Here is a 113,518-nt window from a genome sequence, read left to right as displayed (position 1 = left end):
TGCTTATGTAATTTAATCCAGTAACTCTAGGTATATCTCTGCCATGAAATTTTGTACTACTAAATGGACTTTAGTCCACATTGTTGACTTTGCCCTGTCCTGTACAGTACCCAGACCACTGGTAAATAAATTGAATATAATTAAAGGAAAAAATAACCTTAAAATAAAGATTCAGTAATCAATATTTTTGCCCTCAATTCTGCTTCAATTAACCCACTCATCTGACAGTTCTTTTCTGGGGTCCAAATACATGCAGATACTGTTCTAAGTGCTACAGATAAAACACTGAATAAGAGGCATGATGTGTTCTGTCCTTGTGAAATGTATGCATTCTCATGGGGAAAGAGAAAATACACAAGCAAACATATAAAAGCCACACCTGTGATAAACAATAATGCAGTAACAAACTATGGTGATACTTAATCACCATGTACCTAAAAGATAGAAGGAAAGTTAGACAAAGAGACAGGAAAGCATCCTGAGCAAAAGGAACAGCAGGTCCAAAGTCCAGAAGGCCTGCCATGGTCTAGACTCTGCCTAATTTTCCACCCTCAGCTCCCACCTATTTCTTATGCAGCATCTCCAGCCATATACTGTGTTATGTCTTGCCATCTTTTTTGAAGTGTCTTTTGATGATTCTTATTTTGTGAAACATTAATCCTTTCCCCTCTTCTTAGTCCATATTCATGTGTATGTGTTTTGCCTAATTCCATGAAACTTCCTAGACTTGAAATACTTCCTGTGGGTATACATATGCTTGTGGACATATGTGCAGCTGACATTCTAGAACATGGACCCAAGCACAATCAATTTTAAATGCAAGATGTTAATGGAATAACTACCTAGAACTCTTATCAAGCACATTCGTTTTGCAGAATAAGTCAAAACATATAACTGATTAAGTTTTAACTTCACATAAATAACCACTAGTGGAGGTGATGGAATCCCCGCTGAGCTATTTTAAATCTTAAAAGAGGATGCTGTTAAAGTGCTGCACTCAATATGTCAGCAAATTTGCAAAACTCAGCACTGGTCACAGGACTGGAAAAGGTCAGAAGGGCAAGGTCAAAGAATATTCAAACTACCCTAAATTGTATTCGCTTCACATACTAGTAAGGTTATGCTCAAAACCCTTCAAGCTAGGCTTCAGCAGTTCATGAACAGAGAACTTCCAGAAGTACAAGCCGGATTTAGAAAAGGCAGAGGAACCAGAGATCAAATTGGCAACATTTGTTGGATCATGGAGAAAATAAGGGAATTCCAGAAAAATACCTACTTCTGCTTCATTGACTACAGAAAGCCTTTCACTGTGAGGATCACAACAAACTGTGGAAAAATCTTAGAGGTGGGAATACCATATCACCTTACCTGTCTCCTAAGAAACCTGTATGCAAATCTAGAGGCAACAATAAGAACTGGAATGGAAAAACAGACTAGTTCAAAATTGGGAAAGGAATACAAGTCTGTTTATCATCACCCTGCTTATTTAACTTATATGCAGAGTACATCATGGGAAAATGCCAGACTGGATAAATCACAAGCTGGTCTGGTTGGAGATGGACAGGGAAGTCTGGCGTTCTGCAGTCCACGGGGTCACAGAGAATCGGACATGACTGACTGAACTGAACTGAACTGCATCACTAGCCAGTCCCTGAATTCGTCACGCTGTGATTTCACTAGTAAATGGGATTTTATCTTTTTCTGCCACACCTTCACCCCAAATTTTCAAAAAAAAACCCTTTCAGTACAACCTATCACCACTGTCTGGTGTGAGTCTTTAGTCTTAGCAGTTCAAAGCACTATTTTTCCTCTGGGAATAACCAATTGTACCCGCACCATAAATTGCACAGACCATTCTATCCACAATACCACCTGTCATAGAAAAAGTTCCCATATATGCATAGGTCATCTTCTGTAATCTCTAAGCACTTTCATCTGTCTTATTTGCCACTTCCTAAATTACTACCACATTTCCTCAACTCTTAAGGTTTATAATGAGTCTTGAAATAATCTGCAGTTATCTCAGTTCTCATTCTACCACATATACACTTTGCCTTCCTTTCCTAATACTGCATATTTTTGGCCTTCTGTTTCCCCAAGTAAGTTTGATTCAGCTGATTAAATCTCTCTCTCCCTCAGCTACAAACACACAAAATTTGAAATCTGTATTAAAACTAGGTTAAATTAACTTTGTAATTTAAATTAAGAAAAACTGTTATCTTCATTATATTAAGTCTTATTATCCATTAATATGATATCAGTTCAGTTCAGTTCAGTTCAGTTACTCAGTCATGTCTGACTCTTTGCGACCCCATGAACTGCAGCACGCCAGGATTCCCTGTCCATCAACAACTCCCAGAGTTTTCTCAAACTCATGTCCATCAAGTTGCTGATGCCATCCAACCACCTCATCCTCTGTCATCCCCTTCTCCTCCCGCCTTCAATATTTCTCAGCATCAGGGTCTTTTCAAATGAGTCAGCTCTTCGCATCAGGTGGGCAAAGTATTGGAGTTTCAGCTTCAACGTCAGTCCTTCCAATGAACATTCAGGACTGATTTCCTTCAGGATGGACTGGTTGGATCTCCCTGAGTCTTCTCCAACATCACAGTTCAAAAGCATCAATTCTCCGGCACTCAGCCTTCTTTATAGTCCAACTCTCACATCCATACATGACTACTGGAAAAACCATAACTTTGACTAGATGGATTTTTGTTGGCAAAGTAATGTCTCTGCTTTTTAATATGCTGTCTACATTGGTCATAACTTTTCTGCCAAGGAGCAAGCGTCTTTTTATTTCATGGCCGCAGTCAACATCTGCAGTGATTTTGGAGCCCAGAAAAATAAAGTCTGTCACTGTTTCCACTGTTTCCCCATCTATTTGCTATGAAGTGATGGGACCGGATTCCATGATCTTAGTTTCCTGAATGTTGAGCTTTAAGCCAACTTTTTCACTCTCCTCTTTCACTTTCATCAAGAGGCTCTTTAGTTCTTCACTTTCTCGCATAAGGGTGGTGTCATCTGCATATCTGAGGTTATTGATATTTCTCCCGGCAATCTTGATTCCAGCTTGTGCTTCTTCCAGCCCAGCATTTCTCATGATGTACTCTGCATATAAATTAAATAAGCAGGGTGACAATATACAGCTTTGACGTACTCCTTATCCCATTAGGAACCAGTCTGCAGTTCCACATCCAGTTCTAACTGTTGCTTCCTGACCTGCATACAGATTTCTCAGGAAGCAGGTCAGGTGGTCTGGTATTTCCATCTCTTGAAGAATTTTTCACAGTTTATTGTGATCCAGTCAAAGGCTTTGGAATAGTCAATAATGCAAAAGTAGATGATCTTCTGAAATTCTCTTGTTTTTATGATGATCCAGTGGATGTTGGCAATTTGATCTCTGGTTTCTCTGCCTTTTCTAAAACCAGCTTGAACATCTGGAAGTTCACAGTTCACCTATTGTTGAAGCATGGCTTGGAGAATTTTGAGCATTACTCTGCTAGCATGTGAGATGAGTGCAATTGTGTGGTAGTTTGAGCATTCTTTGGCACTGCCTTTCTTAGGGATTGGAATGAAAACTGACCTTTTCCAGTCCCGTGGCCACTGCTGAGTTCTCCAAATTTGCTGGCATATTGAGTTCAGCACTTTCACAGCATCATCTTTTAGGATTTGAAATAGCTCAACTGGAATTCCATTACCTCCATTAGCTTTGTTCATAGTGAAGCTTCCTAAGGCCCACTTGACTTCACATTCCAGGATGTCTGGCTCTAGGTGAGTGATCACACAATCGTGATTATCTGGGCTGTGAAGATCTTTTTTGTATAGTTCTTCTGTGTATTCTTACTACATCTTCTTAATATCTTCTGTTAGATCCACACTGCTTCTGTTAGGTTCATACCATTTCTGTCTTTATTGAGCCCATCTTTGCATGAAATGTTCCCTTGGTATCTCTAAATTTTTTTAAGAGACCTCTAGTCTTTCCCATTCCATTGTTTTCCTCTATTTCTTTGCAATGATCACTGAGAATGGCTTTCTTATCTCTCCTTGCTATTCTTTATGCTAAGCATTTTGCAGAGAGAACTCACTGGTCATAGCAAACACCCTCTTCCAACAACACAAGAGAAGACCCTACACATGGACATCACCAGATGGTCAACACTGAAATCAGATTGATTATATTCTTTGCAGCCAAAGATGGAGAAGCTCTATACAGTCAGCAAAAACAAAACTGGGAGCTGACTGTGGCTCAGATCATGAACTCCTTATTGCCAAATTCAGACTTAAATTGAAGAAAGTAGGGAAAACCACTAGACCATTCATGTATGACCTAAACCAAATCCCTAACGATTATACAGCAGAAGTGAGAAATAGATTTAAGGGACTAGATCTGATAGACAGAGTACCTGATGAATTATGAACAAAGGTTTGTGACACTGTACACAAGACAGGGATCAAGACCAATTCCAAGAAAAAAAAAATGCAAAAAAGAAATGGGGCCATGCTTACACATTGACAAGATCCCTCCCATCTCCAACAAGACATGCTAAAAAACCATTTGTATTAAACTCATTTGCTAAGAAAAAGTGACATAACCTGAGTGAGAAGTCCCAGCATAATTTAAACCTGAGATATACTTCAAGCCATGCTTCAAAATAAACTAGATTATATTTATCAAAGAAGCAAACTGTTCTAGATAGCTGTAAGTCAAAAAAGGCTCACTCAGGACTCTAACATGTCTTTGATGGAATGAAATGTGATTTGGTTAACAATGCCAAGAAGGCACAAAGAGAAATACTTTAAATTATCAAGATGCCAGGTCTTTTTGGAGAGTGCTCTTTTTGTCAAATTAATATCAAAGAAAAGATTGAATACATTTTTCCAAGGAGCCTAAGTTAACTGTTGTGCACTACATATGCCAAAGATTTATGAGTGAAACTTGAAAATAGTCATGCTAAGAGATTGAAGCCTGGTTTCTAGTCTTTTTTCTGTGACTTGAAGAGCTGTATGATCACAGACAAATCATTTCAGCTTCCTGGGACTTAGTTTTTCACCTTTAAAATCGGTGTTGGAATAAAAATTTATTTATCTATCTACTAAATCTAATCATCAACACACAAGTCTATGAAGTCTAAACTATTCCTAGGAACAGCATCATAACTGAAAGGTTATCAAGTCACTATAACACCAAATTAATTCATGAAGTGTAAGCAAGGCAAATTCTAATAAAACTAGCTGATTTTCACAACATATTCTAAAAACACCCAGAAGTATTCTAAGATATTCTTTTCTAAAAGGAAACTTTAAAGAGTATCATAACTCATCCTAGAAAAGTCAAGTCATAAAATACAGAGCAAAAATCCAAACCATAAAATATACTCAGTTCCTCAAAAAAATCATAAACATTTTCCTTAAATAGATAATTTTTTAAAAATTTGAAAAATAAGATATATTCAGTTCTAGAAGACAGTCAAGTATAATTATGTAAAGGATCTACTCAAGACATTCTATGAAGTTTCTCACTTCCAAATATTTCTCCAAGTAGAAAATCATTCAGATCAGAGAAGAGTGTCAACAGCGGAACTGAGAACCCTGGATTACACTAAGAAAGACTGCCAGCCACAAATGTGATGGTTGCTTTGATGTGGCCATCTTACATGTCACAGAGGAATGGATAGACTTCTACATAAGAGAACAATCAAACTACATGATTTTTTTCAAAGCAGGAGCACAACTGCCAGCCCTGAGTGGCAGTGGCAATCAGATTGGGAAAGTAGGGGAGACAATTCCTGCTCTTGGTACTGATTTTTATCTCTATTAATTCTGGAACCTACTGGAAGTGAATATTAGGACAGTAACATGATGGAAGTCCCAAAGCTCCAATAGATTAGATAAGAAAAAAATGCAAGGCACCCACAAGATGAAAATGTATTTTCCTTTTCATAAAGGACAGAAACGGTATGGACCTAACAGAAGCAAAGATATTAAGAAAAGGTGGCAAGAATACACAGAAGAACTATACAAAAAAGATCTTAATGACCCAGATAACCATGATGGTGTGATCACTCACCTACAGCCAGACATCCTGGAGTCCAAAGTCAAGTGGGCCTTAGGGAACATCACTGCGAACAAAGCTAGCAGAGGTGACGGAATTCCAGGTGAGCTGTTTAAAATCCTAAAAGATGATGCTGTGAAAGTACTGCACTCAATATGCCAGCAAATTTGGAGAACTCAGCAGTGGCCACAGGACTGGAAAAGGTCAGTTTTCATTCCAATCCCTAAGAAAGGCAATGCCAAAGAGTGTTTAAACTACCGCACAATTGCAATCATCTCACACGCTAGCAGAGTAATGCTCAAAATTCTCCAAGCCGGGTTTCAACAGTACGTGAACTGAGAATTTCTAAATGTTCAAGCTGGATTTTAAAAAGTCAGAGGAATCAGAGATCAAATTGCCAACATCCACTGGATCACAGAAAAGCAAGAGAGTTCCAGAAAACCATCTACTTCTGCTTTATTGACTATGCCAAATCCTTTGACTGTGTGGATCACAACAAACTGGAAAATTCTTAAAAATATGGGAATACTAGGCCACCTTACTTGCTTCCTGAGAAACTGTATGCAGGTCAAGAAGCAACAGTTAGAACCAGACATGGAACAATGGACTGGTTCCAAATTGGGAAAGGAGTACATCAAGGCCGTATATTGTCACCCTGCTTATTTAACTTATATGCAGAGCACATCATGAGAAATGCTGGGCTGGATAAAGCACAAGCTGGAAGCAGGATTGCCAGGAGAAATATCAATAACCTCAGGTATGCAGACAACCCTACCCTTATGGCAGAAAGCAAAGAGGAACTAAAGAGCCTCTTGATGAAAGTGAAAGAGGAGAGTGAAAAAACTGGCTTAAAACTCAACATTCAAAAAACTAAGATCATGGCATCTGGTCCCATCACTTCATGGCAAATAGATGGGGAAACAATGGAAACAGTGATTGACTTTATTTTCTTGGGCTCCGAAACCACTGCAGATGATGACTGCAGCCATGAAATTAAAAGACACTTGCTCCTTGGAAGAAAAGCTATGACCAACCTAGACAGCATATTAAAAAGCAGAGACATTACTTTGCCAACAAAGGTCTGTCTAGTCAAAGCTATGGTTTGTCCAATAGTCACATGTGGTTGTGAGAGCTGGACTGGAAATAAGGCAGAGCACTGAAGAACTGATGCCTTCAAACTGTGGTGCTGGAGAAGACTCCTGAGAGTCCCTTGAACAGCAAGGAGATCAAATCAACCCTGAGTACTCGTTGGAAGGACTGATGCTAAGGCTGAAACTTCAGTATTTTGGTCATCTCATGGGAACAGCTGACTCATTGGAAAAGTCCCTGATGCTGGGAAAGATCTACACAGGAGAAGAGGTTGTCAAAGGATGAGATGGCTGGATGGCATCACTGATGCAATGACATGAACTTGGGCAAACTTCAGGAGATGGTGAGGGAGAGGAAGGCCTGGTGTGCTGCAGTCCATGGGGTCGCAAAGAGTCAGACATGATTGGTTAACTGAACAACAACAACAACATAGCCAATTAGCAGAGATCCCTCTTCTTCTAGGTTTACCTTATAATTCACTAGTCTAGGTGTTGTTTCCTGACTTGATGAATGCAGGTCCTCATGACCTGATGAATAATGCAGGTCTTCATAACTTGATGAATGCAGGTCATCATGACTTGATGAGGGAAGGTCATCATGAGATGATATAGGCAAAGATATATTCAGGTTTTTCATATCATAGTCCTTTCCTTTCTGATCTTCTCCTGAACAAAGAAAGGAAAGAACTGATTAAATGTAAAGGGTTACAGAGGACAGGTTGAAACTTAGTGAGAAAGGTCAAGTTACGTGAGGGAACATCTACTTTTCCCATTTTAGAGTCACCTCACCTTAATCTCCTATATTAATCACTTTTCTCCTTGCTTTGAAAAAATAACATAGCAAACATGACCCTACCTCTAGGATTTTCCTCAGAAAGTGGATTTTTGAGCAGTCCCTTTGTTCCTGCTTCCATACTACTCAGTAAAGTACTCTTCAGGAAAATTCTAAATATATACCACCTACAGAACCTATGCATTGGGATCTATAGAATTAAATTCTTCTATGTTTCAGAGTCTATTTCTTGGATAAAGAATAGTGTGTTATACAAGTCTCATTTTTACATTTCGTATTGTTAGTAATAAATCAGAAATATGTTAGTGTATATAGAAAGTTGTTTTAGACTTTATTGAAGAATGTCATATGAATCATCCCTAGGATACTCACTGTTGGCATTATTTTAAGATTTTTGGTAATTACTCTGTTAATTTCACTCCACAGAATCTTTCATAGAAACCAAGGAAGTTATTTTTCTCTGATCTTAGAGACTGGTTCCAAATAGGAAAAGGAGTACATCAAGGCTGTATATTGTCACACTGCTTATTTAACTTATATGCAGAGTACACCATGAGAAATGCTGGGCTGAAGGAAGCACAATCTGGAATCAAGATTGCTGGGAGAAATATCAATAACCTCAGATATGCACATGACACCACCCTTATACCAGAAAGTGAGGAAGAACTAAAGAGCCTCCCGATGAAAGTGAAAGAGTAGAGTGAAAAAGTTGGCTTAAAGCTCAACATTCAGAAAACTAAGATCATGGTGCCCGGTCCCATCACTTCATAGCAAATAGATGGGGAAACAGTGGAAACAGTGGCTGACTTTATTTTTCTGGGCTCCAAAATCACTACAGATGGTGACTGCAGCCATGAAATTAAAAGACGCTTACTCCTTGGAAGGAAAGTTATGACCAACCTAGATAGCATATTAAAAAGCAGAGACATTACTTTGCCAACAAAGGTCCATCTAGTCAAGGCTATGGTTTTTCCAGTGGTCATGTATGGATGTGAAAGTTGGACTATAAAGAAAGCTGAGCATTGAAGAATTGATGCTTTTGAACTGTGGTGTTGGAGAAGACTCTTGAGAGTCCCTTGGACTGCAAGGAGATCCAACCAGTCCATCAGTCCTGGGTGTTCATTGGAAGGACTGATGTTGAAGCTGAAACTCCAATACTTTGGCCACCTGATGCAAAGAGCTGACTCATTTGAAAGAATCCTGATGCTGGGAAAGATTGAGGGCAGGAGGAGAAGAGGATGACAGAGGATGGGATGGTTGGATGGCATCACCCACTCGATGGACATGGGTTTGGGTGGACTCCGGGAGTTGGTGATGGACAGGGAGGCCTGGCATGCTGCGGTTCACGGGGTCGCAAAGAGTTGGACACGACTGAGCAACTGAACTGAATTGAAGAACTGAGCACTCAGAGTACTATTTCTTATATGGTAACCTTAAACATTATGATTTAGAAATTTGTAACATAGTATATCAACAAATCAATAATAAAAAGTAAAGCATAGTAAACAAGTACTGTAGAAATGGAAAAATGCATTTCTGAATGTGCCAAAAAAGGAAATCAAATAGAAATTATGAACTATAACATGAATTAATTTTCTAAGTATATATTAAGAAATATCAATGAAAGACAACATATTAAAACTAATGTGAAGTAGCTAAGGAAGTGTTTAAAGGGGAAATATATAGTTCAAAAAACAGTTTTTAAAAGAAGAAATGACAAAAATGTGTTTTGTATTCAGTCACAAAGGCCAAGAATAACTGAGGAAATCTCGCAAAACAGAAAGATATCATAAAGAAAAATAACAAATAGAAAATAAGCTAACATAACAGAATAATCAACAAAATCAAAGGTTGTTTCTCTGAAATCAAAGACTTAAAAATACACAAACTTGTTCACTACACTTGATAATAGCAAAAATGAAAAAAAAAAAGGCACAACCACAAATCCAACTATCATTTTAAGAACTAAGAAGAAAATTCAATTAGACAAACTTGGTCAAATGGTAACTTTTATAAAATTATAAATTATCAAAATCTACTCAAGAATATACAGAAAGTCAGAATAGTATAACTATTTAGAAAGTTAAACCAATAATAAAAAGTCTCACACCCTGGAGAAAAAAGGAATCTGAACCCAAACAGATCTCCAGATGATATTTTATCAAATTTCCAATGAACAAAAATCTTTTTCTTATGCAAACTGTTTTAACAAAACTTTTAAGTACTAGTGTTTCATTTATATTAAAAGGTTAGCAAATCTTGATATGAAAACGATGCATGTAAAATACATGTAAGAAAAACTATAAGCCAAATTCAAAAATGAACATAGGTGCAAAAGTCCTAAATAAAATATTACTAAATGATGCAGTGGAAAAAATGCATAGATGAAGATTTATCTCAAGAATTCAAAGTATGCTCAGGTTCACAAAAATCTATCAATGCAAATTGGCATATTAACAAATGTTAACAAAAGAAAGGACAGAAATCCTATTATCATCTTAACATAAAAAGATCATGTGAAAAATTCAATAGTCTTCCAAGGTAGAAACAGAAGAAAACTTCTTTAATTTATAGACAAGTTTATCTAATCAAAATACTGAACTAACATTATCCTTAATGGCAAAACTTTAGACACATTCTCATTGTTTTAAAGAAAATATAAGAAAGCCTACTACTTATTTAACATTAAAGACATAATGACTGGGGGAAAAGCAAGTAAATTATTATCTGCAAATATTTTAACTGTCTACATAGAAAATTAAAGAGACTCCAAGGTCAAATACTAGTAATAATAAGAAAGTCTGACGGAAAAGTTGACATGAGATCAATAAATTAGGACCATTCATAGGCCAACAACCAGATACTGCAAGAAAGGAAAATATGTCATTCACAATAGCAATAAAAATACAAGGTAACTAGAAATAGACCAAACCAAAAATATATAGTGAAAATTGCAAAATTTTGTTAAAAGTTACAAAAGTAGAATAACCTATATTTCATACAAATGAAAACTCCTATCATAATAATGGTAAGTATCCTCTAAATTAAACCACAGACTCAATGCAAATCCGATAAATATTCAAGCAGGATATGTGCGGGTATTTGCATGTGTGTGTGTGTGTGTGTAAACAAACTAGGAAACAGAAATCTAAGAGCAGGAAAAACGATTCTGGAAAAGGAGAACAGACTGGGTGTATTTGCCCTATAAGATAGCAATACTTATTATAAGCTAAAGTCATCAAAACAGTGTGAATTGGTGTAAGGATGGAAAAGCAGGCCAATATAAAGGAACTGAGATTCAAAAACAGTCTTAAGCATGTAAGAGCATCTGCCATTTGGTAACAATGGCAGTGCAGATTAGACTGGGGAAAATACTAAAATAAATGCGGACAACACAGTAATACAAAGGATCATAAGAGACTACTATCAGCAACTATATGCCAACAAAATGGACAACTTGGAAGAAATGGACAAATTCTTAGAAAAGCATAACTTTCCAAAACTGAACCAGGAAGAAATAGAAAATCTTAACAGACCCATCACAAGCACAGAAATCAAAACCGTAATCAAAAATCTTCCAACAAACAAAAGCCCAGGACCAGATGGCTTCACAGCTGAATTCTACCAAAAATTTAGAGAAGGGCTAACACCTATCCCACTCAAATTCTTCCAGAAAATTGCAGAGGAAGGTAAACTTCCAAACTCAGTCTATGAGGACACCATCACCCCAATACCAAAACCAACCAAAGATGCCACAAAAAAAGAAAACTACAGGCCAATATCACTGATGAACATAGGTGCAAAAATCCTTAACAAAATTCTAGCAAATAGAATCCAACAACATATTAAAAAGATCATACATCATGACCAAGTGGGCTTTATCTCAGGGATGCAAGGACTCTTCAGTATTTGCAAATCAATCAATATGATACACCACGTTAACAAATTAAAAGATAAAAACCGTATGATTATCTCAATAGATGCAGAGAAAGCCTTTGACAAAACTCAATATTCATTTATGATAAAAACCCTCCAGAAAGCAGGCATAGAAGGAACATGCCTCAACATAATAAAAGCCACATTTGATAAACCCACATCAAAATTATCCTCAATGGTGAAAAATTGAAAGCATTTCCCCTAAAGTCAGGAACAAGACAAGGATGCCCACTCTCACCACTACTATTCAACATAGTTTTGGAAGTTTTGGCCACAGCAATCAGAAATAAAAGGAATCCAGATTGGAAAAGAAGAAGTAAAACTCTCACTGTTTGCAGATGACATGATCCTCTACATAGAAAACCCTAAAGACTCCACCAGAAAATTACTAGAGCTAATTAATGAATACAGTAAAGTTGCAGGATATAAAATTAACACACAGAAATCCATACATGAGGCAGGGAGCTCAGGGCTGGTGCACTGGGATGATCCTGAGAGATGGGATGGGGAAGGAGGTGGGAGGGAGGGTCAGGATGGGGAACACATGTACACCCATGGCTGATTCATGTGAATGTATGGCAAAACCACCAGAATATTGTAAAGTAATTAGCCTCCAATTAAAATTTTTAAAAAATTTTTAAAAAAATTAAGTATAGGCTGCACAATACATATCAATACACAAACCAGAAAAATAAAATAAAATAAAATAAATGGGGCTGGGACAATTGGTTTACCTACCATAAAAGAAAGATCATATCCCTTCCTCACTGCATAAGATCAAAAATCAAAATATACAAAAGGAAGAGACTCTTTGTATTATTTCAGAGTAGAGACAGATTTTGGAATCATGAAAGCACAGTTTACATAAGAAAAAAACTGATATCTGAATATTCATTTAAAAGTATCAAAAATAAGCATTTACTAGGGGAAAATGATATAACTGATGAAAAAATTTATCTAGGATATATAAAGAATTCTTAAAATTCAATAAGAAGAGCAACCAACTATTACTGATTTGAGAATAGAGAAAATTTACCTCATGTCCTCTGGGAAACTCCTTTAACCACTTAAAAAAAAAAAAACTGAGCAATAAGATACGGTTCTCTGAATGATGTGGGATAATGTTTAACACTCCTGATAATGAATGTTAAAATTGCACCATAGCTTCCTAAAGCCTTTGACATTGGATATCACTGCCACTATTGCCTCATATCAAGATTTAAATAACAGTGAGCTCTTCAAACCTAAGAAGGAGTTTCAAATGCTACGGAAGTCAGTTACATGGAAAAAAATGTCTAGAAGAATTATTAACAAGCAATTCATAGAAGAAGAATACTTAAAGACCAATAAATGTATGAAAAACTGTCCACCATCAGTTAATAAAGAAATGAAAATTAGAATAACCTACCACTGACTTTCACTTCTACCCATGAGGGATTTAGTGCTACAAAACTTATTCACAACCAGAAAATAGGACAAAACACATGTGACAACAACTTTCAGATATTGTAAGATAAGCCTGGAGTATCTTATCATGCAATCAAGTGATTAAATGCTCAGAAAACAAAAGGATGGGTTATGTCATAGAGACACAGGAGTCAACCTGAAAGAGCTCCCAAGGGCCCAGACTGGAACAATTTGAACAAAGTAATAGCATAACTAGATTATGATATAAATTAGAAAATATATATATTTTCAGTATGAGTCCATACTGATATAAGCAAATGAATAAATAAATAAGTAGGGGAGTAGAAACAAACCTTCTTTATAAGGTAATCCCAAATAATATACATATACTAATATTACTCCCTCCTCTAGGAGGTAGAGCTTCTTGCTCCCTTCCCACCTATGGGAGCAGCCTTATTTTTTGACCTCTTGAATATTTCTCTCCTCTTCTGATGCCACTAACCATTGTCCAAGTTGTCACCATTTGTCTTAATTACTGCCACTGCCTCTTAACAAGCCTGCTATTTTCACACTTACTATCCATCCAATACATCCTCAACACTGAAATGAGAGAAATAACAGATAACAGAAACAGACATATAGGAGTTCTAGATGTTGGCATTAACAAAGACTTTTAAAGTAATATGTTTAAAGCATAGTCGGAACAAATGAAAATCTAGGAAAGGAGCTTAATGAAAGATTTCTGTGGTTTAAAAGGAACACAACAGAAGCAACCTACAGTAAATGTCCAGCAAAAGAGGAATGGATAAAGAAGATGTGGCACATGTATAAGACGGAGTATTACCATCTTTATTACCACTTATTACATCTTATTATATTTATTACATCTTATTACCATTTATTACCAGCCATAAAAAAGGACAAAATAATGCCACTTGTAGCAACATGGAGAGACCTAGAGACCGTCATACTGAGTGAAGTTAGACAGGGAAAGACAAATATCATATGATATTGCTTATATGTGGGAATCTAAAAAAAGGGTACAAATGAACTTATCTACAAAACGGAAATAGAGCATGTAGAAAACAAACGTATGGTTACCTGGAGGTGAGTGGGGGAAGAGGTAAATGGGAAGACTGAGACTGACGATACAGACGACTCTATGTGAGACAGATAGCTAATAGAGACCTACTGCAGAACACAGGCACCGTGCAACGGCCTATATGGGAAAGAATCCAAAAAAGAGTGGATATGTGTATAACCGATTCACTCTGCTGCACCTGAAACTACACAGTACTGCAAATCGACTACACCCCAATACAAATTTTAAAATAGTAAAGTAGTTTTGCTCTTGCTTTGTCTCTCTCTTATTCGGGATTTTAAATTCATCCATATGTCTAACTTTTCAATTTTACAACACATTCTCTTTCCTTGAGAAAAGAGATAATTCACTAAGTGGCAATAAAGAATAAAACTATAAATTACTATAACATAATGTAGTTCTTTTTGAATAGAGAAAAATACATTCAGAATCTGAACAGTTCTACCAATAAAATATGAGAATTGCTAATTTTACTTTAATTTCTTTCAAGAAAGCACACCCAGTTGGGCCACTTGCATATTAATTTGCAAGTGTCTTAAGAAAATTAATGACAAGTATTCTTCGTATGCTGTTTTTTGTCCTTTGCCCAGATTCTAAAACAAAGTCATGGAGTGCGTAGGATGTAATAGGAAAGAGGCTGAGTCAAATTATATTTTAAAAGATTCCTTTAAAATTTAAATTTCATCGAATAGAAGGTCAGAAGATAATTGATAGAACGGTTAGTGCACAGTTAGCTTAAAATGGGAAAAGTATCAAGCAGATTTTTTTAAAAATCAGGTTACACAAAAGGAAATAAATAATCCTGGACAGTAAACACAGCAATGTAAATTAAAGAAAGCTCAAGGCATCATTTCAAAACAAGTAAATTAACCACACTTCTTTTTGCTATGATAACACCAAATGTGGTGAGATTACAGTATAACCAATATGTTGCTGGCAATGTGATTTAAACTCTTCTAATAATAAAAATTAATACAAAATTCAGATCCATCAGCTCAAGAATCCCCATCTGGAGAATTTATCCGAAAGAATAAATTGGGCTTCCCAGGTGGCACTAGTGGTAAAGAACCCGCCTGCCAATGCAGGAGACATAAGAGATGCGGGTTCGACCCCTGGGTCAGGAAGATCCCCTTGAGGAGGGCATGGCGACCCACTCCAGTATTTTTGCCTGAAGAATCTCATGCACAAAAGAGCCTAACAGGCTACAGTCCGTGGGACTGCAAAGAGTTGGACAAGACTGAAGCGACTTAGCACACATCCTAAAGAAAGAATTCAAAGAAAGAACAAAAGCTATAAATATTATTAATAAATCAATAGTAGTATTTATAACCAAAGGGAACAAAAACTGAAAACAACATACATGTTATGAATAAGTAATATCACAATGAGAAAGAAAGCGGCCTCCAGGCCTTTCAGATTGCAAACAGGACCAGAATACTTCTGGAGTCAGACCTGCAAGGCTAGGACAGCAGCCTATGTAGAGCTCTGGCTTAAACCTCTAGCGGGAGGGAGCAACACCCACACTGATTACAGGGAGGCAGCGTAGAAGAGCAACCAGGGGCTAAGCTGAACAAGGAAAGAATGAAAAAAGGTACAAAAGAAATGTTGAAAACTGATGGGAAGCTACTAATGTGTGAGGCACGCACAACAATGACAACATGGGTCAGCTGGAGACAGTATCTAATTAAAACACTGCATTAGTATTATACACAAAATCCTTCTTCTTCATGTTTTTGTGGTTTTATATACTTCCTAAAGTACATAGGTATTTCTGCAATACATATATATTATACCTACAATCAGAAATAAACATTATTTAATCAGAATAAATTAAAACATAGGAGTCTAATCCTTGCTATTCTCAGCACGGTGGCTTGTTAAGAGATGCAGAATCTTGGGCCCCACCACAGACCCAGTGAATCAGAATGTGCAGGTTAACAAATTCACAGATGGTTCATACATATTTACAATCTGAGAAGCACTGCTGTAACTCTCCTGCTCCCCGCACCCACCACAGTGCACAGTGCATAAGAACCTACCAGACTCTGCTGCAGCATTTTCCGGTGAAGACATGTCGTCATTCCCAAAAGAGATGGGTAAAAGGTTTCTCCAGGTACTGAGCCTTGTGTTCTGAGAGTTAGACAGACGGTCTAATTAATATCCTGGGGCTGGCACACAATTGTTTTTCACCTAGTCAAACATACAGTGTAAAGGAATTTTAGACAACTCAGGTTCTCAGTTTTGACATATTATTACTCATTTATTTAGTCACTGTTATTCAGCAAATTGAAGGCCGGGAGGAGAAGGGGACAACAGAGGATGAAATGGTTGGATGGCATCACTGACGTGATCGATGGACATGAGTTTGAGTAAGCTCTGAGAGTTGGTGATGGACAGGGAAGCCTGGCATGCTGCAGTCCATGGGGTCACAAAGAGTTGGACACAACTGAATGACTGAACTGAACTGATTCAGCGAATTAATTCTTTTATGCCAAACTTATTCTGAATTAGGTGCTGCGGACTCATTATTGAAGGATAAAAATTAAGTTCAGGGCCTATCTTCAAGGAGTTCATTTACAACCTATAAAAAGTCCTCACATAGGATAAACATTTTTTTCTCTTCTAATCTTTGCCATAGTAGGCCTATAAGATGATGTTATATTGTTCCTATTGGTTAAAATCTAGAGGGTTTTTTGTTTGTTTTTTTGGTCTGGAGACTTTTATCATTAGTTTACTTGCAAATGAAGTAAAGTGAAAGTGTTAGTTGCTAAGCATGTCTGACTCTTTGCCAGCCCATGAACCATAACCTGCCAGGCTCCTCTTTGGAACACTAGAGTGAGTTGCCATTTCCTACACCAGGGGATCTCCCCGATCCAGGGATCAAACACTTATCTTCTGCATTGCAGGCAGATTCTTTACCATTCCATCACAGAAATAAGGTTACCATAACTGAACCTAAAAGTTATTATTTTGAAACATGTATTTTAAAACTTTGTGATACAGTATGTTAAGAATGATTATTTAAAACATGGGAGTAAGACAAAATCATAGGTGGCATATCCTTTCAACATTATATGAGAATGGTGTTTAAAAGGCCTCCCAAGGATTATTTAATTATATAAAGAGATTGTACTTTGTACAACTCATTATTTACTGTTGATTCAAAGTCCTAGACTTAGTAAGAATACATGTTAACCTATAAATTTTCATCCTGTAGGGATACAAATAATTTCCATCTGGATGAAAAAAGATAATACCAAAGATTATAATTTATTGCCCTGTTGGACATAAACCAGGCTTTTAAAATCTGACCTAGCAATCTTACTCTAATACTTCTTCAAAATACGTATAAAGACCTAGACCCTCAAAATGTTCTCAGAACCACCTTTGTCACCGTCCCGGTTGCTTCACTAATAAAAAAATTGAATAAAATCCTAAACACAGTTTCATTTCAAATTTTAATGAGTTACATTTTAAATTTTTTGAAAATTCTACTTTTATGAAGGGGTTTGGGTAGATTTCTTCTTTTTAAAAGGACAGCAGGACTTCCCTAGAAGTTCAGTGGTTCAGACTCTACACTTCTAAAGCAGCGGACGTGGGTTTGATTCCTGGTCAGGGAACTAAGATCTCACATGCCATAAGGCAAAAAAATAATAAAAGGACAGTAGTGGCCTTGTGACTGATACTGAGGTGGTGGACATAAGTGGTACGCCTCCTCTGGAAATAACACTGAAAAGTCAAATATCTTATTGTTAAATAAAACCCACCAAGAATGACGCCCAAGCTTCTGCCTCCCAGATATATGACTGAAAATATTTTAAATGATACAATCTTTCAAAATTTGTTTGACGTATAGTTGATTTACAACATTGTGTTAGTTTCTGGTATACACCAAAGTGATTCAATTATATATAAATACACACACACACACACACAATTTTTCATTTTAGCTTCTTACAGGATTTGAGTATAGTTTTCTGTGCTATACCACAGAAGCTTTTGCTTATCTATTTTATAAATGCTACACTGTGCTTAGTCGCTCAGTCGTGTCAAACTCTTTGCAACCCCATGGAGCCCACCAAGCTCCTCTGTCCATGGGGATTCTCCAGGCAAGAATACTGGAGCGGGTTGCCATGCCCTCCTCCAGGAGATCTTCCCAACCCAGGGAATGAACCCAGGTCTCCCACACTACAGGCAGATTCTTTACCATCTGAGCCACCAGGGAAGCCCATTTTATATATAGTAGTTTGTATCTGTCAATCTTAAACTCCTAATTTATCCCTGCCTCACCCCCTTCCCCCTTTGATAACCATAAATTTGTTGTCTATGTCTGTGAGTCTGTTTCTGTCTTATAAATAAGTTCATCTGTATATTTTCTTTTGTGTGTGTGTGTGTTAAGATATAGTTTTATTTTTTATTTTGTTGAAGTATAGTTGATTTACAATGTTGTGTTAGTTTCAGTAAATTGTGTTAGGTGTACAGTAAATTGATTCAGTTATGCATACCTATATAACCTATTTTTTCAGATTCTTTTTCCTTATAGGTCATTCCAAGATATTGAGACTAGTTCCCTGTGCTATACAGTAAATCCTTGTTTAAGACATATTTTCGATTCCACAAACAAGTGACAGTATATATTTGTCTTTGTCTGACTTAATGTGATAATCTTTAGGTCCATCCACGTTGCTGCAAATGGCATTATTTCATTCTTTCTTATGGCTGAACAGCATTCCATTGTTTACATATACCTCATCTTCTTTATCCATTCATCTGTCAATGGACACCTAGGTGCTTCCATGTCTTGGCTATTGTAAATAATGCTGCTATGAACACTGATATGCATGTATCTTTTCAAATTAAAAGTTTTCTCCAGATATAGGCCTAGGAGTGGGATAAATAAACAAGTATTTTTGTAAAAATCAATAAGAAAACAAACCAATTTAAAAATAGGAAAAAAAAGTGAAACTGACACTTCACCCAAGAATATGTACAGATGGCAGGGAATTCCCTGGCAGTCCAGTGGTTAAGACCATGCTTCCACTTCAGGGAACACAGGTTTGATCCTTGGTCAGGAAACTAAGACCCCATATGACCCTCGGTATGGCCAAAAAAAAAGGTACAAATGGCAAACAAGCATATGAAAAGATGCTCAACAGCATATGTCACTAGAGAATTGCAAAATAAAACTACAATAAGATGTTAAGCGCTAACTATCAGAATGGTTAAAATTCAAAAACATGACAATACTAAATGCTGGCAAGAATGTGGATTCACTGCTGAGAATACAAAATGGTACAGTCACTCTAAAAAACTATTTAGCAGATCCTTACAAAGCTTTTCCGGTGGTCATGTATGAATGTGAGAGTTCGACTGTGAAGAAAGCTGAACACCAAAAAATTGATGCTTTTGAACTGTGGTGTTGGAGAAGACTCTTGAGAGTCCCTTGGACTGCAAGGAGATCCAACCAGTCCATCCTAAAGGAGATCAGTCCTGGGTGTTCATTGGAAGGACTGATGCTGAAACTGAAACTCCAGTACTTTGGCCACCTCATGTGAAGAGTTGACTCATTGGAAAAGACCCTGATGCTGGGAGGGACTGGGGGTAGGAGGAGAAGGGGACGACAGAAGATGAGATGGCTGGATAGCATCACCGACTCAATGGACATGAGTTTGAGTAAACTCCGGGAGTTGGTGATGGACAGGGAGGCCTGGCGTGCTGTAATTCATGGGGTCACAAAGAGTCAGACACGACTGAGTTACTGAACTGAACTGAACAAAGCTTAAAATAGTATTGCCATATGATCCAGCAATTGTTCTCCTAGTTATTTACCCAATGATCTACAACTATGTCCACACAAAAACACGCATTCAAATGACTATAGTTGGTTTATTCATAATCAGCAAAAACTGGAAGTAATCAAGATGTAATTCAACAGTGGAATGGATAAACTATAGTATATCCACAATGAAATATTATTCAGTGATAAAAAGAAATAAGTTATCTAGCCAGAAATAGATATGGAGGCATCTTAAGTGAATGTTGCTCTGGGAAAAAAGCCAGTCTGAAAAATGTATGATTCCAGATTGGCAGTATGATTCCAACTCTATGATAAGGCCTTTATCAGATATGTGTTTTGCAAAAACATTTTCTCCTAATGTACAACTTGTCTATTTTTTTTAACATATCTTTCACAGAAGTTTTTAATTTTAATAAAGTCCAGTTTGTAAGTTTTTTCTTCTTTCTTTTGGTGGTGTGTCTAAAAATTCATTGCCAAAACCAAGGTCATCTAGATTTCTCCTATGTGACTGTGCCCTTTAAAGAGCTATTTTAAAGTCCTAACCTCCAGTATCCGTGAATGTGAACTTATAGGGCATTTCCAGGTATAACCAAATGAAGATGAGTTTCTAACCCAATGACTGATATCCTTAAAAGACAAGTGAAATTTGAACACAGATACAGAGGAAGAAATCCATGCAATAACAGAGGCAAAAATTGGAGTCATATGTCTACAAACCAAGAAACTCAAAGATTACTGGCAATCATGAAAAGAGGGAGGCAAGGAAAGATTCTCTCATAGAGACTTTAAAGCCAGCAAGGCTTACTGACAACTTAATTTCAGAATTTTGCCTCCAAATGTGAAAGAATGCATTTTTCTTTTTTTTAATCATCCAGTTTGTAGTATTGTTATGGAAAACCTAGGAAACTAATATATTTTCTGGCACCAGAATGTTGTGCTGATGTAATAATTACCTAAAAATGTGGAATTAGGTAATGGGTAGAAGATGGAAGAGTTCTGAGGTACAGAAAGAACTTAGATTGCCTTAAAAGCACTATTGATGCAAATACAAACGTTAGGGATTTCCCTGGTGGTCTAGTGGCTAAGACTCCACACTCCCAATGCAGGGTACCTGGGTTCAATTCCTTGTGAGGGAACCAGGTCATACATCTTGTGTGGCATGGTCAAAAAAAAAAAATTTAATTTTTAAAAATTAAATATATAAATACAGAAGTTAAGGGCAATTTTAGTAAAGGAGTTGGAAAGAAAAGAAGGGAATTTTAGAAAAAGAGCATATCCCAAACATATAAAAAGTTTTACAACTCAAAAAGAAAATCAACCCAATGTTTTTTCAAATGGGCAAAAAATTTCAAAAAAAAATTTTTTTTACAAAGGAAAAATACAAATGGTACACAAACAGATGAAAAAATGCTCATCACCACTGGCCAAAGGAAAAATGCAAAAGAAAACAATACTAAGATATTACCACATACCTATTAGAATGGCTGAAATTAAACATACACACACACACAAAACAATACAAAGTAGTTTTGGCAACAATGTGAAGCAACTGGGATGCTCATTATTGCTGTTTGGATCACTTATTACCCTGTTTATTTTTCTTAGAAGCACTTGTCATTACCTTAAAATTTGCTTACGTTTGTATGGAATAAGTCAAAATTTATCTGCTTATATGTTTACTGTGTATCTCAGTCAATATAAGGACCATGAGACTGGTGACTTGGTCAGTCTTGTTACCATTTTTGTCATCTCGGCACCAAGAAAAATGGCACAAACTGGGCACTCAAAACATATTTATTAAGAGGCAGGAAAGAAAAGAAAGGACACTAAGATAATGAATGTGTGGGGGGAAAGGAACCCAGTCACAATACACTACAGAGGGACAACATACTGTTGTAAAAGAAAATGAATTTAGATCACCAGAAGGTTACATGCAGAGACTGTTAATTTCAGCTGCACGTCAGGATTATCTGGAGAGCTTTGCAAAATGCCGATCCCTACACCAAATCAAGTTGAGAACCATTGAGGAAATGGAACCTAAACTACAGAGCTGCATGTATCTGGGTGTAAATCTTGGACAAGTCACTTAATTTCCCTTTGCCCCAAAATTCTCACCTACATAATGGAAATAATACACACTTCCCAGAGTTATTGTCTAAAATTAAGACTACAGATAAAGTTCTCAGTAAATGTTAATTCTCCTCCCCAGGGAAAACTTGATGAAATCTTCACTGCCCAGTGATAAATGCTAATTCAATCGTTAACTTATTTCAGACAGTGACTGCAGCCATGAAGTTAAAGACACTTGCTCCTTGGAAGAAAAACTATGAAAAATCTAAGCAACATATTAAAAAGCAGTTAACATCACTTTGCCAACAAAGGTCCGTATAGTCAAAGCTATGGTTTTTCCAGTAGTCATATATGGATGTGAAAGTTAGACCATAAAGAAGGCTGAGCTCTCAAGAACTGTTGCTTTCAAACTGTGGTGCTGAAGAAGACTCTTGAGAGTTCCTTGGACTGCAAGGAGATCGAACCAGTCAATCCTAAAGGAAATCAACCCTGAATAATTATTAGAAAGATTGATGCTGAAGCTGAAGCTCCAATACTTTGACTACCTGATGTGAAGAGTCAACTCATTAGAAAAGACCCTAATGTTGGGAAAGATTGAGGGCAGGAGGAAATGGGGCAACAGAGGATGAGATGGTTGGATGGCATCACCAACTCAATGGATATGAGTTTTAGCAAACTCCGGAGGATAGTGAAGGACAGGGAAACCTAGTGGGCTGCAGTCCATGGGGTCGCAGAGTCAGACACGACGTAAGCAACTGAACAACAACAATCATCAATTCATGTTTTTCTTTCTTACTTGATTATTAAATTGAACATCTGCATTGGGTAAATTTAGAAATACAAACTTTTTTACTCTTCTGATAAGATGATGCCTGAAGCTATATGATTCTTCTCAAACCTGGCTGTAGGTTAATTACCTAAGAAGACTTTTTTTTTTTTAATACCAATACCAAATGTCCAGACTTGGCCCAAGTCAACTAACTTAGAATCTCTGGGGGGAGCTTAGAACATCAGCATTTTTTAAAAAGTTTAATTCAACAGTGATTTTAAAACATAGGACTGAAAAGCTCTGATTTGCATTAATGATATCCCATGCTAATTGCACATATGACTCATTCAGGGAGCTCTTAAAAAACAGATTGAGTCCAGAACCCCAGCATAACCTACTGATTCAGAATCTGTGGATGTAAAGCCTATCATTTGGCAAAGCTTCATAAAACTCCCCCAGTTATTCTGGTGCACATCCATTGGGAACCGTAACTTTATGCCATGCATTCAGTCTCCCTGTTGTCCACCAGAAAACATCATTTAGAACTTTCACTGGCCTCCTGTGCCAAGCCTGCTCAGTGGCTTTTAGTCAGCAAATGAAGTGACACATCACAGTGGGTCTTGATTTTACAGATCTTTTTAGAACATGTTCTTGTGAGATGCCCCTTGACCCAATCGTTTACCATACACTGTGCCCAGCACTAGCTATATAGTCCATTGTCCTTTCCAACCAAATCCCTGTAAGAGGCTGCTGATCAGGTAAGGACAAAATGGAATCACGTTACTCCCCAAGCTTTATTTCCCTCTAAATGGTATTGCAATGCCAGGACAAATTAAATGAATATCACTGGTCAGATGAGTCTGAATGAAATCTGAGTTGTTTTCTGCACTGAGAAGAAAACTGATATGTTTGCTTCCCTCAGAGAGGTAATAAAAGTAGGGAAAACAAAGATGATCCCTGAGTTAAGCGCATTTCCAAACTCAACCTAAATCCAGCAGCAGAAACCTTAGAAAATGATTTCAGGGGTGTCAATCAGTCAGTACACACACCACCATGGCTGCACTACCAGGGAGATAGTAGTGCAGTATTCACATAACCAGGCATTAATTTAGGTTTATTAAGTATATAAATTCATGTGACCCTCACAAGAACCTTATATGTAGGTAATATTATTATTCTTATTTCATGAATAAAAAGAAAAAAGGAACAGAGGTTAAATATTTTGCCCAAAGTCACATAGCTAGTAGGTGGCAGTTTCTGAATCCAGTCAACCTGCTTCAGTCCATTATCTTGTCTATTTCTGAATCCAGTCAACCTGCTTCAGTCCATTATCTTGTCTACTCCACTACTACGGTATAGATGAGTGATGGCTAAGTTCTTAAAAAAAAAAAAGTTGAAGTCTGCAGCAGAAACTGGATATCAGACCACGTGTACCTAGGGCAAGTTACTTAACCCCTCTGAGCCTACTTTTGCATCTGAAAAATAGAGATAATAATAGTACCTGTCTCACTGAGTTGAGGTGACAATTCAACAAGGTTATGCATATAGTGTGCTTCTAAACAGTGCCTGGCACTTTTAAGAGCTGTCAGTGTCAGCCATTATTATCTGTATCATAATACAGCCCAAGCAGTTAGGGAGAAATTACAACCTATGATGCTGAAAATTTTCCCTGCTGATCTTAGATCTGTAGATTCCCATTACAGCAGAGCCAATAAAACAAGTAATAATATATATTCACAAAATCTTAAACAGTCACTGAGGAAAACCCCCAGCTCCTCCAGTCCAAGATTATGAGTTAGTCTGGAAATGGAAAGCTCTATTTGCTATAGTTTGGCTCTTTTTAGAAAAACATACTCAAGTATCAAGTTGTATAAATGTAACCGCACCAGGAGCTAGACTTTCAAGTAGCTGCAGACTGTGGCGGACTTTTGTTAGAGAATATGTCACAGGAGAAGATTCCCCTCAGGTGGTAAATGTCGCCTTCCTCAGTCACAATTTGTATAAACAAAAGAAAAACAAAGTAAGGATTCAAACAGGTAACAGTCACCATATGCTTGCCATTGTATTAAACGTTTTCCATGTATTACCTCACCTAATCTTCACAACACTTTTCCCACCCACAGGAAGCCAACAACCCCACTGGGTTAATCTCACTTTTAAGTTTACGACTACACATCTCAAACAGGCACTCAGCGCTGCCTAGCAATCCAATTCCATTTCCCCACTTAGTTCACTGTCCCACTCTCCAGAAGGGCTATGTCACATGTATCTCCTAACACCTCTTCTCCTCTCCCTTGCTGCCCTTACTCTCAGCCACTGGCTGCCTTCATAGACAGATGGTGCCTCTACTACCTGTCTGCATCTGTACTTTCCTCAGCTTCCCCTCTAGATACAATGGACTGTATGTTCCTATTCATTTCAAAGCCAACTACTCACCAGCACTGGGGTCTCCTCTCTGAGGTACTCAAGTACTTCCCCTGAAATGTTCCCCTTTCTCATCTGCATCATTTTCCCCTTTCTATGAATTCAATCCCACTAGCACATAAACATATTCTAGTTTCCCCTATCTTAAAAGAAAATTCCACTTGATTTTAAGACCCCTCTAGTCTACCAAAGTATTTCTTGTTAAAATGATGAAAATCCTCTTAATTGCCAAACTATTCTTGCATATTCACTGTGGATGGCCACCATCTCCCTCTGGCTTTCCTTCCTCTTCTCTATGTACACTCTCAACCTAGGTGGTTTCCCCTAGTCCTTCAATTTAAATATCACCTATGTGGTAATGATTCCAAAGACCAATTCTAGCCCTAAAATCCTCTAGGACTTTAGACTCAAATTTCCAATGGCATATTTGACATACCTACTTAAAAATTGACTAGCTGATTTATATTACATATGCTTTACCATAATTTAAAAAAAAAAATCTACCAGATGACTGACAGAGTGATGGAGAGATGAAAAACAAGCATAGCTAAATATTAATAGTAGGGTCTAGGTGGTAAGCATATTCACTGTAAAATTCTTTCCAAGTATATTGTTCATATGTTGTATGTTGGGGAAAAACCTATTAGGAGACTCAACATAATATATTCAAAACAATTTTTGATTCCATCCATTCCAGATGGGAAATCTACCTCTCACCTACAGTGTTCTCCCATCTCATTAAATAGCAAGGGAAAAACCCAAAACTCAGCCTTGAGTGGCTCTCTCCCACCTGGAATATAATTCCATGAAGGCAAGCACGCTGCTCATTTAGAAAAGTCCTAGCACACAGGAGGTGTTCAAAAATAACCTGTGGAATTGATCATGAGTTAATGCTGTTTCTCTCTAAGTCCTACAATCCTCACTGGTCCTTGAGTGAGAACGGAGCTCTTGGCCTCCAAACCTCCCCAGCCCAGGGAGCAGAAACTGTCCTAAGACCCGATTATGGCTTCTTACCCATCATAGCAGTTCCATGCTCCTCAGCGAGAGTTCAACGCCTTTCTTTACCACAGAACCAAAGTGACTCCTGTCCCAAACCTGTGACACACAGAACCCATGACACATGTCACAGCACAGCTGGGCATCACACTGCCCAGGCTATCTTTCCCCAAGGATTCAGCGGACTCTGATCTCACTTTGCCCAGGGCCTGCCCGAATCCAGCCCAAAAGACCTCCTTGTGGTGACTGGGGCCACAGTCCACTCCTTCAGTGGGCACCAGTGGCGTCTTCCTCCCAAGACCATTGGCTGGACCCAAGTCTGCCCTCCCCCGCTCCTGGGCAGCAGCCCCCTCTACCCTCCCCCGTGTCCCACCTGGCCCCCACCACCTTTCCTCACCTGGATCTGCCCCGCCCAGCCTGGCCCCAACCGCCCCGCCCGCCTCCAGCCCGCTCCCTTGCCAGTTGGGTTCACGCGGGAGCTCTCAGGCCGGCCGAGATCGGTGCCGTCCAATCCTGGAGGCTCCCGTGGGCCTGCGCACGGAGCCTCGCCCGGCTCCAGACCCCTCGGTAGCAGTGCTTCCCTCTGCTGGCCTTCCGAAGCACTGCCGCGATCCCCGCGGACCCCGTGGTGGCTTTCCTGTGGTCCCTGGTCCACTCCTGTGTGTATGCTCGTTCCCAGTGCCGGCAACTGTCTGAGCTATGCCCACATCCATTGACCCACTGAGGACTGTGTTCTCTGGGGGTGGTCGCCTGGTTCACACCTGCCCCTAAGCTTCCTACTGAATTGGAGAGGAGCCAGGATAGGCTGCTGGTTTGCAGTGTCAGGATAAGGCAGGTAGTGTTTAGGCACTTTGGATAGGATAGACTATTGCAAAAGGAGTCACTAGCCTATGCCAGAATGGCCTGTGCCAGAATGTGAGGTCATTTAGCTGCTAAGTCGAGTGAGACAGTTTCAGCTAGGGTGGTCAGTGTAGGGGGAATCCAGCGTATAGACATTGTCTCAGTACTACAAGCCAGAATCGTTTTATCCTAACAAGAGCACCTCTCTTCATTTGGTCCTAACCAGAGCCACTCTGGTGAACCTAGTTCCCTTAAGGCATGATGAGACCTGCCTCACTTAGCGCACAGCCTGGTCCAGGGGAGCCATATCATTGAACTGAGCTGGGACTGAGCAAAAACAGTCACCCTCTGTCCAGGCATAGGGGTCAATTTCCTGCGTGGTGAGTCACAATAGCTGCCTACTCTCCACCAGAGGCCTGGCCATCCCTCAGCAGCCAAGGCTTCCTCCAATCTCAGGATAGGATTCCTCCTTAAAAGATGGGCTCCTGTTTGATGTTTCTGTTGTTTCTCATCGTGTCTAATGTCAAAAGTCTGCACACCATCACTGTTTCACAAATCTGAGCAGCACAAATGAATCAGAATGTTCTATTGATGTGTTCCTACATATCATATGGCTGTCATGGGGAAACACAGGGAGAAGTGTCGCCCATGGCATAGGGAAATCACTGAATGGAGACTGAATGAACACTTGGTGGAAGTGGTCCCTGAGGTCTCATATTGTCCCTCAACTTTCTGTTAAACCATATCCTGTTCCCAGTGGTTACATACCCAAGAGGCTGCTTATGTTTTCACCAGTGAAAAATTTGAAGAATTATAAAGTTAGTTTTTCATCAAAATTTCTGCCATTCTTTGGCAGTCTTGCTATCACCAGTAGTACAAGGAGTCTTGCAGGCCAAGGTTTAAGTCCCTCCTTTGCTACTGAAAGGTCCCCTTTCTAGCCTGACTGAGGAGTAGCTTGGTTGTCCCCTCCCTGCTGCCCACAGATACCACCTTTTTGTATCCTGCTCAGTTCCAGGTCCACTGTGGATTCCTGGGGAAGCTCAACTAGTGTAGCAGCAGTGACCAGCACAGAGGTGATGCAGATTCTGGAACCTCAGTCTGCATTCCTGACCCTGGTCTGAGCACCCAGACTCCCTCAGGATGGACCCTGAAAGCCAGGCATACTTCTGCTGTCCATTGAGCTGAGACCCATCTGCTTTCAACTGCAAGAATTTACTGCCCATATGGCCACTCATCTCAAGCTGTGAGTCTCCAGACACAATCAGAGAGGACCCTTGAGGACCTCCCAGATCCCAGTAAACAGCTTGCACCCAGAACCTCAGGACCCAAAGTCATGTCTTCACAGCCCCCAAGGCCCATGTTCAAGTTCAGGGTTTTCTAAACCTTTCTTGGGGCCAGGTAAGAGCAGGTAATTAAGAACAAGCAAAGCTGACAACAACAACAAAAAATCATTTCAGCCACACTACCCTTCCACAGGCTCCATCGTGGTACAGACCTCTGCTTTACAGCCTGGTTTATTTTTGGATGGTGCTCTTCACACCCAGTACCACCAAGTGTGAGTCAGTGGGGACTGCGAGCTTGGAAGAAGCTGTGGGGCCATTTCTGTGTGTTTCTTTCTCTCTGTTCAGCTTTGAGATACTTCACATAAAAGACTCTATAAAAATAAATTGTGGAAAGTACAAGGCCAATAAAAATCCCAGTGGAAGCTGAACACTGGTTTATTTAAAAAGCCGAAGGACATGCACTTACCTCGTTCTGGATTCCCAGCTGCCTAGTTCCTGGGCCTGGCACGTGGTCAATGCCCCATAAATATTAATTGATCGATCCATTAGTTGGTTGCTCCCCCATTTGCAGAGCAACAAACAGTCTACCGCTCTGCCTGCACACACACACAAGCCTAAGGAGAGAGTCCTTAGGCTTTGATGGGAGAGTTGCTAAGTTGGCAAGGGAGTCTGCCACAATGCCCTGCCTTCTACTTCCAGCTCTGCTTATTAAGAGTCAAATAAAGATGTGGCAGAAACTGAATTGCAAACACTGCCAAATTCTGAGAGAGGAGCTGGATGCATGCCTTTTAGGCCTCATGTATTTGGTCCTCTCGGTCAGTGCCAAGCCCTGGGCTTTACAGCAAAAATTCAGATGTTGCCATCTTACTGCATCTTATTAGCTGGACAGAATAGGGTGCGTGCAGAAGGCAACTTCTTTGTTCCTTTCTAATGTCTTTCAAACTCAATGCTTAGATGCATTTTTCCCCCTGGGGTCTTGCATATAAAACCTTGGGCAGGTCTATAACTTTGAGCACCCAGAACAGTCCTTTTCAGTGTAAGACTCCCTCTGACTTCTTATCTAATTCTCGGGCTATCTCTATCTTGAGGCCAGGACTGCTTTGGGCTAGAAATAGGCATGGGAAGTGGGCACTTCAGTTTCTCCTTTCTTACCCAAATTCACACCCACATTCTACCCTCCAGACCCAGCATCTGACACTTCTGCAGCTGGAATCCAACACAGGACCCTCTGCTGACTGTTTGTCCTGAGGAAATCCTGGGCTTTCCCTAAGAATTTCCCTAAGAATTCCTTTTTGAGATACCTCCAAGGGCAGCTCCATGACTGGGGTCATGTTGCCATTCACCAGTTGTTTATAATGCCCTCCCTCTTTTCAAATGAAGGAAGGGCCACCTTCAGGTCATTCTGAAACTTCCTATAGAACCCGCCTTGCCAGTACATGAGTAGTCACGGCATGGTTGAAGCAGAGTAAAGAAGGCCACTTTTCAAAATTAAACTTTTTTATTTTGAGATTATTGTAGATTCACATGCAGTTATATAAAACAATACAGATGATCTCCGGTACTCTTCACTCAGTCTGCCCCTGGTAACATGGTAACATCTTACAAAACTAGCAGAACATCACAACCAGGATATTGACATTGATGGGATCCATCCCTCTTGTTCAGATTTCTTTTGTTTTACTTTAACTCATTTTTATGTGTGTATTTTAAGTTCTATACAACCTAAAATTTACATACATAATACTGTACATCAGCTGTGTTTCAATTTTTTGAAACAGTTCTACATAATTTTATCATAGGAGTAGGTTCGTGTATCCACCACCACAGTCAAGATATGAAACAGTCTATCACCATCAGAATGGTGCCCCTTTATAACCACACCCACTTCCCTCCTACCTGCCCCTCCTCCCCTGCTTCCTCCTAAATCTAGAGTAACCACAAATCTATTCCCCATTTCTATAACTTTGTCATTTTAAGAATGCTATATAAATGGAATCATGCTGTGAAAACTTTTGCGATTGACTTTTTTTTCAGCATAATTCTCTAGAGATGCATCCAAGCATGAATCAATAGTTTACTCCTCTTGGTGTGAATGTACCAAAGTTTGTTTAACCATTCACCTGCTTGAAGGGCATCCAGATTATTTGCAGTTTTTGGCTGTTACAAATAAAGTTGCTATAAACATTCATGTACAAGTTTTTGTGTGAATATGTTTCCATTTCTCTGAGATAAATGCCTAATATGCAGTTGCTGAGTCTTATGGTAATTGTATATTTACTTTTTTATAAGGAATTGCCAAACAGTCTTCCAGAGTGACTGTACAATTTTATATTCCCACCAGCAATGTATGAATGACCAGTTTATCCATATCTTCACCAGCATTTGATGTTGTCATTATTTTTTACTTAACCATTCTGATAGATATATAAAGATATCTGTGGTTTGACTTTGCATTTCTCTGATCGCTAATGAGATTTAACATCTTTTCATATGCTTACTTGTCATTTATATATAATCCTCAGTGAAATATCTGTTCATTTGCTATTTTCTAATTGGATTTTTTGATATTCTACTGTTAAATTTTGAGAGTTACATTCCAGATACTAGTCTTTTGTTGGATACATAGCTTGCAAATAATCTCTCCCAGTTTACAGTTTGCCTTTTCATCCTCTTAATAGAAACTTTCACAGAGAAAAGGATAGATTTTTCATTTTTCCTTTTATGGATTGTGATTTTGATGTCAAGTGTAAGAACTCATTGCCTAGCCGTAGAACCCAATTCAGGGTTTCCCAGGTGGCACAGTGGTAAAGAATCTGCCTGCCAATGCAGGAGACACAAGAGATCCAGGTTTGATACCTGAGTCAGGAAGATTCCCTGGAGGAGAAAATGGCAACCCACTCCAGTACTTTTGCCTGGAGAATCCTATGGACGGAGGAACCTGGAGGGTTGCAGTCCATGAACTCGCAGAGTTGGACGTGACTGAGTATGCATGCAATGCAGCAACACAAGAATCCAATCCTTTCCTTTTATTCCTCTAAAATTCTCATGGTTTTACATTTATATTTGAGTCTGTGATCCATTTTGAGTTTGTTTTTGTTTAAGGTGTAAAATCAATAGGGTTAATGGGGGATTTCTGTTGTTTTTTTGTTGGCTTTTTTTTTTTTTTTTTTTTTTTTTTTTTTTTTTTTTTTTTTTTGGTCTATGTATGTTCATTTATTGAAAGGCCATTTTTTTCCCATTAAATTTCTTCTGTACCCTTGTCAAACATTAGTTGGGAATACTTGTGCAGGGTTATTTCTGGGTTCTTTATTCTGTCCCATTGATCTATATGTTTATCCCCCTGATAGATTATACTGACAAAGTATAGATTATACTTTGATTATGGTAGCTATATAGTAAGCCTTATTATTTAGTACAGTGGTTTCTCTCACTTCAGTCTACTTTTTCAAGATTATTTTAGTTGCTCTAATGTTTGCACATTTTCAGAACATTTTTTAAAATAAAATTTATAAAATGGATTTTAGAATAAGCTTACCTATGTCTACAAAATGTTTTCCTGGGAATCTGATAGGAATCACATTAGACCTGTAAATTAATTTGGGGAGAATTGACATCTTTACCATGTTGAGTTGGGAAGGCCATTTTTGCTCTGCAGTTTAGTGATGAATGTGTGTATGTTTGAGCAACCTAATACAAATAGTGTGCTGGCAGATAATAGAAGCTTAATAAATATTTTTGGCAGAAAGGAAGGATGGGAGAACCTGGGAAAATCTTGAAAAGCTTGCATCAGTGGTTCCCAAATTTGGACACACATACAATCCTCTGCTGACATTAGTAAAAGTACAGATTTCTGGGTTTCACCTCAGCCAAGCCTGCTGGTTCAGATTCTCCAGGGTTGAGGCCAGCAGACCTCTATTTTTAACATTCTTTATAATTGATTCTCAGGTACAGTCAAGTTTGAGAACATGCAATACAGAAACTAGACATGGAAACAGTTTGCACGCAATGAGCTGAGTCCCTTAGGACCACAGTATTCTTTCTGATATTTGCCCTGAAACAAAGGAAGTGGCAGCTGAAATCAAGTTCACTTAAGGCAAATGAACAAGTCCTTCAAGAAATATGGCTCAAAATGAGTAAACAGCCCTGGAGGGAGGGGGAAGGACCTTTCCTATAAGGAGAAAGATTAGATTCATTTTGAAACTGTAGCCACCCACTTCTTTTCCAAAGAGAAAATAAGAAACCAGAGTTCAGAAGACTGCAAGCAGTTGCAAAGTTGTAAATACTGTTATTTATTCACTGCACTGCCTACTTGATTAATCCCCTAACCTTGAGGTCCATGAAACTGTGCAATAGGGCCCCGAGGGAGCTGACTCCAGCCCCAAGAAGGTTGGAAACGAAACTGTTCAGATGCCTGCAAACTTCTTTCCAAATAACCTATCAGACTTTTCTATTGTAAAAGAAAGTGAAAGTGAAGTCACTCAGTCGTGTCTGATACTTTGTGACCCATGGACTGTAGTCAGCCAGGCTCCTCCATCCATGGGATTCTCCAGGCAAGAATACTGGAGTGGGTTGCTATTTCCTTCTCCAGGGGATCTTCCTGATTGAACCCGGGTCTCCTGCATTACAGGCAGACTCTTTACCTTCTGAGCCACCAGGGAATCCCTTCTATTATAAAGAAAACAGGAAATTAGAAATAAAAGTACTTAGAGAAGAGCTCATAAATTAAATTTTTAAGCACAGGCTTCTTTAAACCTTTGTCATTGTTTTTGTTTGTTCTTTCTCTCTGCTGTTGCAAATTTTTTAATTTTCAATGTAAAATTCATTATTTAAGTAATAAATATATAAAAGTAAAGGAATTTTTAAAAAAATATTCCCCTAGGTCCATCACCCAAACACTGGGCAATTTCTACTAATATTCCATTGGTTCACCTTCCCTGCTTTTCATTGTATTCCCGTGTGCATACATGCTTTTCTGTTGCTTTTTATTCAACTAGCATACAATTTGGAGTTATTACGTCAAACATTTTCTTAAGTTGTGACTTTTCAGTATTTATTTTACTTGTTTTCTTGACTGCATAATATTCATTAGTGCTAATATACTAGAACTGCTCTTTTTCACCATGTTGTCTTTAGTATTACCATATTTTATTCTATTACCATTTCTGTTCTATTCTTTTTTTTTTACCAAAAATAATTGTTTTTTATATTATTACTGATATATTCTAAGGCATTCCAGCCATTTTTAGTTTGCTGTTTTAATCAAGAATAATGAGACAAACATCTTAAACAGATATTTTCTTATTCTGAATTATTTCTTTGGGATAAATTCTCAGGAATATCATTGTTAGGTCATTGGGCATAAGTATCTTTATGCCTTTAGATATTTATGAGAATACCAAATTCACCAAAATTTTGCAAAAATTGGATAGTATTTTTTAAATTTTGCAAATGTGGTGGATGCAAATGTATATATTGGCATTCATTATTTTTTATTAGAATGTGTCTACCATTTGTATTTTTATCATATACATTGTCAATTTAAATACTTTATTACTCTATTGTAAATTATAATGACCTTTCTAAATATTACAGATAATAATCTGTATTCACAATTATGTAAATGTTTTCCCTATCCACTTCTCCTATTTTTACATTAGTTTTGTCATTGTTACTAAACAGAAGTTTTAACTTTTCCAATATTGTCAACTTTGCAGTTCTTGTTTGTTATACGCTTTGTCTATTGCAGGCTACCAGAGAAAGTTACTATGCCTCTGTAGATCTGATAAAACCAGAGTCTATTTTCTACCAGTTTTCCTATGCTTTTTTTTAAAATCAAACTGTATGTAATTTTAGCAGATGAAGTGAATTTGGAATCTAAGTCATCTTTTCCAGCTCTACCCATGAAGTTGGCCTCTTCCCCCACACTGAGGCACTGACTGCCGTAAATCCCCTGTTATATAGCACTCAGGGTTCCTGGGCTCACACTGTGGTCCCCCAAGTCTGTTTCTTTTGTACATTTGACAGCTCCAAGTTTTGGATTTTAGTTTTTGCTATGGTGGTGGCTATCCGGTAATAGTGGAGCTGCCATTTCACTCTTCTTTTTTTCTTAGAAGGTCCCATCTTATTTTCCTTTCCTATAATTTTTAGAATCAGAGCCCAAAAAGGAAAATGTTCTTAAAAGAATGTATAACCATTTGGAATTGCATGGGGAAAACATAGACAGATAACAAAACATATTACTCCCATGGCTTTGAGCTAAGTCTCTCATCAGATTCCTTCAAGGGATCTGGGGGCACTTTGAATACCATGGAAATTCCTTCAACCAATGGAGAACCCAAAAGTACCAGCTGCAACAAAGCATGTGTCCCAGAAAGTGTGACCAGTGCACACCTACGGTACCGTAAGAACGTACCCTTTACAGGTTTATCTTGATGTGAGAGGGTGATTCTCAAATTCTTTCACCAGGGGAAGTCCCACTTTGAGCTCGCAGGGGCACGTGCATGTGCCTGCATGCACACACACACACACACACACACACACACACACACGTACACACAGAGTTCTATTCAACATAAATGCCAGAACTAAAGAGGGTCACAATCACTATTCAAAAAATGAGTTTCAGAAGTGACAGGCATGCTTTTTTTTTTGAAGTTACTTCTTAAGTGGGCCAGAACTTCCATCCCAGGTCACCTTCTCAAAGCCCTGCTGGCCTCCTTCCTGATTGTAGAGTATGTGGGTACATTCTTTAGACCAACATCTGAGGCTCTTCCATGTGATCAGGGTCAGAAGGATGTGCAGGCAGAAGCCCTCGGGTTCTGCCTCTGGAGAATGTCTCACTTTCTCTGCTCACCTAAAACAATCACAGCTTTTATTGGGTTGCTTTGCCTTTTGGCCAACAGCCTTCCTAAAGAGAACAGTTCAATTGTCTTTTTAATCTAACTGGACAGCAATGGTTGTTTCAGCCTCAGAAGAGAGAAGCAGGAGGACGCATGACATGTGATGGAAAGATGTGTGTGTTATATAAGCCCACATGGACAGGCACATTCTAGGGGAAATGTAAAAATGCACCAAAAGGGTAATCAGACAGCAGCGGTGTGAATCTGCCCCTCATAGCTGCATGACCTCAGACAAATTAAATAAACCTTCTAAGCTTCGTTTAAAAAAGAGGAATAAGAATACCACTCAAAGTTGAAACGAAGATTCAATTAAGTCATTTATAGAAAGTACCTATATACTATTACTGTCTTAATATCTAAAAGAACCAAATAAAATAATTTGTTACACAATTTCAAAGGATGCATGACTTCATCCATAAGCAAAGTCCTATAATACCCTCCAAAACGTCTCCATACTTCCAGGATGAAAGAAAATGTATACAGCAGAGGCCCTTAACCTTTGGGAGATTTATTCTCCTGGAGAACTTGGAGAATGTTAAAAGTTACTTTTTCCAAAAGATGCAGCAAGTCAACATTCTAACTGTAGAGCTCCCCACCTGCCTGGAAGCACATCTGTGAGCAGCTCCATGGAGCCCAGGCTGGGAACTCACGGCCTGAGCACTCCCCACCCACAGGCCCACCTTCTGTCAGCAGGGAGAACAAGTGACCATGACAGGCCTCAGCTTAACTACATCCCAAGCCATCGTCCATCTGAGGGCTATTCAGTCCATCCTGAATCTTGACATCTCTGCCATAAACTAGTGCTTCTCCTCACCCCACCTGAAACCCCATGCTCGGGCACAAGTTCTTTGTCTACAAGGAAAAAAAGAAAGGCAGTGTATCAATGCATTAATAAGGTTGCAACATCTCACTGCTGTAATTTCCTCCTTTATGATTTATGATTAAAAGTAGCTAACACTTTTTGAGTTCTTACTACATGCCACACAGTGTGCTAAACACGTCACTCAAATTGTCATCTAACTCTCCCAGAGACAGCATGAGGTGGATTTCATTATCTCCACGTGGCAGTAAGTTAGCTGCATCTTGGATGGTTTAAAGGGGTTTCCCTTGTGGCTCAGCTGGTAAAGAATCTGCCTGCAATGCAGGAGACCTGGGTTCAATCCCTGGGTTGGGAAGATCCCCTGGAGAAGGGAAAGACTACCCACTTCAGTATTCTGGCCTAGAGAATTCCATGGACTATACAGTCCATGGGGTTGCAATGAGTTGGACGTGACTGAGCGACTTTCACTTCACTTAACTAGATGGTTTAAAAGTCACTTGCTGCAGGCCATTTAGTCAGGAGCCTAGCTTGGAGCCGTGCTCTCATGCGACTCTGATCTCTGCCTCCTCCCTTCAGGGCACTGCAGATCTCCTAGGACATTTCATAAGTACTGACACTTTCAGTCCTTAACTGTTTCCCGAAGGATCCCCAAAGCATTGCTCACTCCATTTTCTTTTAGCTCCCCAGCCCTGAGGAGTCCCCTCTGGGAAGATTGCCCTCCACATATAAGCTGCTCTCTGCTTGCTATACACTTTTGTGAACCCATAATGCATCACACTTAAAGTTGTCAGAGTGTCCAACTTTCCCATAAATGGCATGCAGGGTCTTCAAAGCCTCCATATCATCCTCTCTATTAACGCATTGCTTCCTATTTCAGATAAGAACCAGCCCATTTGTCACATTTGAATTTCAAATATCCACCCACCTTATCAGCTTGCCTGCCACTGTCCTTTGAGAGTCCAGTTCAATCATTTGTGATGAAAATGTAGCTGGGACACAATGAAATGAAAGTGAAAGAGTGTGTTTCAATTATACCTAAATCTTCACAGCCAATGCCTTGGTAAGTTTCAGTGGGTCATGAAAATGTGTTGATGCAAAAGCGTCTTGAACATTCAGCATTTTTCAAATACTGGAACTACCTGTGTTGTAGGCACATGAACAGAACTCAAGAGTTTAACCCTCTCTACTTGCAGTCTGACAGTTTTTGTGACACTTACTCCTTCCACATCTTCATCAATCTGATCTGACTCCAGCCTGGTCATCCCAGTTTCTGGTAGCACCTTGTGTGAACAGTTTGGCTTTCTTGATTAAGAAAGAGCTCACTGTGTTAAAACCACAGGGGCTATTGAGAAGGGCCACATTACATGTCACCAGGACTCTTCTCTGAAATACATTTAGCCCATGGGAAGGCAGAAGCACACAAAGTAACCCACTGAGAGAGAGAGCTGAGGAGAGAGAGTGGGCCTGGCCACATGCTGGAGGCAGCAGAGGAGAGCATTGAGCCGGGGGTCCATGAAGTGGGAGACCTGGGGTTGAATTCTGACTCCATCACTTACTTACTAATGACCCTGGGAAAGTTCTGAATGCATCATCAATATAAGGTGATGTGTCAGGGTATAGGGTTGTTGCCTGGGAACATGGAATATGATAAGTACCAAGAAGAGGTATGACCCCAGAGAGAATGCAAGGAGAATGCTGTAATGCCCATGGACCGTCACCCAGCCAAAGTAGAGACACTGACTCCCTCTAGAAGAATTTAGCCCAGCCTCATTCCACCCAGAGTGCTACCCACCTGAGGGTGCTGTCATCTGGGTCCTCGGCCTCCTCAAGGTCTTCCCACTCGCTCTCACTCTCATGGGACACTTCTGGAGGCCAAGTCTGTGAGAAAGTACCCCAGGAAGAGAACTGTGGTAAGGGAATGGTCCCTGAATCTGCCTCCAAACATTCTCCACAGGGTAGTTGGTCTCCCAATGAAGGGTTGATAGTCAGATATGCTTCATCCTCCGAAGTAGGAGAAGGGGTCCCAGGTGGACGGTACATGTCCTGTTCCTCGTTATCACTGTACAGTTCAGGACTAGAAGACAGAAATCCACGTGTCTTCCAGGGTTGATCACAAATCCCGTTCCCCACTTTCCCTTGCCTTCAGGATGCTGGTCATGACATGTCACAGGCAAGCCAGCCAGGCTTCAAACAGTTCCTGCCAGAGACTCCTCTGGGGCCAGGAGGTGAAGAGTGAACAGGGCATGGCCCTTGACCTTGAGGGGTCCGTGATTCAATGGGAAGAGTAAGCAGTGAACAGATGTTACAATCAGGTAGTTAGTGCTATAGTACAGAACGTTATGAGAGTGGGCGTGCTCCTTACTGAGTCCAGGAGATGGTGGGGGGACTCGCCAGAGGACATGGATCAAAAGCAGAGCTCTGACCCATGCTTTGTATGGGAAGACAGTCAGACCTCTGGCAAGTTTATTAACTTCTCTAGAGCCTCAGTTTTTTCATCTGAAAAAAATGGGAAGGTCAAGAAACTTATAGGAGTGTTGGAATGCTTAAGTTAAATAATTTTGATACAGCCATCCATGGCTCCTGGTACAGGGTAAGTTCTCAGTAAATGGAGGAGGTCATGATTACTACTATGATTATAGTTCTTTCAACAGAGGAATTAGACGGAAAGAGCCAAAGCAGGAGGCTCAGAACAAGTCAAGCATCTGACCTTCAAAGCACTTTGCGCAAATATCAGGTCCTTTTCTGAGCATTGCAAAAGTGCTTATTTGGAGAGGCAGCTAGCTGGAGTAACATTTACTCCCTGTGTGACATAGAAAGCAGGTGAACGGCGAGACTCATTGTCTGGCGACGAAGATGCAGAAGCAATGGTGAAAGAATAAGGCTTCCAGGGGCTTCCAAAGGTCACCACACACTCCTTTTTTATTAGAAAGAGCAGTTCATAAAGATGACAGAGCATTTTGCATAGGGCTTCCAACATGCAAAGAAGGTACTCAGAAAATATCTGTAGAGAGTCTGGTTAGAGAAGATGAGTAGGAAAATCTAAAAGAAATGCAAACAGGTTGATCTTTGTACCAAATACACAAGTCCTTGTGTATCAGCCTCTTCACTCACCCCCATATCAACAGGTTGGTTTTGTCAGTATCCTCTGCCCTCCCGTTCCCTTTCCTGCAATACGTCTCTCCCTGAAAATCAGCGCTGGCAACTCCCTATAGCCAAGAGCTCCCAAACACCCATGCAGGTGGCCCTCCTTCCAGTAGAGCCAGAGTAGCTATCTCAACCTGAGTTTTGCTGTCAAAGAGACATCCTTTTTGCTCATGAGAGATACAGGGTTCAAGTAAATGTGCATTTCATGTAAATATACACACACTCATGTGCTTAAAAAGGGACTATATTCTGTAAGGACATTCACTTTAAGAAAATATTTTAAAATCTCTAAGCACTTTAAGGAAAAAATTGATTTAAAACCTTAAACTACTTGACCAAATTGTGTAGAAAAATGTGTTTCTTTGTAAATATAGGGAGGGAACATCATGGAAGCTTTACCAAAGGACAGGAAATCCAGCCTGGTGCCCAGACCCACTCTGTTCCCCTCCCCCAACCCCTCAGCCGCCAACCTGTCCCACCTTCCCTGCCAAGAAGCAGGGACAACAGGGCAGTGCCTGGCTGTCCACACTTCACCTCCCACGACTGTGCTGCTCCAATCTTTCTAATCATCTCCATGCTCTCCAGATTGGATTTGGGGCTCTAGCTACTGGCCCTACCAGGAGAGAGATCCAGGGAGGCCATCAGCCTAAGAGGCAAAGCTGCTGGGTGCCTGGAGAAGGGTTGGTGATCTCCAGGGTGACATGCTGGCCATTCTGGTGACATTCTTACCTCCGGGAGAATCACTGCCTTTCCATCCACCCTTCCACCCAGGCTCCTGACTGCTCTTGGAGCGCTGACCTGGGGTTTGCTTGTGGATGTGGGAAAAGAGAGGTGAGGCAAGAAGGGGCATAGGAAGTCAAATACTGTATTGCTTTCTTACATGTTTTACAGAGATCTACTACTATATGGCAGTAGTATGTGTACAGTGTGGTAAAAGAAGAGAATAGGGCAAGAAAAGTAGAATTTCATCTTCTCCATGAACACTCTGGGTTTGCAAGGGTGCTGGCAGCCACTTGGCTGTAGGAAGTAACCACCTGGTAGATGGTAAGATCTGGCAGTTTGCTGGGAATTTCAATTGATTGGGATCTGTCTTTAGCTGGAAATGGCTCAGGAAAGAGAAGGAAAACTAACTTGTGTTGAGTTTTTGCTGTGTGCTAGGTTCTGGGCTAGCGCTCTGCATGCGTTATTTCTTTTGCACGGCACACTTTGGAATTACCGAAGTCTTCATGAACATTTGAGAATCCTCAAGCTCAGAGAAATCAATTCTCCAGACACTCTAGTAAGTAGTATAGCTGAAACCAAGGCTATGTGATCAAGAATGTGATCTTTTTGATCTAAACCACTGAAAGAAAACTTCACTCATGGATGCCAGAAACAAAAAGGCAGTTACCTGGGGCAGCCACTTCAGAATTAAACTGTGGACATTCAAGGGAGATCCACAAAGAACTACAATCCCACCTTGGAATCCTAATTCTAACCCTACCCAGGAGCTGGGGGAACTGTGTCCAGAGATTGCTGGTCATGTGCCATGCTTTTCCTCCTGTAGGGGGAAGTCACGAACTATATGCTTTAAGTGCAAGCTAAGGTTCTACTGGAGGAGAAGCTAACATAGCTGAATTTTGTTTGGCTGGAACAATACACTATACTTTTAAAAAATTCTATCTGGATGCTTCTAGGAAACATGCCTGGCTTCTGTCTGTCACAGATCAAACCCTGTCTAATTGCATTACCCCAGTTGCTTTATAGTTTGTGTCACCCACTAGTCCCTATAGATTTGCCCTTATCAGCCTTCTAGGAGGCCAAAAATTAAGAGCCATTTGATGTCAGTGGGTTTACACAATGTCAAACATGAAACATTTTTCCCCATTGTTTGGCTGCTTTGTGCCCATGCATCTAACTAACAACATGCCTAAGAGCAATATCGTACCCTCTCTCCATAAGCGTACCCCTCTCTTTGCTCCTAACAGGTTTCCAAGCACCTAGGATATGTGTAGTAAATACTCATCAAACTGAATGAAAGAGTTTGTTTTCCATCAGAACAGGACTGAGAAGTGGGACTACTCAGAGGTGGATGAGCACAAAAATGCAGACTAAGTTAAAAACAAGTGGCTATTTAAATGAACATTACAGGGCTTCCCTCGTGGCCTGGTGGTTAAGAATCTGTCTTGCAGTGCAAGGGACACCAGTTTGATCCCTGATACAGGAAGATCCCACATGCCTCAGAGTAATAAACCCAGGCACCACAACTACACGCCAGCACTCTAGAGCCTGTGAGCTGCTACTGCTGAGCCCTGCAACTACTGAAACCCGAGTGTCCAGAGCCCATGCTCTGCATCAAGAGAAGCCACTGCAATGAGAAGCTCTGCACACCGCATGAAAGAGTAGCCCCTGCCTCACCGCAAATAGAGAAAGCCTGCGAACAGCAACAAAGATCCACCACAGCCAAAAAATACTATTAAATAAATAAATCTTTTTAAAAAATGAAGGTTTCAGTCTGGTTTTGAAGATGTAGTTCTTTTGGGGTTTTTTTTAGCTTCTGTTGATTATAAAGCATCATATTAGCTACAGAAGTGATGATGCACACAAGGGAAACCCTTTCTTACCACAAAGCTTCAAGAGGCCATTAAGGATGCAGAACAAAGGTTTGTACACGAGGAAGAAATCCCAAGGCCTGCCATCTGTAGTCTCCAAGGATATTGGAGGACCTCTGGGTGGGGTTTGCTTTCCCAAAATCTCACAAGTTGTGATTACCGCAGCTCCAGATTTCAGGTTTCTCTTGCTTCATCCTCTCCTCCAAATGCCCAGAACCCTCAGGCCCAGCAAGCATCTGAGCCATGTTATTAATTGCTTGCTTGTAATTTCTAGCAATGACATGCATACAATTTACAATATGTCTGCAAATGGACTGAGCCTTACCTTCCAAGTCTCCTGATATCACAAACTGAATCGCAGTTTTGCCTCAAATCCTTCTCCAAAGAGGTAGCCAAGGTTGATGCCTCCATTTCTTGGTGAAGTCTGCATAAATGAGGGAAGGAATCCTGAGGACCAGTCAAGGAAGTGGCCCAGGGTCTCTCTATGTCTTGGTCCCACTGTGCCTCTTGGCTGGCTTGTTGGAAAGACTCTGGCCGGAGACCCAGGCCTTCCCCTGTGTCTGGGGAGGCACTGTCCCTCCGGCTGTCCTCTTGATCCAGGCTGGGGCTCTGCTCCAAGTCAGTACACGTTGCTCTGGTGAATTCTTTGTCTGCTGTGAGCACAGGTGTCTATTGAAAGAAATACTATGGATTATTGGATTCATGGTGCACACTGAGCAAAATCTAAATATTGCTTTTGTACCAGTTGGTACCACAGTTGGTACCAATCCACCCCTTTTCTGTGCTTTTCAAATGAGTGCCTAGACATGCTATTTCCGTGTTCACCTCTTCTTCTTTGCACCCACCGAACCAGGCTTCTGTCCCCATCGCTCAACTAAAAGATTATCTAATTAGTATCTCTAGATACCTACATCTTTCTAAAGCCAAAAGATAATTCTCTGTCTTTATCTCTAACTCTCAGCAATGTTCAACATAATTGGACCCTCCTCCTTCTTGAGAATGTCCTTTACTCATTTACTCTACTTAAACACTGAGTTTACCCTAAGCTCCACCCTTATCTGAATCACCTCCAAGGCTCCTTCTCAGTCTCATGCGTTATCTCATTTCTTTGGACCAGACTGCTCAATGTTGGGGTGTCACATCGCTCACTTCTCAGCCCTCTTCTTGACTTTTTTTGTATTCCTCCCCAAGATGATCTCATCAAATTTACAGCTTTCAGTGGCATTATTTGCTGGTAATTTCAAAATCACATTTTCCAGCCCTAGCAGATATCTCCATTGAATGCTCTATAAACATTTGTTTACATGCTATCAAGAACTACTGCTTCTTTCCACATACCTTAAACTGCTCCCTCCAAGTACATCCTATCTTGGTAAGTGGTACCACCATTCATTCAGTTACTTTAGCCAACACTACTCCCAGTCTTCACACCAATGTCAAATCCAAAAATCATCCCATGGGCTCTACCTCCCAGAGTATCCTAAATCTGACTCCTTCTTACAGCTATCTGGCTATAGCCCGAGTCTAAGACACAATATGTCACCTGAATCACTGCCAGATTACCTGCTCCACTCCATCTCTCCCAGCAACCTAAGTGACCTCTCCAAAGTGTGGACCAGATGAGGCCATATTTCTGCTTCACCATTCATCCTCCCACCTCCCCAGCCCAGTGGCTTCCCATGGCAGCCAGGATGGAATCAGCACATTACCAAAACCTACAGGCCCTACATGATGTGGTTCCCAACCCCCTCTACAACTCCTCCCCTTCCACAGTTCCCTTCATTAACTACTGCCCAGGCACAATCCTTATCTTTGTGTCCTTCAAAAATCTAGGTCATTCCTGTCTCAGAGCGTTTGCACTTGCTACTCCTTCTGCCTGAAATGACCTAACTCCAGATGTTTGCATAGCTGCCTCCTTCTCGTAACTATTCTAGTTCTAAACTAAAGTCTCCTTTCCTTGGTCTTCAATCAGACCTCTAGAGCCAAGTGAATGAATGAAAATTCTTCTTCCATGTGGCCCTCAGGTGTGAGGAGAGGAGAAGCATGCCCACCATTCCTCGCCTCAAACCCTCTCCATTGGACACTTCTGGGTTCTCTGGTAGAAGCTCTTCTCCAGGACAGGACAACTGTTTCCTTGGGATTTACCAGATATCTAAACAAAAACACAGGGTACCAGCCCCTTGGCTTGATGACCTCTGAGTGTGTGAAATCTGACCCTCTCCAACCCTGTTCACTTGCTTAACACAGTTGCTATCATCTACCTTCTTTTCCAAACTAGCAGGTCTCTGATTTCCTTCCTATAGCTCTTGTCTCACCAAAGTTGGTATAAAATGCCCTCTTAGAGTCCAAGCATCAAGAATACGTGGGTCACCAAGTCCCTGTGCTGTCTCTACCAACTGTCACCCTCAGTGATAAGTGATTGATTTTATACACGGCTTATCCACGTCTCAGATGAGGAATCAGGAGACCTAGAGAAGTTAGGCAAGTGTCCAAGGTCCTTGCAGCAAACAGAGCAGGTACAGATGATTCCAGGGTGTCCACGCAGACCCTTCTCCATGAGGGAGGTCTGCTGGTTGCTGGTGGTTCACAGCAAGCCCATCCCCAGGAACTGTGTTCAGCTTGAGGGAACTGCCTCAGCCAAAGTTAGGCCCCTCCCTTGGGCAGCTCATACCCCAGTGCTGTTTGGTGCAGATAGCAAAGGTACAGGCTCTTTTGTTCCACTTAAGAACAGCTCTGAGGGGCCATTTCAGCTTCAGAGTTCCCTTTGGGGTCAGCTGAAGCCCCTATTGCAGCTGAAGCTCATTTACTTCCCCTTCCACCCAGCCCTGCTTCTCTCACCTTCACAAGGGTGTTCCCAAGAGCTGTCCTCATACACCTCCTGCACTCCAGTCTCTATCACAGACTCTGTGTCCTGGAGACTCAACAGGTGGCAATGTGATGGGTAACGTTAAGTGTCAACCTGGCTAGGCCATAGTACCCAGATAATTGTTCAAATACAAATCTAGATGTGACTCTAAAGGTATTTTTTAAATGAGAGTTGTCTATAAATCAGTAGACTTTGAGTGATGCAAATAACCTTCTATAATGTGAGAGAGCCTCATTCTGTCAGTTGAAGGCCTTAGGAGAAAAATGACTGAGATCCCCAAGAAAAAATGAGTCCTGCCTCCAGACTGCCTTAAGATTCACACTGTGACATCAGCTCTCTGCTAGATTTCCAGTCGGCCAGCCTATTCCACAGAATTTAGACTGGCCAAGCCCCACGACAAGGAAGCCTGATGTGCTGCAGTCCATGGGGTCACAGAGTCGGATACAACTGAGAGACTGAACTGAACTGAAGCCCCACAATTATCTGAGTCAACTCCTTAATATCTCTCTCTCTCTTTCTCTCTCTACACACATGCACACACAAATCCTATTTGTTATATTTCTCCCAAGAACCTAATACAGGCGTCAACATAGCAATCTGAATTTTCCAGATTCCAATGCCTCTCTTCTCTGCACTAGACCATACACGCCTAATTCATGTTTTAGAAGCGTGGACTTAGATCCTTCCTATTTTTCCCCTCCGTTTCATTCTTCAGAATGGAAATTCTTACCTCCCCTTTGTCTGATTTTATATCTACTCCCCTTGCCCCTGGTTTCCCCTCCCTGATGCCTGGCTGCCTCTGATGCCAGAGAACCCAGCTCTAGAAGTTTCACAGTCAAGATTTAAATATGTAACCAACTACGGGAAGACTCAAATATTGGGAGAGGCAGGAGCAGGAAGAGGAAGAGAAAGAAAGGGCGTTATGAGCTTGTCACAGACTAACTGAGGTTAGGGTGGTGAACTCCGTTCCTGCCCCAGTGAAATAAGACAGCACTGAACCCTATCAAAGGCAAAAGTTAGGCTTCTCAGGACCCACCAGACAAGAAAGGGGTGCCTGAACATGATGCATGTGGAGAGAGCAGAGGGCAGCACCCCTTACCTGCCAGCCCTGGTCCATCTCAGGCAGCGCACCTGGAGGGGGTCGGCAAAGCAGGAGCGTGACTTCCTGTGAGGCTCCTCGAAGTAAATGGAGCACCTCCTACCAGAAACCAAAATCTGTGGTTAGTTATGGGGCTGGCCTGGCTGTGGGGGTATCCTCTTCTGTGTTCCCCACTATCTCTCTGGCCCCTCCTCTGCCTACCTCGTTCTGTTTCTTGGCTGCAGAGGACTTTGGAGAACACTGCTATGGGTCTGACTTCCCCAAATGCATGGGTCCAAGGCCACAAAATGATGAGCCAATGCTGAGCTTTAAATGACCAAGGTCTGCTCAGGGCCTTTTCACAGCAGCATCTGCCAATACTGAGGCCTCTTCTTCAGAGAGAAAGAATGATTCTAGCAAATGACTCTTCCCATCTCAGTGTTCATTACTTCTCTACCCCGCTCATATCAGGAGCCATCAGTCACATAAACACCACCACTCTAATCTCTAAAGCTTGACCCTCAGCCCAGAGCTTCTGCCCAGGCTCAGCTCAGGCCTCGGAACTTCTCACCAGTGACACTGCAGTGGCCTCCTCTCTGCTCCCTGGCTCCTCCACCCTCACCCATCTCCCTTCCTCCACATTGCTAATGTGCAATCGTTCCAAAATGCAGGTATCATCAGGTTCTTCTTCTGCTGAACCCTCTCTCTGGCTCACCTCACCCTCAACATAAGCACAGCATCCAGAACCTGGTCTTACCTGCTGTCTCTCTCCCACTTCCTCCTCTCTGCACCCACATCTGTAGCTCCCACCATGGTGAACGTCTTGCTCCAAGCCATCCTCTCAAAGCCCCAGGCGTGAGGTTGCCTGAGGAGCTCTTATTACCTAACTAGACCAGGACTTCTCAACGTCTCAGCACTACTGGCATTTTAGGCTAAATAACTTTGTTGTCAGAGCTGTCCTGTGCATTGCAGGATGTTGAGCAACATCTCTGGTCTCTACCCATTAGATACAATTAGCTGTGACAACCACAAATGTCTCTGGGCTTCTCCAAATGTCCCAAGAGGCAATTTCACCCCTGCCTGGGAATCACTGATCTGGATCCTACTCAATACAGCTACATTGTATACATTGTAGTATGCATTGTACATTGTATACTGTACATTATGTACAATGTACAATACATTGTAGTCCAGCTACAATGGACTATCACAGAAGGGGCTCCTTCCTAGCTCCCTTGAGCAAGCAGTGGAGTGCGGGCTTTTCTCTCTCATAACACTTATTTCCCGCAGTGAGTGTTGTTCTCTTGTCTATCCCACCAGCCCCATGAGTTCTGAAACCCTATAAACTGTCCGTCTGTGTGTCTTCAGTTCCTCCTACAGTTGCTGGCCCAGCAGCAGTTCTCAGAGGACAGTTCCTGGATCAGATGAAGGATGCAGGATGGATGGAGACATCCCCCCTCTAATCTTGTTCTGAGGATTCTCCACCCTTCCTCATCGCTCCTTCATGCACCTTGCTCTGTTCCCTGGAGGTGGATCTGCATCTTGGGCTACAGAGAAGCTTCCTGCTGGGTTCAGCCAACAAGTGGGTGAGCAGGGGTCAGATCTGAGGAAGAGGGGGAGGTCCAGGTTTGCTTTCCTGCCCATGGGGTTATCATAGAATAATGATATCTCTCAGCTAATTTCATAGCTCGTGTCAGCGAGTCTACTTTACCCAGCTCACTCAGTTTCTGCGCTTTGGCAACTGCTTCTATCCACTCCCTCTGGACTTGAGGGAGAGGGTAGATAACTGCATCCACTGTTCTCAGCCCCAGGGCTCTACACTTCCCCTTGAGTTTCCCAACAACCTCCACACTTTATTAAGCTTTCTCAAATGGTTCAATTTCTGCCAGGACCTTGACTGATATGTACAATATTTCATTGAGATGTTATGTCATAAACATTGTTGTTGTTGTTCAGTCACCAAGTCGTGTCCAACTGTTCGTGACCCTATGGGCTGCGGCACATCAGGCTTCTCTGTCCTTCATTCTGTCCTGGAGTTTGCTCAGATTCATGTCCATTGAGTCAATGATGCCATCTGACTATCTCATCCTCTGCTGCCCTCTTCTCCTCTAGTGTCCACTTTTTTCTTTCTTTTTTATTACATTTTTTATCATAAACACAACCTACACAACTCTACATGTCAAAGCTGTAAATTTAATAGAGAAATGGGAAACAGAGTAGAAAAGGCCCATTGAAACTTCATGCCCATCTCTGGGAGTGAGTATTAGGAGACCTTGGTGGCTCAGCCCGTAAAGCGTCTGCCTGCAATGTGGGAGACCTGGGTTCAATCCCTGGGTCAGGAAGATCCCCTGGAGAAGGAAATGGCAACCCACTCCAGTACTCTTGCCTGGAAAATCCCATGGATGGAGGAGCCTGGTAGGCTACAGTCCATGGGGTTGCAAAGAGTTGGACACAACTGAGCAACTTCACTTCACTCACTAGCACAGAAGTCAGAATTTTATCTTGAGTTTCATTACAAACCTAAGTTGAAACAAGGCTTACTCAAGGTCAGATACCTAAGAATTGAGGTGAAATTTTTAATATGAGGATGTTTTGCCAATTTCTCTCTTTATGTGATTCAAGCTCAGACTCCAGGTGTGATTTCCAGGAGCCAACAGTATTCTTCACTGAGGGTGGGTGGCCCTGAAAGGAATGTTCTCGGCCCACAAACCTTAGTCCACAAACAGGACTTCATCCCTCACGTCCTCCCACCTGGAAGTCCAGGCCTTCCGTGGACCTTCCATTCACAGCCAGGATTATGTCACCAACTGCGATGGCCCCGTTCTCCTCCGCCGGCTGCCCAGGGAAGAGCCGCTTAATCATCACAAGATCATTCTTGAGGTGGCCGCAGTGCTCGCTCTCCATCTGCACAAAACTGAATCCCAAACCACTGGCATTCTTTTTTAGCTTGACTTCAAACTTGGGGCCTGTATATGGGATGTGAATGAGATCCATCCTTCAGTAAACTACAGATGAAATTTGCCAGCCTCAAAATGCAAATTGTCAAATAGATGAATTATTTCTGTTTTATGTTAAAAGGTTTCATTTTATTCACTTTTATATGGAGTCTATTATACATTTTATAGGTCAATGCCATCCAACAGAAATATGTGAGCTGCATATGCAAACTACATATGTAATTTCAAAGTTTAACCCAACATATCTAAAATATTACCTTTTCAACATGCAATCAATGTGAAAAAAATTATTAATAAGGTATTTTACATTCTTCTTATGAACTAAATCTTTAAAACTCAAGTATGTATTTTATCAATTTGGATTGGCCACACCTCAAGCATTCAATAGCCACATGGGCAAGTGGCTACCATATTGGACAGAGTAATTATAGATAGCCAACAAAGTTATATGTAAAGATACAATGTATAGCCATCTACAATAGACCCATATCACTTAATAAAACTTGTGTTTCATATATTCCTGTTACCCTTTTAGAACCCCAGTCATGTTTTAGCGTACTTGAAAAAAACTTTTGGAATAATTAGACCATGACAATAATCATGGCCAACTCTATGAAAATGCTTTTGCTGCCATTTTGTTTAGCCCTATGAACTGACCACAGACAAAATAGCTGCTTCTGGGCACCCAAGGTGGACGCAGACTCAGGAACTTTTATAGTCTGGCAGCTAAAGAGGTCTCTAGGCCTCCCCTTGGCTGCTTGTACCACTCCAATAGAGGGACAGAGCACTAATTTATAAACTCAGATTTGGGGCAAGAATGAAAGTGTCTGAAGCAATTAGGTTCAGGTATGTCACATGACCATTTCACTATCATCATCATCATCTGACCACTGTAGCTCATTCTGTAGTCAGTTCCTCAAAGGTCCTCGGTGGAGTGAGATGAGGAACAATGAAAGAGGAAACAGGCTTATTTTATGCACACACCTTCCCCCCTCCACCCTGTGTATTCAACATGACTTATGCCTTCAGAAAAATCTCTATAAAGGGTTGAAAAGCAGTTAAGCTCCAAATCATGATGTTTTAAGGGAGTAAGTGTCTTCCTAGCAGGAAACAAAACCATCAGTTCAGTTGAGTTCAGTCGCTCAGTCTTTGCGACCCCATGAATCGCAGCACGCCAGGCCCCCCTGTCCATCACCAACTCCCGGAGTTTACTCAAACCCATGCCCATCGAGTTGGTGATGCCATCCAGCCATCTCATCCTCTGTCCATAGGAAAGTACAGAAAGGCAACCCATCAGAAGATGTGCTATAGTATCCCTGTAAACTGATCGTGGTTTTGCTTTTTTAAATGCTAATAACTAGGCTAGGTTTCTGAGCACCTTCCTCTCCTCACCCACCTCAGCATTCCTTCAGATTTTGCCACAAAAATCTTGGCTGAAATATGGACATTTGGTCAGAAAAGGCATGACCCTTTCATTTCAATTTCAACCTCAAACACTTATACACAAGCATTCCAGCAGCTAATCAGAAAACCTCAGAAGGCTTCGGGGCAGAATTATACCTGGTCATCATATTTTGGACAATGCATTTTTTTCCCCAGAAATATTTCATTAGATTGCCTTCCATCACATCAGAAAGTCGGCCCCATTATAACCACCACTGCTCATTATCTTCTGAGAACCCAGATGACGCCTTCCTGCTTTCCCTTTGGAGATGACAATTCAAAAGCAGCACAGGATGACATGACAATAGTAACACTCAATTCTCTCTCCTCTCACCATCTGTCGCCGAGACACTGCTTGCGGGCCTTCCAGGCAAGGCTGTTGCCAAGGAAACAGCCGTGCACTCATCTCCCATCCTGTCATTAGCAGAAGGACACTGCTGTGCAATCCTGGGGCTTCTTCTTTCTAAGACCAGTCTTGCAACCTAGAAGTGTGGGTGGATGAACTCAATTTACACCTCATATGGCAACCAGGAGGCTCTCCCTCCACACTGAAAATGCTTCATAATTTTTTGATACTTCCAGTAGCTGCCTCATTTGAATCTCAAATCAAAATCTCCAATCTAGCCTATTTGTTGGGGTCCAGAGCCACATTTCCAACTGTCTATTGGACAAATGATTCTGGAAGTAATGCATGTACTTCCATTTCAGTATATTCAAGGCCAAATCATCTTCTTTGTCTCACTCAACCTCCCTGCCCCCTCCTCACTCTGCCTAAAACACTCCTATTCTTGCCTTTGCTCTCTCAGAAAGCTTTGCTCTCCCAGACTTGTCCCTCAGCTAACCTCCCAGGGGCCACATTTGCAGTAGCCCAACTCTCTTCCTTCCACCCTCCAAATACACATCTGGCTTCTAAGACTTGTATATTCTCCACCAGAAACATCCCCCACAATATTCCCTTCTCCATCCCCTCTCCTGTTGCCAATGGCCAGCTGAACTGGAGCAAGTGCCCTGTCACTTGACGTCCTGGACCCTATCTCCTCTTCCTTCAGTCCATTCCCCTCAAGGTTATTGTTGGATTAAAATAAGACATGCGTTGAATGTGCAACACTCTTGATTAAAAGTCTTCAGTGTTTTCCATCACCTAAAATTCAACCCCTCAGGACAGGATCCCAGGCTTACATCAATCTGGCCTCCCTCTTTATTTCTGGTTCAATTTCCCATCCTTCTCCCCCACACTGTATGCTCCCATTACCCAGAGCATGATCCCATGACCAGACATCACCTGGAAGCTTTTGATTCTAAGCTTCCATTCAGGGAATCCAACCCTGCCAACATCCTCCTGCAGCAATGGTCATTCAGCACCAAGCCTGTGACCCCAGAGTGACAGTTACTACCTGTCACACTGCTAGTAGGTTGGCCATTCTCTAAGCATGCCCATTAGTCAAGTTCCAAAGAATAGAGAATACTAATAAATGATGACTCTGTTTTCAAGATATGTCAACCATGGTAACCAAGACAAGTAAATCTCACCACAAACTAGAAGAATGCTTTGGGCAAGGAAGCAAAAGGAGGCCCTTCCTTGCCTCTATTTGCCAGAGTGGGTCCCAGGGGTCCTCTGCATTTCTGCCAATTGCTCAGTTGCCAAGAGGGAGACCCCAGCTCTCTGGCTTAGGACACTGTGGCAAGCAGAGGCTCCCACCCTCAGATGGAGGATGGGACAGAGGACAATAATATCCAGATGCTGCCTGGATACTGCACAGAAAGAGAACTTAGAAGTTAACGCTCTGGGCATCTTGATTTCTACCTCATTGTCATTAAAGGGCCCCTAGGACAGTGTGTCCTATAATTACACAAGATGATGGAACTGGCATGAACTTGGGGTGCGGTGGGGTGTCGGTGTGTGCTGAGGCAAGTGCTAAGAGGCCCTGAGAGCAGATGGAGGCATTGGTCAGCTACGGCTGGAGCTGAGGGTATGAGGGGATGGCCGGAGCCAGGCAGAAGTCCCTTCGCTTCATCAGCTCAGTCCAACTGTCTGATTCCAGACTCCCGCCAAGCGACAGTTAAGATTTTCAGGGCTCTCTATGGGAGGTGAGCTTCCCTGCCTGGGAACATCTGCCTGCTTCCTCCTGACTTTGACACCTCCAGGGAAAAGGTAGATGTGAAAGGAAAAAAAAAAAGCAGACAGAAAAGAAAGTTTCGTTTGTTTCCTGCCTACCCCTCTCGCACCCAGAGGCAACTGCAGCTTCCGACGTTGCCAGGAAATCTCTGGAGGGACGGGAAGCTCCCCAGTAAGCAGTAATGTTGCACTCACCTGTCCAGAGCCCTTGAGGCACTGCACGGCCTGCTTGTGGGTGAGGCCGCACAGACTCATTCCATCCACCTCCAAGAGCCGGTCACCTGCGGGAGGGGGGGAGATGTCATGTCCCCAAGCTCCTCAAGCTGCAGGAAGGGCTCTTTGGGGAGACCCTGCCCAGCACCTCTCCATGCAGCCTCAAGAAGGAACAGCTAAGCTGGGAGGAGCCCCGACTGGGCCTGAGTACTGGCCCCTTGTGAACACCTCCACTCCCAGTGGTCTAGAAACTTCTGTCATTGGCTCACAGAGTAATTAAGCCAACTAACAAGCACAGCCTTGTCCTTTCTCTCAACTTCCCATGAGACTATTTTTGAAAGTTTTTGCAAGTCTCTTATGGGTAACATTCATATCTCCAGGATATTTTTTATTTCAAAAAAAGGTCAGAGAGACCCGGCTGATGCCAGGGATGCTGGAATTCTAGGGGAAATGTATGTAGGTGAGATCTCAGTGCATTTTTTAGCTACATTCTGGTCATTTTGGAGAGCAGTGAAAACTCTCCCCCTTCCTTCAGAGCAGTGGGCTTGAGGAAGGGCAGAGAGGAGGCTTGCTGGTGTTCTCCCCAGATACTAAAGTGGTGGTGACCGATGCCTACTCCATCCTCCATGGGGAGCACTACTCCCATGAAAGCCGAATGGCCACAAGCTTATTTAAAAATCTCATATTTTTAAATCACTTGTGTTTCCCACGTATTTTGAGCCCCATGTTAGTGTCAGGTAGGTGGGCCAGGCTAAATCATCTTTTCCAGGTGAAGAGACTGAGAGCTAGAGAGACAATCATTTGTACAGGGGACAGAGTAAGAGTTGGGCAAGGCTTGCAGGCTGCAACCCCCAGGCCAGGGCTCCTCACACCCCAGAATGCAAAGCCCATCCCTCACCCTGCAGGATCCGCCCTTCTTTGGCAGCTGGCCCTCCAGGAACGATGGATTTCACGTAGATACCTCCACAGAGCACACTTGTGTTAATTCCTCCCTGGCGAATACAATAAAAAAACTCACCAGCCATTTGCTCCCCTCCTGAAGGGTCTTTCCCAACCTCCCTGACTCAGAGAGCCCCCATCTACCTGCGACTCTATCCTATCACCTCCTCTCCATGTGACACCATCTCATATATTCACCTGTTCATTTAGGCTATATTATCCACTGAGCAGGAAGGTTAGATGCTCATAAGAAGTATAACAATATGAGCTGGATGAGAGAGTTGTGCTGTATCCAGCCCAACACTGGCCCATGGCAGGTGCTCAGAAATGAATCATATCAATGTACCACTTTGTGTCTCCATAAGCAGAGACCAGCAAAGATGGATACAGCTATGATCCAAAAGGCTGGTGCTTGGCCTGTCCCATATGCTTGTGTGTTGATCTGTGTATGCAAAGGTAGAATTCAACTACACAGTGTTCTGCAATTTACTGTTTTTTTAACTTAACAATAGATCACTAAGGTCCATACCATCACTAAACAAAGATCTAAACTTTTTTCTTATAATTTTTCCATGCATGTATGTACATACATATAAAGATTCAGTGGGATTATATCATTTATGTACAATTTTTATCCTCACTCCTCAGGATCCACCAGATGGAGCTCAGGAATCAAATGCAGTGTCCATCCTGAATAGAAGTCTTGCCAACCTGACTTTGTCCTGGCCTTGGACATGGGAGCATGAGGCCCCACTGTGTCCCTGCTGGGGTGACTGGAGACAACCCCACTCATCTCTGGCTTGTGTCCCTGAATCCCCACCCTGCTACCCTCTTCTTATTGTCCAGTGTAACCTTAATTCCAGCCATGCTCCTTGGAGTGTCTGCTCAACCCAAGTTTGTCATCAGTCCCCCAATTTCACCTTCAACTCCTATTCCTCACTAAGGCTCCCACAGATTTTCTTGGTTCATCACTTCCGGTGTGCTACTTGTACCCAATGGGCACTGGGTTATTAGAGATTGGCATATGAGTGCAATGCCCACCAAGGCTCCAGATGAGCATCTTTTCAACTATTTACTTTTCAAACTCTCTTAGAAATTCTTACAGTCACGCTGAATCCAAGTGTCCCATCTTCTTTAACCAGCTCCACGAAGTAAATTTCGCTGGCATTGGTTTCTGAAGGTGATGGAGGACAGGAAGAACCAGCACCCTGCCACAAGCAAACAGAAAAAGAGAAGGTGTGAAGGCACTGGTGCTGCCTAAGTAGATGGCATGTCTTACCTCTCCCTCGCTCTCAAGAGATAAAGAGAAAAAAAATTGCACACTAAAAAAAATCATAAGTTTCAGGGTTGGGCCAACAGAGGATTCCTTGTATGAAACTTGGACTTATCTCCTGGTCTCTCCAGCCTTGTTTCCCAATCCACAGAGCTGGAATGAGAGATCTCCTTCTAACAGTGAGTATGAATGATGCCCAACACCTAACATGGCCTCAATAGATTCCATTCTGTTTCTACTTGAGATGCAGATATTGTTACGAGCACTGAAGTCATTCAGACACGTCCTACACACATGACACCATTCAAGTGAGGGCATGCTGTATACCAGACACATAGCAGCTTCCCCAGCAGAAGAAAACCTCAGGAGGATCTTCAGCCATCTCTAGTGAGAGTAGCTACATGGGTCTCTACTCTACAGTGAGTGAGTGCATGAGGGAAGGACAGAAGAGAAAATTATCTACCTCATCCCAGGCATTCTGCTCAGTGCTGTGACATGCATGATATGTTGAGTCATCCTTCCAATCACGCAATGTTAATTGAGCACCCGCTATATGCCAGGTACTGTAAAAGTTGGGGAGGTGGCAGTGATAAGACACACCTGCCCATATTGAACTATTTCTAATGGGGAAGGATCTTTCAATGAACTGTGCCAAGAAGATGGGGCCACAGATACTCCCAGCCTTTTGTCCTACCTGCCTCCTTGACTTAGCTACTTCCTGGTCTACCTTGTCAGAAAATACAATTAGCACATAGAAAATAAACAGACTGAAGTAAGCTTAAAAAAAAATCTTTGATACTAATATTTGGTCTTTGACTTTAGTTCCTAACACAGAGCTCTCAAATCCCTGGGAATTTTCTGGGTAAGGAGAATGTCTTTGGTTCTAAAGAGTGGACTCTGGCTTCCTGTACAGTTTCAGGGTGGGGACTGGTGACCATAAAATCAAACCATGATTAGAAGCTTGGAACTTTCAACTCCACCCAACTTCCTATCCTCTTGGGAGGCAAAATGAGCTGGAGATTGAGCTAATGATCCATCATATCTATATGCTGAAGCCTCTATAAACATTTTAAAAGTATGGGATTCATAGTTGCTGTGTGGATAAACCCATCTTTGCAGGAAGTATGGTACACCCGCACTCTAGGGGGACAGAAGATCGTGCTCTCAGGACCCTTCTAGACTCCACCCTGTGCATCTTTTCATATGCCTGTTTCCATTAAAAACATCCTTTACAATAGATCAGCTATGGTTGATTTCTGTTTGAAACGGAACCGTTTCTGAATGAAATTGTTTTCCTGGGTTCTGTGAGTTGTTCTAGGAAATTAACAAACCCAAGGAGGTGGTTACAGAGAACTCCAGTTTGCAGCCAAGTCAGACAGGAGTGTGGGTAACCTGGAGACGGATGACTTGATTGTGGTCTGAAGTGGAGCCATTTCAAGGAACTAGTCCTTCACCTGTGGGATCTGGTGCTAATTCCAGCCCGTTAGCATCAGAATTGCTTGATATGGAAAACCCACACAACTGGGGTCATGGTGTGTGAGATAAAGGAGAACAGAGTTTCGTTCTAGACACAGGGCTTTAAGGCAGAGTGAACCAGAAGACATACAACTGACACAGCTCCATGGGGCCCACAGCAAAAGGGAAAGAGGTCTGGTGGGGCAAGGAGACCTTTCCATCTAGTGTCAGTGAAACACAGCTGGAGTGTGGTGGCCTGGGAGCTAAAGCAGACAGTTCTCTACACACCAAAGCCAGCCTTTGTCTTCTTCCTCCTTGGTGTGTTGTCAAGAGCAAAGCCAATGAGTTGCAGCTTGAGGGCCAACTCAAGGCCAACAATGAGAGATGTCTGATTGTCCCTGCATTGGCCTTGGCAGCAGCCAGTCATTATCAGCCACAGTTATAATTAGTGACCAGGGTCACTGAAACCTCGAACACTGAGCCCTGGCACTGTACTAGAAGTTTTACCTTTTCCCTTTTATATTTTTTCTCAACAACCATGCACTGTGAGCATTTATTTCCATTTTGAAGATGAGAAAACTGACGGTCAGAGGGGTTAAGTAACCTCTATCCGCCTGACGTGGCAAATAGAGAACAAAGAAGAATTTTTGAGCCAAAGCTGTTGGGCTTCACAGCCTGTTCTCTTTACTCCAGGTTCTAGAGTGAAGCAAGAGGATGATTACCTTTAATGGCAGAGCAGACAGCTGAGTCCTCAACCTGGGCATTAAACTCTGAGCCTGAGCCATTTCCAGTTCTTCGATATTTCTCTCCCGGTCTTGTGTATGTGATGAAAAACTACCCCGGTGCCCATTGCTCAGGCTGTCTGTAGAGAATACCCCTGAATTGGCTGTGCTGTTCTTCTCCTCGCTTGAGGTATTGCCACAAACACCTAAAAAAACAAGCCAAGAGGAAATTGACAGCTTGGAAAAAGGCTGGTGTCTCGGCGGCATTTCTATGTGGGGCACCGTGTTTTCCTCCAGTGATGGAGAGATCTTTCATAGCAGCGGGGAGCCGTGTGAGTTCAGCACCTCGTGAAAGATGATGCATTTAGAGTAGAGGAAGGGAGGATTCTGGATGTGTTCTAGAAGCTTAAATAGAGCTTATGTGACCCAATTGTGAAAACACAGGAGCAACGGACAGTTATAATGGCAGTTCCCCCTTACTAAGCTCTTGTCATGTGATGGGCTCCAAACACACACATACATATGTACCTTTCCATCTCTTTTACATACCCACCAAGAAGGTGTGACCCCAGTTCAAACATAAGAAAGCAAAGTGAAAAGGATTAAATCTTGCCCAAGACCCCATAACCAGCATGTAGCAGCACTCTTAGAGCTGGCCTCTTCCAGGGTCCCTGCTGATCACACCTGTAATCACTCCAAAATGATCCAAAGATCAAAGTGTCCAGTCACTGGGAGCAACTTTGTACTAACTGATGGTGGACTCCTTTTGGGTGAAGACTGGGCCACTGGTTCCCTTTTACCCTATGTCTTACCCTTGAGTTGACATAAAGTAGAGGAAAGAACCTGAAGAATCAATAGGCAAAACCCTGGACAAGGTAATTCACATTTCTGGACCTCAATTTCCTTATATCTAAAATAGAAATAATATCAACTACTTCACAGGGTTGGTGAGGCTTAGAGATTATATACAGAGAAAGATGTTTATATATGGAGAAAGAGGGGGAGAGAGAGATTACAGCTTAGTATTTGGTACTAAGAGCCTGGATACATGTATTTACTATTCATATGTTAGTATCAGTGATTCAACTAGATCCCAGTATATAGGAGGAAGGAACGCAGTTAGATTTTCTTTAAATCTGGATATGTAGACACATAAGTAAGTTTACAACTTTCGATACAGACTCATCACCACCCAAGAAAGTACCCAAATCCAATGAATGAACTTAATTTAATGAATTAGATTAAAAGTTGTTCAATCCTAAAGGTATTCAGTAGAGAGTAGTGGAGCTACCATTCAGTAATGCCTCATTTCTGGCCATTTTATTCAGATTCTACTGTCATTGTCCTCTGGCAATGTTGGAAGCATCTGTTCATTTTCTTCCGTACCCTCGACAAGAGATGAGGACAGGACTTATGATTGGATTAAAATGTCAAGCTGTGCAACGTATGTCCTGCCTAACGGAAATACAAGCTAGGAGACTTTCTATGGGTAATTAAAACTCATTTTATTGTAGATGGTGATGACTGCTCCTGAGGGAATGATATCTGTCTTGTTCTTGACCTCCAATCTAGAGCACCTCCCCCAGTAGCACCCCAACCAGATAGAAACTCCTGGCGATCAAGCCTCTGCCCACAGTGACCAGCTGGAGTCTCTGTGAAAACATCTTGCTCCAACAAAGGTAGCAGCTGTGTCGAGGAACCCCAGCTGTGACCAGGCAGAGTTACTAACAGGTGACAGGTTCCCAGGATGAGAGTACATGCAATTCAGAGGCACTGTGGGTACTCTATCATCTAAAATTCTAATATGAGACTGTGATTTTGAGCCTCACAGATTTGGGGTGCCACATTTGGTCACCCCCCAATCCTAGCAGACACCCTTGACACAAATGACTCCAGCTCAACTGCATTATGTTTCTTGATTTAAGAAAAGGATGGTTTGATTTCTCCTTTCTGTTTTTCCTGTGGAAAGTGTAGAGGGAAACCAAGGACAGCTAAAATAACGTGGGAAGAACAGTGACAATGTACAAAAGCCAATAAAGCAGTGAGCTGCGACTGGTATTTTGGAAGGGCTGGGCAGGCTCCTGGGTCAACTCTAAATATAGGATGAAAGGCACATGTCTGAAGCCCCAGCTTGGCCACCTCTCCCACTCCCCATAGCTTCTGGACCAGGGGGAGCTGCAGCACCTGGGAAAGCCATCTGGTGATGGTGTACACACATGCAAGAATGAGAGATTTTTCAGTGGAAAAGGCAAAGGGGGCAACTACATTTAGGACCCAGAATTGCTGGCTGGTGTGGCGTGAAGCACTGCTGTACATGAGAGGGAATTATACAAAGCTCCTGAAGTGTGAGCCTTGCTTTGTAGGCAGTCTACTGGCAAATTGCAGGATCATCCAACCAAAAAGCAGTGGAGGACCTAGGTAACTGGGAGGGAAAGAGATGTAAATATCTCCCCATTACTTCCACCAAGCCCCCACTAAATCTGCCCCAGATAAACATAGTAATATTGTTTTTGATAGTAGATAATTGTCATATAGTTATCTAAAGGATGAATAAAAACATTAAAAAAAAAAAAACCCTTTACTCACTTGATTGATCTGTAACATGCTGAGCCTTGACGAAGTAAGAACAGAATGCTTGTTATGTGAGTAGCCCCCTGCCCCCATCTCCTTCCCTTTTGATTGCCACACCTATGTCCCAACTATGTAGAAATCCCGCAGCAGCCACTTTTAATGAGGACTTGGGTGACAGAATGCAGATCCTCCCTGTCATATAAGAAGAGTGGCAGCAAAACACACAATGGCTGCATCTGATAAAGAACTAAGGTACGCTTCTCCCATTCAGCAGGACAAGCAATGGTAGAGCCTGTGCTGGCCCTGAAATTGTGGAGTTTATTGATTTGTGCCAAAGCCATTACCACGGGGAAAGTAATAAACAAGACCTCCATGACTTAGAATCCCAGTCCCAGAAGGTAAAGATGCACTCCCGAGAATAAAGAAGACTCTCCAGCTTCTGAAAGGAGATGAAGACATACCTTTTGACTGAGAAATGATTAATTCTATGTTGTCAGGAGAATTCTGAATCATTCTAACAGCCATATCGAATGTGAAGCCCTCCAGACTGATGTGATTCAGGGCTAGTATCTGCCCTCCTGGAAGAATAAGACATCTCAATCATCCCATCAAGAAAATGAAAAAGAGCAATTCCTTAAAGCAGCATCTCTGGCAATTTAAAAAGACATACCTGGTTTTATCTTTTTGGCTTTTTCAGCTGGTCCCCCAGGTATAATAGAAGATATAAAGATGCCAGGATCGACTTTGCCTACATCTTCCCCCTCATTAATCACAAAACCTATAGTCCAATTATATTAAAGAAGATGATAATGATTTTGCAGCTCAGAGATGTTAGGTTATTTATTTGAGATTATGCAGCTGATATTTGTACCTAGGCCCTCTGATCTTCAAACAGCTCTTTCTACTCTGCCATGACACATGGAGAAAAGTAGATTGTCTCCCTTTCAGAAGCACAACTAAAGCCCATCAATGTGCATGGTTTTGCTCCAATACATAATCAGAGATAAGAAAAAGATGATTTTTAATCAAGTAATTTCTCTCAGTGCCTTATTTCTTGTAAGGTTATAATAAAATTTTTAGGGGTCTTCATATGTGGTAAATTGTAAGAGGTGAAAAATATTGTCTATTCTTTTCCGTCACTAAGAATTTCAATATACTAAGAAATGGTGTTAGGTGAAAAATTGTTTTTCTACCTTGTTCTTAGATTTTCAAGATATGCACTCCAAAATCTTATAGGATCTAAAAAGAAACTTTTGTCCCCAAAGTCCCATTACTCATTAGGGATATTTAAAGGGAAGAAAAAGAAGTGATCACTGAAAAAAGGCAAATTGGAAGAGGACAGGCAGGAAAAGGGAGTAGGAAAGTCTAAAGGGAAGATGGTACACATCTCCTTTCTTCCCAGAGAGAGAGAGACTGGGACTCCTCTACCGGGGGCCCTCTTACCAAAACCACGGTGTGGGTCCCGGCTCAGAGTCACATGCACAATTTCTCCATCTGGTTCAGCTATAAAGCTCCTTCTCCTGTTATTTCGTGATCCTAGATATGGAAACAAAGCCACACACTGTGCTTTTTCCCAAAATTATCTGAGATGTAACACAAAAGGTGTGAACAGCATTTCACACACACATGCATGTGTACATGCATGATACTGGATATGGATTACTGAACACATACTAGATGAGCTCACTGGGTCAGTGGTGGCTCATCAAAAGCAGAGGCAAGGCAGGCTGGGCCATGTGCTTGTTCTGCACGACTTATTACAGCTATTCTTTTACTATACTGGTCTTAGGATAAGACAGAATTTGAGCAGAGATGACTTTGCTGACAGGGCTTCCCAGGGAGTACAATGGTAAAGAATCTGCCTGCCGATGAAGGAGATAGAGGAGACATAGGTTTGATCCCTGGGTCAAGAAGATCCCCTGCAGGAGAAAATGGCAACCCACTCCAGTATTTTTGTCTGGATAATCCCATGAAGAGTGGAGCTTGGAGGACTACAGTCCATGGGGTCACAAAGAGTCGGAAACGGCTGAGCAACTGAGCGTGTACAACCTTGCTGACAATGAAAGCTAAAACTAAATTTGGAGCAGAGAGATGAGACAGCAAAGTCTTCCTCTTGTTGGCCCCTCACCACAAGGGGAGACGTGGCCTCAAAGTCCAGCAGAGGCACCCTACAAGTTTTCCCCCAGCTTGGGTCTTGCAGGGGACTCAAGACAGAGCCTTAAGGGGCATTCCAATGCTGACCACAGAGCACATGGAAAAATCCCCAAACGGTAACCCACCCCTCAAGGATTTCCACATCACTCCCTCCCACAAGGCACCATAATGGGACTGGCACACAGGTCATGTAAAGAGCCACCTGGTGGTATTCCAGATCCAGCCCCCAGGCTTAATGCTCATCCAATATAAATATCTTCTCTAATTCAGGAATCTTTATGTCCCACTGGGGACCTTCCTAGAGGATATATGACAAAGGGGGAGGCTGCCTGCCCTGTATATGTTTTCTGGTAAGAAAAAGTGAAAGTATTATTTGCTCAGTCATGTTTGACTCTTTGCAACCCCACGGATTGTAACCCGCCAGACTCCTCTGTCCATGGACTTTTCCAGCTGAGAATATTGGAGTGGGTTGCCATTTCCTTCTCCAGGGAATTTTCCATGGATTGAACCCAGGTCCCCCGCACTGTGGGCAAATTCTTTACCATCTGAGTCACCAGGGAATCCCCTTTCTGGTAAGTAGTGGGACATGATATTCTGGGACTGCATGAAGAGTTGTAACAAAAATGAATGAAGCATTTTTCTAACCATGCCTCTCCATGGCAGGTATGCCTCTCACGGGACCAGAGTGCTCAGAATCTTGGCCAGTGCTCACACATTTCAGATTGATGTGCCCAGCCCAAGCCAAAGGTGGACAACAAGGGCTCTTCTCAACCATAAGTAGTTTTGAGATTAATGGAAAAGCAAAAAGACTGTGAACATTATTGGAGAAGCAAAATGAAGTGATGGCAAAAGACTGAAACCAAGCATGATGTGTAAGGTTTTCTTTACCCCTACTTGGCTGATGGTTGACCTGTACCTGTGAGCATGCTCTGAGCAGGCTGCCTAGAGAGAGGGTCACAAGTTGTTGGCTTCTGAATCAAACAGAGACGCTCCAGCTGCTCTCGGCCAAGGCAGGGGCTGTGGGGAAAGACAATAAGTTTGATCAGAGGCCCCTGGGAGGCAGCTTCCCACCACTCAGAGTATGTGTGGTGGTCCCATGCTCTATCGGTCAGCAGATCCATAGATGCCATCAAAGGCTGATCTGGTTATTCGAAGTACACTGGAAGGAATGGCTTTGGGAGCTTTCTCTCATAGAGGAGACCCTAGAGTCACCAAGGTCCCCTATGAACCTCCCATTGTCTCTTCTTTGGGTTTGATAAGCAGCCTTTCAAAACCTCCATTTTCTTAACTATAACAAAAGAATAATATTCCTATTTCCCAAGACTGTGATGGCTGCAAACTAAGGTAGTATGTATACAGCACTGCTGCTTTTAGTGGGTCCTGACTTTTTGTAGTTTGCTTTCATTTTCCAGCTGGCCAGCCATGCTCCAGCATCCCCACTGTGATGGCCCCTGAGGTCTTCACACAATAACTTACCTGCTGATCCTTGCAGCTGAAAACAGGAACCTCTCATGCTGGCATTCAACTGAATTTGCTGAGACAGCATTCTAGCAAACAAAGGATGTTCTAGGCCCTAGGAGAATAATGAATGAAGTGGGGAGCCTGCCCTACCCACAGGGCCACCTCTGCTCAACATAAGCTACATTCAGGGATGAACAAAGTAGAGAATGAGCAGGAAGAACAGAGGCAAAGCCACAGGACTTAGAGCCTAGGAAAAAGCCAGCACTGGGCCTCATCTGAAGAAGGCAGGCCAGGAAATCAACCATCTGAACAGATCCAGTAACCCTTTATCACCCAGGGTGGCCCCAACCTCAGGGACTCCACATCTGCCCCCACTGTTTTAGGCAGCTAGACCAAGGTGGAGATGGATGCTGGCAGACAGCTTGCCACTAAGCCTCTCACTGTACCCTGGGATCAGTGTTTTTATGTTACATATATTTGACCACAGTTAAGAGACCCTAGATTTCCCTTTTCATGGAAAGTTATCAGTAACCTCTGATGAAAGAGATGGGAATGCCAGACCACCTGACCTGCCTCTTGAGAAACCTGTATGCAGGTGAGGAAGCAACAGATAGAACTGGACATGGAACAACAGACTGGTTCCAAATAGGAAAAGGAGTATGTCAAGGCTGTATATTGTCACCCTGCTTATTTAACTTATATGCAGAGAACATCATGAGAAATGCTGGGCTAGAAGAAGCACACACTGGAATCAAGATTGCCAGGAGAAGTATCAATAACCTCAGATATGCAGATGACACCACCCTTATGGCAGAAAGTGAAGAAGAACTAAAGAGCCTCTTGATGAAAGTGAAAGAGGAGAGTGAAAAAGTAGGCTTAAAGCTCAACATTCAGAAAACTAAGATCATGGCATCTGGTCCCATCACTTCATGGCAAATAGATGGGGAAACAGTGGCAGACTTTATTTTGGGGGACTCCAAAATCACTGCAAATGGTGACTGCAGCCATGAAATTAAAAGATGCTTACTCCTTGGAAGGAAAGTTATGACCAACCTAGATAGCATATTAAAAAGCAGAGACATTACTTTGCCAACAAAGGTCCATCTAGTCAAGGCTATGGTTTTTCCAGTAGTCATGTATGGATGTGAGAGTTGGACTTTAAAGAAAGCTAAGCATCGAAGAATTGATGCTTTTGAACTGTGGTGTTGGAGAAGACTCTTGAGAGTCCCTTGGACTGCAAGGAGATCAAACCAGTCCATCCTAAAGGAGATCAGTCCTGGGTTCTCATTGGAAGGACTGATGCTGAAGCTGAAACTCCAATACTTTGGCCACCTGATCTGAAGAGCTGACTCATTTGAAAAGACCCTGATGCTGGGAAAGATTGAAGGCAGGAGGAGAAGGGGACGACAGAGGATATGATGGTTGAATGGCGTCACCGACTCAATGGACATAAGTTTGGGTAAACTCCGGGAGTTGGTGATGGACAGGGAGGCCTGGTATGCTGCGTTTCATGGAGTTGCAAAGAGTTGGACACGACTGAGCAACTGAACTGACTGACTGATGCGAGTCATTAAGGGTTGTGAAAAACTGGCATTCATAAACTAAAAGTAGAGGAGTACCAGAGATCACTGAGGACTCTGATTCAGCTTTCGATTGAGAAGGCTGGCTGCCATGCAGTGTTGCCAGTCCCCTCATGGGCATGTACTAGCAGGTAACTGGAAGGGTATTTTGCAGTCAAAACATTCTCAAGATGGCCTCCAGTCAGTCATGGCTTCTTTCAGCTTTTAATCTATCAAGTGAGCTGAGCACACCATCCCAGTCATCCCCACCAGGGGGGTGGGCATGTAGATAAACACAGTCTTGGAGCCTTCAGACCAGTCCAGATGAGTACCATCAAGAGGAGAAGAATCAGCCAGCCAAGCCCTGCCCTAAATTTGTAACCCAGAAAATTGTGAAACAGAATAACAAAATACCTGTTATTTTAAGCCACTGTGCTTTGGAGTTGTTTGTTACACAGTAATAGATAGTTTTGTTTCATCATTATTGATTGGGTTTGCAGTATATGGTGATACATATTTGCATCAACAGAATTGGGAGCCATAATTTTCTATGAATTGCTTTAAGATATAATATATGCATCACAATCCAAATCAACCACCATTTTCTCTTGCTGAAACAGATGTATAACTCATTCCAAAGAACAGCTCCTATAATATCTTCATTGGTCACATGCTGCCTGTGAATCTGTGCTATTTATAGAACTTACCATGTTAGTGCAATCCAACTTACAGGCTATTTTAAAATTTATGAATCATTGTGTTATAATGTAGAGTTATGTTGATAAGCTCATTATTTTCCCTTGCAAATTAAATTACAAGTGATTCATCAACAAAGAAAGCAGCAGTAGTGTAGCAGTTAGGAGTGCAGATTCCAGGTCCAGTTGTGTGTGTTCAAGTCTCAAAATGGGAGAAAATAGAAAGTACTTTGTAGGGTTGTGAAGGTTAAAGTCTTTGATGGGTACAGTGTTTAGAATAGTACCTGGTTCATGACAAACCCGAAAAGGCTACTACAGCTTGTTTATTTTGTCCTCATCAATTTCATATCATCACCTAGCTCTTTCTCCACCAAAAGATAGAGCAACATAGTAGGGGGACACGGGATATCTGCCTTAGAGGGTGTAGCATAGATTTGGCCCACAGACAGCCTTTGGGAAATCTCTGTGGAATTAATTGATAATTACCCAATGAATGCATACTTCCCTGAGACATCTGACCTCCTTTAAACAATGTCTTCATTGTTTAAAGGGATTGCTCCAGAGCACCAAGTACATGGTGGTTCAGGCCCAGAGAACAGATGTGTCGAACCCACCTGCCTCTGAGTCCTTGTGCCCTCGTCCCCCTGCTGGTGTCCATGGTGAAGTTATCCAGGGACCTGTGCAGCAGGCCTCCCGCGGCATCCTCCAGTCCAGGTACGAACAGCGCGTTTTCTGAGCATGACAGTCTCTGAATCCAAGCGAGTTGGTTGGACTGGGCCAGGTGTGCAAGACTCAGACTGGCCATTTGCACACACTTATCAGAGTCTGAAATGTGGCAGAAACGGACAAACATAAAAACCCACAAGAATGATGCTGGGTCCATCACTCTTATGGCAGCAACACATCACAGGCCCCAGGTGCTGTCCTGGCTTTTCTTTGTCTGCATGGAGGGACCTAGTTTTCCTCATGCTGGCTCGTGGAGCTGCTGTGATGAGCCCTGAGAATGCCAAGTCTGCCTCGTTAGCACTCACTAAGGAAAGAAAACTCAGACACACAGGTAGAAAGAGAAGGGATACCCTCCACCCCCCGGCAGCTGACAGGACTTTGAGCACAGTTAACGGCAGTGTCAGCGCCAGCAGAGCCTTGTGTGAAATTAACTGCCGCCACCCGTTCTGCTCGCTGCCTTTACAAACCATCCTCCAAATGTTAACAAACAGGTCTGCAGATTACCTGAGCTCCCAAGGTTACTCTCTGCCCTGTGGAACATAATCTTTCATCCCTACACAGCTTAGTTTCCTTACTACTAAGATTTAAGATCCGATTTTCTGAAATATGAATAGATCAGATGTGTTGTCTTCCAGTTTTAACAACGCCCTCCCTCCCTTCTTGCAGAAAGAGGTAACAAATGATTTTGATGAAATCCCTAACGTGAGCCCGGGAATGTGAGTGACTCTCACCACTTCACTGTTTATGTCATTCGTAAATGTACTGGATTCGATAGATTCCTTAAATTAACCAGGATTTATACAAAGCCCGGTTTGTAATTTGAAAAAAGAAAATGATGACTATGTTCTGACTATCAACAGATGGTACAACCCTGCTACAACCAAGAAGCAAAGAATGCTCAGCACACGGCATTTGTGTGGCTCCAGTGGTGTGTGTGAGTGTGTGTGTCTGCGCTCATATCTAGAGCACAGTCAGGTGTCTTCAGTGAGAGCTTGTCCATGAGCATTTATTTCCTCTAGTAAACAATCCCCCTTACCTACAACGGTGCCTGGTTTGTTGTCAGTACTGTACCCACTGAAAAAGGTAGCTCCTTTTTTTTTTTTTTTTGGCCTCACAACATAGCATGTGGGATCTTAATTCCCTGACCAGGGATCAAACTTGCACCGCCTGCAGGAATCTTAATCACTGGACTGCCAGAGAAGTCCCAAGGTAGCCTTTAAAAAATACTTCGGCGGAACATTCTGTGTCTAGGAGGCATTCAATATCATCATTCACATACAGTAGGCAAGGGAGATGGAGAAGGAAATGGCAACCCACTCCAGTATTCTTGCCTGGGAAGTCCCATGGACAGATAGAGTTACAAAAGAGTCAGACACAACTTAGCAACTGAATAACAACAGGCAAGGAAGGAAAGAAGACTAAACGCAATTTGAATATGATATAGCAGCAATGACAGTAATATCCACACTAGCAGCCTACCCATCCTGTGTGCTTATCACATGCCAGGCACAGTGGTAAGCATGTTATCTGTATTGTCTCATTTAATCCTCACGAGAACCCTGTGGGTTAGATATTATTATACCCACTTTATAGATGAGGAAAAGTGAGGCTAAGAGAGAGTTAACAATTTGCTCAAGGTCCCCAGGTTTTGTAGGTGGTAGAGCAAAACTCACTCAGCTGACTTTACAGCCCATGCCAGAAAATGGATGTACCAAGGACATGGAGATAAAAACAGCATAGGAGATACATCTGAAGCCTGTCCAGCCCCCTCTGATTGCCAAGGTCTAAAGGGACAGCGACCTTAGCCTTAATTATGGTGGATATTTAGTACTCACAGGGAGACACTGTAGGGAAAGAAAGTGGTGACAGGGACTCAGCTCAAAAAGGCTTTGTGGGTTTCAAAGAAGCCTATGCATAGAGGTTGGCAGTATGGGAAGAAGAGGATGTGCCCTAAGAGAGGAAGGCTCCAGAAGGTAGCAGAGGAGTAAGATCACCAAGGGCCTGAATTCCCAGCAGAGTTCTGTCCCCAGCAGAAGATGGAGAGCACTGGGGCACCAGAGAGGAAGCCACAAGGAAACGGAAAAGGGAATTAGGGCAGGATGGTGGCTGGTCACTGCAGATCTGTGGAGTCTTACAGCCATAAGCCTGTGGAAGGGCCACAAGTACCCCTGAAGCTTCTGGCCATCTGTCTGAAAGGACGAGAAAAGCCCTGTGGTCCCCCTCTGCAATGCTGACAGATTCTCTCTAATTTAATCCTGAATTTATGCACTTGTAGAAGCTCGGTGATTTTTCTCTCTCCCCAGGGAATCAAATATAACTATAAAGTAATATGCTTGTTGAGACAATTCACAGAAGAATGACTAAGAAACACTTGGAAAATGTCCAACTTCCCAACAGTCAAAGAAATGTCAAGTGAAACAATACTAAGAAATCATTTCTCCCTATAAATGAACAAAGATAAACATGATAATATCTATTCCAGCAAAGATGCAATAAAACAGGCACAATGATACTGGGCATGGGAATGGCACTCAGAAAAACAGCAAAAGCCCTAAAAATGCCCCTGCCTTTGTATCCCCAATTTAAATGAAATCTAGCTTAAAGAAATAATACAAGATACAAAAGAATTTTTCTTCCACTGATGTTTGCTGCAGTATTATTTATGATATTGGAAACTGAAAAGTAAACATCAAATCAAAATAGAGGAACAATTAACTAAATGACTGTGTTTCCACACCAATTATCCAACCATTCATTCAAAAAACATGTGTTAATATTAACCATCTCCCACTTGATACACCTCTGTTTCATGTTGGAACAGTAAAGGCAGGGACCTTCTCCCTACCCTCTGGGAACTCCCAGCTCACTGAAAACTGGAGGTAGACACATCCACAAATAAAAAGGGCAGAACACCACATGTGAGAAGATGGAGCCTGCACCAAAGAAGGAGTAGCCAGCTCCATCTGGGAAGGCAGTACAGAGGCAGTTAACTAGCAAGGACTTCAAGGAGCAGATTGTCCTTGAACTTATTCTTGGAGAATCAGACTTATCTTGGTTGTCTAAGCCTGGTAGAGCATGGCAAGTAGAGGCCATGCAAATATTAGATTCCCCAAAATTCCTATTATGGTAGATTTTGTAGTTTGGGAAAACACTGTATTATGAGCAAAACAGGCTTAAAAAGACTAATTTTGCTAGTAAGCCCACGGTGTCTTTATAAATATTTTATGTTCATTGATATCAGGCAATAAAATAGATACTGATGTCTCACACTTTATCTCAGCAATAACAGGTAAGACTCAATTTACATTCATTATTTCCAGCTCCCTGGAAACATCATAGAAATGCTACTCTGTGACTTCAAAGACATATTTATATATTTATTTGGTTTTGCTGAAAATAAGAGGCCACTTTTATTTTCTGCATTTGGTTCTGCATCCGAACGCTCAACAATTTTGTTTCCTAGTTGATCCCCAACCCCAGGAGGCCAGGACCCAGTGATGCAGCTCCCCTGTGAATTGACTGGTGCCAATCCCTTGGCATGCTGCAGTCTATGGGGTCGCAAAGAGTCGGACACGACTGAGCGACTGGACAACAATAAGAAACAAAACCCCCACAGCAGGAGCTGCCATTACTAGTCACATAGAGCCATGACCATCACACATTCACTCTAGATGAGCGAGAAACAGCACGGCCCATCCTTGGAGAACAGCACAAACCTGTCGGATAAACAGTTACTCAGCTGAGGACACTGAGGCCCAGAAAGGGCAAGTGAGTGTTCAGAGTCACGCAGCTAGTAAATGGCCTAGCTCTGGGTCTGTTGGACTCCAGGGTCCACATTCCAAGCCCGGGGTTCATCTGCATCCAGATCACCTGGGTTCTTTTACAAGTGCAGATTCTGATTTAGGGGCCTGAGATTCTGCATTCCTAGCTGGCTCTCAGGTGATGCACCCACAGAGACCGCTCTGGGAATATGAATGGTGAAACCACTATATTATATTGCTCCCTGTTATAAATGAATAAGAAATAATGGTGAGAGCTCAACAGTAAATGTGATACACCCAGCCTTCAAACCCAAATAGCTTTAGGTTGAGAACGTAGGGTCTACTCACCACTTGTAACTCCAGGAGAGCTCATCTGAGCGTTAAACCCATGCTGGGCGCAGCACAGGCCCAGCAAATATTTACAGGTCTTGACTGAATCAGTGACAAATGTGTGCTTTTTCCCAGTGATGCTGCTTGTGATGATGAACTTCTTTCGCTGTGGGGAACAAACACTAACTTTAAAATATTGATCATTCTCACTCATCCATCGGAGCACAATTATCCAGAAAATAACCAAATGCAGGAGCTGTCAGTTGGATACCAGTGTAGTAGGCATCCAGAAGGGTACGGCAGATGTTATCTGACTATGGCCCAACATTTTTTCTTAGATTAAATACAATTTTTTTTCCCCTTCATTCATAAATCAAAGGTTTCTTTATTGAGCAATTGCTATCTGCCAAGGACTGTGCTAGGTGAAAAGAATACGAAAAGAGTTCAGTACAGGCATTGCCCTCAGCAAGGAGTGAATATAATTTCCATGTGCATTGGGAAAGGTCATTAAATACAGTTTGCGTTGTCCAAACTCTCAGACATGGAAGGCAAAATCTCAGCTAGCAGGTTTATAGAAAAGATAAAATCGCATCAGTAACCTCATATTTCATGCTGTTATGTGCCAGGTTCTGTTCTAAATCCTCTGTGTTTTAATTCATTTCATCCTAGAAGCTACAGAATGAAAGCAGTCCCATCATTAGCCTTATTCTACAGATGAGGAAGCAGATGGAGACTCCTCAGAATGCAGCAGGAACTGAGGTCATATCACCAGGAAACACTTCCTCAGCATTTATACCTTCAAGGCCCATGCACAAAGGGATAATTTTTGTACAGCTCACTGAGATAAATTGGAGAGGACTATCTATATGGGCCTATCTATATGGAGCTTCCCAGAAAAGATCCTTAAATGTTTGCAATATATAACTCTAATAAGGACAATGAAATATACAGTAATAGAAATTACTTTAAATACGAATTTATACAAAACTTCCAAATAAAATCTCTATTCTAGATATTTCATAAGAACCTTGAGCTTGCTCCTGTAAAGATAACTTTATAAATACAGGTTTTACGCTTGAAAGGGCACTCTGAAACTCCTGAACTTCTTTAAGGCTAATCCCTTTTAATTTGTGATAGTTACCATTCCCAAGAAACTCCATTCACACAATCAAATATTAACAAAGGGCGACAACTGTTCATTGCTTTCCCTTTAAGAAACTCTTTTTTACCATTAACCTAATTTCAGATAATTTAAGCATTCTCTAAATATCCTTTACTTTTATTAACAAAGTAATGTTGAACCTGTACTAATGTGAATGGATTTTGAATTTGACTGAATTATATCTAGTATTTTTTATTTAGTGAGTTTTCTCAAACATTCATAGATGCTATCCAACTATCCTTATAAATTTTTCCTCAGTATTCAAATTATAATGTCTAAACTCCACTGGTTGATCATTTTATCCATACTTTTCCAAAGTTGATTATTTGCTTAGAATCCATCTACTTTTTCAGTATGCATTGATATGCTTATATACAGTCATGACAATTTTATATTAAGTTCACTCAGGTATCAAAAATCTTGGATAAGTCATTTTTTTAATTGAATAACTCTTCTTTAACAAATTTAAAAAAAGAATTATTCACACATGCACACATGTATACCACATCTTTCTTTCAGACCATAAACTCTTGCCAAACTCTTATGCTTTTGGACCCCAGTGCCCTAAAGTATTAAAAACCCCAGAGAGTAGAATTTCTATCTCATTTCTTGGCATGAAGCTGAAAGAAGTCTTGACTGTAGTGGTTTAGATTTTTTTTTCCACTTTGATAACATCATTTAATGGGAAAACCATATCTTCAAGCCAACTTTCACACAAGCAAACTGCTCTATGAATAAGATGATGTGTAACTTGAATCTCAGGGTTTTCAGCACAAACACAAAAAAATGTATTTACATCTGTGTTGTTACAGACAAAAATACTTGGTGTTTCTGTAACATCATGTTTGTTTCAAAGCATGTTTTATCATTTCAAATATTTCTTCCCTAGTAATTTTGTTGTTACTTCTGTTCCTTTGCAGGCTTATTTATTTGTTTGGCTTGACACATCTTTGCAGGCTAAGATTCTCTGAGACAGAGGCAGATGTGCCCAGCTAAGGAAGTTGAAACTCCAGACCCCTACTTGGGAAGGCCATTTCCTGGAAGGGAACAAGCAACAGCTTCATGTGTTTTTATAAAATGTTAAAAGAAAGATGCTTTCACCACAATCAGTTAAAATCACTGACTCTTCTTTTGACTGCAACTCAGTTTTATTTTTCTCACCAGAGGTAACACTGCATGATGGAGAAGCAGACCCCACTAAGGAGAAGCTGAAATGCATGGGGCTGCTTTCAATGTAGAGTTAATGGGATTTATTTATGTGATTTGCAGTCTCTCCTGCAACAGTTTATTGCCAGCCATCCCAGAATACTCCTTGCATTGGACCAACTCACCTAAAGTCTCAGCATAAAGACATAGGGCCAGTAGTCATGTAAAACTGACTATGCCCTACAATACCCAGCCTCAGAAGTATGTGGCGTCAGTGCCAGAGGGGAATAAGATTTGAAGTGCAGAGCCAGAGGCCAGTCTGCAGGAAACATTTTCAATCATTAGAAATGAAAACCTGTAATTTAATTCTCAAAAACATCTAATTAAGTGGAATTTTTATCATATCAGGAATGTACTTTGTAATTGTATATACACTGCCTTATCAATACAGTGCACATTTTTTCTTTTTCTTTTTTTTTTTTTTGATGGGAATCACACAATATGGAATTTATTTGATTTTCCTGTGTTGGTAGCCTAGAAACCTGCAGTGGCGCTTCAAAGAGCAAGAATGTCTCTGTCGCAAAGCTGCATGTTTTATGGATCTCATCAATAAAAACAACTTTCAATCAGATGTGCTGGGTTTCTCTTCTCTCTAGAAAAAAAGATATTTTGAAAGTATCATCCTATGGGAAAGCACAGAGTGTATGCCACCAAAACTTTGAAAGAGAAAAAAAAAGAATTATAGAGTTTATCAGGAAGTTCATTCAAAAGAATATTAATTCTTTTTACTTTTGTGATTTTGCAGTAGTTGATCTTTTAAAATTCAAGGGTTGTGGTGATTTATTTTCTCATTCTACATGAGCAGTCACTTTAAAACCTTGTTTGTTTTTGGAAATTTGTGTCCTTGTTTTTAAAGAGAGCCCTACAAACGCTGTATCCTCCCAGGCTTCACGCATTTCTCTCCAGACATTTTTAACTACTATTAATATCCAAGAACAGTTATTAGCACGGGTAAGTTCATCATTTCACAATGAATGATTTCGTGATTGAATAATCTTCTGAATCGATGTCTCTGTCACAGGCGGGCTGCCAATGTACCTACAAATCATATTCATTGTAAAAATGGCATTTTTTTTTCTGTTTCCTTGGCTACCTCTCTTCAGGTTGACAAAACAAATGTTAGCAACTGTCTGAAGCGTTCTGGCTTCCGCTAGTAATTAAGCAAATTTGAAACTAGCTTCCTAAGTTGTAGCATGAAGAGTTCAAGTCATTTTCTGTGTAAGATGCTGGGTTTGTGGCAAGCAGTTGGTGACATTACTTCCCATGATGACTTTTCCATATAAAAGGATATTTATGTTGAGAAAGAGACTGGTCATCAGAACATGGAAATCCTAATTAGTGACTGGCTGTTTTAAAGCTACTAAGATTGTTTTGTGAACCAGATGACTTTCCAGCTTTAAACAAGAAATTACTTGTGGTCATGGGGAAAATAAATATCTGTAAAAGTTAAACCGACTTAAATATAAAATATTTAAGGGGGCTGTTAAATTTATGGCTTCAAAATTTCAATTTTTCAAAATTACTTGGTAGGTAGTCTGCATTTCTACAAATGTTTTAAGAGAAATTACACTGAGAATTGAGAATTTTGAACAATCAACTATGAGATAGAGAAAATAGGAAGTAATGACAGCATTGAATATTCAATAATCATGCCCCCACTGTGGCCTGCCAGTCTCCTCTGTCCATGGAATTCTCCAGGAAAGAATACTGGAATGGGTAGCCATTCCCTTCTTCAGAGGATCTTCCCCACCCAGAGATCAAAGCCTGGTCTCCTGCATTGCAGGCAGATTCTTTACCATCTGAGCCACCAAGGAAGCCCTCATTCAATAATTAAATTTCACCAAATAATCTTTCAATTGAAATCAAGTCATTTGAGTCATTAAATTTCTGAGAAGTCCACAAATAAAAATATCAATTACTTTTTTTTTAGGTAAGGTCAAAAATATTTGGGAAAAAGTCAGTTTTCTGATATCATAAAGGCCACTTTAATACAATTATGCTCAATTCTTATTTATTTTTAGATGTAAACTTTTTTCCCTAAGTAAAAATAATGCTTTATTATGAAATTATATTGAGAATCACACTTTAACAAGGTCAACTTCAACAGCCAAGATGGGAGAAAAACAAAAAACACTGAGAAAATGAATAAAACCAATTGTGTTCTGCTTAGGAAACTCTAACATCAGATAGTAATAATGAAGATAAGAACCAAAGAATCAGAAAAAAAAAAAAAACAACAACTTGTTAGTAGGAAAAAATTGAAAACCACAGAAGAAAATTCAGTAGAAAAAAAATGAAAATGTTTACTGAGCCACATTCAAAGAACTTCATGTTTTATAATGAAATCATTGCTGAAGGTATGGGACATGCACTCAGAGGACAGGAGAGTTGATTAGCTAGTGGACCATTCTCTGCTATGGAGACACATAAAACGTTTTTTATGCCAAATTTATTGTTCAGTTCAGTTTAGTTCAGTTGCTCAGTCATGTCCGACTCTTTACGACCTCATGGACTGTAGCACGTCAGTCTTCCCTGTCCATCTCCAACTCCCAGAGCCTACTCAAACTCATGTCCATCAAGTCAGTGATGCCATCCAACCATCTCATCCTCTGTCATCCCCTTCTCCTCCTGCCTTCAATCTTTCCCAGCATCAGGGTCTTTTCAAATGAGTCAGTTCTTCACATCAGGTAGCCAAAGTATTGGAGTTTCAGCTTTAGCATCAGTCCTTCCAATGAATATTCAGGACTGATCTCTTTTAGGATGGACTGGTTGGATCTCCTTGCAGTCCAAGGGACTCTCAAGAGTCTTCACCAACACCACAGTCCAAAAGCATCAGTGCTTCGTTGCTCAGCTTTGTTTACTGTCCAGCTCTCACATCCATACATGACTACTGGAAAAACCATAGCCTTGACTAGACGGAACTTTGTTGGCAAAGTAATGTCTCTGCTTTTTAATATGCTGTCTAGGTTGGTCGTAGCTTTTCTTCCGAGGAGTAAGCATCTTTTAATTTCACGGCTGCAGTCACCATCTGCAGTGATTTTGGAGCCCCAAAAAATAAAATCAGCCACTGTTTCCACTGTTTCTCCATCTATTTCCCATGAAGTGATGGGACCAGAATGCCATGATCTTCGTTTTCTGAATGTTGAGTTTTAAGCCAACCTTTTCACTCTCCTCTTTCACTTTCATCAAGAGGCTCTTTAGTTCTTTGCTTTCTGCCATAAGGGTGGTGTCATCTGCATTATCTGAGGTTATTGATATTTCTGCCAGCAATCTTGATTCCAGCTTGTGCTTCCTCCAGCCCAGCTTTTCTCATGATGTACTCTGCATATAAGTTAAATAAGCAGGGTGATAATATACAGCCTTGACGTACTCCTTTTCCTATTTGGAACCAGTCTGCAGTTCCACATCCAGTTCTAACTGTTGCTTCCTGACCTGCATACAGGTTTCTTAAGAGGCAGGTCAGGTGGTCTGGTATTCCCATCTCTTTAAGAATTTTCCACAGTTTGTTGTGATCCACACAGTCAAAGGTTTTGGAATAGTCAATAAACCAAAAGTAGATGTTTTTCTGGAACTCTCTTGCTTTTTTGATGATCCAGCAGAGGTTGGCAATTTGATTTCTGGTTCCTCTGCCTTTTCTAAATCCACCTTGAACATCTGGAAGTTCATGGTTCATGTACTGTTGAAGCCTGGCTTGGAGAATTTTGAGCACTACTTTGCTAGTGTATGAGATGAGTACAATTGTGCGGTAGTATGATCATTCTTTGGCATTGCCTTTCTTTTGAATTGGAATGAAAACTGACCTGTGGAGGTATGGGTCAGCAGTGGCCTGCTGCAGGGGCTCTGGGTGCAGCATAAGCCCTCTTGGAGGAGGTCACCATTAACCCCACCATAGAAGAACCACCAGAACTTACACAGGACTAGGAAAACAGACTCTTGGAGGGCACAAACAAAACCTTGTGTACACCAGGACCCAAGAGAAAGGAGCAGTGACCCCACAAAGAAACTGACCCAGACATGCCCATGAGTGTCCAGGAGTCTCCAGCAGAGGGGTGGGTCGGCAGTGGCCTGCTTCAGGGTCGGAGGCACTGAGTGTAGCAATGCATTCATGGGACCTTTTGAAGGAGGTCACCACTATCTTCATTACCTCCACCATAGTTTGGCCTCATGTCAAGCAACAGGGAGGGAACACAGCCCCACCCATCAATAGAAAATTGGATTAAAGGTTTACTGAGCATGGCCCTGCCCATCAGAATAAGACCCAGTTTCCCCCTCAGTCAGTCTCTCCCATCAGGAAGCTTCCATAAGCCTCTTATCCTTCTCCATCAGAGGGCAGACCGAATGAAAACCACAATCACAGGAAACTAACCAAACTTATCTCGTGGACCACAGCCTTGTCTAGCTCAATGAAACTATGAGCCATGCTTTGTAGGGCCACCCAAGACAGACAGGTCATGGTGGAGAATTCTGACAAAACATGGTCCACTGGAGAAGAGAAGGGCAAACCACTTCAATATTCTTGCCTTGAGAACCCCATGAACAGTATGAAAATTAATTGCAACTAAATTCAAACAAATGATGTTCAAATGTTATTTCAAAATCTTTACATTTAATAGGTGTGTTGCTATTGTAATTTTTTTAATGACTGACAAATGTTTTCACATCTGTAGTCCATGGGAGACAGCCCAGATGCCTCCATGCTATGTGTGCAAAGGGAAAATTAAAATACAAGGAAAATATTCAAAAGCATGCAGACTCCATTGCGCCTGCTTCAAACTCTTCTTCCCCATCTGCCATTCCCAACCTTGCTCTCAAAATCAGTAGATTCCCCAAACTGAAAGAACTTCACCCAGAGGGAAAGTTGTAGTCCTTTAGGCTAATGGCTGCCCACGGAGGTGAAAGGGGGCTGTGTGAGAGATGGCCAGAAGAAATGGCCTCCAGGGGACTCTCAAATCCCCTGAGAGACTTCTTCCAAATATGCCATAGTCAACGGAGTACAGGTTAGCTGACAGGCTGTGAGCTTATTTTCTTAGGAGAAGATCACCTGACCTATTGTTCCTTTAAAGGGGTAACAGATCAAAGGAAAACAAAGCCTGGGTCATTTCAACTGAGTGACACTCACATAAGCCAAAATCTTTTCAATTTCTCTCCACTGAAACCGTAAAGTTGCAATTCTGGTGTTGTTTCTCACTTCATATACTATGACACCCTTGGCACAGATCCCCAAGGCCATTTCCCCTTCTGGCCTTGTCTTCTCTGGGAGAACTTGGTACACCAGCACACCATATTCTGGGAGCTGCTGAGTGACCTAGAATGAGAACAAGGCCAATTAAGAAGAGACAGGCACATTGGTCCAAAATAATGGATTTCAAACCATTCCATGAGGAAAAAAAAAAAACAAAACCTTAACAGATGTTCTGAAAAAAGAGTAAGATTGCCAAATAAGTTTAGGAAACACTGAGCTAAACATATCTCCTTACTACAGCATTTCTCTGTGCCTCTAATATGATAGTGTTGTTATATTTTATTAATAGAATGAAGGAATCCTTCCCTAATGAAGTACCTTGAGACACTTGGAACACTGATATTAATTATGAAAGTGATACCAAAAAATAATAATATTCTGAACAAGGTTGTAGAATTCAGACTTTTCTGAATCATCTCACAGGGATTTCTTTTCCTAAAGTCTACTGCAGTACTATCTGATACAACTCCTTCATTTTACAGATGGAAAAACTGAGGCCCAGGCACAGAAAGCAGCCTTTCAAATGATCAGCAGCACTATTAAAGCAAAATAACATCCTGCAGAAAAAATGAGCAATCACTGGCATTTCTCACCGTGTGGCAGTGATTTAGTGGGGTCCCCACAGCCCAAGATCTGTCTTCAGTTTACCAGTTTAGGAGACAGAATTTCGTCAGGGACCTGAGGGTCAGTCAGAGCTGGGAACTGCATCAGGCTAACCAAAATCTTCACAGACTGGTGCGTAAACCTAATACAAATATTTTTTTTTTTTATGTCTGAATGGTAATCATGTCTCTATTCTGGTCTCTGCCATCTTCATCTTCACCTGGTAGACTCCAGTTCTTACTAGAAGATTGATGCACCCAGGCTCAAAGCAGGTAGGCTCAAAATGTGTGGATGTGTTCTCCACACATTTGAAACTCTCTCAGAAGGGTTTCAGTGGTGAGATCTGGTGCTCATCTCTACCCCAGAGCAGAGGGGACAAAATCCTGCCCAATCTCTCTCATCCTCAGGTCAGGTCACAAAAATGAGGACAAATTATGGCTTTGGAGAGCTCCTTTCTCAGGGTCCTTTCTGTCTTTTCTCCCTGTACTGATAAGTAATCTGTGCAGATAAGTCACATTGCCTACAAAACCTACAGCTATTTGCATGATCTTGATTACATTTCTGGACCCTGAATCTCACTGGTTCTTTTAACTTTGGAAAGACCCGGGCATTGTCACTATCATCATCATCTAAAACAGTATTTATTGGACATTAGTGCTGAAATATCCGATGGCCAGACTACGCATGTACTTAAAGTATGACAAAGCAGGGCCAATCCAAAACAATTGGGTAAATTCTTTTAAAGAATTTGATGTGTTATTTCTTAAAAAAAAAAATTAAAGCACTAAAACAGTCATCATTAGATGATGAATCAGAGTAGAATATTCAATAGAATAGAATTCTATTGAATATTCATCATCAACAGAAGATTCTATTCATCAATAGATTAGCTTCTATTAGACTTTCTTTTATTTTTTTAATTGTCTAGTATTTATTTTAACTTTTAATTTTTTAATTATATAGAAAGGGATATGATATTGAAGTACTTGGAGCCACAAAATTCTTGAAATGGTTCAGTGCCATTCTGTAACAGAGCAGGACCCTACAGGGCTTTCCTGGGACAGACTTCCCTATCCAATCTCTTTCGCCTGCCTCTTGTTTGTAGAAAACCTTCAGCTTCCTAGGCTTTCCCTCCTTTGACCCTATCATTGCACTTCTGGGAATCTGTCCTAAGAAAATATACCAAATGATCAAGGTCAAAACCCTTTGATCAGAGTGATGTTTGGTGCAGACTTCCAGAGTTGGGTTGAGAAAACTAGTTCCTTGGAATAAATGTTCCTAAAGGCACCACCTTATAGAATACTTGGAGAAGGAAATGGCAGCCCACTCCAGTATTCTTGTCTGGAGAATCCCATGGGCAGAGGAACCTGGCTAGCTAGCTACAGTCCATGGGGTCGCAAGAGTCGGACATGACTTAGTGACTAAACCACCACCTATGGGGTACTACCTAAAAAGGTATCACCTAAAGGTAAGGGAAGCTGGTGGCTCAAAGGTAAAGAATCTGCCTGCAGTGCAGGAGATGTAAGAGATGTCGGTTTGATCTCTGGGTCTGGAAGATCCCCTGGAGAAGGAAATGGCAACCCACTCCAGTATTCTTGCTCGGAAAATCCCTTGGATGGAGGAAACTGGTGGGCTACAGTCCATAAAGTCACAAAGAGTAGTACACGACTGAGCGGCTAAACACAAAAGTACTACCTTAAAAGGGATTATTGGGCAAGCTTTACAAAGGATATTTACAAAACATTTGTATTTATCTGGGGAATGCATAGGTTATAATGCCAAGTGGGAAAAAATAGAAGGTACAATTAGTATGACTTCAACAACAAAAGGAAAATATTTTAACAGCATATGGCAATCCCTAGTTACGTGGAAAAAATGGCTCCATGGTTGAAGAAGTTTGGAAAACACTGATTTAACCTTGAACAAGTTGTTCTGAGATTAATATGCTAATATAGGTGTGAATCTTGCCATCAGCGGTACCCAAACTGGACTTCCGCCAAATCTGATGAACTGGCAGAATTAGTCATCAGTGAAGCATAGGCCAATAGGTGTCATCTGATAATGGAAAAGGGAGCCACAAGGAGCTATAATTAAATAATCCAGTAAATGTTTATTGGAGTAACTCATCTCTGTGCTGAGTTCTGGGGATCCAAGGCCCTCTGGACATTTACAACCTAGAAGAGGGGACAAGAAATGAACAGAAATATCTGTGATGTAGACTGTCAGCAATATATGCCAACAATGTATAAAATGTTTCTAACCTTTCACCCTGTGATTCTACTCATGAGAGTCTGTCCTTAAGAAACTAAGCAGAAATGCAGTTAAAGACATATGCAGAAAAAAATATGAATCTCAGTGTTGTTTAAAATAGCCTCATATTTAAAATAATTTATGTGCCAAACAACAGGATACTGAGAAAAAATTTGGGGTACCTCATGTGTTGATTCAAAAGAAAGTTTCAAAATTTTAGTGAGATGAGATTTAAAAACAGCCCACAAAACTGACTATATAATATAAATCCAATTTTAAACATAAATGCATGTACACATGTGAATGCAAAGATGACAGAGGGGAGGATGAATATATACAAATTGATTGTACTGTCTCAATGGGGAAGAATGAAGTGAAAAGTGAATGTGTTATTCACTTAGTTGTGTCTGACTCTGCAACCCCATGGACTGCAGCCCTACAGGCTTCTCTGTCCATGAAATTCTCCAGGCTAGTATACAGGGGTGGATACCCATTCCCTTCTCCAGAGGATCTTTGTGATTCCAGGGTCCAACCCAGGTCTCCTGCATTGCAGACAGATTCTTTACTGTCTGAGGCACCAGGAAAGCCTATTTGCATGTGTGTGTGTGTGTGTGTGTGTGTGTGTGTGTGTGTGTTAGTCACTCAGACATGTCTGACTCTTTGCAACCCCATGGACTGTAGCCCACCAGGCTCCTCTGTCCATGGGATTATCCCAGCAAGAATACTGGAGTGGGCTGCCATTTACATATATATATATATATATATATATATATATATATATATATATCACTTTGCTGTATATACCTGAAACTAATGGAGTATTGTAAATCAACTACTTTAATTTGAAAAAGATATCCCCCCAAAAAAGTCCCCACACTTTTCCTTGAGTTGGTGGCTTCCTTTACAACTACTGGTCATCCTTCAGTGGGAGGAAGAAGGGACACAATGAGCCAGGCACAGTAAGCCAGGGCCTGTGCAGAGGCCTGCAGACCCAAATCCTTGGCCTCTCTGCTGGCTCTGTGGTCCTGCAGCCTCTCTCCATCAGAGGTGTGCTCATGGCTTTGAAGTCCTCACTTGTTTATTGTCCTGGGAATGCTGCATCCACTTAGCAAGGAACCGGAACAAAGGCTGGATTAGGGGACACACTGAGCGCCTTTCTGCCAGAGCTGCTCAAATGAAACACTCAAGTGTTTATACTGTACGAGGTGCTGCAGAAAGTTCCAAGTGACTGACCAAAAAAAGGATAGCCCTCACCTCAGCAGTTCTGCTTTCGAAAGACTATCTCTATCAAAGGCTAGAAAACACAGAATATTTTTGTCCCAGGAGACATTGTAAAAAGAAATAAAAACCCTGGAGTTCCCTTTTGAAACTGTTCCCCAGCTCTAGAAGCCCCACCAGGTACATCACCCTGGGGATGCTAGGCGGCCTCCTCCCACATGTCTCTGCCCCACCCCCAGCTCTATCTGCACAGGCAGAGCGGCCAGCCCCTCGCATCCTGAAGTAGAGTAACTGGTACTGTCACCCTTCTCATTGGGCAGCTATCAGCTATCACAGCGCTGCAAGCCTCTGGGTCCCCTTCTGTCCTCTCTACAAAACTTGAACTCCCCAGAGGCAGAAAGCACATCCTTCCTGCCTCTGTTTCCTGTAGTGCCTGGTCCACTGCGGGTGTTAAGTTGTGAACTGAGCAAAAGCTATTCATTGGAGGCTCTGTGCACCCACAAACAGAAGAGACTTTGCTTTTGGCTCACACTCAAGTTTGTACTTCAGATGTCAAAAGTGTCTCTGTGAGAAACGTGGCCTACCCCCACTCACAGAACATTGGCTGTGTGAGATCCAAGGTTGAAGAAAGGGCCTGCCATACCCACCCTGGCCCAATAAATCCTACTCATTTGGGGGATCATTTCCAATGCCATCTGCTTCCAAAAGTCTCAAGTCCTGTGCTTGTACCTCCCTGTGGGTCTGAGCACATCTAGCCCCAGAGAAATCTCTGGAAGGTATTGCTGACTATGTGCCCTCTCAAGAGTCCAAAGGCCTCACCCTCAAGAACTCCAACTCAGCATCCTCTCCCCAAAGCACAGGACTCAAACGGTGCATCTCTGAGACTTCCACTTGGACCCGGAGAGCCGTCATCCTCTCAATGAGACTTGCAGGGATATAATCTTCAACTCGAAAATAGGCTTTGTTCTCTACCTGCTGGAAAGATGCAGAAGAAAAGGGATACAGCCAAGACACCTTCTATAAGACTCTGAGCAGAACATAAGCTTGTCTGCAGTCACAACTCAGTTAGAGCCCCAGGGAAAAGATGCTCTTTTGAAGTGCCAACTGGGATATCATATTTTACCATATTAGAGGTTGAGCCAAACCATATAACAGAAACAGAAGGGAAAGAGGAAAGAAGCCACTTGTTTTTGACCCCCTTTTGTATGCCAGGAGATCCCCAGAACATATTAGCTCTTTCTATCTTCAAGGTAATCGTAAGAGGACAGTATTATTATTGTCATTGCCAAGATGAGCCAAATGAACAAGAAAGAAAGTCATTTAACATGGCTAAGTTCACACCATTTGGAAGTGACAGAAACAAAGCCCTCACCCATTCCACAATGTGACGCCACTTCCTAAATGGCACAGTGAAATCTTGGCTCTAAAGCTTTGTTTTTATATACTTATTTAGTATTTTTATTTGTATATGCTACCAGTATACTGTCCCCTCTCACAAGGGAGGCCTTGTCTATGGCACTTTCTCTTCATAACAAGGTGTTCAAAAAGTTGTCCCCCAAACAAGAGAAGATCTGACACCAACAGCCCGCCCCAGGCCTGAGCTTTCATCATCTACTCTTTTGGAAACCTGAGGCTTCAGCCCCACTAGCTGCTGCAGGAAGATCATTATGGTTCATCATCACTCACTGCCCAACACTGAGTTCCCTGGTATGGACTCTGGGGCACGGAGAGGTACACAGACATTTTGGGGGGGTGGTCTCAGGGTTCACAGTAAGGAATGAGGAAGGTAGAGCTTGGCAGATAGAGAAGCTGACCCTTCCCTGGTATTCCTGAATCAGCCCATCTAGTCTCAGGAAGCCAATGCCAGCCTAATCTTGGGCAAGACGCAAGCTGAGGACAACTGTCCATGAGGGAGACAACTGGAAACTGGGAACAACTGGCCACTGGGAGCATCTGGCCTTCTCGGGGCTGGGAATGGGCATGTTGGTCTGATGAGGGGGTCTGACGGGAACAGCACAGCACCCACTACATCCCCATGTTCCTGGTCTGGCACAGGAGTCCCCATGTGGCTGGAGACAGAATCCTCCAGCCTAGGGCTGGCCCATGCCAGTTCTGAGCTCAGCTCAGAGACACTAACTGGAAGAAATTGCTTGGTAATCCAGTACACAATAAAGCATTCAGAATGCTATTAGAATGGCCCCAATCCAGAAACTGACACCAAATGCTGGCAAAAATGTGGAAGAGCAGGAACTCATTCAATTACTGGTGGGAGTGCCAGATGGTTAAGCCTCTTTGGGAAGACAGTTCTTCAATTTTTTATGGAACTAAACATATTTGTACCATATAATCCAGCTATCATCTCTTTGGTATTTACCCAAAGGAGGTGGAAATGTATGTGCACACAGAAACCTGCACATGGGTGTTTACAACAGCTTCATCCATAGTTGCCAAAATTTTGAAGCAAAAGAGGTCCTTCAGTTGGTGAATGAATAAATAAACTCTGGTACATCCAGACAAAGGAATATTATTCAGCACTAAAAAGAAATAAGTTATCAAGCTGAAAAGACATGGAGGAAACTTACATGCATATTACTAAGTGAAAGAAGCCAGTTTGAAAAGGCTACATACTATATGATTCCAACTATATGACGTTTTGGAAATGGCAGAACTATAGAGACAGTAAAAAGATTAGCAGTTGCCAGGGGTAGGGGAGGAGGAGGGTGGAGCACAGAGGAGTTTCAAGGCAACGAAACTACTCTAGGGAATTCCCTGGTGGTCCAGTGCTTAGGCCACTGACAGGGCCCAGGTTCAGTCCCTGGTAGAGGATCTAAGATACTGTAAACCACGTGGTGTGGCCAAAAAAAAAAAAAAGCCACTATTCTGTATGATTCTGTAAGAGTAGATACCTGTCATTATAAATTTGTTCAAACATATAGAATGTACAACACTAAGAGCGAACTCTAATATTAACTGTGAACTCTGGAAGATAAGGATACATCAATGTGTAGGCTTATCAGTTGCAATAAATTGCAATTGATAGTAGGAGACAGTGATAGTGGAGGACAATGATAGTGGGGGAAGCATATGTGGAGGCAAAAGGGCATATAGGAAATCTCTGCATTTTCCACCCAATTTTGCTATGAGCCTCAAACTGTTCTAAAACAAAAGTCTATTAAACATTTTTTTAAATTGTTTAGGACATTAAATTTTTTTTTTTTAATTTAGGACCATTGACCCAGCATCCCTTTGCTAAAACTAGAGAAGTCAGATCAACAGAAGTCAGCATGAAATTAAAAAAGCTCCAGCACAAGTATTTCTTTCTTTGTCATTTATTTTGAAAAGAAAAATTAGAAGCAACTGGAATAATAATAGTAGTAGTTATGAGCACTTCCATGGCGCCTCTAGGTGATGCCCACGAGTGAGAAAACAAATAAGAAAGCCAAGTTCTGGCCCTAGTGAGGCATACCACGTGGTTATCCCAAAAGCTCATTAGGAAGGCCAGGGGAAGACATACTATTGAGTGAGAAAGCTGAATGCAAATCAAATGTGGCAATGTTTACAACTGCATAAAATCCCCGTGTGTGATCAAAGGCTGGAAGAGAATGCACCCAGAGGAAATTTGTTCTGCTGCAATGATGTGATTAAGGAGATTTATTTTTGTACCAAACTGTCTTTGTCTCCCTTTTTAAAATGCAAATGTAATCATGTTACTTACTTCCCAGCTTAGAATTCATCAGTGCCTCCAGTCTTTCACTGCAGTGGTTTCCAAATCATGTTTCTTTCCCCAGCACCATAACCATTTATCAGACAAAATATCCACCCCTTAGAAGGGCACACGAGGTTCCTTCCTGGATCTGACTGGCAGCGCTGCCCAGGCTCGAGGCCCATTAACTTAAGGCTGCCGTGAAATCCTTGCAGCTCTGGATGGGCCAGCCTCCTCCTCCTGCCCACTCAGTGACCCAGATATAGGGAGAGGCCTGCACTCTGAGACCTCCTTATGCCTTTTAATGTGCCCACCGCAGTGCCTGGCACATAGTATAGCAAGGCCCTAGAAATGAGTCCCAACGGTGCTCTCACTAGCTTGCCTAACCTCACAGAGGCACAATTCTTCAATCTGCCTGCCAATGCCAAAGACACAGTTTCGATCCCTGATCCAGGAAGATCCTACATGCCTCGGAGCAACTAAGCTCGTGCACTACAACTATTGAGCCTGTGCTCTAGACCCCGGGAGCCGCAACTACTGAGACCACATGCCAAAACTACTGGAGCCCTTGCACCCCAGAGCCCATGATTTGCATCAAGAAAAGCCACCACGATGAGAAACCTATGCACTTCAACTAGAGAGTAACCCCTACTCACCACAACTAGAGAAAAGCCTCCCCAGCATCTAAGACTCGGGAGAGCCAAAAACAAAGAAATAAATAAATAAAATTATTTTTTAAATTTTTAAAATAAAATGCAATGGAAATAACACCAACTTTGCAGGGTTGACTCAGGCTTAGATGATGCAAGCAAGGAGCAAGCCCTCCATAAACTAGGGTTGAACGAGTAGATGCTCAAATGAATGGGTATGTGTAATCTGCTGCTTTCACACACACACACACACACACACACACACACACACACACACACACACACGTGCAAGAAAGGGAAGAGGCCTGCCTCTAGGGGCCACATGGGGGCAGCAGAGAATATCTAGGAACCACACTGGTGGCCAGAGCCGATGCTGAGGTGGAGGTGAGACAGGATCTGAATCAGAAGCTGAAGGTGAAGGATGAGATCCAGGCTGAGGCAGAAACTAGGTGAGGCCAGTCAGAAACTGGGCACATGGTGGGCATAAGGGGTCACCAGAATGGGGTGCCTAGAGTCAGGTCTGGGCCTGGATTGCAGAAAGTGTAGAAGGGTCTGGGCCTATGTGCTCCCAACTGCCCTCAGTGGACCTGGCCTGCTGTTTCTGTCAACTCTCAGCATTAAGTTAGGGTATCAGGTTAAAAATTGTATGTTTGAATCTATAGACTGAAAGTTAGTCTTTGTTTTCCAGCAGAGCACTCCTGAGTCTGGAGTGGGGGCAGGAAAACTTGCAAACAGCAGTTGCGATGTGCAGGGCCTTGGACACACATCACCACCTTCCACCCTGACAGTGGTTCTGACCTACTCTTATCTCTTATTTCCATTTTGCAGATAAAGAGCTGAGACAGAGAAATAATGTCTAATGCCGCGTGGCGACTTAACAAAAGACGCAGGGTTTGGACCTCATTCCGTCGGACTCAAAAACTCCTTCGATCTATAGAGCCTGCTAAGGTCAGCCCAACACTGCCCTGGGAGGCCACACTTCCCTGTCTGTAGGAGCCATCACAGGGCTGGACTAGAGGCTGCAACAAGGATGGTGACTGATTCGCCAGGGCACCCCTGGTTTACAGCACCCTCCATGTGCCTGGGCCATTCTCCTCCCAAGACCCCCTCAAGGTAGCAGCACAAGGGCAGGAGTGAGCAGCCCAGGCATGGTTAGGACTCCAGCTCTGGAGGCGAGGAGACACAAAGGAGCTCCAAGCAGTGATAGGCCTGGAGTTTTGTCAAAGGGGCAGGGAGGGGTTATGTGGGCTAGGCTGGCCCTGGGAGACTTCCTGCCCAGGCAGGGGTTAGGGTGGGGACATGCCAAGAGAAGAAAGTGAAGTCTCAGTCCCTGTAGATGAAGTGGGAGCAGGGAAGTGAGGGTCAGAGAAGGGTAGGGTGTTGGGAACTGAACTACATTTCCCTGACATTAAGTTGCTGACTTTCCTGATGGATGACTTCTATCCACAGTGTTATCCAGCCAAGAGCCTGTACTCAGTTCATCCACCCACTCCTTAGATAAGTTGCTCTTGAGCAAACTCCCCATATTTGAGGCTCTGCTTTGGCGTGAGGGAAATGGCAGAACAAAACAGACAAAATCTTTACCGTCTGGTGGATTCCATTCTAATGGAGAGACTGATAGAAAGACTGATAAGGAAATGGATACTCCATGCCAGACGGTGAAAAATGCAAGGGGATAAAGAGGGACTTAGAAGGCTCCAGACATAGAGGCAACTTCTGAAGATGTGCTGGGAAGAGAGCAAGATATTGGTGAAGCCTGAAAAATGTTTTTCAAACTGCTGCCTGTAATCCATTGGTGACCTGTGAGTGGTTCATAACCAGCATTTATAAATTAACTAGAATAGAACAGGAAATACCAATATGTATCACATAAGTGCATCTTATTTCCTAAACTTTTGCCTCGCTTCTGTTACATGGATACATGTAAACAGGTTGAGTTATAATGTTTGTTTCTTTTTTTAATTGGGGTCATGGCACAAAACATCTGAAAGCCAGTGAGATGAGCTCAATAAATTAGTACATTACTGGCTGTAGGCAAGACTTTAGATTAGAACTACCTTACAATGTATAAACTTGACCTGTTCATTTTTGTATCCCCCAGAGCTTAGCAAAGAACACTTGATGGATATTTGTTGGATGGATAGGTGAATGGATGGATGGATGGATGGATGGATGCAGTTTACCCCAATCTCAGTGGTAGGTACTAAGAACACAGGCTCAGTCTTCACATTTACAACAGTTTCCCACTGTCCCATAACTGCTTCTCCAGTGACCCACCCAACGGCCCCTGATCTCCACCCCTACCTCCTCTGGATAACTGCCAAATTCAGCCTGCAGGGCAAGGACCCCCAGCTGCAACAGAGTCTCATCATTGCAATACAGCTTCTCCTCCAGGATGTCTTTCCGAAGTTGCAGGTAAAATTGATGCCTTGTCCAGCTGTGCCTGCCAAAGAGATGCAGGAATAAAGGTTACTGGAAGGCTGAAAGCAAAGGAGAACACTAAACTCAGAGGGTTTCCTCAGTCTGTGAAGCAGAAAAAGGAGAGAAGATGGGTTACAAGTCAGCAGGAACCCAGAGGGCAGTACCAGTAACACAAGGGTGATCGTGTTTATCCACACCATGCCTTCTGTCACTCGTTGAGGGCTTTTCTGTGTCCATGACACAGGGTTACTCACTTCCCACAATACCCTGGAGATGTTTGTTCTTGTGGCTCAAGTAAGAAAACCAATACTTAGTCAGATGGTATGTCTAATAAGCAAAGGAACAGAGAAAGTGATCCAGTCCCAAAGCAGTGACCCTCTCCTCCCATCCTCATCACTGAGCTGCCGGGAGGTGGGGCATGTTGGGGTCAGGGGAGAGAGAACTTGACCTTGACTGGCATGTGTTTGAAACAAAAGGGTAAAGTTTTCATTTTGACCAGGGCTTGTCCCCAAACACTTACCTTTTCCCCTTTTCTGTCATATTGGAATCCAGTAAAAAGAAGACCAGATACAATAACTGTTGTAATGTGTACACACATTAATTTGCCAAGCATTGCCTACCCATTATCTCTAATGTCAGCCTGGACAGACATAAACGCCCAGGGAATAAACCAAGAAGTTTGCAGCACTCACTGGAGCAGCCCATAGTGACTCACGAAGAACTTTATCCTTAGAAAGAGCACAAAGTTATTTGGGGAGCTCTTCTTCTGGGGCTGCTCACTCCAGCCTTCAGGGGCTATTTTGCACAACCTGGTTTCAGCATCCAAGAAAAAGAACTCTTTACCTGAAATGGAAGTAGAGAGTGTTTAGAGGGAAAAGCAGTCGGGCAAGCACCATGCATCAAACTCACAGCCCTGAGCTCTGCCCAAAGAGTGAGACAAGAGCCGACTGAGTGTAGGAGAGAGCAGGAAGCAAGTTGTCTGGATTCCTAGTGCCCCAGGATCTTTGTCAGGCCCATGAGGGGCCAAGAAGAGGGAGCAAAGATGAAAGTGTCAGTGAAAAGAAACTTAGCACCCAGAAGAGAAAATATGAATATTTATCTTAGAGGAGATATCGCTTATCATCTGCCTCCCAGTGACCGCTTTATAAAAATAAAATTAAAAAACACAGAACTGAGTATTTATTCCATTTCTGTCATGGGCCAAGTGCTCTGTATCTAGGTGTACAAGGTGCTGCGTCCTAGTCTCAAGCAGTTTTGTTAGAAGGACTAGAACTCGGGGACCTAGACATTGGGCTTCCCAGGTGGCACAGTGGTAAAGAATCTACCTGCCAATACAGGAGACTAGGGTTCAATCCCTGGGTCAGGAAGACCCTCTGGAGTAGGAAATGGCAACCTGCTCCAATACTCTTGCCTGGAAAATTCCATGGACAGAGGAGCCTGGTGGGCTACAGTCCATGAAGTCACAAAGAGTCGGACACAAATGTGTGACTGAGCACACATATCACACGCACACCTAGACACCAGGGTTACCTGAGGCATCAGGGCAGCTGTGGGCTACCTGGGAGCCACTTACCCTTCATGTAAGCCAAGCCAAAGTAGGTGAGCTCCCCAAGGTTGGCAAAGGATACAATGGCACTGAAGACAGCTCCCACTGTCGACGTGACGTCACATTTCACCTCCAGGCACTGCCCACTCAGCAGCACCACACGGAGGCCCCTGAGAGCCAAGTAGGACTTGGCTTTTTTGGTCTAAAAACAAGAACAGTATAAACCGTAACAATAACTCAAAGACATGGAGTCTTTACCATGGGCTAGCTACTGTGCTAACCGCTTTATGTGTATTTTCTCATTCAACTGACAAACAACCTAAGAGATGAGTCTGTTTATGATTCCTGTTCAGCAGATGAGAAGCAAGGTTCAGAGACTGTAAGGGACCAGCCCAGAGTTGTACAGTTAGTAAAAGGCGGAACTGGACTCAAATCCCTGCTCTTGGCCAGGCTCTGCAGGGGCCAGGAAGGTTGGCGGGGGTGGGGGGGCCTCAGGCAGCAGATGTCTCTCCCCTGCAAAAATCCCTGGGGCTCCACTTCCCAAGAGGACTGCTCAGGGCCACAACGGTGAACCATATACCCCCAGAGTAGTGAACAGTGCAATTCTGACCCCAGGTCATCACAGAGCACAACAGAGAGAACTTGGGTGGGCACCTGTCCAAGGAGGAGAGAGGGCTAGAGCTTAGCAGATTACTGTGAACTGAGAAATTGATCAGCAGAGGCACATCCAAAGATGTGGAGCAGCGTCTGCCTTCTGTCCCTGACCCTGCTCAGATTAATTCCAGATGCATCTGCCCCTTGTAGCCCCACCCCGACCACTGCCACCTCCACCGAGCCACTCAGAACAGCCCATCAGTCCGCTCCACAGAAGCTGGTCTGCCACATCTCTGCACACACTGCCCACTGCGCCCAGCGCCCTTCCCCTCCATCCTCTCATGCAAGTTCCCACCAGATTTCCAGGTCAGGCTCAGGACCTCTCGTCTGCAACCTGGAGGACTGAGCCACCCACTCCCTTCTCTGTTGCCCTGGTTCTTAGTGCTCAGGGTCCCTGCTTTCTAAGGATGAGGGCTGAGTATTCCCTGTGCCCCAGAGCCTAGCCTGAGGCCTGGCCCAGACCTCTTCAGAATGTCTTCATTAAAAGACAGTCATGGATGGGCACTGCAGATGGCTTTAGTTCCATCGAGACCAAGCCTGCCACCGCACTATGACCCTCCCACACCCAGCGGCAGCTCCACTCCCCAGCACTGGACTGGGATCCTGTGACAGTGGGATTCCCCACGGTCCCAGGCAGGGGTGACCACATGGCACACCCTAAGCCACTCTGGTCCCTGCTCATCCGCACCTGTGTCACCGGATTGTTGTGTAACACACGTGCTCATGCCAGGGGCAGGGGAGGGTATGGAAGGTGCTTGAAGTGCTCTGTGCTTGAGTTTAATGCTCTGCAGTTGCCCTCTTGAAATTTGTAATGATTGCATGTTCAAATGTACATTTTCTAAATGACGTCCCATTAGAACATGCACAAAGAGCTTGGGTTCACAGTGGTTCTGCCTGCCCACCTCTGGTAATGGGTTTTGGCTGCCAGCTTCTCTGTTCCCTAGTGCCCCAGGCCCCTTCCAGTTTCCCCCTCCCCCTCCCTACTCTGTAACCTCTGCCAACCTTCACTCAGGGCAGCTATCCACTTATATAATCCAACATCTCTCCCCTCCTCCCCAGAAGGCTGGTTCAGGGAGGGTCCCAGTCAAACATGTCAGAGCAAGCCAGCCAGTGGCTGTACCCACAATGGACTAACAACACCAAAGCTCTTTCCTTGAGCCTCAGGAGGGACAGCCTGTCATTCACCCCCAATCCAGGTCTGCCTGGGTTGAGCCAGCAGACCAAGGGAAGGGAGATTGACTTTTCCTCTCCAGAAAATAAATGCATAATGCTGGAACACAACTCCATGTGAAAAGGAGTATCTGCTCTTTTCATATCAAAGAGATCTGGGGTGTGGAGCGTTACCTGACACCTACTAGATGCTTCAACAGTATTTCCTGACTAAATAGGGAGATGAAGACAGAGCTTGTCTGGAAAGACAAGCAGGACTTGGTAAGTCACAGAGGTTTCTTCCAAAAGGGGAAGAGGATGCTGAAGGATGGATGTGAAGTAGCAGTGTGACTTGGCAAGGGCTGGCAGGCTCCTGGAGGAGACGGTAAGCCCCTCAGAGCTCGATCAGCCTCGGGTACTGCTCAGCTGGCCGCTCACCACCCTTCAGTCTAACCCAGCAGTTACCACAATTGATCCAGGCAGATACAAGGTCACCGGGGCCTCTCCAGCCATCAGGGCGAACTCCGGCCTGGAGAACTAAGGAAACAGGCAAAGTTACTCTCGGTAAAGAAGAGAAATCAAAGTCAAGTTCCACAGGGCTGGACCCCCAGCTTCAGAACTGAGCTTCCCCCATAGTTTCACCTCCTCCTACCCACTGTCAGCGTTCCCTTCCCCCAAACCAGCAGGAAGCAGGTTTCAATGAGATGGGATCAACTGGGCGGAGGCCCTAGCTAGGCTAGGCATCTCAGAGCAGATGTCTTAAACAAGTAAGTGTGGCTTTGGTGATGTTCTAGCTCTTCATTTGAGTGTCCACTTCATTTTAAGTGTCATAATTCATGCATCATCATATAATCTTTTATATGTCTCAAAATTATACAATACATTATATGTATAAATATATGCAACAAGAGTTTTGGAAAACAAAAATACTTTGAGATTTAGATTCAAAGTAAACATTTTACCTTGTTCTGGATGTTGAATCGGTAGTGTGCCTGAGTATTATTCTTAGTGTCACAGTACTTCATGTTCATTGCACACTTGTGACCCAGGAAATGCCCTGATGCCATTATTATTTATACCCAGCCATCATCATGGTGCACCCAGTGCACCATGTGGGGTGCACATTCTCAGCCCCTTTTGCAGGAAATGGAGATTCCAAAAGGTTAAGAAATTCACCCAAACTAACCCTAGTGGGTCACAGGATTGGGTAGGCCTTTTTTTTTTAAGATTTTTTTTTATGTGGATCATGTTTAAAGTCTTTATTGAATTTGTTACAATGTTGTTTCTGTTTTATGTTTTACTTTTTTGGCCACAAGGCATGTGGGATCTTAGCTCCCCAACCAGGGATCAAACCCGCATCTTCTGCATTGGAAGGTGAAGTCTTAACCACTGGACCTCCAGGGAAGTCCCTAGGTGGGCCTTCTAATGTGTCCCCCATGGGTACCCAATAGGACTTCTGTCTCAAGAGGCCAAAAGTGCAGCCAGGGGGTAATGCATGTCCTGAGAGAGTTGCTAATATTATAGAAGCATTCGATCCCCATCCCTCCAAGCTCATGAGGACCCGAGAGAGGTCTTGGAGGGCAGCAGGGGCTGGAGCGGAATATGGTGCTCATCGCCACACAGGAGAGGATGTCTGAGGCTATGCCAGGCTCCACTCATCCCTAATTAGTTGAGCACATTAAGCAAATCTCTCTGCAACAGACAGACAGGCAGACAAGGCCTGCTGGGAGCTTCTGGGCCTGACATTCCCAAAGGGCTCCTAACGCTCAAACAGAAAGCCAGGCAGAGACAGCCTCATTCGTGAACAGCCTGCTCTGGAGGTGCTTGTCACAGATCCAGGGGTGCCCATCCCCATGGCCACTGTGGCCTTGTGTGGTTAGTTTTTCAGCTAATGTCAGTATCACACATGGAGGGACAGGTGCTTTTTATCTAAACAGTGGAAGTGGCTCTGACTGCTGGCACCAGGGCTGTTTGGGGCAGAAGGTGCAACCTGGGACCACGCCCGATCTCACCCTCCAGCACAGGTGTAGCAAGCTGGCCCCTCAGCTGAGACCAGACTGCCTGCCAGGAGTCTCGGGTTCCCGGAGCCATGAGCAGGGGCCACCCGACATGGTCTCGCCTGTCAGCCTGGACTTCCCAGGGGGGCAAGCCGGCCTGCTACTCTTGAGCCCCAACTCCCCACACTCATGCAAACTCTCCTGCTCTTGTGCCAGCCAGCCTGGAGAATCTCTCTCCCAAACTAGCCCACCCATTCCTTTGCTTCCACACATCACCTGCTCAGAAGGCCCCTTCCAAGTATGTTTGGCCTTGTCAGCTCTCTCACCACCTCCCTTGTTCTGTCCTCACCTCACATCAACAGCTGTGAACTTCCTGAATGGTGGGACCCGGAACCTTCAACCTCCTATCCTACAGAGATTATAGCAAGGCCACTCCATAACACCTATTGCCCTGAATTACAGGGTTGAAGATTATTTCAGTCTGTAAGTCTCAGCCCAGGGAGGCTGGCCCTCAGCAGGATCCTGCCCATTTTCATTTGCTGTGTCAGCGTCATGGCTCCTCTCTCACACCACCTGTGGAAGTGCCCTTCGATCCTTTTTGCTCACCTTTCCCTTTCTTTGCAAAAAACCCCTTTGGGAAGGAGTTGCCGGCCGTGAGTTTTCTGGGAGAGCAGAACCGGAGCTGAGCCGTCGGCCTTCCTGAAGATCTGGGGGAACTTGAACTGGAAGGGCGCTGGCCAGCAGTCAGAGAAGAAGCAACAATTAACAGTGGAAACAACTTCCCTCTAGGCTGAACACAGCCTAAATTCCTAACACAGAATCAAAAGCTAAATGAGTCATTGTTTTTAACACTGTGTTTTGTGGTTGTTTGTTGTGCAGCTCATGTAACATAGACAGTCTCTACATAACAGCACGCTGTTTCCAAACTGAGCCTAACGTGGTTCCTAGAGGAGAGAGAACGCCCTGACAGCTCAACTGCCATCAGGCCCCTCATCACCTTGAGCTCATATCTGCTTAAATGTGGCTTCTTCACCTGCCAGTGGAATAGGATCAGGTTTTTCTTGAAAAGCAAGAGACTTCTCATTAATAATCAAAAAGAGAAGAAGCAGGGTACAGCCGCTCCCACACCAATACCCCACACCAAGTTCACAGCACTCTACACCTTGCTGCCTACCTGTTCACAGAGATGCTACAGCGACCGTGAGCTGAGGTGTTCAGTCCGGGCTCCAGGGAGCTCTGGGTCTCTGTGCTTCTCTCTGAAACTAACCAAACATCATAGTGAAAGGCACGGGCAGAAGCAAATAACACAGTTTTCTTGCATTAAGCAACTTAGGGTACGGATATCAGCATCACGACTTGATAGCTGTGTGATGCTGACAAAGTTACTTGAACGTTCTGTTTCCTCATGCAAAAAACATAAACAGAAATAGCAGTCACAGATGGTTGGGGGAGTTTGGGAGAGATAAAGCCTAACAAGAAAGAGTACTTTGTTTTAGGGTCAACAGACAGCAACATTATTTTCTTTCTCAAATCTCACATTCATTTGAAAAGTAGAGAATAGTAGAAGATTTGAAGATTATTCTAAAAGGCATTCTTCCGACACACTTAGAGCAACAATAAAAATAATCTTTACAAATTGCTTCTCCTTTCATTCCGCCTAGAAATCAATTAAAGGAAAAATTTTTCTTTGGTGATGTTTGCTTCAATTTGTTTTCATCAACTTGGACAGTTAAAACTCAATATAGTGGAGATTTCTTAAAAAACTGGAAATAGAACTGCCATATGACCCAGCAATCCCACTTCTGGGCATACACACTGAGGAAACCAGATCTGAAAGAGACACGTGCACCCCAATGTTCATCGCAGCACTGTTTATAATAGCCAGGACATGGAAGCAACCTAGATGCCCATCAGCAGATGAATGGATAAGGAAGCTGTGGTGCATATACACCATGGAATATTACTCAGCTGTTAAAAAGAATTCATTTGAATCAGTCCTAATGAGATGGATGAAACTGGAGCCCCTTATACAGAGTGAAGTAAGCCAGAAAGATAAAGAACATTACAGCATACTAACACATATATATGGAATTTAGAAAGATGGTAACGATAACCCTATATGCAAAACAGAAAAAGAGACACAGAAATACAGAACAGACTTTTGAACTCTGTGGGAGAAGGTGAGGGTGGGATGTTTTGAAAAGAACAGCATGTATATTATCTATGGTGAAACAGATCACCAGCCCAGGGGGATCATGAGACAAGTGCTCCGGCTGGTGCACTGGGAAGACCCAGAGGAATCGGGTGGAGAGGGAGGTGGGAGGGGGGATCGGGATGGGGAATACGTGTAAATCTATGGCTGATTCATATCAATGTATGACAAAACCCACTGAAATATTGTGAAGTAATTAGCCTCCAACTAAAAAAAAATGGCATTGCTACAAAAAAAAAAAAAAAAACTCATTATAAAAAGAGTCTAAGTTGGCTATAAATAACTCAGCTAAATTATATCTCCAAGTGAAGCTTTCCTCAGGACACAGGCAGAGTCCTAAGCTCAGTCCCTTCTCTTCAGGGGCACCCTGGAAGAATGGGGCTTGCCCGGGCTTTCTCTGAGCCCACAGCATGGACATCAGGCCATGAAACAACGAAAGGAGCAGGAAACAATACAGTGGATATCATCAGCCCACCCAGGGGATGCTCAGGGCGTACCCACCTCTGCAGCGATGCGGACACCCCAGAGCCCACGCCGCCTGGCTCTCATAGCTCGCTTGATGCAGCCTGTTCCTGAGCAGGTGGCTTCTGTCTCGCTGCCCAGAGGACCTCTCCTCCACGGCCCTCCTCTCCACCTGATGGCCAAGTGCATCACACATCCACATCCCAAGGTCAAGAGGGAACACTTATATAAAGACATACAGCCTGGCCATCAGTTTAAATCAATGTGGAAGGGTCTGTCCTTCACAATGGGAGTCCAACAAGGAGCACAGTAGCCACCAGAGTGAACTCACCCACACGCTCGCCCACCAACCACACAGCCTAGAAATGGGTCAATTGCCCCCACCCCCCAAAACCTGCCTACCCACGCACTCCTGTGCCTTGGCTCACACCAAGACCCTTGGCAGGCCAGGGTCTCCCTGATGATCGCCCCTGTGCTGCCAAGACTCAGAGCTACATCGTCTTCACTTCTAATCCTCTCCACCTCTGCCCTCTCCATTACTGCTGATACCAATGTCTTCTCATCACCTCGCCTCAGCACTTTACTCACATCTGTCTCTATTACACCATGTTGCAACAAATTCACTTGCCTGTCTGCCTCCTGCGACCTCATTGCATGCTTTACACACCCTTGTAGCTCACCTAGCTCAGTGCCCCAGTTAGAGTTGAATAAGTGATCAAAATCACTTTATAATTTTCTGATGACAATGCTGAACATCATCACAGTGTTGATCAGGGGACAATGCACGCTGATGGATGGCAGGCTCTAGTGTTTTTCAAATAAAAGAGCCCCTCAGTCCCCACTGGATCCTGTGCTCAGTGGACAGGAGTAACATGTTTACATGCCAAGGGAGAAGTTCCAAACAGGAGGACAGGTTGGGAGAGGCACTTTCTGACTGTGGGCAGCTTCCCCAGCTGCTCCCTCCCCTCCACCCACATGGCTCCCTGTTAGTCTTGGTCTCAATTCTCCAACACGCCCCCTGCTAAAGGGCAGGCACCTCACTTGCCCCACCTGAGTCCCAGCTCTGTCCTGGCCTCAAGGGGAATCAAGGCTGGTCTGATTCCTGCTCTGGAGCTACCCATGACACCAGGCTGAGACCATCTCCACCCGAGACCACCACCTTACTCCGCTTGTCCCATCCACACATCCTTCCATCACTCCCTCTCCTAGGAGCACCTCCCTAATAACTAACTTGCACAAAAATGCCCTGACTTTGCTTCAAGGTAACCCAACCTAAGCCAAATGCTTAGTATGTGCCAGACCCCTTGTTAGGCACTGGAGAACACACAATGGGTGCCAGCACACAACATGGCAAGCGGCACAATGAGACAACACAGCAAGGGGACCCTCTGCAGGAATAAGATGGCAGAGGAGAGGGAGGGGCCGGGGACCATGTAGGCACAGTCGGGGAAGGTTTCTCATATCAGGCCTAGAGTTGAATTTTGATAAGACAGCTAACTCGTGGGTCATAAACATAACCATTTTAATGCAAAGAGGCTCTTTTAAAGATCCCAAAGGTCTTGGCCACATTAGAAATCTAAGCTCCCCCAAAGATCTTCACCAGCGCTGCCCAGTAGAACTGCAATAACAGGAAAGTTCTAGATCTTCCCTCTCCAGCATGGCCCTCGCAAGCTGCAAGTGGCTAATGAGCACTTAAGTGTGGTAGATGTGGCTGAGGAATTGAATGTTTTATTTCCTTCTAATGAACTATAACTTAGCTCATTTGAATTTCAACAGCCACACATGGCCAGGGAAAGGCCCCAAGGTTGAAAAGCACAGATCCATACTGACCTCAGAGATGGTGCCCAGGACCAAGCCGACCAGCTGTCTGACGTGGAGATTGGCAGAAGTCGGATGGACAGCCGCTTCTTCCCAATGAATCTGACAAGCTTCCAGGACAGACTGCAGAGGCAGCCGCCTGCCAGGCTGGTCTTCGCACATGGTCAGCAAGATGCAGTGCAGGGGTTGGCAAAGCTGCAGGGGCTGGAAAGCGGGGCAGCCCTGTGAGAGGCTGACAGGGCTGCAGCCACTGAGGGCAATGTCCTGTCAGGCGTGCCCGGGGACCAGCAAGAACGGATGTTCTCATTAACTAGACAGATGCCCACTCCTCCTGCGTGGCTTAGGGAGGGACACAGGCTACTTCACCGAGACCACAAAATGCAGAGCAATTATCTCTGCACCAGCTGTGTGCGGTTTGCCGCTCTCTAATCTGGAACGACCTTTGGTGCCTGGGGAGCCCAAACACATGCTTGAAATCGCTACAAAAACAGGTGCTTGACAAAATGGATTTCTGCCTATGCCAAGGACCCAGATCAAACCAGGATCAGCCTTTAACTCACATTCACCTGGGCAGCCTGTCATTTTCTCAAATTATTTAGGTGGTTCTCACTGGGTCTTTCCCCTAGAATGTGAGCTCCAAGACCATAAGCACTGTGGCTTTTTCACTTTGGAATCACCAGCGGTCAGCATAAGGTCAATAATCGTTAGTTGAACTTCATGTCACATGAACTCTTCAGGCAAAAGGAAAAATGGATATTTTATTAAACCCTTTCCTCATGCGTCTAAGAGGCCACCATCTATATAGAAAGGGTGTCAAATTCAGACTCACAATCAGATGTTTTTCTAGCGCTCATCTACACTGCAAGTCATTTTTTCAGATGAAGGCTGTTCTACCATTTCCTGCCATGGAGCATCAGCTGTGAATTTCTATCTTCACATGTATGCAGACTACTGAGTCCTACACTCACACAGCACACCAGAGGGCCTCTAATGTGCCTAGACTGCATAGCTACTTGAGATATAAGGTGGGAGACAGTCCCTGTCTTCAAGAGGTTCAAAGTCTAATGGAGAAGATGGTCATTCAAAGAGACAAGCACAGTACAGGGTGATAAGGGCTTTGGTCTTGGGAAGTACAAGGCAAGGTCATAACACAGAGGAAGGCACTTGGCCCATCCTGGGGAGGGAGGAGGGAGATGAGGAAGGAACTTGAGCTAAACATCAAAAAGCACACTTGGGTTGATTGGGAGAAAGGTGGGAGGTGAACCACAGATGGAGGAAGCAGTGGGTGCAAAGGCTGGCTCGTGTCTGGAAGGAAGGGAACCACGGGTAGAACCAGGCCCAGGGCAAAAGGACAATTCCCTTGTTCAAACGGTTAAGAACTTTAATGCAGAACTTTAAAGAAGTTTAAAGAACTTTTAAGAACTTTAAATCAAGTGTGGGACCCTTGCAAGTGCAGTGTGCTATTACATAGGCCACACACTCTGTGCTGAGGAGTGAAATGCAACCCCCTGGGGAGTGGAGAGCTGTGAACAATTCCACAGAAGAGGAAGGTGGCCAGGTCTCTTTTCAGAAGGAGCACCGGAAGCACTAGGATATTGAATTGAAGAGGGTGAGATGGAAAAAAGGAAGGGAGGAAGGAGGGTCGGGAGGAAAGAGAGAAGCCAAACAGACTGGATAGAGTTCTCCAACATGTATTCTCATTACACTAGTTTCCACGAAATTGTTATAGTGTCATGAATATTTACATATACAAGCAGACACGTATGCATTCTGTAGTCAAAATTTTTATAAAATGCTATGATAAAGCTTAAAAGTTTCTGCACTTTAAGCCTTCTCAGAGTCTTTAATAAACTACTTTGATAAATCTTCAAGAATAAGACGTTGTAGGGAACATTTTCCCTGATGGATTAAGCACAGAACCCTTTTTCATGGAAGCATCTCACTTCAGTAAGGGCTGCTTTAAGACCTTTTCGATAAATTGGTATCTTCAGCATCTATAACATTCTCTAGCTTCCTACTTCCTCTGGACTAGAGTGGCATATAAGTCTTATCCTGCTTGCCAATCCCAAATTGTGGCTGCCTGGAGCGCCATGTTGAGGAGGATTCTGAGGTTCTTTCTGGACTCAGCAGAAGCAGTTCTTTAAAATCAATTGGCAATCCTTCCTAGAACCCAGGAGGACAGAGTGGTGGTGCATAGCTCAACAGATGTGGTTCCTGCCCTGGAAAAACAGAATAAATAAATCCAAAGACATCACCTAGCAAGACTTTGATAATCCTGTTCACAGACCTGATTTGGTGGAACGTGAAACCCTGCCGACCAGTAGAGAGTCATTCCCAAAGAATAGACATGCATCTATCCAAGAGAAAAAGCACATCATTAGATTTGTCATTTCTGTTATTCCATGGTCCTGTAAATGAAATACAATCTATTTTCATGTGTGGCAGACACTGTTGGCTGCCTAGCCCAACAACCATCTACAACTCCTTTAAACACTGCTGCATCCTACTCTAGAGGCTAAAAGTCTCCATGACCATGACACTCATTTTTTGTGAAAGACATGAAGTAGGGGGATTCTGAAAAAGTTTGTTCTTTACCGTCAACAGGAACACATGCATCTGGTCCCATTCTTTCCCCTCTTGTTTCTGACTTGAACACTGATATGGTATATGGAATCATGGCAGCCATTATGTGACCATGAGGCAAGAAGCATAAAGCCAAAAAGTCAACAGCTAAGGAGGATAGAATGAAAATATACAGCTTTAGTAAATGATGACATTTACTAAAGCTGATGACCAATCTCTTGACTTCTTGTTATATAAATAACTCGTCTGTGGTTCCAGCCACTATATTTTAGGCTTTTTGTTTCTTGTAGCCAAAACTGTCTCTACATGACATACTGTGACTCAGTCTGATTAAAAAGTATCATATGTTGTCAGAAAGCAGCATGGTATAACATCTCCATGGAAAAACAAAAATCATCACTGATTTGACATCCAGAAATAATCGATGCAGACATTTATTTTTAGAACCTTGGGCGTGTGTTTGTATGTGTGTATATACACAACTAAGACCACATACATGTAAATATATATACACATAATATAAATTATATTACATATATTTAATTACTTTTCATGTCATTAAGTTTCTACAGTTTCATTGTAATGCTGTCTTGTTTCATGTCCACTTTCACTGGACATTTAGCTTGTTTCCAGTTTGTCACTAATGTCAACAATACAGATAAACATTGGTACAGCTACATCAGTCTTTACTCAAGCCTTGGGATACATTCCATCTGAGGATTTATTGGGACATGTTAGGGTTTTTGCTACCTGCTGCAAGACCATTTACCTATAGTTCTTCCAGCACTTCTTTTTGAGTATTTATAATAAGCTGATTGATTAGGTCATATTACCCCCACTTTACAGATATAGAAACCTGGGGCTCAGAGAAGTTGACTTGCTCTCACCTAAGAGCTAATAAATTACTGGCAAGACAGCCTGGGAATTTTTTTTAAAATCATTTAAAATTCATTTAAAAAATTCATTAAATCCATTCTGCTTCAATATTCCTTCGGGCTGAGCTGGGAGCTGGGGATGACCTAGGACCAGGCCTTTCCCAGAGGACAGGCCCACAGATGCTGCAGAGACACCATGTGCCTTACCTGAGATGCATCATGCTGCTCATCATCGCTCTGTCCCTGTAGCAGTTCAGGGGCCTTGAAAGGAGCTGCCTCTATATGGGAAACATGATCTTGGAAGGAAAGACTTCCGGTCGCAGAAAGCAAGACTGACCAGGGGCAGACCACATAGTTCGAGGAATCTGAAACCAAGGCAGTGATGGGGGTGTAGAGATAGGGCCACCATCTGGAGCACCATCTGTGGGAGTGCGCCCTGCAGGTGTCTTCCAAAATCCTCTCTGAGATGAACTGTAAGCAAGACCCAGGGAGTGGAAGGAATTCAACCCTGACACATGCAGGCACAGGAGCATGTGTCACGAAGGGTGGCTGCAGCAATGGCTGGGAAACTAGGAAGCACATCCAAGTTCACAGGTGGCCCAAGAGTCTCAAGGCAAAAGGTAAAGAGCGATCAAATCGACTTGGAAATTAGCACAAGTCTGATTTCTCTAGAGTCAATTTAGAAACCAAGGCAACTGGTCTTCTGAACATACTCTAGCTGTTCATTAAAGCCTCCAGGGCAGGGAAGAGGAGTGAAGACTAGGAGGAAGATGTAGCCGAAAGTACAGGTGCACAGCCTCCCTTCATACCCATGCCAGGGTCCTCACCCTGATTGCATGTGTGTGATTTCCCACATGGGGAAACTCCACCGCGGGCTGGCAGGACATCTGAGTGTTTGGCCCAGTTATCAATTCAGTGCCTGGAAATTGCAAATCCATGTTTCAATATCTGCTCCCTCCTTTCACTGCAAGAGTTCTCTTTCACTGCGAGAGAAATGCAAAGCTTTCTCAGTAGAGGGCGCTGGAGAGACACGGCGGGAGGCGGGCTCTCCTGCTGTTTCTTTGGGGTTAGCGGTGTGTGCGTGAGAGGGACGCTCTGCTCCTGCACACGCCCTGGACTCTCGGTCCCTAGGCCACCCCTCAGCCTGACCTTGTGAAGTAATAACGTCGCAACCCTATCTACAGAGACACAGCAGGTTCCCGGCCTCCTGCAGGCATCAGCTCCCGAAGCTGTGGCTCATCTCTGCCTGCCCACATCCAGGGGATCACCCTGCCCCTGTAGGCGATGCCTGTACTGTGTGTGTCCCGTGGCTGCAGACACCCATGCCCAGGTAAAGCAGAGAATTTCGCCATCATCGTCTGCAAGCACAGCTCCTCCAGCAGATCTGAACCCCAACTTGGAGAGGGGGGCTTCCCCTCAAAGTTTGTCCCTCACTGGGTATGCCCTCGGTCCTAGGAGACCATGTCAAGTTTTCTCATACCTGATGGTTACTTCTCTATCTTAGTTTAACAATTCTTCATATTAACCTCCGCTGTTTAGACAACTGAGTGTGTGGGTTCTATCTACTAACGGTTGCAGCATCTGGCAGGGGACGCCGATGTGGGAATGCCAGCCATCCCCGTGACTGCCCCCTGCCTCCTGTCTCTGGTTCTGCCCAGGCTGCCCAGGTATTGGGAGAGCCCCACAGAGCTCCCAGCCTCTCTCTCCCTAAACGCCATGCCTGGAAAGGCTGCCACACCAAGGCTAAAAGACTTTCTTCCAACTCTGTGGCATGCCATGGGTCCAAGAGACAGAGCTGCCCTCCCAGAGCAGCTCCACGGGGGTGGGGTGGGGATGTCCCTTGCCTGCTCAGTCTAACACCTGGGACTGATGACAGGTCAATAAGCTGTTTGGGAAGCTTCACATTCAACTCCCTGTGACTCAACTGCCCCAGACACACTCTCTTACCATCACGAAGGTCCTCCAGGAGCTGCTTAGCCGCCAGGGACAGGAGGGACCAGATTTCCTCCTCAGATAGAGCTTCACCCCGGACCTGGAGGGCACTGGCCAGAGTCACAGAGGCCGGGCTCATACCTGCAAAGACACACATGTGGCAGAGCCCTTGCCTAGTCCAGGAGCATACGTGGGCCAGCACTGGCCATGCCAGCCTGGGCACAGTCCAGCCCCTCTGCAGCACAGCCCCATGTTTTACCACGTGGCCCCAGGGCTGGGCGCAGGCCCAGGCACATGGGAGAAGCTAAAGAAATGTTCACTGGGAGACTGGCTGGGTTTGGCTGGTTCTCAGTGAATGAGCACATCAGTAAATAAATAAACTCCCAATTAAGGGTTAAGTCAATAAATGAATGAATGAACGAACCATGAGAATGGCTCCCTCTGAGCTGGGCGTGCGCTGTCACAGAGAGCTTCCTGCTGGGGAATGTCTCTCGCCTGCTCCCCTCTCTGTCTGGGAAAGTGGGTTAACAACCTTTCTTGCCTCCAATATGTGATTCATGTCTGTTCCTCACTGGCTGCCACATGCAGAGTTGGATTTGGTTCCAGTAGCTGCCCTGTCTCTAACGGTCACTAGCACCTGCCCGAAGGGTGAGAATCACTAGAAGGAATACTAAGCCCTGTGTTTTGAAAAGGTGCAGACTCACAGGGAAGCATGGGACTGATTTGCTGGAGGAGGAGGTAAGGAAGGAGGGTCTCCTCTTCCCTCTCTTCTTAAATATACTCGTTTAAAGCTGACATTTAAATGTCTGTCCCCCTGACAAAGCTGCCACCCACTAATCTCCAACGTGGAGAGCCCCAGGTGCAGTGGCAGCAGGAAGAGGCCAGGCAGGCTTTCCCTAATCCATTTACGTCACTGATCTCTTCCGCAGCTGAGCTCGGAGGGCGGATGTGCAGGGTTGGGGGTGGGGTGGGAAGCATATTATGGCCCGCCATCCCTCTATCCAACATGATAATCCAGGCTCTCCACTTGCCAGCTGCTCAGCTCTCTACATATGCCTCTAAGACCAGCCTCCCGCAGTCTCAGGAAGAGAGCTGGTTTCCCAGAAGAAAGACTCTGGCTCGTCCATCTATCTATCCCCTGGGGCGAGAAGGGCACTGCAGCGGGACCTAGACGCTTTCTGTACGTGATGTTATTTATCACAAGGAATCTGTGAAGAGGGACTGTTGATCCCATTTACAGGCAGGAAAACAATCCAAGGTTACCCAAGGAAAAAATGATGGAATCAAAGCTGAAACCCAGGCCCTCTCTTGTCTTTCTTTTCATCTTCCTCCGACTTCTTTCACACTTTTCTTAGGACTCATGGACTAGACATTCTCACTGTGCCATGTTTTTCTAAATCTTTATAAGCACAATGAAAGGCTGCTTAGTAAAGGAAAACCAATGGGACAAGATATTGATTCTCAAATAGGTAAACGAGACCTCTGAATATCAAAATCAAATATCTTACACAAATATCAAATATGGTTTTTTTCAAGTTACTTTATGACTAGAAGAAAACTGCATTAAATGTATAGAAAGGCTGCAGTAATTAGTTAATACCATCTTTTCAATACAATAATTGAATGAAGGAAGGGCAGACTTTTCAACAAGTAGTACTGGATCCATCATGAAAAAAACTCACACATTATACAAAAATGAACTCTAAGTGGATTATAGATTAATGTAGAACATCAAAGTGTATGTTTTTAGAAAAAATACAGATAATATTTGGATCTAGGACTAGGCAATGGGTTCTTAGACTTGATACCAAAAGCACAAGCCATAAAAGAAAAAATTGATAAATTAGACCTCATCAAAATTCAAAACTTTTGCTCTCAGAACGGTGCTGTTAAGAGAATGAAAAGACAAGCTAAAGACTGGGTGGAAATATTTGAAATATGTGTGAGGTGGTTAATGTTGCCATGTCTGCTTCTTCAGTAGATATAATAGTAAAACTCTAATATGACCTTTTGAATAGCTACAATTGAGCAGAAGAACAATATTTTGCCCATCGCAGGTTTTTATTCAGGGTTCTAAAATAAGGAGACTAAAAGTGGAGACTTAGTGATTATTGCACGTAATGTAGACAACACTTTCCAACACATGTGAATAGGAGGAGCTAAATATATATGCTGTGTATATCCACATTTTCAATTTACTACAAACCAAGCAGAGACAAATGAAAAACGCACACACAATGTAAAAGAGGGTAGGATAGGGACGTTCCTGGTTGTCCAGTGGTTGAGAATCTGCCTTCCAATATAGAAGATGTGGGTTCAATCCCTGGCCAGGGAACGATGATCCCATATGCCACAGAGCAACTAAGCTCAAACTGCAACTACAGAGGCCTGTGTGCCATAACAAAGAACCAGTGCTGCCAAAATAAAAATAAATACATTTTTTAAAAAAATTAAACAGGGGTAGGATAGTGCCTAGCACAAATAGACACTATATACATAAGTATTAACTTTTAGGATTATTACTGGGCAGCACCAACCCAATACTCATAGGGAATTAATACACTGTATGGAAATATTATAAAAGGTATTATAGATGTTCTTAAATCATAAAAATTCTATATTAAACAAACCAACACATTGAAGTTTTCTTATCCCAATAGCCAGGTAAGAAGGTTTAGGCATGGTTGAATGAGATTTCTGCTCCTATTTTAATTTTGGAGCTTCCCTGATAGCTCAATTGGCAAGGAATACACTTGCAACGCAGGAGACTCCAGTTCGATTCCTGGGTCAGGAAGATCCACTGGAGAAGAGATAGGCTACCCACTCCGGTATTCTTGGACTTCCCTGGTGGCTCAGCTGGTAAAGAATCTACCTGCAATGCAGGAGACCTGGGTCAGATCCCTGGGTTGGGAAGATCCCCTGGAGAAGGGAAAGGCTACCCACTCCAGTATTCTGACCTGGAGAATTCCATGGATGGAAATGTATTTACCATCCTATCTGAAAGTAAATTTGTTCACATTGTCAATTTGCCCTAAAAATTCATATATTGTGTCTCCCATAGAAGGAACACAGCACCAGCTATAGTCTTACAAAGGGATTAAACCTGAGTCAGATCAGGTCTCTGTATCTGACTGCCATCTGATGACCTTTAGAGGGTAAAGAATATATTGAGCAACATGGAGAGTATGCCATCACAAAATCCATACTTGGGAAACTCTGTCAGTCAAACTATCTAGGTTTTTCAGTAAATAAATTATGTAAAAAAGAAGGGAGAGAGGAAGGGAGGAAAAGAAAGAAGAAAATGAGGTAACGGGAATGGCAAAGTTAAAAACCTCCACAATCCTCCATAAAAGCAGTGAAGAAACAAGCAGCCTTGTAGACACCATGAAGGTCAAAACATAGTTGTAAGCTCTTTCAAAACCCCATAATCAGAGAATTATCATTATCTGACCTGTCTGGCAGTTTTGGAAAGCCCCTCGCACGATGTTTGCTTTCACTTGACCGAATTCAGAGCTTGCCCCATGCAAGCAGACTTTTCCCAGGGGACATTTCTCAAAAACAATCAACAACAATTGTTTAACGTTGCAGCTGCTGGAGGTAGCAATAACAGTTGGGCAAACAGCAAGCTAATTTAAAAAAAAAAAATCTTGAAGAAATTGGGAGAACTTCTCTGACATTCCAATGGCTAAGAATCCGTGCTTTTACCGTATGGGGTGTGAGTTCCATCCCTGGTCAGGGAACTAAGATCCTGCATACCAGGCAGTGACTCCAAAAAAAAAAAAAAATTCTAAAACTGGGAAATGCGGTGCCCTTATTTATCTTTGAAAAGCTGCAAAATAGCCTTAGAGGCTAAAGGTCACATGTGTAGATAGGGCTGTGTATATGGTCAAGGTTGTAAGACATGAAAAGGCCCTAAACACTCACCTCTGGCTGACCATGAGACTCTGAGCAAGTCTAAAGTGACAGCCAAGGCAGAGTGTCCTACAGCCTGACTGAGTGTTGAAGGCACATTCTCACGTCAAACAAAGCCCTCCAGTGAAGACTGGGAGAATTATTGGTTACGAGCCCTTAGAGAAATCCTTGTCCAGTCATTAGATACCCTCTAAATTAATTGAGTGGAGACTTCAGCGGCCACACAGAACAAAGAGTAGAGACTTACAAAATTAATTCATGAAAGTAACTAAACTAAACAGCAAATGGGCTATGAAACAGTCATCGTCCGCCTTTTGCCAGCATGCTGTGATGCCTCTGGGCTTCTCTCCAAGTTTTTCTAAATGGTCTGGTGGGCGAGTCCATGCTACTGCTATATCATGGACTAAAAAGGGGACTGTTAACTGTAAAAAGGATGGAGGGGTCCACCCATACAGATAAGCCTAGTCCCCCTGTCAGTGAGGATGCTTGGAGAAAGTATCTAGCCAATGGGCATGCCCTTAGGGGGGAGTTCCATGGCTGCACCCTCATCTCTCAAGCTCACCACCACTGCCTGAGTCCTCTGTATCGACGCCATTCTCTGAAGACTTTTGTGGTCATATAATAACCTAAAAGTCTCTTTTTCCACCTGAAACCCTGTTGGCCGTTCAGAAGTTCTCATGCTGTAGTGCATCCCTTCTGCCACCTTCCAGCAGCCTCACACTGGGTCTAGCTTGGCACAGAAGCTCCATCCATGACTTTGCTCTTTAGTGCTTCTTCTGCCCTCTCATATGGGCCATGGGTGGCGGCAGCCCTGAGCTTCACCTGTGATGTTGTTCCCACACCCTTGCTTCAGCCATCCCTTTACTTAACAAATATTTATATATTGTAAGCCCTGGTGACAAATAGAATAGTCGGTCCAATAGAACATCCTACCCTCGTGAGGCTTATATCCTAGGGAGGATGGGGTGGGGGGGAGCAGACAATGAATAGGTAAACAGATAAAATTATTCCACAGAGAGAAGACTAGACAGAACAAATAGACAAGGGGATGCTCTACAGCATGCCTTTGGTATGGGGACACCTGTCGTTCAGCCGCTAAGTCGTGTCCAATTCTTTGTGACCCCATAGACTGCAGCACTCCAGGCTTCCCTGTCCTTCACTATCTCTCTGAACTTGCCCAAACTCGTGTCCATCGAATCGGTGATGCCGTCCAACCATCTCATCCTCTGTTGTCCACTTCTCTTCCTGCCTTCAATCTTTCCCAGCATCAGGGTCTTTTCCAATGAGTCAACTCAGCTTCAGGTGGCCAGAGTATTGGAGCTTCAGCTTTAGAATCAGTCCTTCCAATGAATATTCAGGACTGATTTCCTTTAGGATGGACTGGTTGGATCTCCTTGCTGTCCAAGGGACTCTCAAGAGTCTTTTCCAATACCACAGTTCAAAATTATCAATATTTATTTAATAGCTTGCAGCAGAAATGCAACCCAAGCTGCTGAGTATGGACCAGAGCCAAGGGAGTGACAGTGCCTGGGGGCTAGAGTCTAACACCTTATCTTCTTGAAGCCCTCACCAGTTCTGTACGCAGAGATGGCTTTTCTCAAGGGCAAGGCTCACATCTGCCTCCCACTCCCTCAGGAAGAATCATGTCCAAGTCATCTAGACAGCTGCGGAGTGCCAGCTGGCGGATCAAGGCACCTACCTGAGGGTGTGCCTTGTTAATTTGTTGCCATGATATTACAGTGTTTATAAAGTGCTGGCTTCTGAAGAACTAAGAATCTCTACTAATCTTAATCATCTATTGACTGACCGTGTAATGGCTTTTGAGCTATGGGATTTTAATCACGTTCCAATATCCTGCCCTCATTTCCCTCCTCTCCCTCACCCTCTGCCAAGGCACCAATGATGATCTCTGGCCTTGAACCATGTGTAGCTAGTATCATTCATAACCCTCTGTGATGCCCTAGAAGACACCCCTGTATTGGGACAGAACTTGGACCAAGGTCTCTGGAGTTTCAAAAACTACAGCCTAGGAATAGAGGGCGTAAATGTGGAAGTGAGGGTTGCAGAGGAGACCTGTCCAGTGGGGATGAAGCACAGCCTCTGGTCTCATGGGGACAAGCGGTGGGAGAACACGCTCTCCAGGAAACTCTCCTTGTTACTTCAGATTCCTGGCTCCCCCTAACTTTCTCAGCATTCTTTCTCCTTCTCACTGTTCCTGAAATGCTGTCCCTTATGATTCCATCCAAGATCCTCTAATAGTTTCCTGTGGCCATAACGGTAAGTTACTGCAAACTTGGTGGTCTGTAGAAATTATTATCTCAGAGAAATATCTCCAGTTTCATGGAGCTAATACCAGTGTGTGCAGGGCCACACTCCCCCTAGAGGCTCTAAGGGAGAATCTGTTCCTTGTCTCTTCCAGTGTCTGTGGCTGCCAGCACTCTTTGGCTTGTGGCCACATCACCCCAGTCTCTGTCTCTGTAGTCACCTCACCATCTCCTTTTCTGTCTGTTTTGAATTTCCCTTTGCTTGACTCTTAAAAGGACATGCGGGATTAGGGTCCACCTGGATAATCCAGAAAAATCTCCCCATCTCAACACCCTTTAACTTCATCACATTTGCAGAGTCTTTTTGCCTTGTAACGTAATATTCACAGGTTCCACAGACCAGGATGTGGATATCTTTGGGAGACTGTGGGTGGAGGGAGGCATTATTCAGCCTTCTATAGGTTTTTTCATGCAACACTTTCTATCTGTTGGCTAAAAACAGACGAGTTTGGGGAGGTTGAATCCCCAGCCAGGATGTTGTGCTATGTGAGCTTGGGCACAGAGCATACGTGTAACTTCTCTGAGCCTCAGTTTTTTCATCTGGGTAACAGGGTTAATCATGGCAGCTCCCTCATGGAACTGCTGGGGAGACTATACCAAAGTGCTCTGTATGCAAAAAGTGCTGAACCCATCTTATTTCCCTTCTCTTTTCATCTCTGCTCCAACCACCCAGAGAGGAATTTTAAGCATCAGGGCTGCTGAGCAGCTTCCAACTATGAGATTTTTAAGCTATGGTGTTAATTGTTTCCATCTGTCTGCCAGGATTGAGGCACTATAAACTTCCCATTTTCAACCTTCGCAAAAAGCCTAAAATATCTCAATGTCCCCAAAATGACACCCCAGGGAGGGACCAGAGAAGGATGTGGGGCTCCCAAAGAATCAAGGCTTTCAGAATGATCCTCGCTTCTCTCTTCCTTTTGTTCCATGTGTCTCCCTTCATTCCTCTTCCTTTGAATGCTCATTAAAAACTATCTACCTGCACTTGGGCCGAAATCTGAGCAAAACTTTGCAGAAGGCAAATGCCATCTTCCCCTCCAGGAGGAAAAGACAGATTCTGCTTCATCTGGGCTCTGTTTAAAGAGGTAAAGGTCAGGGTTCTTACCTTCCAGAAGTCTCCCACAGTGTGCTAACCTGGCCTCAAGCAACATTTTATACACAGACCCTGGCCTCCTCCCTGATCTAAATACTGGCTGCAGCACCCATGCAGTATGACCATGAATAAGCTGATTCTCAAAATCTTGTTCCCCTTATCCATGAAAGGAAGATGATGCTTCCTACCTTCAGGATGGCTGTGAGAAACAAAACAAGCTAATGGAAAAAGCCAACTAGCAGATGGGCTACCTTTTTCAGTACTCCGAGGTAGAGTCTTGCGTTTCTAGACAAGAGAATGAATATCAGTGGCCAGAAAAACTTTCAGTGTTTTAAAGTAGTGTTACACCCATCTTCCACTTTTACATACCATTTCCCCAGTATTTGCCACCTTCCCATGTTATCTGTCCTAATGAGGCAAGTGTTTTGTTTTTGTTTTTTTTAACTTCATAACATTTTTTTTTTTACTCCCTGCCCTGATGGCTCAGATGGTAAAGAATCTGCCTGCAATGCAGGAGACCCAGGTTCGATCCCTGGGTCAGGAAGATCCCCTGGAGAAGGGCATGGCAACCCACTCTGGTATTCCTGCCTAGAGAATTCCATGGATAGAGGAGCCTGGTGGGCTACAGCCCATTGGGTCACAAAGAGTTGGAGATGACTGAACTACTAACACTTTTTGTTTTCCAGGCAATCTTTCCAACCCAGGAATTGAATCCCATTTCCTGCATTGCAGGCAGATTCTTGTACTGTCTGAGCCATCATGGAAGCCCCATTTTAGAAAGAAAATGTATAATATACTTATAAGAAGTAAAAAAATTAGTATTATTGGACATAGAAGGTTAAGTATAACTAATTTTTTAAATCATTGAGTGCTTGCTAGATAATATTGCCTTCCAAATTCTCTGAGCCCAAGGCTTGATCTTTCACTGTAAAAGGAGCAGTTTGTTCAAGAAATGTGAAAGGCCTTTCATCCTGAACAGACTTCTTGACAGAATCTGAAGAATCAAAGTGAAATGTCAAAAACATAATTCAACATTATTAATGCATCTTGTGTTCCACCTCTGCTCTTTGGTCCTGTGTGTCCTTTGGAAAGCACTGTGTTACCCTTTTATACGGCCTCAGGACCAGTTATAATGCAATCTGTACTCAGAGGATACCAATTTTAAATACTTACTGTAAAGTAACGCCTTAAATCTTCTCAGTGTTAGCATTCTGCCAGTTGCTGAGTATACCTATTCCAATTACATGTTTCAAAACTGGGTAAACAAGTACAGGATGGATTGGGGTACCGCATCTACAAAACACTTTCACAGCAATGCCCAGATTAGTATTTGACTGAGTAACTGGGTAACATAGCCTAGCCAAGTTGACACATCATAAAGTAACCATACACCTATGATTAGCATTTTATATGCTGTGCTTAGTCCTTCAGTCACGTCCGAATCTTTGTGACCCCGTGGACTGTAGCCCGCCAGGCTCCTCTGCCCATGGGGATTCTTCAAGCAAGAATACTGGAGTGGGTTGCCATGCCCTCCTCCAGGGGATCTTCCCAACTCATGGATCATACCCAAGTCTCCTGCATTGCAGGCAGATTCTTTAGCATCAGAGCCCCCAGGGAAGCCCAAGAATACTGGAGTGGGTAGCCTATCCCTTCTCCAGGGGATCTTCCCAACCCAGGAATCGAACTGGGTCTCCTGTATTGCAGGAGGATTCTTAACCAACTGAGCTACCAGGGAAGGCAGATTAACATATTAAATACTCCTAAAAAAGTAACTATGTTTTCAAAATTAGTTAATTAAATTCCTTTGAATATTTGAACTGCATTTTAAACTTTAATACTTTTAATTAGGCCAAAGTAAATTTATAAACCTATCAGTCCAAGTCTTTATATATATATATATATATATTTATATATATATATTTATATATATATATGTATATACATATAAAGATGTATAAATTACATCCTATAAATGTAATAAATATAGGTAGACTATCAAATAAAACAAGTTTTCTTAAACATTTGATAATTTTTGGGGGCTGATGCAATTGATGTTATGTTTATAATTTCAAATTCTAATCATCAAAGAACAGTTGACTATTTTTGAATTGTGTATCCCTTAAATTTCCACACATAAACACCATATATAAACTTAACTAGTTACATTCATATAATTTCATAT

The 113,518-nt window shown here is 42.8% G+C and overlaps 1 protein-coding gene across 1 annotated transcript; it reads right to left on the bottom strand.

Annotated features, from left to right (window-relative positions):
• Nucleotides 1-39,263: 39,263 nt before the first annotated feature.
• Nucleotides 39,264-104,167, bottom strand: FRMPD2 (FERM and PDZ domain containing 2). Its single transcript, XM_043475502.1, has 28 exons — nucleotides 104,026-104,167; nucleotides 102,286-102,443; nucleotides 98,633-98,824; nucleotides 96,842-96,974; nucleotides 95,303-95,390; nucleotides 94,735-94,861; nucleotides 92,597-92,668; nucleotides 90,356-90,530; nucleotides 89,475-89,625; nucleotides 88,666-88,804; nucleotides 82,828-82,980; nucleotides 77,815-78,000; nucleotides 70,356-70,493; nucleotides 66,370-66,397; nucleotides 66,125-66,335; nucleotides 62,712-62,812; nucleotides 61,085-61,177; nucleotides 60,312-60,419; nucleotides 60,103-60,219; nucleotides 57,071-57,276; nucleotides 54,724-54,828; nucleotides 53,580-53,673; nucleotides 52,664-52,749; nucleotides 50,687-50,834; nucleotides 48,704-48,918; nucleotides 45,974-46,072; nucleotides 42,334-42,677; nucleotides 39,264-39,312 (listed from the first exon to the last, which is right to left on the bottom strand). The coding sequence occupies exons 1-28, from the start codon at nucleotides 104,165-104,167 to the stop codon at nucleotides 39,264-39,266; spliced, it is 3,858 nt and encodes a 1,285-aa protein (XP_043331437.1).
• Nucleotides 104,168-113,518: the final 9,351 nt, after the last annotated feature.

This window comes from Cervus canadensis, chromosome 8 (genome assembly GCF_019320065.1).
Source record: "Cervus canadensis isolate Bull #8, Minnesota chromosome 8, ASM1932006v1, whole genome shotgun sequence".
Taxonomy (NCBI): Eukaryota; Metazoa; Chordata; class Mammalia; order Artiodactyla; family Cervidae; genus Cervus; species Cervus canadensis.
The sequence above is the reverse complement of the archived record's forward strand: the minus strand, read 5'-3'. Positions and strand labels throughout refer to the sequence as shown.

What these genes read in the sequence shown, in the direction of transcription:
- FRMPD2 (XM_043475502.1), bottom strand. Translation starts at nt 104,167, where the DNA reads ATGTGTGTCTTTGCAGGTATGAGCCCGGCCTCTGTGACTCTGGCCAGT. An exon ending in TGTCTGCTCTGCCATTAAAG is followed by an intron (nt 54,829 to 57,070) that starts GTAATCATCCTC and finishes TGCTTGTGGCAG; the next exon opens with GGTGCTGGTTCTTCCTGTCC. An exon ending in AGAAGGGCGGATCCTGCAGG is followed by an intron (nt 52,750 to 53,579) that starts GTGAGGGATGGG and finishes CCCCTCCCGCAG; the next exon opens with GTGACCGGCTCTTGGAGGTG.